General features: G+C 39.7%; 2 protein-coding genes across 8 annotated transcripts; both read right to left on the reverse strand.

The window, feature by feature from the left end:
• Positions 1 to 7613: 7613 nt before the first annotated feature.
• LOC306638214 (uncharacterized protein) lies at positions 7614 to 76571 on the reverse strand. Of its 7 annotated transcripts, XR_013757413.1 has the most exons (4): positions 28159 to 28288; positions 15994 to 16109; positions 14585 to 14733; positions 10132 to 12197 (listed from the first exon to the last, which is right to left on the reverse strand). XR_013757413.1 is itself a non-coding variant. In XM_079101443.1 (3 exons), exons 1-3 carry the CDS (start codon positions 76488 to 76490, stop codon positions 11146 to 11148), a joined length of 693 nt encoding a protein of 230 aa, XP_078957569.1. In that variant the 5' UTR covers positions 76491 to 76571; the 3' UTR covers positions 7614 to 11145. The 7 variants fall into 7 exon arrangements, 1 of the variants encoding a protein (XP_078957569.1); XR_013757412.1 differs by lacking the exons at positions 15994 to 16109; positions 28159 to 28288 and adding an exon at positions 15528 to 15630 and having other exon boundaries at positions 7614 to 12197; XM_079101443.1 differs by lacking the exons at positions 14585 to 14733; positions 28159 to 28288 and adding an exon at positions 76445 to 76571 and having other exon boundaries at positions 7614 to 11676.
• Positions 76572 to 108366: 31795 nt separating this feature from the next.
• Positions 108367 to 117013, reverse strand: DPPA2 (developmental pluripotency associated 2). Its single transcript, XM_079101159.1, has 7 exons — positions 116933 to 117013; positions 114842 to 114968; positions 113393 to 113553; positions 113247 to 113300; positions 111995 to 112256; positions 110907 to 111102; positions 108367 to 108886 (listed from the first exon to the last, which is right to left on the reverse strand). Exons 1-7 carry the CDS (start codon positions 116963 to 116965, stop codon positions 108805 to 108807), a joined length of 915 nt encoding a protein of 304 aa, XP_078957285.1. The 5' UTR covers positions 116966 to 117013; the 3' UTR covers positions 108367 to 108804.
• Positions 117014 to 126892: the final 9879 nt, after the last annotated feature.

A 126892-nucleotide genomic window follows, 5' to 3' on the forward strand; every position in this document is an offset into this window, starting at 1 on the left:
TCCTCTAGACAAACATGTAATACTTTCCTCCTTGACAAACTTCCAGTGTCTTCTCCATCCTCACTGTTGACCCATTTCTTCTTTCAATAACAAGGTAACTGCACATTCTGAACCATCTCTACCAGCCTGCTTGTACCAGACCCACACACTCATTCTTCAAGGTATCCATTATCTGGACTCCTACCTGGGGATGACCTTTCACTGGTCAGTCGAGCCCATCTTCTTCATTGTATTCAAGCATATCACTATGGCCACTCTCTCCTCCCTCTCTCTCCTACATCATCGAATTTTCTGTCTGTCCACTGGCTCTTTTTCTATGAGCCCATAAACCTGCTATATTCTTCCCGTCTCAAAAGAAACAGGAGGAAAAAGCCACCTTCTCTTGATCTCACATTCCTCTCCTCCATTTCTCTGCTCCCATTAATTCTCACTCCTCACATCCATGAAACCCCAAGGGGTTTTTGTCCCTGACGCCACAGTTTTTGTTATGGTTACCAATTTGTAAAACCCAATGATCAATTCTCAGTTCTAATTTTACTTGACCAGTGAGCAGCCCTTGATGAAAATGATCACTTGTGCTTCATAAAACTTGTTCTTTGCTTGATATTTGGGACATCAAGTTCTCCTCCCACCTCACTGTTCATTTTCTGTTCCTTTTGTTGGCTCAGTGTCGCTCCTCTCCATTTACATTCTCTCTCTGGGTGAATTTATTCTGGCTCATGGTTTTAAATTCCACCTATGTTCTGACGATGTTCAAGTTTCTATTTCCAAATTGAACCTTTCCCCAAAATTTTAGACTCATATATTTAACGACACCTAAACATTTTCTCGTAGAGCTGTAGTAGGCATCTCGAACTTGACATATCTGCATTCTTGCTTTCTTCCTCCATGCCTTGAAAGCCTGCTTCTTTGCCCACATCCTTCCGATGCTGGCAATTTTCAATAGAGTCTTCCAGTTGCTCAAGATAAAAACAGCTCAATAGTAATTATTTTTTAATTGAGATATCCACATGACATGAAGTTCACTCTTTTCCGGTATACAATTCAATCGTTTTAGTATATTCACCATGTTGTGCCACTGTAACCACTAACTTCAGAATGTTCACATCACCCAAAAGAAGCCTTCTTTCAGTCATTCTTTTGTTGTCATGTTCACTTTAGTTTCTTTCTTTTTCTAGAGAAATACAAATTAAAGTCACAATGAGATCTCCCTACATAGGGTGAGGATGGCTAACATGAAATATCTAGCAGTTCCCCCTCTAGGCAGGTTAACTTTCTTATGGTTGCAGTCACCTGCAGTTAACTGCATTCCAAAACTGTTAAACGGAAAACTTCAGAAATAATTCCTAAGTTTTAAGTTGCACGCCATTCTGATGAGATCTCACACTGCCCACTCTGTCCTGCTCGAGATGTGAATCATCCTTTGTCCACCATGTATGTATGTGTTACCCAACACAGTGGAGGTCAACACAGGTCACTCAGTAGCCACTTAGTTATCAGATCAACCATTTACATAACTTTTATAATATAATATAGTTATAAGCACTCAGTTTCCTTTTTAGTTATTGTTAATCTCTTACCAAATGTAATTTACAAGTGAAACATTACCATAGGTATGTAGTGCAGATGGTCCCTGACTTATCATGGTTGATGTGCATGGCGTCATTTCACAGTGACGCAGAAGCCACAGGCATCCAATGGCACTCACACTTCAGATTTTCCATTTTGATCTTGTCCTGGCTAGGATATGCAACAGGATACTCTCTCACAATGCTGGACAATGGGAACAAGCTTCAGCTCCCTGCCAATCACAAAATTATGAGGGTAAACAACTGGCACTCTACAGTGTACTGTAGTCAATAAATTACAGGAGAAATTTAACACTTCATTACAAAACAGGTATTGCGTTGGATGATTTTGTCCAGTTGCAGGCTGATGTAAGTACCTAACACACTCCTGCTCGCTGCCTGCTCCCAGCTCAGCCTGCTTGAATCTTTCCCATCAGACACCCACAAGCCTGCCTCTTCACTTCCCCCAAGTCTGTGCTCAAATGTCACTTATCTGTGCGTCCTCCCCTGAACACTTTAAGGAATATTCACCAATTCCACTAGCCTGCCCTAGTTTTTTTTTTTTTTTTTCCAAAGCATATTCCCATTTGGCATTACACCTACATACTTGCTTGTGAACTTACTGTCTGACTCCTCCCAACCTTATGTAAACTTCACAATGGGAGGGACTTCCCATGGGAGCAACTTTGTCCTAAATCAGTGCCAGGAACATAACAAGTCCTCAACTAATATTTATTTGTTGAATGGGAGAAAAAAAGGAAGGGAATGTAAATGGAACTTAAAGGAATGAAACTTAACTATTTCCTGAAAAAAGAGGTTGAAATACTTAAAAGAAAGTGAATATAACTGATTGCATGCTGTGATAAATAAGTCCTAAAGAGAGAGAGAGGCCTGATATCTTAAAATGTCTAGCTCACAGCCTTGTGTCTGTAAGGCAGTACTCCCCTACAAGCTGAGGTTTTGCTTTCTGTGATCTCAGTTACCCCAGGTCATCTACAGTCTAAAAACACTAATTGGAAAATCCCAGAAATATGCTATTCATAGATTTTAAATTGCACCCTGTTCTGAGTAGTGTGATGAGCTCTCATTCACACTCCGTTTGCTGCCTGCCTGTGAGTCACTTCCTGGTCATCTCGTTTATCAGATCCACTGACATGGTGTCACGGCTTTCTCTTCAAGTGACCCTTACTTTACTTAGTAATGGCCCCAAAGTGCAAGAGTGGTGATGTTGGCTGTTCAGATATGCCAGGAAGCCAGAGAGTGCTTCCCCTAAGTGAAAAGGGAAAGTTCTTGACTTAATAAGGAAAGAAAGACAATCACATGCTGAGATTGCTGAGATCTTGAGTAAGAACCAATCCTCTGGAAAATTATGAAAAAAGGAGAAGAAAACTCCTAATAGAAAACTGTGTGTATACGTGTGTGCGCGCACGTCCACATGTGTGCCAGGAGTTATAATATGTACATACAATGTGTGTGTGTGTGTGTGTGTGTATATATACACACACATATGCACACTTACATATGTATATACATGTGTATATAGAACTCCTGTTAATTTTGCTGTCATATCTCAAAATGCAAAAGTTTAAGCCTCAGACAACAAAAAACTCAAAAAACAAAAATCAAATAACCTGATTTTATTTTATTTTATTTTATTTTATGGTGCTGGGGATTGAACCCAGGGCCTTGTGCTTGTGAGGCAAGCACTCTACCAACTGAGTTACATCCCCAGCCCCATATCCTGATTTTAAAATGAGCAAATTGACTAAATAGACATTTCTTAAAATAAGATATAAAAATGGCCAAGTGTATAAGAAAGGACACAACAGCACTAACCAAGGAAACACAAATCAAAAATACAAAAAGAGAACACCTCACCCCAATTATTTTTTAAAAAAACATGGTGGTAAGAATGTGCAAAAAAAGGGGAACTCTTAAACGTTATTGTTGTGAATGTAAATTAGTAGTGCCATTTTAAAACTAGCATGCAGTCCCTCAAAAGAAAAAAAAAATAGAACTACAATGTGATTCAGCTATGTCATTGCTGGGTAAATATCCAAAAGAAAAGAGATCATTGTATCAACAATGTACTCCCACCTTCAGTGCAGTACCATTTATAATAGCCAAGATACAGAATCAACCAAAATGTTCATGAATAGATAAACGAATTTTTTTACACGTAGTAGATATACATAATGGAATATAATTTGACCATGAAAACTAATGAAATCCTGTCATTTGTGATGCCATGGATGGAACCAGAGGAGGACACTATATTCAGTGCAATAAGCCAGAAACAAAAAGAAAAATACTGTGTTCTTGATCTCATGTGGAAGCTGAAAAGTCGATGTCATCAAAATAAGTGGAGAGTAGAATAGTAGTCAGTTAGTGGTTAGGAAGAGAGCAGAATAAAAAGAGGTTGGATAACAGGCAGCAAATTATAGTTACATAGGAAGAACAGTTCTAGTGTTCTACAGTATGAGCTATGTCCCCAGCCCTTTTTATTTTTTGACAGTCTTGCTAAGTTGCCCAGGCTAAACCATTACTTGTCAAATCTTCTGCCTCAGCCTCCCAAGGAGACAGAGATTAACCAAATCTTCCCACAGGTGTGTGTCACCGTGCCCAGTTGTTTTATTTTATTATTAGTCATTGCTGCTAATGTCTTAGTGTGACTAATTTTTTAAAAATCAAACAAATAAAAGTATGTATGTATAGGAAAAAATAGCATGTATAAAGTTCTGTACTAACCATGATTACAGACATGCACTGGAGATCTTGGAATATATGTACCATGGACAAGGAGGGACCACTGTAGTTGACCTTCATCCAAGTGTTTTCAGTCTTCATGCACTATATCCTGGATGGCCAGGAAAAAAAAGACTGAATGAAGAAAGAACACACTCCAACCTGAGGATACTTCTTTTAGTATTAGATAGAAGTTTTCTGATTGCACTATCTGTCCTGCCTCCACATACACATGAATCAGCCCTCAGGCTTATCTCTGGATACCCATTACTTGGGTTGTTGGGTACTTGTGTGTGGAGAATATAAACTAGCCCTAAGGGGAGAAAAATTTCTTCCAGAGATCTATGTCCTAACACATAGGGGTAGAAGCAACAGGGAAAATCTATTTCACAGATTAAAATCAGAAGAAAAGAGACTTGTCTGCTAAGAGAGTGGGGAACAGGAGACTGGCCACCAACAAGATAAACTATAGAAAAGCAATCTGGTGTGTAAACCATCCCCAAGCAAGGCACAGTCAGCCAAAACCGAAGGCACATTGAAAGAGCAAGGCACCCAGAAAGGAATCCCTCTAGAAAGCAAGAAAACAATATTCATAGAAGTTTAGATTTATTGAATGTTTTCTATGTTCTGCGTCCTTACATAAGCTGCTTATCCATAGTCATTAGTTATTCTCACCATGATCATATCAAGTAGGTACCATTATCATCTCTGGGAGACAGAGATTAACCAAATCTTCCCACAGCCTTAACTTAGAAAGAGAGAAGGGCAGGAGTTGAATCCAGACACTTTGGTTCCACATTCTATCATTTTTCTAATGAAAGCTTTATTGAATTATAATACAATTATATGCCATGAAATTCATGATTTTAATGTGCACAGCTCAATGATTTTTAGTGTATTTGTGAAGTTGTGTGACCATTGCTATCATCAATTTCAGTACATTTTCATCACTTCAAAAGAAGCTCCATACCCCCATTTCCCTCCAGTTACCCAGTTCCAGACAACCACTAATCTACCTTTTTGTCTCTATGGATTTAACTCTTCACCTTCTATTTACCTTTAAAATAGGTGAATTCATAAAATATGTGGTCTTTTGTTCATACATGTTGTGGTTTGGATCTATACTCCATTTCTTTTTTTTTGTCAAATAATATTCCATTGTATGGATGCATCACATTTTATGTATCCACTTAGCAGTTGAAGAACATTTGGGTTGTTTCCACTTTTGGGGTGTTATAAATACTGTTTATGAACATTCATGTGTAAATTTTCATGTGGACGTATGTTCTTATAGTCTGGATATGAGGTGTTCTCTAAGGCTCCTGTGCTAATGCAGGCAAAATGCTTGGATTATGAGAGCTGTAACATAATCAGTCCATCCTAGTTTGAATGGACTAACTGGGTGGTAACTGGAAGCAGGGAGCATGTAGCTAAGGAGGTGGGTCACTAGGACATGCCCTGGAAGAGTTCATCTGCCCTATGACCCCTCCCTCTCCCTTCTCCGCTTCCTGGCCACCATAAGTAGAGAAGCCCTCCTGTGCCACACTCTTCTCCTCTGATGTTCCACCTCACTTTGGGCTCAGAGCAATAACAGAGTTTGCCAACCATGGACTCAACCTCTGAAACCATGAGCCAAAATGGACTTTCCCTCCTCTAAGATGTTCCTGTCAGTTATTTTGGTCATAGTGACACAAAGCAGACGAACGCCTGTGTTTTCATTTTGGGGGGCATAGGCTAGGAGTGGACTTGTTGGGGCACACAGTAACTCAGTGTTTCACCTTCTGAGAAACTCGTGCCCCTAAGCACTGCGCCTTTGGGCACCTGACACGATATCTCACAGCAGATATGCCGTCACAACCACTCTAAAGAAAGACGTTGGGGCTATTTTTGCCTCTTGATTTTAAGGACCTTTGCCATTTTCTTCTTTTGAAGTTGAGCACACTGACCTTATAGAATAAATTGAAACTTGGCTAATTTGAAGTTTAAGGTGAGAAAATGTTATTGAATATATAGTATGTGCCAAGGACCATTATGAGATATGTGAGACATTCAGGGGAAATTAATTTTTCAAGTATTTCTTCCATTTTTGCCTTTTTTGCTATTGTTCTTGTTGTTCTGGGACTCAAACCCAGAGCCTCGGAGATGCTAGGCAAGGCCTCTAGCACTGAGCTACATCCTCAACTCCCATCTTGTCTTTTTATTAATATTAGTTGAGCATCAACTAAGTGATACACACCAGTGCTTGCTCCAGGAATCCAAGGGGGAGTCAAAAGTCTCATGAACTCTGCCACATGGAACTTAAAATCTTCTGAAGACGATGCATGGAAATCTGAGCTGTTATAAGGACTGCCAGAGAGAGCTGTGCAGTGTTCTGAAGTACTCCAGAAGAGGCATGGCTCAGGGAGGTTAGGAAAAGCTTCCTTGGGTAATCTGGATTGTGATGAAGAGTAGGTAGTGGGAGCTCATTGTGTCTGACTAGACTTTTCTCTACCTTGATTGAGCTTCAGCAGAATTCAAAACTGCTGGTGGGAAGGTTGGAAGGACTTCAGGAAGGCCAAGGCAAAGCCCTTGTCTTGCTCACAGGGAGCTGGCTTGCAGTTCCTGGTGGACTGTATTTATCAGAAACCGAACTCTAGCACGACTGGCCATGGGCTTGTGGGTGTGACTGTCATGTGCCAGAGCAGCCTTCCTACAGTGCTGCGCCAGGTTCACAAAAGTTCTAGAACTGGAAGGAAATGCATAGAAAGACTGGGAGGTGAAGGGTACCACCCCTCCTCACTTGCTATTCATGGGCATGGGACTCAACCAGGCTGTGGTTCTAGGTGGTAGTGTCACTCCACATCCATGGACCTCTGATGGAGAAGGGCAGACAACAGAAGACCATCTAAAGGCTGCCTGGATTCTGTATACTCTAACAATGTCTGATGCTGGTGCTTCCAGTGGACTTTAGCTCTGTGAAAACCACAAATTGGCCTTTTTATAAATTCTATTTGAGCAAGTTGCAAGTTTAGTTTTTCAACCAAATTTCAGCATTCACACCTTAACCATATTTAAGTATAATGATGGCTTCAAAAAACCTACTGATTCTAAAGTAGTAGGTTTTGATTGAATTAACTTTTGTTAAAGTTTGAGTTTTAATCATGATGCAGAAATTATAGTAGCAAACATTTGGTTTTATACAGACTTATTTCTACGAAGAATAATGAAGGTTATATCCTAGACAAACAAATGAAAATAATAAAAAAGAAAGAAAGAAAGAAAGAAAGAAAGAAAGAAAGAAAGAAAGAAAGAAAGAAAGAAAGAAAGAAATGGAAAGAAGGAAGGGAGGAACAGGAAAGGGAAGGAAAGGGGAAAAAAAAGACTTCCTTGACGTAAGAAAACTCTTGAGTAGGTATCTGCAGGGTCAGGAGGAGTTAACTGGTGAAATGCAGTGAAGGGGAGTGGGTTCCAGGCACATAGAAAGTCCTGTACCAAATACCTGAGACAGAAAGGAACTTTGCAGAAATGAGGATTGCAAAGAAAAAAGAAGAGAATGCTTGGAATGAAAAGTAGAGGGGCCAGACTCTGCAGAGCTCTTTCAGGTCAGGTTAATAAGTTTTCCATATTGAATTAAAAAGATGCAAAATAATTAAAAATAGAAACCCAGATAACTGAATGCCAGTGATCATTGCAGCATTTTCTTACTAACCAAAAAGTGGAAACAATCCAAGTATTCATCCGTAGATAAATGGATTAACAAAATGCAGTATATCCATAGAATGAAATATTATTCAGTCATAGAAAGGAATGATGCTCTGATACATGCTACAACATAAGAAACATTATGCTAAATGAAAACAGCCAGTCTAAAAAGGGAAAATATAATATGAATCTACTAATACAAAACATCCAGAATAGGCAAATTCATAGAGACAGAAAGTAGATTAGATGTAACTAGGAACTGAGAAGGAAGGGAAAAATGAAAAGTTATTGTTTAATCCTTACAGAGTTTTGATTTGGGGGTTATGAAAAAGTTTTAGAAGTAGATAGTGGTGATGGTCGCATGACATTAATATACTTAATGCCACCGAATGTACACTTAAGATTATTAAAATGTCAATCAAAGTTTCTGCTATATTATATAGGTTCTACCATAATGGAATTTTTTAAAGTAGAAGAAAATAAGCCATTAACAGATTTAACATAGGCTGCATAGGGTGTGGTATATGACATGATTAAATTTGGGTTTTCAAAGATCTCATGCGTTGTCTTATATAGCAGAAGGTTTGGATGGAATTCAGGATGAATATGAGTAGTCCCGTTAGATCTGCAGTGCAGGTGAATAGAAGTGGACAGATGTGAGAAGTATAAAGTTTGGATTTATGATTGGGTGTGAGTGTAGAGGTAGGAAGGATGTCAGTCTAGACAGGGAATGCCAGGACATTTATCCTAAATTTGAATGGGACAAAGTTTGAGGTGTGTGATGCCCGTGAATGCAATGAAGTAGATAGTTTGCCATCTGGGTCCAGAGCTCAAAAGAAAGATATAGAACAGATCTATAAGATGAAGACTCCAGTCTTTATTTTTTTCCAGATATTGTTGAGACCACAAGAATTGTCTAGACAGACAAGTTAGTGAGAAAGCACAAGCTGTAGGTGATCAAATGCCAAAATGTTTGGCATCAATGATAATTTTTATGGAGATAAAATGTTTAACTTAATGGAGATATAGATAAAGACAAGCATGGTTGGGAATTACCAGGATACATCTTTAAAGGAGTTGTCTTGAGAAGAAAGGCAAAATTTGGTTTGTCAGAGAGAAAGAGAGAGGGCACAGATTTCAACAGACAATGGGTGGAAAAGCTGTACAGGCAATTAGAGACCTTAAAGTCTTGGTAACAAAAACCTGAAGAAAAGGGGCTGGAGCTCTGATGGATGGAGTAACCATCGTCTACCATGATTATACAGTACCAGGCACTTCAGACCCTCCACTCAAGTTCTCAGGTGCCGGGTGTACTGGCCTCTCACCACAGTGCCTGGGAAGCAGCCCGGCCACCTGGCGGAACTCCAGCTCTCCTGATGAACTTAGTGTTGAGAGCCAACCATCCTGCCCAACTTGGCACAAACAACCCACCACTCCTCAGAGCACCCATGCTGTTCCCTGTGGGTGGGACCACCTGGCCTCTGAAAGGAGCCATTAAAGACCCAGGGCCACCCATAATCCCCACAGAGTTGGCTAATGGAGATGATCACTGTCCAACCAGGCACACTCTCTGGGACCCTGAGCACAGCAGATCTCTTTCAGTCACACAGTGATTCATCATCATCCACCCTCTTGCTGAATCAGAGCTCAGGCTGTGCCCTGTTATCACTGCTGGAACTTGGCAGAAAGGGATGTCTGGTGCACAGTACCAGGCTCTGTGCCTCTCCCACTCAGCTTCCAGTGGCCATGCTCTTGCAACGGGAAAACTGCATCAAGGAGGAAGGAAAGAAGGGAGGGAGGGAAGGACCAACCCATAGTTGAAGGAGGTCTGGAACTTGTGCTGCAGTTATTTTTCTAAAAATCAATTTTGCAATATAGTAACATCCTTAGAATTGGTATCAACATTTTACCTCAGGAACATGATCTAAAGGGCATGATCTAAAGTAAGTTTAATGCACAGGTGTTCATTATGGAGTTATCTAAAGTGGTAAGAAGTTGGGGAAATCTTAATGTCCACCAGTTAGGGAATGGTTAAGTGAACTATGATATTATTGTGCCTCATAATATTCATCATCAAAAATACTTTTATAACGATTTATTATTTTTATTGAATCTTAACATTCTATATTACAAAATCAAGTCACAAAATCAAAAGAAGGGATACATACAGTGTAATCTCAACATTTTTAGGATGAATGGAAGACTGAAAAAATATTTAACAAAAGCAGGGAAATAAGCTGGGCGTGGGGGCGCACACCTGTGATCCCAGCAACTTGGTAGGCTGAAGCAGAGGATCTCAGGTTCAAAGTCATCATCAGCAATACAGCAAGGCCCTAAGCAACTTGGTGAGACCCTGTCTCAAAATAAAGAATGAAAAGGTAACGTGTCCTGAAGTTTAGTAGTCAGTACCAAAAAGATAAAAGACAAAAAAAAGATATTTAACAAAATAAGTAGTAGTTATCTCTATGGTTCATGGAATTTGGGTGATTTTTAAAATTTTCTAGCTATATTTCACAAACTTTCTGCAATGAGTTTTTTTATTGTAAATAAATATGTAATTAGAAAGAATAGAAAGCAAAAATAGTGCTTAGAATCCCAGCAACTTAGGAGGCTGAGGCAGGAGGATCACAAGTTTGAGGCCAGCTCCAGTAACTTAGCAAGACCCTCAGCAAATTAGCATGACCCCATCTCAAAGTAATAGTGATAATAATAAAAACAATCGATAATGGTGATGATGATGATGACAATGACAAAGGACTAGGAGGTAGCTGCGTGCCCCTGGGTTTGACCCCCAGTACCAAACAACAAGAAAGAAAAGAAAACAAAAACAGGAGGCAAATAGGAAATCGTGATTAGATTGTTTGCTTTGATGGGAGTCAGAATCACTTTGTATTCTGCCTTCTCTGCTGACCACAAACATCGCCTTCCTCCTCCCCAAAGCCGTCTCCTTTAGACAGACATTACGTCAGTGAGAAGACCATTCTCAGAGGAAGTCACAGGTCAGGCAACTTTCACGTCTGCCATCAGGAAAGCTGGCTGTCATGGGCTTGGAAGCAAAGGACCCTACCGCATGAGTGTCAAACACTGATCTCAGCACGCCCCCCTCCTACTGTGCCTGGTATGACAAGGCATGAGGCCAAGCGGGGGCAGCCTAGACTGACAGCTGGCACATTGGGCTTTGCCAGGCGTACTGAGTGGCTAGCCAGCTTGAAAAGACAACGGGAAGCAGATGGCCAGCCCAGTCCTCTCTCTGGCTAGCCTTGAGAGCCATCTGGAGGAAAGGAAATTGGTCCGCCGCCTGGAGGGGAAGGTGCTGGTGATAAATAATTCTGATCCTCACATTTTGCAATGTGTGGTGTCCAGAGAGACACTGGGGAAGATCTTCAGGAACCGATGGGAAAACAGTTCCAAGCATCATTGCTTCCAGGACAGCTTTGGTACTTTTCCTGCAGGGAGCAGCTTTCTGGATCAAGGAGTCCACAGGATTCCACAACCCGACTGACGCAATGGGAGGCCACAGTGGTGTGAACACTGACCAAGCAGGCACAGAGACTGCAGAAAGCCCCTTCTTCTTGCCGGACTGCAGGCTGGACAATGTGCACATGGTATGGGATCTTCCACTCCTCTGTGCTTGGTTCTCTGCCCCACCTGCTCCAGCTTGCCACAGAGTTAAGAACCCATTCTGCAAGAAACCATTTGCAGCCTCAGTTTAGTTACTCTGTCTCTTCAGATGTTTTCCTGTTGAATTTGAACTTCTTCCTATTCCACATGGAATAGGAAGAAGTTCTTCAGTGCTGGGGAGGACTTGTGCCCTGGGAGTTGAAGTGTGAACCAAGTGTTGCTTGAGTGTAGACCAGAGGGAAAAAGAGAGGAAGGGGTGAGATGAGAAGCTCTGACTGCTGCCCCTGCAGGTTAGTGCTGTGGCTTCCTGCAGCCCTGTAGCCCACCAGTGGGTCAGGTGGACCATCAGGTCCTGGTTAAGAACTCAGCAGCCTCTTACAGACCATCACAGGCAGGTGCTGCCAGCAATTCTTGCAAACAGTAGAAGTGTGCCCTCTAGGCTGGTGCAGCCTCTCTTCAGGCATATGACATGGAGGATGTACCAAAGTGGATTTCACACATTAATCATCCCTCTGGTTGTGGCAAGGCAGTGAGCAACCAGCATGGCAGGATTCAGAGACCTCAACTAGACTTAGTTCTTGACTGTTGAAACAAAAATAGGGCCAAGTTTTATTATTGACATAAACTGCCATTCCTTCAAAGACCTCAAAAAACATGCCTTGTTTATTTAAGCTTGTTTGTATGTGTATATTTATTTTTGTGATGCTAGCAATCAAATCTAGGGCCTCATCCATGCCAGACAAGCACTCTGGGAGCTACATGGCCTGCTCCGTTCATTTATTTATTCAATAAAAATTTATCAAGGCTTATTCTGTGCTGGAGGCCAAGATAAAAAGTTGGATGAACCGTGATCTCAATTTATCATATATACAAATTTTATGTATCTATCTGTTAATATATCTCTATTTATTGATCAATTGATAATAAAAACCAAGAATTTGGTGAGCATGGGGAGGTGAAAAACTCTTCTGTGTGGGGGAGTTAGGGGAAATTTGAAGGCTTTTGAACTGGTTCTTAGAGGTATGACTTAAAGACTTTTTTGTTTTTTCTATCCGAACCCTATATTGAAGGGAGATTGGCAACATATTCAGGTACAAATCTACATTTTGCAGCTTCACAAGTATGATCATGTGACCAAGTTCTGGCTAAGAGATGTGAGGAAATGATTTGAAACTTCCAAGAAGTCACCTTAAAAAACAAGGAACGAGTCTTCCTCCTCCTCCTCCTTCTCCTACTCCTCCTCTTCTTCCTCTTCCTCCTTCTCCCTCTCCTTCCCCTTCTTCTTCTTGTCAGCCTGGAACTTAAATGTAATGCTGAACTTCTATAACCCACCTTGGATTATAAGTACATTTAAAAAAGTAAGCAATGTGGAAACAGGTGTGGTGGCACTTGCCTGAGATCCCAGTGACTCTGGAGGCTGAGGCAGAGGATTGGAAGTTCAAGGCCAGCCTCAGCAACTCAGTGAAGCCCTGTCTCAAAATAAAGTAGTAGAATAAAATAAAATAAATGGACTGAAAATGTAGATAAAAAAGACAGATAGGAGTCTGGGTCCCTGATTATTGAGGGACTGTCACATTATTCTTGGACTACCCAATACTTGAGTCTTCTATGTAAAAGAAGTTTAAGATTGTTTCTTAGGTGAGATGCTAATAAATTTTTTTCCTTTGCACATAGTCTAATATAATCCTAATGACACAAAGAATTAAAGTGCATGGAGCTGGACAGTCAGTATGTTAAAAAGTAAAGGCAGGTATTCTGGAAGCAGAGTGATTAGGATTTGGGATATATGCTAAGGATTTGGATGTCTTTACATACTAAAAGGATATGATCATCATTTTTTGGAAACAGCATGGAGAAAGGGTGGGGACAATTCACAGTAGCCAAATTATGAAACCAGCCTAGATGCCTATCAATGCTTGAATGGATAAAGAAATAAGGAAAATGAGATTTAGCCAGGTGTGGTGATGCATGCCTCTAACACCAGCAACTTGGAAGACTGAGGTAGGAGGATCACAAGTTCAAGGCTAGTCTCAGGAATTTAGTAAGACCCTGTCTCAAAACTTTTAAAACTAAAAAATGTCAGGAGATGTAGCTCAGAGGTAAAGTACCCCGGGGTTCAATCCCCAGTACCGCAAAAAAATAAAGAAGGAAAGATCGAAACAAACAAACAAACAAAATGTGGCATATATACATACAAACATGAATATTCGTCTATAAAGAAGAATGGTATTATGTCATTTGCAGGAAAATGGATGGAACCGCAGAAAATGATGTTAAGTGAAATAAATCAGACTTAAAAAGACAAGTAGAGCATGTTTTCACTCAGGTGGAAACTAGGGGAAGAAAATAATGACATGAAAGTAACAGTGGACCAGTGGAGAAGAAGGGGTGTGGGGAGGGGAGTGTAAGGGAGGGTCAGGAGGTGGGGTGGGTATGGCTGAAGTATTTCGTTTGCATACACAATTATGCCACTATGAAACCCTAACTCTGTATAGTTAAAATCACTAGTTCGAAAATTGTATGTTTCCTTTTGGTTTTACGATACAGTCAACAGACTCATTCAATTCAAAGGGGGAAAGAGGTTAACAGATAAATTAAGTCCATTTTGCAGAGGTGGAAGTTCCTAAGAAAGAATGTGAGTCAGCTCAGCTAATAGAGCTGAGTGAAAAATACATTATAAAAATAAATGTCAGAGAGATTAGTTAATAAACTTTCCTCATACTTGTTTTTCTAGTTATTAAAAGAATCTGAAATAACAATCTATCAAAGTTCTCTTGTTATAAAATCCCAAATTTTATATATTTTTCTTTTGCTCAAATTTTGGAAGTCAGAATCTCCCTTTTATCTGAGGTATGCCCCCAAATGAAGGCCTTAAGCATGCTCAATCAGTACTTCTTTCCTTAATTAGCAGTTTTTTAACTTGAGATTTCAAATTCAATTGCTCTGCAAGGGTTTTCTGATCTTGTTACCTGTAAGAAATGAGTGGTGAAAGCAAGGTGTGGGAATTCATTGCTTTAACATTAGGGTCATGATAAACTCCTCTCATCAAAGATGAACTCTCTTCACTGCCTCATTTATTTAATAAATCCTTATAGAATGTCAGACACTTGTCCATATTCTGAAAAAAGGTGCAAAACATAAAAAGATTAAAACTCTTAATTTCCTAGAGTTCATATTCTAGGGGGGAGGAGGAGAGATGGATAATACAAAGTATGAATAAGTAGATTACATATTCTGGTTGGAAAATGATAAATACCAAGCAAAAGGGGATTATACATATTATAAAGGAAGATCAAATGTTCCGTAAAGTGTTCTGGCAAGCCTCACCAAATGATGAGGAAAGACCTGAGAGAAGCCACCGGAGGACGTGAGACCTGTATTTGGGAGAACAATTTAAGCAAGAGGGGACAGAAAGGGCATGGCCCAGAGCAGGGGAATTCCCTAGCCTGTTAAAGAAGCAGGGAGCCGGGCACCAGGATAGGCAGAGAGAAGGGGCTGGGAAGTAGGAGTTAAAGACAAAGGGATTCAAATGGAAAGTGAAGCCTGAGGTGTCTTCCTCAGAACAGAAGTGACACTAATAACACATCTTGTCTAACTATCTGCCAGTTTACAAAAGCAGAGGATGAGGTATGTGTTTAAGGTCCTGACGAGAGGCTCAAACTCGGGGAGTGAAAATTTCCTCTGTGCTGAAGGAAAACTCCTTGTTTACCAAACTTCTAAAAAAAAAATCTCTGTTCTGGTTTTAAATGTATCCGTGAGAACAGGGCAAAACAGAATGGACTTAAAGGAAGGCCAGGAACGCACTCTGTTGAAAAGCTTCCTGAGAGAGACTCCCAGGGGGTTTCAGGTGCACTTGGAAGAAGCTCATTAGCCTTGTCCACAGGTGAATTATGACCTCTCATGGTCACTTACACATGGTGGAGCTGCAAGCCATCTGCCCTCTGGTGTTTTACCAGGCCCAGTCTGATTCTGCTTTATTTTTCTTTCCTCCTCCTCCTCCTCCTCCTCTTCCTCCTCCTCCTCCTCCTCCTCCTCCTCCTCCTCCTTCTTTTTTAATAAACCCAGTCCATCATTCCGTGCTGTCTGATTCCTATGGCAGGCTCAGTTCTGCAATCAGTTCTCAGAAGTTTTCATCAGCTGAGTCATTGCAGTGGAATAGACATAGTCCTGTCCGCAGGAAATAGACAAGATGACCCAACCTGTGTTTTTCCTTTCTACCACCAGTAATACCAGGAATGAAAGACAGTCAGCATGCCCAGTGTCATGAAAGAGCAGAACCTCTAGGTATTTTTCAAATAATCAGTGCTCATGAGAAGCAGAACAGTGTGAATTAGTGACAGCCACACTAGAAGTCAGAACATAAAAGCTGCATTCCTACCTTTATTCCTGATTTACCATGAGACCTTAATTGATGTGCTGCATCTTCTTCTGCCTTGTTTTCCATAGCAGGAAAGTCTGAACTTACTTTCATTCTGCAGTTTCTGATTATTAGCGCTATCAGAGATAAGTAGGAGTATAGATAATCAAGGGTCATTTCTGTTTGTCCTGAAATATTAATTTACTTTTTAGAAACTGATTTTTAGAGAAGTCACAGCTTTTAAATTCAGAATATAAAGTCAGCCTTTAAAAAATCGACTTAGGTGCAGGGCACAGTGGTGCGGACCTGTAATCCCTGCGGCTCTGGAGGCTGAGGTGGGAGGATCACAAGTTCAAAGCAGCCTTAGCAAAAGTGAGGCCCCAAGAAACTCAGTGAGACCCTGTGTCTAAATAAAATACCAAAAAGGAATGGGGATGTGGCTCAGTGGTTGAGTGCCCCTGAGTTCAATCCCCAGTACTCCCCACCCCCAAAAAAATGATTTAGGAAAAAATAGAAAAATGTGTATCTCATGGCTTTTCCTTCCTTCCTTCCTTCCTTCCTTCCTTCCTTCCTTCCTTCCTTCCTTCCTTCCTTCCTTCCTTCCTTCCTTCCTTCCATCTTTCTTCTACCTCCCTCTCTCTCACTTCTTCCTTCCTTTGTCTTTCTTTTCCTTTCCTTCCTCTCTTCCCTCCTCCTTCCTGCTTTTCTTCCTCTTCCTTATTTCACTATCAAATAACAAATCTCTCCTTGTTTTTTCTTTTCAAGCAGTCTCTCTAGATCACATCTTATCTACAGGCTGAAAAATAAATGTCAGTTTTTTTAGGAAGGGAAATTGAAAACACCTGGACTTTAAACAGTTGCATTTATAACATCTATCCGGAGGTATGATAGCAGGTAACGAACAGGTAACTGAATTAAATTATACGTACCAGGGTTCAAGGTCAGAAAACCTAGGCACACTCATTTTAGTGACTTTCTCCTTTGAGCAATCTCCAGACAAGGAGCCAGCATGGGCAGGTGCTTTGCTGAATGCAGTGAGTGCAAGTCTTGCCTTTGGACTGAATGTCTTCTTGCATTTTACCTCAATTCCAGATTAGTTCTAAAGTGCTTTTCTTCCTCCAGGTATCAAAGCTTCCTACTATCTAGGCCTCTTAAGCCAGGGGGCAGTCTTAGAAAATACACTCGGAAGTATTTAAGGGCAAAAAGTTGTGACATATATGGTATACCCCAAAATGGTTCTAGAGGAAGAAAACCTAGATAAATAAATAGAAAGCACACATGATAAAGCAATTGGAGACAAATACTAGTAATAAGTGAATCTGGGGAGAGTATGAGTATTAGTTGTAACATTTTCTTATTTGCAAGTTTTCTGTGAGTTTGAAATTATCTTTCTATAAAAAGGTACTAGGTATGAGTGTATCATGTATATTATACTATATAGAACATGTTACTATATATATATACTATATATAGTAGTACATAAAATGCATTACTATATAGACTCACATGTATGAGAGTGTGTGTGTGTGTGTGTGTGTGTGTGTGTGTGAGTGTATTACTGTATTTCATGCACAGAGAAAGCTCTGGAAGGAGAGGCAATAAGGTATTACAAGGGAGATCTCGTGGTGGAGGAAATGTAAAGTTTCAATTTTTGCTTGCTTACACTAGTTTTATATACCATATACATAATACTTCTGTAATAATAATTTTTTTAAAGAACAAAAACTGAAGGAGTAGAGCACTTTTCTCGCTGTACTGCCTTAGATAAGGCACTGCAGTCTGTGCTCAGTTGGGCTCCCCATGTGAGATCTTCTTTGCTCCATGCTTGCACTAAGAGTCTGAGGCTACAAGCCTATAGAATAGGAGAAAATGTTTGCCACCTCGGATAGAGCATTATTTTCAAGATATATAAGGAACTCAAAAACTCAACACCAGAAAAAGAAATAACCTAATCAATACATGGGCAAAGCAGCTGAACGGACACTTCACATAAGAAATACAAATGGTCAAAAAATATATGAACCCACCATTTGACCCAGCTATACCACTCCTTGGTATATACCCAAAGGACTTAAAATCAGCATACTACAGTGATGCAGCCACGTCGATTTTTTTTTTTTTTTTTCCCTCAGTGCTGGGGATTGAACCCAGGGCCTTGTGCTTGCGAGGCAGGCACTCTACCAACTAAGTTATATCTCCAGCCCTAGCAACATCAGTTTTATAGTAGCTCAATTCACAGTAGCTAGAATGTGGAACCAATCTAGATGCCCTTCGAAAGATGAACAGATAAAGAAAATGTGGTGTATATATACACAATGTAATATTACTCAGCCTTAAAGAAGAATGAAATTATGACATTTGCTGGTAAATGGATGCAACTGGAGACTATCGTGCTAAGTGAAATAAGCCAATCCCCAAAAAGCAAAGGCCAAAAATGTTCACTCTGATACATGGATACTAACCCACAAAAAGGGAGGGTGGGGAGGGGAAGAATAGAAGAAGTTCCTGGATTAGACAAAAGGGAATGAAGGGAAGGGAGAGGAGATGGGGACAGGAAAAACAGACTGAATCAGACATAACTTTCCATGGCTCATATATGAATGCACAACCAGTGAAACTCCACGTCATGTATAACCGCAAGAATGAGGTCCTAATTAGAACAAGTTATGCTCCATGTATGTATAATATGTTAAAATACACTCTACTGTCATGTATATCTAAAAAGAACAAATAAAAAAAGTGTTTGAGGCTCTTAGAGTGTTTTCTGCACCCCTGCTGCCTTGAACAAGATGGCAAAACTCTGCCTTGAGCACTGAATTATTAAGGGATATCAAAATTTTGGCCCTACGTCCTTCAGGACGACCACCTTCTCCTTGTGAATCGTAAATTGCCTTGACCCTTTTAGCAGCACTTTGATCATCCTATTTAAAAGGGCTTTGGAGATGTGCCTCCACATATCTTGATGCTTAACCCTAATTAATAATAAACACTGGAATGTAAGCTAAGTCAACCATTTACCATGATGTTTATATAGATTGGAAGCATAAATACAAGTGTACTGTTAATCAAAGCCACCCACTTCGTATGCCCCTGAAATTAGTCCATAATGGTGCATTTTAGGGTTAGAAAACACTAAGATATGTGTAGTGCTTGAAGTTGCAATCCAACAGAAAATAGCTGGTGAATACACTGGCTATGTTTCCCTGCTTTTGGCAGAAGAGTTCCTGACCTTGATTTTGACATTCATATAAATAATAAGGCATAGCAGGGTTTGTGAAGGCCAAGTTAGGTTTCCCTGGCTATCTGCTCACAAGCTTTCAACCAACAATCCCTGAAAATTGAAGTAGTCACGTGACTACAAGCTGGATATCCCGTGACCTTTCTTCTTGACAGAGTAATATGTCAAGTTGTTAATGGCTTCACAATGAGACAATATCCTTTAGTATCTCCTCTGTTTATCATGGACCTCAAAGAAAGGTTTTAATTAATGTCACTTGGGTTAGCATGGGATTTTTTTTCAGGAACAGTGTCCAGTTCATGCTGCGCCTTTGCTAGCCCATCATAATTCATGGCTTGCTGACATTAGTACTCAGCAAGGGACATCATCAACTCTGCCCTTCCAAACTTGAAGTCTTCACGCAGGCTTTCCCGGTATACTGCCAAAAATGATTATGCCATCTAAATAGATAAATGCCTGTAGGTAATTTATATTCCCCAGTTACTTTCTCCATTAAACACTGAAAACTGGCAGAAGCCCTGGAAATACCTTTGGGCTGTTTGTCAAATGGATACTTCACCAACTTCTCACACACAGACCAGTATTCTATTTCTTTCTTGATCCTCTTCAGCCATAGTTACTTAATCATTTTCACTCCTAAAGTGACCTCCGATGTCTTCCTGGAGGACAGTTCAAGGTGTCTTGAATCTGAAGGACAGGTCCTACTCTATTTTAGTGCACATACTCAGAAAAAAATAGTCCATGACATTACAGTTTGTCAGATTTCTTTCATACCACCATGATGGGTCAGTCCTACAGTTTTGGAATTCGGATATAATGCCATTAGTGAATGACTCCTTCATATCTTATAAGTACTTGATTTCAGACCTCATAACTTACCTAGAATGCTTCTGGAAAGTATGTGGGTCATTTTTATTCTATTCTCTGTTGTCTCCTGAACATAATGTATTTCTCATTCGTGGAACGAGAAACAGTTCTCCTGATTTCAGAGATTTTTTTTCTGGTTTCTTCTTCTCATTTAGTACTGAAAAAATTTCAAAATCCAAATATTTTGGCTTTGTCTTGGTAGATTCCATAGATGCAACTCTAGTTGGAAAAGCAAACCACACCATATATCTGTTTTTCTCAAATATGTTCTCTAGTTCCCTCTCTCTCTCTCTCTCTCTGCACCAAATAAAAATTAGTAGAAGAACACATCTAAATATGCAAAGTCTGCCTTCTATGACACTGATGGACTTGCCTTTATAGAAAATTAGAATTCATTCTCATAAGTAATGACATGCTCCACAGGCCTTCCAGATGGGTGCATATAAATACAAAACTACTTCCTAGATGATCCCAGAGACACCGAAATAAATTCTACTCTAAAGTTAAAAAAAAAATAATAATTCTCCAAATTTAAGCCACAGAGACTCAAAGCTGTCTACCCCTATGTTGTGAGATGGCATCAAAATTCCCCATTAGAGCTGGATCCAGAATTTTAGGGGTTTCAACCTTATGCAATTTCAGAACTCTAAAAGAGAAAGAATACAAAACTGCATATGCAAAATCAGATGTAAAGGAAATTATTTATTTAGAATGAGAAAAAAAAATCACAAAGACAAAATTCCCAAAGCTGACTCAGGTACAATAAAGTCAGCCACAGAGTCTTTGCTACTTGTCTCTTTGAGAGATGGAGTCTAGTTCCACTCTCCTTAGATATGAACGGGCTTTAGTGACTTGAAAACCAATTCACTGGCAGAAGAGAACTTGTGTTATGGTTTGGATGTGAGGTGTCCCTCAAAAGTTCACGTGTGAGACGATGCAGGAAGGTTCAGAGGAGAAATGATTAGGTTGTGAGAGTCTTAACCCAATGAGTGAATTAACTCCTGATGGGATTAATGGAAGTGGTAGAGTGGTAATTGAAGTGGTAGGGTGTGGCTGGAGGAGACTGGAATTTGAGTGTGACTTTAGGGTGCATATTTTGTATACGGAGAGTGGAGACTCGCTCTCCCTCTGCTTCCTGATGATGCAAGCTGCTTCCCTCTGCCATGTTCTTCCACCATGATGTTCAGCCTCACCTCAAGCCCCTGTGGATTAAGACCTCTGAAACTGTAAGCCTTCAAATAAGCCTTTTCTCCTCTATGATTATGCTGGTCTGATCAGTTAGTCACAGCAGTGAAATAGCTGACTAAGGCAACCTGTAAGTCTAGGTCACAAGAAGCCTTGTTGCTCTCACTCAGGCCTCTTGGAACAATGACTCCTGGAACTAATCCACCATGCTGGGACAAAGCACAGCGTCCCAGGAGGCCACGTGGGCAGGACTTGAGGCACAGGGTTGAACTGCTCCAAATGAGCTGCCAGCCAACAGTCAGAACCAACTTGCCAACCTCGTGATGATAGTCTATTGAGCCTTACTATTGATAGTCTATTGAGTCAGAGTGATTAGAATGAGACTCTGGAGCCAGACTGCCTGAACTGGATCCTCTGTCCCCAATTAGTAGCTGTGTGACTTTGGGAAAGTTACCTCAGTTTCCTGTCTATTAAATGGAGACATAGGCTGAGAAAAGGAGAGGAGTGGGTGGGAGAGGCTGGTCAAAGTTACCTTTAAATGGGAGGAATAAGTCCTGCTGTTCTAGCACACAGTAGGGTGACTATATTAATAATATTGTATGTATATTTCAAAAAAGCTAGAAGAGAGGGTTTTGAATGTTCCCGCCACAAAAAAATCTTGAGGTGGTGAATATTATTTACCCCCATCTGATCTTTACACAATGCATGTAGATTGAAATATCACGTTACCCCATAAGAATGCACAACAATGTGCCAGTTAAAAATAAAACAGCAATTAATAAAATAAAATAGCAGGGCACAGTGGCACAGACCTGTCATCTCAGTGACTTTGGAGCCAGACTGCCCGAACTAGATTCTCTGTTTCCACTTAGTAGATCTCAAGTTCAAGGTCAGCATCAACAATTTAGTGAGAGCCTGTCTTAAAATAAAAAGAACTGGGGATATGGCTTAATGGTAAAGTACCCTTGTGTGCAATCCCTAGTACCAAAATAATAATAATAAAATATAGAGAGAGAATCCTTTCTGTCTCAGATGTTTTGAGGATTAAAACTTCGGATCAGACCACGTGTTAATCTTATTTTAGTAAAGCACTCAGAACAATGCCTGTCACACAGCAAGAGTTTAGCAGGTGTGAGCTATTATTATTAACTATCATCTAGGATTTCACAACCTCAGAGGATGCTGAGCAGTCTCCTAATTCTAGCCTACCCTCCTCCACGTGGTTCTCTGAGGTCTTCTCTCCTCACCTTCAGACCTCCTCTCAGACTTCCTTCCTTTCCTAGAATCCCCAGGAAAAAGGAGTGAAGGAGTTAAAATTTAAGTGCCCATAATTAAAGCACAGAATCTGTAGTCTAGCAAATGAACTTAGAAAAAGAAACAAAGAGGGACAGGCCTGAGGCCTGAACATACCTAAACAAGCCTAAAATAAGACTGCTAAATCATCAAAAACTAACTGGCCATGGAGGATAAACAATCTCCACAAGGCCGTGGACCATCTGGTGTCACCCACTTTCCCCCTTCTTCCCTTTTCTTTAAGGTTAACTTGACCCCTGCTAACCAAAATAAACTGTCCTACCACATTGCTGGAATGTCAATTTGCACGTACTACTTGCTGATGTAATCAATGTAGTCATGTGCCCGCTTATGTTTGAATCAGCCAATCATGTGTACCCGCGCCAAACTCCCTAACTTTTCCTATATAAACCCCTGATTTCTGAGCCTCGTGGTCAACTCCTCTATCTCCTGCGTGAGATACGTGTTGGCCCGGAGCTCCGTTATTAAAGTGCCTCGTGCTTTTGCATCAAGCTGGTCTCTCGTGCTTCCTGGAGCACACCATCCTGAGACTCGAGTAAGGGTCTTCCTTTTGGGGGGTCCTACAGGAGCAGCTCAGGCTCATCATCTGCTTTCCAAATGCTTCTTTCTGGGATAATTCTATATCCTTCTTTAGATCTTCCCCTTTGACATTTTATCTTACACAGTATTTTATTCAGGTTATAATTTTTTTGTTTCTGAAGGCCACATGAATGTTTCAATCAAGAAAAAGCTTTCATAACAGGATATTGGCTAGGGGGAGCAGCACAAAAGTGAATGTTTTAAGATACTTCTATACTTTATTGTCATCAGCAATTCCCTCATCTACTTTGACTTCCCTGTGCTGAATCTTTTTTTTTCCCCCTCAAGAATGTTGCTTCTTAAGTTGTGTCTTCTCCTGCACCAACCCATCTTTCCTCCCCATTGAGTCACTTCCCTTATGCAAAAATGTCCCATTATTATCTATTCAAAAGGTCAAAACCAAGTAAAACACACCATGACCCAATAGTCTTCTTCAATTATTTCCCCAATTCTTTTATTCTTTACAACCAAATAGTTTACAAAAAATTTTACATATAGAATTTCTATTTCTTCATCTGTCATTAACTTCCAATCAACCTCAATCCCTGAATAACCTGAAACTTCTGTGTGCTCTTATCCATAGTGACATCCAGACCTTGGATGTCATCTTCCTTGGCCCACCATCTCATTCTTGAATGACCTTCTCCTCCTAGCTTTGTGACATCACCTTCCCTTATTCTGGCCACCCCTTTCCACTCTCTCTTGTCAGCTTCCCATACAAATGTTGGAAATTCACCTGACTCTTCATCCATCTTCTTTGGGTGATCTCGTCTACTTGTTTGTTTATTTGTTTGTTTGTTTTTTAATTTTTTAAAATCTTTAAAAATTTTTCTCATCTACTTATGAAGCTTTTAACATCATCTCCATTTGCTCACATCTCCCAAATTTTTATACCTATCGTACCCTCTGAGCCCTCAGGGTTGTACATCCACCCTTCTACCGGACAGTTCTTGAAAGTTTTACATGCTTCTCAAATACAGGATGTGAAAACAAAACTCTTGATTATTCCTAGGGCATGGTAAGTGAACGAGAAGATCATATTTGTACATAAAGCACCAACAAAATAAGGGAAACCCTTCCCTTCCCAGCTTTTTAAGGAAATAATTTAATATTTAATATTTTGTAGTAAGACCATATAAGTAGTTATCAAGTTTAGGTCTTGGTTAGATATTTTTACATTGTTATAACTTAGTGGGGTTGTGTGTGTGTGCGCGTGTGTGTGTGTGTGTGTGTGTGCATACACACCTGTCACATTTAGGGGAAGGAGACAATATCATTATTTTCCTGTGTAAGACTTCTAAAGAAGTCAATCAACCCTGATCCTTGTCCAGTTTTCTGCATGTTGGTAAAAGCATTGGTCCCGTCATGCATTCGATTTCAAAGCCAGATACCTGGTTGTCATCCTTGTTAACCTCCCAGTTTCCCAGGTTGACATGCTAGCAAGTCTTAGTATGTTGTTCCCCAAGGTACTTTAGTCTGGGCTGCTCTAACCTAGCTAGACCACTGCAAAGAGACTCTCACACTTATTCCACTTCCTCCCTTCTGGTGCATTCTCCTCTCAACAGGAGGTGTTCTTCTAAAAATTAATGATGTCATACCACCACAAGAATGAGATCCTAGTCAGAATGTTATATGCAACGTATGTATATTATGTCATGTATTCCTAAAAAGAACAAATAGGAAAAAAAAAAAAAAAAGAAAAAGAAAAATGCATAATCTCACTTCCATTGCTTAATACTCCTTGATGGTTTCTCATTGCCCTTCAAATAGAATTTCAGATCCCTGCCATGGCCATGTGCCCTGCCGGCCCTGGTCACTGTGTTTTTTCCCCAGTTATAGCAATTCGTATTCAGTTCTGTCATGCTCCTTCTTATCATTTAATCTTGCCATTCTTCTATGATATCACCTCATAGAAATCTTCTAATTAGGACCCACCCTCTTGTCTTCTATCAATTCACCCTGTTTGTTATCATAGTTCGGCAGTTTTTGTTCTTTGTTTTTTGTACCAGGAATTGAACCCAGGGGCACTTAACCACAGAGCTATATCCCCAGTTCTTTTTATTTTTTATTTTGAGACAGGGTCTCACTAAGTTACTTAGGGCCTCACTAAGTAGCTGAGGCTGGCTTTGAACTTGCAATCCTCTTGCTTCAGCCTCCTGAGCCACTGGGATTATAGGTGTATGCCACCACCTGGCTTGCTTCCTTTTCAAATGTTTCTTCCACTAGACTTTGCTGTTTTCCTATGCTTGATGCATAGTGGGACTCAAATATTAATAATGAATTAATGGATTCTATCCAAAGTTAAATCAGTGCTTAGTCCCATGACAATAGATTCAATGCATATTCCACTCCCTCTCCTACTGAAAGAAACAACTCAAAATTTTGGAGCACTAGACTGCCTTTTTTTTTTTTAGTTGTCAATAGATCTTCTATTTAATTATTTATATGTGGTGCTGAGGATCTAACCCAGGGTCTCACATATGCCAGGCAAGTGCTCTATCACTGAGCCACAACTCCAGCCCCACTAGACTGCTTTTGATCACAGGGTCCAATCAAGAATCATGGTTATAGCTTGTTTTTAGTGAACGGTAATGGGAATGATGAATGAATAAATGAGCAAGTCACCCTGGTTTTCTCATGAGTCTCATGAGAAAAATATTTAAACAATAGGTGGTTTAGTCACAAGTTGACTCTACCTCTAAAAGCTTCCTAGCAAGTTAGTTCTGAATAGAGATTTTTCCAGAATTCATTAGAGTGATGTCATCTTCCTGTCTCCAAGCTGTTTGAAAAACTGAGTGACATTTTTTTGCTTTTTTCTATATGAAAATAAGATGCAATTAGATTCACCATTACTTGGTAAATACTGATAAGATTGAGAAGTTCTTAAGGATTACAGTACAAATGTTTAGGAAAGTGTCTACTACAAGCTAAGTCTCTAATAAATGGTAGTAAATATAGGAAATGTGTCTCTATATATGAGTATAATCAAATATCACGTTATTTAAGACACAGGAGATGTTTCCAAATGAATATAGGGAATTTTTAAACTTTCTATACCAATTCTGTCTGCAGAAGAAACATCACAGAAAATTCTGAAAAACTACTTAGAAGTAGAGATTTGACCTCCCTAACTGTGCATGCTTTCTTCTTCCCCACTCTGAATACGGTATGTTAAAGAAGATGGGCAAGTTAATAAAATTCAATAAGATATTTAACAGTTTCTGATGCATCCCAACTGAGAGTTTCTCAGAATTACTATTTTAACATCCATGGGATTTTTTATTAGGCTTTAGTAAATCTATTTGATATTTTAAAATTAAATCACACACTAAATTGCAGCATTGCACACTTAATTTCAGTCCCTCTATACATGGTGGGTATTTACTCCAAATGACCTATCACATTGAATAAAGATCGTTTTCTAAGACTTTTTTTTTAAAGCCTCTCACTAGTGTCTGCTGAATTAGTGGTCAAATACTAAGCCATAAAAATCATCCATGAGAAGCTGGGAACACACACCCCAAGATGGAATAAGCTTGGTAATCATCTTGACAGGGGCGAAATTGAAGTAAGAGACCTTGCTTAATCCACTGAACCAAACGTAAAGAAGTGTGATAAAGACGCTGCCCTTCAGTTCTGTACTCAACCAGACACTCCTATCTGGGGTGCAGGAAGTAGAGTCACCAGAAGCAGCCTCACCCCATGTGGTGGTGGTCTGAGCTTTGAACCAGCTTTTGAACCAGCTGGCACCCAGTCCTTACTTGGGCACGGGTACAAATCTAAGATCTACTCTTAGACACAGATGCATTGGCACAAAATCTGTCCTTAGGCCCAGGAACTGGGACTTTTGTCTACATTTGCATAACATTTCATTCCAGAAAAGTGACTAAATGGGAGAGGGGGGCATATTTTTTGATAAAATGCCGCAGGCAGAGGAGGAAGAATTCAGACATTTTAGCATCAGACCTACAGTTTCATGTAGCAAATTTCTGGAAGAATATATGCCACATTGTTAATAGTAGTTATCTTAGAGAAAGGATTAGTGGAGTTCTTTTTTTTTAATTGTGCATGTCTATAATTTAAATTTCTAAAAGTGTATATTATTTATATGATCAGAGAAAAATAAAAACATTTGGAAAGCAAAAGAAATGCTATACTTGTAATTTATCTGGTAGCAATCAATTCCTGGATCTTTACTTTTAGACCCCTGAAAAGGAAATTGGGAGTTTCTCCCCTTTGATTTCCACTTGGGAGGAATAGGCCGTCATTCCTTTCACAAATGGTAAATGATCCCTTGTCTTCTTTATGAATAAATGCCTGACAAAGTCGATTTGTCTGGTGTTCAAAGGGAGACTGAATCACATGTATAAGATAAAGACTTCTGGTTCATGTTCAATAAAACAGAATATTCTTTAAATCAACAGTGCTGGGTAAAATGATTTCATTAACAGAAACATTTGGCCAAGATAGTGGATGGTGCTTTTCACCTGCCATAGCAATTAAAATGCCCTTAAGAAAATATCATTGAGATAAATTATGGTTCTTTATTCAGAGCTCATCAGAAAAGACCTAATTTATTGCATTGACTATAACTTGTTAAAAACTCTGTTTGAAAGCTAATACCATGATAAATTTTAATCATGTGGATAGAACTAGCTTCAAAGCTATATTAATTATACATTTAAGCTCTACATACAAACTCATACATTGCAGTACACCCAGAACATGTAAAATATAGTCTGAACCAAATTAAAATATGCCAATTTCCTCAGCAGTTATTTGCTTTTGATATACTGCAGTTATTTCAGTCCAGTCTTTACAAACATTAAATTATTGCTGTACTTTCTTAGTTGGTTTGCTTCTGTAGAGAGAGCTCCATGCTCTGGTTAGATTTCTGGCAAGTTTTTTACTTCTGCAGAATACAAAGTAGATATTCAGAATGCCTTTCTCCATTCAAGATAAGCACTTTAGTAAAAGAAGTGAAAGTTGCTAGCAAGTATTACCTTCTTGCCCCAAGGACTACCAGCTATGTCCACGCCACAATTCCTACTCACGCATTCCTCTGATTACTTTCAGGATTTTCATCCCTAGCATAAGGAACACAGAGTCACCAGAGTCCTGGTAAGTACAGGCAAATTTTCCCAGCCTGAGACACAGCCTTCGCCACTACACTGAACTGTTACCAATTTGCAAAAAAGGAGCTTCAGGAGCTATAAATAGACATATTACTTCCTTCACTGAGAAAGTCTTGGTACAAAGCAAGGAGAGCTAAACTGAGTGGTATGCTTAATGTTGTAGTGACTATTATATATAATTCACTACATTAAAAAATTCAAGTGGGTCAGGCATGATGGCACACACCTGTAATCCCAGCTACCTAGGAGTTTGAGGCAGGAGGATTGCAAGTTTAAGGCCAGCCTCAGCAATTTTGTGAGACCTGCCTTGTAGCTCAGCAGCAGCATACCCCTAGATTTAATCCCCAGTACCACAAAAATTAAAACTAAAAACTAAAAATTTATAGATTAAAAATTCAGCTTTAACACCTCTGTCTTTCATCTTGTTTCCTAGCTTCACTTCTTGGAAGTGACCATCTTTACCAGTTTACAGATATTCATTGCACACAAAAGCATTGTATTGATTGCATTGTTGTTGTTTTTTTCCTACATGTTTACTTGCATAACTGAGACAAGTACCCTTTGGGCTATGTCATGTATTGCAAACAAATATTTTTCCTGTTTTATCATTTGTGGGATTATCTTTGTTTATGGTATTCTAATGTCATGAAAATTTTATTTTAATTACATGTGGTCAAATTTATCTTTCTTTTCATTTATGATTTCTTAGTTTTGGATAAACCTTAGAAAGTTCTTCCTAACACAGGCATACACATCACCTGTGTTACATATATATATATATTTCCCCCTAGAATACTTATATATTTTTTTAATTTAAATCCTTGAAACATCTGGAATTTTGTATTAGTAATGAGGTAAATATCCAAAAATAAATTTGTATGTTCCAGATGACTATCCAATTGTTCCAATACCAATGGTTAAATAATACAAGACTGACCCACTGATTTGTCATTACATTCTATGTACTAACATCTGATACCTATTTGAGTCTGCATACAGACTTCATCTGCTCTTCCATTTGTCTAGCTGACAATTTGTGCAATAATTACTATAGTTCTTTATTTTAAGATGTAGTAGTCGTGTTAGTTTGGCTTTTCTTTTCCTAGAATTTTCTTGACTCTTTTTTCTTATTTTCCATGAACCAATCTTTCCATTTCCAAAAACAAAGGAACAGATAAACAATATTCTTACTTAAAAATTTATTGGTTAGAATTTAGTTTGTTATTTAAATTAGAAAGAAATGACACTTGAAACTTCCTTTTAAAAGTATGTATTTTCCATTTTTTTGTATAGATAGTCTGCATCTCTTGTTAGATTTATTTCTAGAAATTAATTTTTTGCTACTGCAAATGCAATCTTTTCTTCTATTATATCTTCCAGTTGGTTAGTGTTTGTACTCAATGAAAGCTGTTGATTACCATTTATTATTGCAGTCAGCTAGTTATGAATTATCCTATTGTTTGTTAGAGTTTTAGTTGATTCTTATGTATTCCATGTAAGCAAGTGTAAGATTTGCAAATAATGTTAATTTTATTTTCTTTTTTCAAATATACATATTTCACTTCTTTCAAATTGCATTGGCAATTATCTCAGAATTCTATTTTAAAAAGAAATGAGTATGGACATTTCTGGCTTTTTATTGACATTAATGGGAATTTTCCCAGAGTGTTTTCATTAAGCATGATGATGACTTTTAAAATTATTTATTTGTGTGTGTGTGTGTGTGTGTGTGTGAATGTGTGGTTCTGGAGATTTAACTCAGAGCCTCATACATGTGAGACAAGAGCTGTATCATTGAGTTGCACCCTGGCCTAATGCTGTCTTTTAGATGGTGATATTGAAATGTGTGCATGAAATCCTTTATGAAGAGTTTTTTCAGTAGTTGATGGGGTAGGAGATGACTTCTCTCGTTTGTTTTTTTATTAGTGAAATGGGTGAGCAGTTCCTAATGCTGATTCCACTTTCCCACTCCTGGGTTAATACCCTGCTATTACGCTTTCCAGGCTCACCGTCTGGGGACAGGGACTGATTTCCGTATGATGGCCAGGGTGGACCTCAAGGCCAGCAGTCGGAGGCTATCATGGACTACGTTCCTCACAGCAGTTTCTCTTGAAGGGGATTTGAGCAGCGCATTTCTCCAGCTACCATATGAATCAATAAAGGACTAGAAGTCAGAAAATCTAAGCTCCAGAACTGTGACTTCCGACAGCAGTCAGTATTATCTTAGGGAAGTAATGCTTTCTCCAAGCCTCATCTTATGGTTTGCTTGATACTATAATAACAGAGTAGTGAGCTAATGATTCTCATGGTATTTATTTTAATATTAGCTCTAAGAATAGTGTTTAGCACTTACTAATCACTGTTTAAGTATTGGTTGAAAGAATAATAAATGGGTGAGACTTTAGGAAAGAGAAGATAGAGTCCTTTATAAACATATGTAAAAAAAACTTTGAAATATGGATTCTGTCTATCCCTTATTGTCAACATCTGCCTTCCTCAAGTGCTTCAATTACAGAATGTAAAAGCTGCTTCAGTATATATGTCGACTTTTATAACTCCACATCTTTGTGCATGCAGATCCCTCTCCCTGGAATGATTTTGACCCTTCTGTGCCTGACAAAAACTCCCTACCACAATCCAGCTTCAATGTACTCTCTTCCAGAAAGACCTTATTTATTGGGGGTAGGAGGCAGAGCTGGTAATGGATCCCAGGGCCTCTCACATGGTAGGCAAGTACCTCACCACCGAACTATACCCACAGCCCCAGGAAGACATTCTTGACACCTCCCAGTTAGGGATGGTTTCTTCTCCCTCCTTTGAGTCCTCGCCGCATTGTGTTGGAATACCTATTATAGAACTTTCTTGTCCATAATAACCCATCTGTATATCTTCCTCCCCAATCCCCAGTAGATGATAGAACACCTTAAGAGATTTTTAACTAGTGAGCCCCAGTTGGGTTACAGGTATGGCAGAGTATTGATTTCTCTCATTTATTCTCAGTTTCTGGAGTACCTACAGAGTGAAGAAGCTGTCTCTGGCTACAGGCAATTTCATCCATTTATCCCGCTGAGAAAAACACATCTGCTAAGCATGACATGATTGGGAAAAGGGAAAAATCCCTGAAATGTAGCAATCCCAAATTATATGTCCTTGTACATGGGACACCTATGACAGAGACTGGTGCATAAATATTAACTATCCCTAAACTTATGCCTTTTGCCTCCTGAATGAATAAGGAAGCTGTCCCTGGTTTCAAATTGTTATTGAATCTTGGCATTCATGCTTACATAATATTTGATTAATATTTATCTTACTCACTAGAGTAAAATTCAGTGGAGATGGGACTATTTTTTTTTTCTATCGTTGTATCCCTAGCACATAGCACGATGCCCAGCTGGCCCAAAGGAAGGATTCAATAAGTATTTGTTGAATAAAAGAAAAATGAATAAACTATAAAATCCTTTTGCTTTAGGGGACTTAAAGTCCTTTCAGGGTTGTTATGCCCACATTGGGCCTGGCAGACCTGCCCTGCCCTCAACAGTTCCCAGGGGTAACTTCAGCCCATCCTTGCACAGTGCTTTCCACCTGCCCAGCTTTCATAGGGGTTGCTTGGTGCCCAATTATCTTGCATGTTCTCCATCTATCCAGTCATCAGAAGAGGAATAACCTAAGTAGGGACTAACTACTGGTCTCCCTCCTGGGGCAGAATTAGGTATCCTTATTACCCTGAGAACATGGCTGTGCATGAACTCGTCACATGACCCCTTCCTTGTTAATCTTGCCTTCTGCCACAATCATGGGCAAAATGACTGGCATATAATAGGTGAAAGCACCCAGAAACCATTCCAAATGTGGGAACTCATGCAAGAGATTCTATTAAGCAGACAGGCAGAGTGTCTGCCCGCAAGATGAGAGAGAGAGAGAGAAAATGAGAGCTAGCGAGAGAGTGAGTGAGAGAGAGGAGGAGAGAGGGAGGGGGAGGGAGGGGGAGAGAGGGGGAGGGGGAGGAGAGAGAAGAGAGTGAGAGGAGAGAGAGGAGAGAGAAGAAAGGAGAGAGGAGGAGGGGGGGAGGAGGGGGAGGGGGAGAGAAAATGGCGGTAGAGCCATTCTTAAGTACTCAAATTCTCAGGCTATTAACCATGGACCAATGGCTGCTGAGGAGGATCCGGGCTAACAATCTGGGTTGTAAAGTGGTGTGGGGGAGGGAGAATAGTGGCTGCAGCGAAATAGCAGATCTGATGCCAATAATAAGTACTTCTCAAATGTTGGTTAAACTGAACTCTAAGACCATTGCAAATGATCAATTAATCTACCAATTATCACACCAGATAACCATTAAGTCGTCTGATGTTTTCTACAGTCATTGCCATTAGTTCAGCAACGGGATTGGTGCTCAATGGGAATCAACAAAGGGCACAGGTGTTCCAGAACAGGTTAAAGCAGAGCAAGGATGGTGAGAAGGTAAAAGCTGCATTTCGAAGCTGAACTTTCTGAGCTTGAATCTCATCTTTTCTACTTGCCAAATGGTTGTTCTTGGGTAAGCTCTATGGGGGTACCGATTTTATCACTTGTAAAACAGAAATGATAATATATGTACCAGATTGTGTTTTTTTGAGGATTAGTGAAGTATATGCATTGGAAGAGCCTGGTACAGTCAGTGCTCATTGAATATCAGCTGAGATTATTTTTATTCTTAGAAACCCTTTCAGGGAGAAGGCCCAGACCCTGAAAGGTAGTAATAGCTGTCATTTGTTGATCATTTACTATAGGCCAGACAATCTGCTAAGAGTTGAGCATATATTATGTGAGGTTAAGTATCATTAAACCCTCATTTTACACATGAGCAACTGAGAATCTGGAGAGTTGAAGTAAGTGTAATTTAGTAGTAGGGCACTTGCCCAGTGAGTTCAAGACTGGGTTCCTTGGATTCTAGAACCATGCAAGGAAGAAAGAGAGAGGGAGGGAGGGATGGAGGGAAGAAAAGAGAAAAAGAAGAAAGGAAGGAAGAAAGGAAAAGAATGTTAGTTGCTGGAGCTGGGATCAATAATGAAGTGCCCAAATTCCCTTCTTTGTCCTCCTTTCCTCCCTCTGATGCTCTGTTTCCTTCATTGATACAAAAAAACTAATTTTGGCCCTAGAGGAACTGTAAGAGTTCCCCTCACACACCATCTCCAAGGGCTTGGGCAGGGCTGGGGTGGGAATGTTATAACCTCCTGGTAACAAAGTCTGGGAATTTTATGACATCAAGATGTGGCCTATGCAACATTAGAGCTGGAAGTTCTTAAAACATTTAATGCTTTATTTCCTCTCATTCTCTCCTGGGCAAGTTGATGCATTTTACTAAGAGGTACATTTAGAGACCTAGAGAGGTCATGTGGCATCAGGGAAAGGAAGAGAGTCTCTGGCATTTGTAATTTGCTGGGACAAAAAGAGACTCTTATTGAGAATAACAGCAACAATGAATTTTTTCTCTAGATGTGTTTAGTATAGTGAGAAAATAGCAAGGATTTGGGGTGGAAGCAACATTCAGAATGAAATGGGCTCTGGACTGGAGATTTTATTTGGCCCTGTCTCTGGGGTCCCCCTGGAGGCAGGATGAGTGAAGGAAGATCACAATGGCAGATTCATGGTGTATATCTAGCTCAGGCACTAATGACTTCCAATCCTGCACCTTCCACTTAGAAAATCTGAACAAAATCCTTAATTCTCTGTTCCTCATCTTTGAAGTAGCTTTGTTGGGGAGAATAAGTGAGACAATTGTAATATATGTAAAGCAATTGACACAGAATCTAATCAATGTAGTTATTATTAGAGTATAACTCACATGTTTTGCAATGACCTAAATTTTAACTACAAAACTAGTGCATGAAATGACGTTAATCTTTAATATGTGTTGACAATCACCAAAAATGTTTTTTTCATGAATTTAATCTCAGAATTCTTGGGGGACAAAAATCACATATGCTATGATGTTTTTCAGTATCTTCCTACCCTAATTATAGTTTCTTTTTTTGAATTTTTTTTTTTTTTTTTTTGGTACTGGGTATTTCATCTGACAATTTCTAGAAACAATTTATTCTCAACAGTTCATGGAACCTCCTCCAAAATAAACCATATTTTAGGCCACAAAGCAACTCTTAGCAAATACAAAAAAAGTTGATATAATTCCTTGCATCTTATCCTATTATAATAGAATGAGGATCCAAGATGGCGGACTAGAGGGAGGCTGCGTTCCTTGTTGCTCCGTAACTCCGGTTTCAAGCAAAGGATATCTGTTTCTTGGTGAGACAGTTTTGCTGCTTATTGATCCCCTGCTGTTTACCCAGTTTGTCTGCTGCGATGACCTACAGTCTGCCAGCATATCGACACATTTTGAGTGCAGATTGCTCACTGTCAGGCACCTATCATCCAACATTTACCTGCCTCTGGCTGGTCCATTGCCTGCCTCACACCTATCCATCACCCAACGCACGAGGTTCACCTCCCGAAATCCAACAACAGTCAGCAAACTGATCGCTGACCACCAGTGGAGCACCAGCTGCCTGCTGTTGCCTGGAAGTTCTCTGTCACAGTACCTCCAGGTTTGATTACACATAGCTGCCGCCTTTTTGACTCAACAGCCAGGCCCTGAAGGACCCCTGGCTGGACTGACTGAGCCTCGTCTCCAGGATCCCTCAGCCCGACCGATCACTCCCTGTCTCTGGGGCCCTCACATCAACTGACTGCTCCCTGCCGCCAAGACCCCCAGACCAACTGACTGCGCCCTATCACTGGGACCCTAGACCAACTGATTGCACCCGGCCTCCTGGATCCCACAACCACACCAAACACACCCAACCTCCAGGACCCCTGCCTGACCAACCGCATCTGGCCTCCAGGACCTCCAGCTAACCACGTCCACACCCTGAACTGCAGCTCCCCATTTGCCAACACATTTCCAAGCCAGAGTGGCCATCTTGGATAATCCTGGAAGCTGTAGCTCCGATCTTTAGGTGGGGCAAATCCCATCCTGAGACGCCTGCTGGAGACTTGAAGCTCATTGTCAGGTACCTCTCATGCATCAGGCTACTGAAGACTGGGAGGTTTCATTACTATCTGACTGTTATACTGTAGATTTTCTTTTTTCTCCTTATTGAAAAAAATTTAGTTTTTATTTCTTTACTTTTCTTGCTCTCTTTTCCTTTTGTTTACCTATTCCCTCAGAATTTCTTTCTTCCTTTTTAGCATGCTAACATCCAATTTCTTTTGATTACACTCTCACCCTTTCTATTATCTAGAACTTCTGTATATTCTTTTCTTATCTCATTAACAGCCACATTCTACATCCCTCTGCATCCCCTTTGTCCTCCATTAGAAACTGCAGATCTCATTGCAAATCTGTTTGTTTTATTGAAGATAATATTTTAACTCATTCTGTTTATTATGACAATTTTGTTATTGTCCCCATAGGGCTATTTGGTCTAGGATTGCATAGTGTCTGAATTGGGCACTGCTAATATTGATCTCCCCTTAAAGAAAGGGTTTTGGAAACCTATAGGACCACTATAAGCCTATAGGGGGAAATCTGCAATACCCCAGATCTGCGCTGCTAGAGGGGAAGAAACATGAACAACATGAAAAAACAAGGGAAGAAAATGATCCAAACAAATCTAGATTCTATATTAATAGAATCCAATGACAGTATGTTAGAAGAAATGTCAGAAAAGGACTTCAGATTATACATGATAAAGATGATTCGCGAAGCAAAGGATGAGACAAGAGAGCAAATGCAGGCAATGAATGATAATACCAATAAGCTGAAAGAGCACCTGCAGGAAGCAAAAGATCATTTCAACAAAGAAATAGAGATTCTCAAAAAAAAAAAAAAAAACAAACAGAAATCCTTGAAATGAAGGAAACAATAAACCAAATAAAAAACTCAATAGAAAGCATCACCAAAAGACTAGACCACTTGAAAGACAGAACCTCACACGATGAAGACAAAATATTTAATCTTGAAAATAAAGTCGCCCAAACAGAGAAGATGGTAAGAAATCATGAACAGAATCTCCAAGAACTATGGGACATCATGAAAAGACCAAATTTAAGAATTATTGGGGTTGAGGAAGGCACAGAGAAACAAACCAAAGGAATGCACAACCTATTCAATGAAATAATATCAGAAAATTTCCCAAACCTGAAGAATGAAATGGAAAATCAAATACAAGAGGCTTACAGATCACCAAATGCACAAAATCACAACAGATCCACACCAAGCCACATTATAATGAAAATGCCTAACATTCAAAATAAAGATAGGATTTTGAAGGCTGTGAGAGAAAAGCATCAGATTACATATACGGGGAGACCAATACGGATAGCAGCCGACTTCTCAACCCAGACTCTAAAAGCTAGAAGGGCCTGGACCAACATATTTCAAGCTCTGAAAGAACATGGTTGCCAACCAAGAATCCTATACCCAGCAAAACTAACCTTCAGATTTGAAGATGAAATAAAATCCTTCCATGATAAACAAAAGTTAAAGGAATTTACAAATAGGAAGCCTACACTACAGAATGTTCTCAACAATATATTCTATGAGGAGGAAATGAAAAACAACAATGGAGGTCAGCAAAGGGAGGAACGACCTTAGAGAAAAACCACTCAAAGGAGAAACCAAGCCAACTTAAAAACCAAAAATAAGCCATTACTGAATCATATTTCAATAATAACCCTGAACGTTAATGGCCTAAACTCCTCAATCAAAAGACATAGACTGGCAGAATGCATTAAAAAGAAAGACCCAACAATATGCTGCCTGCAAGAGACTCATCTCATAGAAAAAGACATCCACAGACTAAAGGTGAATGGATGGGATAAAACCTACCACGCACATGGACTCAGTAAAAAAGTGGGGGTTTCCATCCTTATATCAGATAAAGTGGACTTCAAGCCAAAGTTAGTCAGAAGGGATAAAGAAGGACATTTCATACTGCTTAAGGGAACCATAAATCAGGAAGACATAACGATAGTAAATATTTATGCCCCAAACAATGGTGCATCCCTGTACATCAAACAAATCCTATAATAGAATGAAATTAGAAATCAATGCAATGAAACCCTACATAAACTATATAAACACATGAAAATTAAATAATACACTTTTGAATTATTAACAGGTGATAGAAATCAGGGGAGAAATTTAAAACTTCTTGGACTCAAAAGAGCATTGCGATAAACAAGATTGATAAACCCTTAGTCCACAGACCAAAAGAAATCAAAGAGAAGATACAGATTAGTGAAATCTTCAATGAAAAAGGAGAAATCACCACAGACATCATAGAAATTCAGTGGATCATTAGGGACTATTTTGAAAATTTATACTCCAATAAATTAGAAATGGATACATTTCTAGAAAAATATGATGTGCCAAAACTGAATTGAGATGACATGGAAAATCTGAACATATCAATAACTTGTAGTGAGATAGAAATAGAGATTTAAAAACCTTCCTGCCAGGCATGATGGCACGTGCCTGTAATTCCTGAGACAGGATTATCACAAATTCAAGGTCAGCCTCAGCAATTTAGTGAGTTCCTAAGCAATTTATGGAGACCCTGTCTCAAAAATAAAAAATAAGAAGGGCTGGGGATGTGGCTCAGTGGCAAAGCATACCTGGATTAAATTCCTGGTCCTAAAAAAAACTCCAATAAAGAAAAACCCAGAACTAAATGGATTCTCAGCTGGATTCTACCAGACCTTTAAAGAACTAACACCAAGACTCCTCAGATTATTTCATAAACTAGAAAAGGATGAAACATTGTAAATTCTTTCTATGAAGCCAGTATCACACTCATACCAAAACCAGATAAGGACACATCAAGGAAAGAAAACTACAGACCAATATACCTTATGAACTTAGATGCAAAAATACTTAAAATATTAGCCAATCATGTTTAGCAATATATTAACAAGATCGTACATCATGATCAATTTGGTTTTATTTCAGAGACAAGAATGGTTTAACATATACAAATCAATAAATGTAATTCATCACATAAACAGAATTAAGGATTTTGTCACTTAGTCATATCAATAGTTACAGAGAAGGCCTTTGACAAAATTCAGCATTAAAAAACACTGAAGAAATTTGAGATAGAAGGAACTTTCCTCAACATCATAAAGGCTATATCGGACAGCTGGGCATGATGGCGCACACCTGTAATCCCAGCAGCTAAGGAGGCTGAGACCGGGGAATCATGAGTTCAAAGCCAGCCTCAAAAACTTAGTGAGGCCTCAAGCAAATTGTGAGACCCTGTCTCTAAACAGAATATAAAAAGAAGAGTAGGGATGTGGCTGGGTGTTTAAGTGCCCCTGGGTTCAATCCACTCATACCAAATAAAATAAAATGAAGTAAAAAAGGCTCTATACTGCAAAGTCTAAGCCAACATCATGGCTTAGATGGGGTAGATGGGGAAAAACTGTGAGCATTTTCTCTGGAATCTGATGCAAGAAATGGATGTCCATTCTGAGCACTCCTAGTCAATATAGTAGTAGAAATTCTAGCCAGAGCAATTAGTCAAAGGAGGGGAAAAAAAGGGATAAACACAGGAAAGGAAGGAGTCAAATTATCACTGTTTGCAGATAATACCTACAAGATCAAAAAACTTCACCAAAATACTGTTAGAGCTAATAAACAAATTTGGCAAAGTTTCAAGCTACAAAATCAGCATACATAAATCAATAGGTTTTCTATACATCAGCAACAAATCTGCTGAGAAAGAAATCAGGAAAACAATTTCATTCATGATAGCATTTAAAAAAAATTAAAAACTAGGGATAAATATGACCAAGGAAGTGAAACCTTAAAGAAAGAAATTGAAGAAGATAGGACCTGGGGAGATAACTCAGTTGGTAGAGTGATTGCTTTGTAAGCATAAGGCCCTGGGTTCGATCCCCAGCACCCCAAAAAAAAAAAAAAAAAATTAAAGAAGACCCCAGAGGATGGAAAGACCTCCCATGTTCATGGTTAGACAGAATTAATATTGTTAACATGTCCATACTACCAAAAGCAATATACAGATTCAATGCAATTCCCAATAAAATATTAATGACATTCTTCAAAAAACTAGAAAAATTAATCCTAAAATTTTTTAGGAAGAATAAAAGACCCAGAATAGTAAAAGAAATGCTAAGCCAAAAATACTGAGGTATCTCAATACCTGATCTGAAATTGTACTGTAGAGCAAGAGTTAAAAACAAAGAAATGAAAAAACCAAAACTGCATGGTGGTGCCATAAAAACAGATACAGACACAAACTCACACATCCTACAGGCATCTGATCCTTGACAAAGGTGCCAAAAGCACACATTGTAAAAAAGGCAACCTTCTTTTCTTTAAAAATTTGTTCTTTTTAGTTACATATGATAGTAGAATGTATTTTGACATATATATACAAACATTATACAAACATGGAGTACATCTTATTCTAATTAGGATTCCAGTCTGGTGGTTGTACATGATGTGTATATTCACTGTGGTATATTTATATACAAACATAGGACAGTTAAGTCAGATTTATTCCACTCTCTTTCCTATTCCACCCCCATCCCTTCCCTTCATTTCCATCTGTCTAATCCAATGAACTTCTATTCTTCCCTTCCCACCCTTGCTGTGTGTTAGCATCCACATATCAGAGAGAACATCTGACCTTTGCTTTTCAGGAATTGGTTTATTTCACTTAGCATGATAGTCTCCAGATATATCCATTTTCCAGCACGTCATAAATTAATTTTTTTATCACTGAGTAATAATCCATTGTGTATATATACCACAATTTCTTTATCCATTCATCTGTTGATGGACATCTAGGTTGGTTCCAGAGCTCAGCTATCATAAATTGAGCTGCTATAAACATTGACATGGCTGCATCACTGTAGTATGCTGATTTTAAGTCCTTTGGGTATAAACCAAGGAGTGGGATAGCTGGTCAATTGGTGGTTCCCTTCCAAGTTCTCTGAGGAATCTCCATACGGCTTTCCAGAATGGTTGCACCAATTTCTAGTCCTACCAGCAATGTTTGAATGTACCCTTTTCCCCTACATCCTCACCAACATACTGTTACTTGTATTTTTTTTGACATTTACAAAATATTTTAGTAACCAACAGCATAATACACATTATTCTCACACTTACATAGAACATTCCCCAGTTACTTATATTCTTGATTATTGTCTTTCTGACTGGAGTTAGATAAAATCTCAGTGTAGTTTTAATTTGAATTTCTCTAATTGCTGGTGAGGTTGAACATTTTTTCATGTATTTGTTGGTCATTCATATTTCTTCTTCTGTGAAGTGTCTGTTCAATTTCTTTGCCCACTTATTGATTGCATAATTTGGGTTTTTTTGGTGTTAAGTTTTTTGAGTTTTGATATGTTCCTAGAGATTAATGCTCTATGAGGTGTGAGTGGCAAAGATTTTCTCCCATTCTGTAGGCTCTGTCTTCCCACTCTTGATTGTTTCCTTTGCTGTGAAGAAGATTTTTAGTTTGATAGCATCCCATTTATTGATTCTTGCAGTTTAGGAGTCTTGTTGAGGAAGTCAGTTCCTAAGCCAACATGATGGAATGTTAGGCCTACATTTTATTCTAGTAGGTGTGAGGCTTCTGTCTAATGCTAGGTCTTCAATCCACTTAGATTTGATTTTTGTGCATGCTGAGAGATAGAGGTTAAATTTCATTCTTCTACATATGGGTTTCCAGTTTTCCTAGCTATCTTTTCTCTAATGTATGTTTATGGCACCTTTGTCTAGTATGAGATAACCATATTTATGTGGGTTTGTCTCTGTGTCTTCTATTCTGTACCATTGGTCTTCCTGTCTGTTTTGGTACTAATATCAACTCTATAGTTCTGTATTATAATTTGAGGTCTGGTATTGTGATGCCTCCAGCTTCACTCTTCTCACTTAAGGATGGCTTTGGTTATACTGAGCCTCTTGTTTTTCCAAATAAATTTCATGATTGCTTTTTTGATTTCTATGAAGAATATTATTGGAATTTTAATTGTCATTGCATTAAATCTATGTAGCACTTTTGGTAATATGGCTATTTTGATAATATTAATTCTGAGTATACAAGAACTTAAGATAATAATAAAATACTGGCAAATAACATTAAAAAGATAGTGTACCATGATCAAGTGGCTTCATCCCAGGGATGCAAGTTTGTTTCAACATATGGAAATCAGTAAATGTAATTCAGCACATCAGTAGACATAAAGACAAGAATCACATGAGTATCTTAATAGATGCAGAAAAATCATTTGGCAAAATACATCATCCATTCCTGTTCAAAACATTAGAAAAAATAGTGATGGTAGGAACATAACCCAACATTGTAAAAGCTATGTATGTTAAAACCAAGGCCAACATCATTCTAAATGGAGAAAACTAAAAGTATTTCCTCTAAAAGCTGAAACACAACAGGGATGCCCTCCTTCACCAATTCTACTCAACGTAGTACTTAAAATGCTAGCCTGAGAAATTAGGCAAAAGAAAACATTTAAAGGAATATGAATAGGAAAAGAAGAACTCAAACTATCCCTATTTGCCAATAACATGATCCTCTGTTTAGAAGACCCAAAAAACTCCACCAGAAAACTTCTAGAACTCATAAACAAATTTAATGCAGAAGCAAGCTATAAAATTAACACCCATCAATCAATTGCTTTCCTATACATCAGTAATGAATCAACTGAAAGAGAAATTAGAAAAACGATCCCATTCACAATAGCTTCAAAAAAAAAAAATCCCAAGTCTGGGAATCAATCTAACAAAAAAGGTGAAAGATCTCTACAATGAAAACTATAGAACACTAAGAGAAGAAATCGAAGAACTTAGAAGAGGGAAAGATAGCCTTCTTAACAAATGGTGCTGAGAAAAATGGTCATCTGTATGTAGAAGAATAAAACTATACCTTTATCTCGAATTCTGCACAAAAATCAACTCAAAATGAATTAAAAAACCTAAGAAATGGACTAGAAACTATGCAAATACTGGAAGAAAATGTAGGGTCAACACTCCAGCACATAGGTGCAGGCAATGGCTTCTCAATAGAATCCCTAAAGCTCAGGAAATAATGACAAGTGTTAATAAATTAGATGGCATGAAATTAAAAATACTCTAGGACAAGGGAAAGGCTGGGGGTGATATTGGACAAATTTTATTGTTATATTGTGTGTGTGTGTGTACAAATATACAACAACAAATCCCATCATTAGGTTCAACTATAATACACCAATTTTAAAAAGGTGGAGAGGGGAAAAAAGAGAGAGCTAGAGAGAAGATACTAAAAAGAAAACATGAGAACCCAAGACACAAATATCCAATCATTATGTTAACATGAACTTTTATGTAAACATGACCAACTGGTGATAGCTGTCAATTTGGAGAGATGGATGTTCCTGTTTCAAAAAATGGAATATGCATACTTTTGGAAAATCCTTGGTAAATGGACTTTTTCCTGATCTTACAGGACAACCAAGGTGAGGTTAAAAGTTTACATGAGAATAGGCATCAATACTTTAAAAAAACGAAGATCCTCACTGATACAAGATGGATTTTAGAGAGAACTGCATTTATTGTACAGCCTTATAATTGCTTCCATTCAAATGGAACAACTCCAGCTGCTTTCAAAAATCAACAAATGATAAGCAGAAGAAAGACAGGGAGAAAACAACAGCATTTTTGTTATTTTCAACTGATAAACAGTGGATTGAATATAAATTATGTTAAGCATAATTAAGCACAGAATTAACATCATTTGTAATGCAATGAAATAAGGCATTTGAGACAAATGCAAAAAGACCTCCAATACATTGCTTTGATGATCTAAATGTACACTGCCAAGTTATATATTTACAAAAACACAGACAAAGGGTCAAACAATTAATTTTCTTTCTGCATGTATGTGCATAAGCTATGGCTAAAGGTCTTAAGCAATTTTCAGCCTATTATTCATCAAATTTGATAAATCTTAACCTTCCATGAACCGTGTGCCCTACGGTGTATCTAATTACCTAGAATGGATCAGAAAATAGTCCTAACCCTGTATTTTATTAGTTAAAGCATTATGGGGAAAAAAAAAAATTTTTTTCTTGATAAAACTTTGGGCATACAAATTTATAAAAGTAGTGAAGAAAAAAATTATTTCATGCCTTCAGTGTTTCAAGTACTGCATAAGCACTTGAAATGTCATTCATGCACTCAACAAATATTTACTGAGACTATACTCTTGATAAGCAGGTCCCTCCCCTCCTCAGCACACACCAGTAAGTGCTAAGGTTTTTAAGTTTCGCAGTCTAGTTGGAGTGACAGGCACATGAAGATAGACTCAATACAACGAGAAAAGCAGTCACAGCACAGGATCCTGGTGTGGTGTGGTAAGTGGAGGGATGTGCACATACACACAAAAGCCATTTTTTCCTTCTTTGTGGGAGAAGAGTCAAGAAGAACTTCTTGCAGGAGATTATCATCACATTGGTGATGAACTAGGGCCAATTTTCACAATGGTCCTCATTAGCAGGTAGCATAATTATCTCCATCTTACAGATAAGGAAGTGGATATACTCTAACTCAAAGCTAATAAGTGACAGGACCAAGATTTTGAATCCGAGTCTGCTGATTCCTGTGTCATACATTTTCCACGGAACCATAACTACCTCTGATAGACGAAAGTTGAAGGTCAAGAAAAATATCTGTCTCTGATGCACAAAATTTTTCACCATTACCGCTCTTCTTCAGCAGTTCCAACCCAGGATTCCCGTCTTTCAACGCTCCACATGCTTAGCTAAGAGAGTATAATTGCTGGCTAATACTTCTACCACATACTCAGGAATTTTTATGAAAACCACAGTTATTACAGTTATCTGAGAGAAGAATAGGCATAACAACCTAAAACTGTAGGGAAATTCTATCAAGATTTCTATAGTAAGTGCTCAGAAACACTACCTTTAATTGAACAAAAAATCTCAAATTTAATCTATGTGGAGGCCTCCATCTAAAGACCCTCTGGAACCAGAAACAAGGAGTTTAGCTACCTGTCCTTGTGATGGGACAGAAAGGAAGGTTCTGGGCTTTTTGTTGTTGTTTCTGTGGTACTGGGGATTGAAGGAAAGGTGCTCACCCATGCTAGGCACACACGGAGCTACATCCCTGTTCCTTTTGTTGTATTATCATTATTATTATTATTATTATTATTATTATTATTAATTTTGAGCCTGGATCTTACCAAGTGGCTCTGGCTGGCCTCAAACTTGTCATCCTTCTGCATCAGCCTTCTGTATAGCTAGGATCATAGGCACGCACAATGAGAGTCTCATAATCCTTTGCTCCCTTCATGGAAGAATTGGTGGTAGTTTATTTTCAACCCACTATGCCTTCCAACTGAAAAGGACTATGTGAGAACTATGGGAAGCAAGGAAATTTCTTGAGCACCTTGGTACTTCAGATTTAGCTATTTACAAAATAACTCTAAGATATCATCACTATTGATCCACAAAATGTGGAACGTGAAGGAATCTACAGATGCTTTCCTTTAACAGATCCTTATGGATGCCTTACTTTTTACCAGGTGATGTGCTACCCACTAAAGATTTAATGTTGAGTAATCCAGGCTACCTGACCTTAGGGTCTTGCCTCAAAATTGTAAGAGACAATTAGAAGATAAATGTTTAGGGTCCAGTTCACTCATTTTATGTATGTGGAAATAGAAAATAAGAAAATCAATAGTTTGTCAAACTCTCATTATCAATTATTGATAGAAATGGAAATGGGTATAACATTTTTTGTAGGAAAAGTTGAGTAATGTCTTTTAAATTTGAAGATGTTCTTATTCTTTGATGCTGTTAAGCAGAAATTTATCCTTCAAATTATTTTCAGAAGTTCAAAAGATATGTTTTTGAGAATGTTATTACATGCTAGGAACAATTTAAATAACGATGTAGTGTATATTTGATTAAATGAACTACAAAGTACTAAACAGCAATTTAAAAGATAAAGAAAGCCAGGTATGGTGGTGCTCGTCTGCAGTCCCCGCTCCTAGGGGGATCACTTGAGTCCATCAGTTCAATACTAAGCAGGGCAACATAGCAAGACCCCATCTCAAAACAAAAGAAACAAACATAGATGAAGGGTAATCTCAATGACTCAGAAAACTAAGGCAGGAGAATCACAAGTTTGAGACCAGCATTGATAACTTAGTTAGACCCTTTCTCCAAAAATAAAAAAGGGCTGGGGATATGGCTGCTTCAATCCTTAGTACCCACCCAACCGAAAAATAGATGAAATAGATTTGACATAATGTAAACATGAGAAGATATTAAAAATCTACTGATATATTTAAAAAAGCTATAAGGAAGCATGAATAATATAGGTGATGTTTTAGGGTGGTACATCCCTGAAATTCCTGTGACTTGGGAGGCTGAGGCAGGAGAATTGCACGTCTGAGGCCAGCCTCTGCAATTTATTAAAACCACATCTCGATATATAAAAAGGACTGGGAATATAGCTCAATGGTACAGTACCCCTGGATTCAATACCCAGTATGGCTAAATAAATAAATAAATAAGAAGGGCTGGGGATATAGCTTACTGGTAGAATGTGCCTTGGTTCAATCCTTCAATCCTCATTATTATTAAAAAAAAATGTATATATATGTATGTACACACACACATGTAAGGTAAATGGAAAAGATAGGCAATTGCATAACAAACTACAAGCAATGGTTAATAATAAAATAGTTATAGATAAACCAGACATTGTGACACATACTTTTCATGCTTGGAAGGCTGAGGTGGGAGGATCCCAAGTTCAAGGCTAGCCTTGGCAACTTATTGAGACTCTGTCTCAAATTTTAAAAAATAAATAAATACGTTAAAATGACTTGGGATGTAGTTCGGTGGTAGAGAACCCATGGGTTCAACCTCCACTACTACTACTACTACTAATAATTAAAAACATATTCAACTAAGTTGATACAATTTATAAACACTTTTTCTTTCAAAAAAGATTTGACATTTCTGGATTTTCATTATCTATGAAAGTTTTTTACGATTATAACTCAGGCACAGAACTGCACCCTATAGTCCCAGCTACTTGGGAAGCTGAGGCAGGAGAATGGCTTGAGCCCAGGAGTTCAAGGCCAGCCTGGACAACATAGCAAGACTCCATCTCTAAAATAAATAAATAGAAACTATAAAGACTTAAATCATGGGCCTGCATTTTGTATTAATGATTACTAATAATGCATATTATTTTGATGCCTTCTGGAAAAAGATATGCTTATGCAGAAAAAAATATTATAAAACTAGAAAATGATAATATTAAACATTAGAATGATAGCAATTTCCTAGTTGCTAAGAAGCATTCTGGAACTTTAATTCTGGTCTCTTGAGTCCTGGTCCAGTTTTCTTTCTATGTACTTGTCTCTTGCCATATGGGTAATCTTTTAAGAGATTTTGCTCAAAGGCAAAAAACCTTCTAAGCAACCACTAATTCTCATTGCAGAAAATGCAAATATCGGAGTGATTTTGTGAATGAAAATGAAAGCCATTGATGTTGCTAACAAGCACTTGTAATGATCCTCTGTGGAAACTGTAAACTTTACAGCACAACTAACCAACCAGTGACTTGGTCTGTTGATATGGAGGCTTCATGAATTATCTAGAACTAACAGACACCAACATACTTGGGAGGCATTTTTGCACCAAGTAATCATAATCTTATAAAATAAAATATTCATATTTACATGCATGAAAGTGAAATATGAGCCCCTGTTTCAATCAGAAAATTCTATCAAGCTAAGATCAGAAATTCAATGTGTAAGAATGAGGCTCATGATGGGAGAACTGACGTTTCCACACGTCTGGACAAATTGCAGCCAAGCTCTGAGCTCACTAAAATAAGAAGTTTGCTTGAATAGCAAAATCAAGTGTAAAACTACCTAACAGGTGCTTTAATGCATGCTAAATGTTCTCATTGCAAATTCATAAGATTCACATATCACAAATTGAAGAAAGCGAAATTTAAGGAAATAGAGTTTATCGGTCTTCAGATTTGGTCACCTGAGTGTAATACTGTGGAATGTGAAGATATCACCTCATTCAACTCAAACAAGCTTCAAATTGCCCAAATGGGTGGTTAAGCATATAAAAGGATATTAAAATGTAAATCTCTGCTGAGACCTAAGACAAGAGATAACAGATGACAAAGATAATTGTAAATAGATTGTCCTCTAGATCTCAGAGTAAAATCTGTGTAGACATTCCCAAATCTCTCACTTTAAAGGTGCAAACTAGTACTCTTATTTCAAGCTTGAAGAGAGAGCTCCAAAGAATCACTCAGAAAGTCTATCAAGTGTCCTTATAGATCAGGGGATCCTGGGGACTGTGCTGAACTGTCACTTGAGAAACTTAAAGGATGAGAGGGGCATTATCTAAAGAAAAAAACAACAAAAAAGGAGAGAATATGGCATTGGATAACCTACAGTCTCAGAATCCTCAGCAGAACATATGCAGAGGTATCCCCTGTGGGTCAGATGTAGGTTGTGTGCAAGAAAGTCAGCACGAGCCACCTTACAATCTGTCTGTGAGATTCCCTGAGAGACTAAGAGATCTCAGCAAACGGAAGCTAGGGGCATCACCAGATTCCACCAGATTCCATGTGGCTGGAGGAAGGACTCGTCCAACTGTTAAGTAGAGATGCATGGCCTTCTACCAAAGGCTGCAGGTGAGAAAGCTCCATATGAGGTGACTCTAGAGTATCCACAACACAGTCAGCAGTATAAATAGAAGTTTGAATGCTTACTGTATGTTTGATCTTATTAAGAAATGACGCGCACTGGGGTATGACTCAGTGGTACAGCGATTGTCAGCATATTCTAGGACCAAGTTTCAATCCCCAGCACCAAAAAAAAAAAAAAAGAAGTGATGGATTTCTTTTTTCTTTTTTCTTTCTTTCTTTCTTTTTTTTTTTTCTGTACTGGGGATCAAACACAGGGCCTCACTACCCATGCCAGGCAAGCACTCTTCCACTGAACTACATCCTCTGCCTTTTTAAAATTTTAATTTTGAGACATGTTCTCACTAATTATTACTCAGGTTGTCTTCTAACTTGCGATCCTCTTGCCTCAGACTGTGGAGTTGCTGGAATTACAGGCACATGCCACCATATCTAGGGAGAAATTACTAATTTTTTGTGTAATAAAGGTATTATGGGTTTTTTTAGATAGATGATAGATATTGAAAATGAATTTTTTTGATACTTGGAGTGGAACAAAGGAGCACTTTGGCACTGAGTCACATCCATGGCCCTTTTTATTTTTTATTTTGAGACAGGGTCTTACTAAGTAGCTTAAGCTGACCTTGAATTTGTAAACCTCTTGCATCAGCTTTCAGTGTTGCTGGGATTACAGGCATACACCACTGTCCTTGCTGGAATATTTTTTATTTTTTAAGATTGATCATCCCCAGCACCACAAAAAAAAAAAAAAAAAAAAAAAAAAAAGATTGATCATTGCACTAAGGTTACATTACAAAAATCCTCTTTAAAGGAAAGTCATGCTGAAATCTTCAGGGGTAAAGTAGCATGATGTCTACATTTGACTTTCGAATAAACAAGAAAGTCACATGATAAATGTCAAATGAACCCCTAGGTGGTCATATATTAATTTACATTGTTTTATGTTTTCAACTTTGGGGAATACTTAGCATTCTTTTCCAATAAAACTTTAAGAAAAATGGAATCAAACATTTGCAACTCATATGTGTGATATATCTTTGTACCCACAGTACATAAAGAACACCTACAATTCAATAATGAAAAGATAAGTGATTCAACTTTAAAATGGGCAAGTTGGGTACAGTGGCACATGCCTGTAGTCCTAGCAACTCAGGAAATTGAAAATTTGAGGCCACCGTGGACAATTTAATAAGACCACTTTCAAAATAAAAAAATAGGGCTGGGATGTAGCTCAGTGGCAAAGCGTCTGCCTTGCATTCGCAAAGCCCTGGGTTCGACCCCCAGTTCCAAAAAAGACAAAAAAAAAGAACCCCATCAAAATAAAAAAATAAGTGGGCAAAGGATCTGAAAACCCCTAGAAGATTGAAAGATCTCCCATGCTCTTGGATAGGAAGAATTAATAATGTCAAAATGACCATACTGAGATTCCTCAGAAAACTTGCAATGGAACCACCATTTGACCCAGCTATCCCACTCCTCTGTTTATACCAATAGGACTTAAAATCAGCATACTACAGTAAAGCAGTCACATCAATGTTTTTAGCAGCTCAATTCACAATAGCTAAATTGTGGAACCAATCTAGATGTCCTTCAATGGATGAATGGATAAAGAAACTGTGGTATATATACACAGTGGAATACTACTCAGCCACAAAAAAAATAATAAAATTATGACATTTGCTGGTAAGTGGATACAATTGGAGAATATTTTGCTAAGTGAAATAAGCCAATCCCAAAAAAACAAAGGCCAAATGTTTTCTCTGATAAGTAGATGATGATACATAATGGGATGGGGGTGGCAGGGAGGTAAGAGAAGAATGGAGGAACTTTGGGTTCAGTAGAGGGAAATGGGGCAGGAAGAGGTGGAGGAAGGAAAGATAGTGGGTGAGACAGACATTATTACCTTATGTACATGTGTGATTACATGAATGGTGTGAATCTACATTGTCTAAAACCATAGAAATGAAAAGTTGTACCTCATTTGTATACAATGAATCAAAATGCAGTCTGTAAAAATAAAAATTATAAAAAAAAATTACTGAAATTTGGTTGGATTTAGTTCACCTGTTCACTTTAACAACAACAAAAAGAAGTATCTAAACCAAAAAAAAGTAACTCCCAAAATAAATAAAAAATAATTACAAAGGATAAAAAAAAAAAAACACGAAAAAACTTAACACCAAAAAAACAAATAACCCAATCAATAAATGGGCTGAGGAACTGAACAGACACTTCACAGAAGAAATACAATCAACAAACATATGAAAAAATGTTCATCATCTCTTGCAATTAGAGAAATACAAATCAAAACTACTCTAAGATTCCATCTTACTCCAATCAGAATGGCAATTATCAAGAATACAAGCAATAATAAGTGTTGACAAGGATGTGGGGGAAAAGGTACACTCATACATTGTTGGTGGGACTGCAGACTGGTGCAACCACTTTTAAAGCGGTATGGAGAGTCCTAAGAAAACTTGGAATGGAACCACCATTTGACCCAACTATCCTACTCCTTGGTTTATACCCAAAGGACTTAAAATGAGCATACTACAGAGATACAGCCACGTCAATGTTCATAGCAGCTCAATTCACAATAGCTAGATTGTGGAACCAAACGAGATGCCCTTCAACAGATGAATGGGTAAAGAAAGTGTGGCACATACACAGTGGAATATTACTTGGTCTTAAGGAAGAATGAAATTATGGCATTTGCAGGTAAATGGATGGAACTAGAGAATATCATGCTAAGTGAAATAAGCCAATCCCAAAGCACCAAAGACCAAGTGTTTTCTCCGATAAGTGGATGCTGGTCCACAGTGGGGGGAGTGGGTGGGGAAGGAAAATATCATGCTAAGTGAAATAGGCCAAGCCCAAAAAACCAAAGGCCGAATGTTTTCTCTGATAAGTGCATGACAACATATAACAAGGGAGGGTGATGGGAGGAAGAGAAGAATGAAGGAACTTTGAATGGTGTAGAGGAAAAAGGGGTGGGAGGGGATGGGGATGGAAAAACAGTAGAATGAAGCAGACAGTATTACCCTATATATATGTATGATTACATGAATGGTGTGAATATACATTGTGCACAACCATAGAAATGAAAAGTTGTACCCCATTTGTGTACAATGAATCAAAATGTGTCTGTAAAAATAAAAAATACTTTAATAAAAAAAATTTAATATTAAAAAAAGAAAAATAAATAAAAGGGTGTATGGTATGTAAATTATATTTCGATAAAGCTGTTATATATAAAAATTCACAGAGGAAAAAACCCAGAAACTCGTCTTTAAGAATGTGAAATCAAATTTTTCTGTCTCCTTCACTTCTCTTGCCTCGACCTGCTTCAACCTAAAGGGTCTAAAGTCTCAGTTAGGTAACTGAGTAATGGAAAGGTGAAGACTAGATGAGAAAAGATAAAATAATGCAACCACGTTTTGCATTCTGACTATAGCTCCTTGACTGAAATTGATGCTAGCAGGAGAGGGGCAAACTCTCAAAGTCAAGTCGAGTTCAGAGTTAGCACTGTTAACAAAGCATTGTGATTTCTGGACTGGATTATCCACAAGTGCCCAGAAGTACTTTGGTGCAACCAAAATTTCATTCAGGGGAAGAATAAGGAGTGGTTCCAATGAATAAATTTAATGAAACAATTGAAAATAAATTAAGTAAAGATAAATTAAGTTTGCATCCTACCGGTTACACCAGCTCAATATAACAGTGTCCGCAGAAAGAGAGAAACTGACCAAAGTGGCCCAAAATGCAATAGTCTTGTGTCAGACTTGCTCAGACTCTCCTCTGCTCCCCTTGGCCATGCTCCTACTTCCTGAACTACTCCAAGTCAGTATCTCTAATGAATTCTGTAATAATAAAACATATACCTTGTGTGGTAAAAATGTATATTAAGACATTTTAAAAACAGAGTAGCCATGTTAAAAAGTAGATCTTTTGGTTATCATAAAGATTTCCTTGATCAACTCCAAAGGTAGAATATAATAAAAAAAAAAATACAATAAAATAATAATGATTAGCATAGCCTGTGCAAATGCTACAGAGAGATATAGTATGGTGCAGAGAATATTTGTTGCAGATCAGATCAAACATGGAGCCAAATCCTGGCTCTACCAATTCCCAGTTAAGTGGTCTTGGGTCAATTCCCAAGCTCTGGCTCAGTTATACTCCCTATAAGCACAACATTCCTCACTGAGTTCTGTCTGATATAGTGCTGGTTTGTTATAGGCTGTTTGTTTCAAAAATAGTTTTAGTTTTTAGAGAAGAATGTATTTATGACTCCACTGAGCAGCAAAATTAATATATATTTTTCTCATGACCCATTAATCAGTGCACAAAGTAAGCAATACCATATATTCCCAGCCAATTTATTTGCTTATTATGTCAGGATCTCTACCGTTATTTCATATTTTATTGAGTAATTTGAACTTTCAAGGGCTGATGGACAGCAAGCAAGTCGATAGTGCTGGAGATGCTGCAGGACCCTATGGCAGTGTTTCCAAATAGGTGTTAAGAGGCACATTTTATGGTGAGTGTGCACCTTCAAAAAAATTGGTGGAAATGGAGGAAGGAGGGACTGTATAGAGGGAAAAGAGGGGTGGGAGGGGTGGGGGGAAGGGAAAAATAACAGAATGAATCAAACATCATTACCCTATGTAAATGTATGGTTACACAAACAGTATGCTGTTACTCCATGTACAAACAGAAACAACATGTATCCCACTTGTTTACAATAAAAATAAATTAAAATTTTAAAAAATTTAAAAAAATTGGTGGAGAGAACTAATGGTAAGATTTAGCAGTCCATCTGGGGTTGGTGGAGTGCTTTGCAGCATGAAGATCAACTGAAAGCAGTCTTGAAGGAAGTGACCAACAATTGTTTATATAGCAGCCTGCAGAATTATGCCTGGAGGTATGGTGACAAGCTCTGATTTGAAAAGAAGTGAATGGCCATGGTCAGTGCATGGTTTTGGGAAAGACACTGCATGGGCTTTTATTGTGTGGATCTCATCTATTCCAACTGGCCTTGCTATATCCATTGGTTTATCTCCATGATACACAGGCTTATAGGACAAGGTGGTGTGGATTAAATGACAGAGTTTGTAAAAGTACTCAATCTCATATCTGGCGCATGTAAGCTTTTCTAGTATTTTTCCCAGGATAAAAGATTTTGCCAAGTTATGGCTGGAAACAGGAAGACAACTAACTAAGAGGCCTGATTCAATGGTGCAACACCCACTGAGAATATAGGGTAACTGCATGCTATGGTTGGTACATTTGAGGCTTGACAAGATCCTCTACTGATAACCTAGCTTACTTATTTAAGACTACATGAAAGTCTTGTCTTCTCCATTGCATCTCTGTAATTCCACAAGGTCCTGTTCGCCTCTCTTGTTTTCTAAGACACCTAAATATTATTCCCAATTTTATCAACTAAGTATCTACCCTGATAGAATTTTTGTGTCTGGTTCTCTAATTATTCTACACTCTGTAGTAGGAAGGTAGTTATCTATACCTAACAGCTCTTAACTATCTTCCTTGCCAATAGAATACCAGTTTTATCAGGGATGATGAAGATTTCAGTCACACATGATTCACTGTGATGGGTATGAGCCAATCACATCAGTTCCACTGCATGTAGCAAAATATATTCCCAACTTTCTATGAAGCAAGTCATGGCCATTAAATTAAATTTAAAGCAAAGTTTACTGGGGGGTTTCCAGAAAAAAAAAAAAATTCCTCCCAATTAAGAAAGAAATCCATTTTCTGGGTATGGTGGTACATGCCTGTAATCTCAGTGACTCAGGAGGCTGAGACAAGAGAGTTTTAAGTTTGAGGCCAGCCTCAGCAATTTAGCAAGGCCCAGCAATTTAGAGAGATCCTGTCTCAAAAAAAAAAAAAAAAAAAAGGGCTGGAGATGTAGCTCAGCAGTAACATGACTCTGGGCTCAATCCCTGGTACCAAAAAAAAAAAAAGGGGGGGGGGGGGAACCTGGAGACCTAGCTCAAGTGGTAAAAGCACCTAAGTTCAATTCCAAGTGCATAATAAAGGGGGAAGAAAGCCCCTCAGTGGTAAAGTGCCCCTGAGTAGTTCAGTTCCCAGTATCCTCCTCCCCACAAAAAAAAAAAAAAAAAAAAAGAAAGAAAGGAAGAAAGGAAGGAAAGAAGGGAGGGAGGGAGGAAAAAAAGAAAGAAGGAAAGAGAAAGAAAAAAAGAAGGAAGAAAAGAAAAGGGAACATAAGTATTCTGGAACAACCCAGCCTCAGTGTATGAGAACCAGCTTCAAGTTGCCTCAAGATGAAAGAGAGGAGGGCACCGTCTAGGGTTGCACAGAGTACTAATGGAGGTCCGGTCCTGGGCAGTGGTAAGACGGGTTGGGTCCCCACAGTTTGGTCCAGAAATGGGTCATATATATTGGTCAAAACAAAAGCAACCTCACCCTAACTGGGATGTACCTGGTCTGTCTTAAGCAAACACCAGAGCTTGTTCCTGGCCCTAGGGTGCAATTGTAAAGCTCCATATTCTGCTCCGATGATTTGTCTTGTTATAATTCACTGGAAACCTATACAGGGAAAACTGAATAGGGTTCTTCTCAGGCAAGCATGGCAGCTCATAGAAGCTCTGATTCAAGGTAAGTGATGTCCTATACAATAAAATTTCCAATTCCTAAGACTTCTATGCTTAGAGCTGGATGTGGTGGTGCATGCCTATAGTCCCAGCTACTTGGGAGGCTGAAGCAAGAGGATCACTTGAGCCCCAGAATTCTAGGCCACACTCAAAAACAAATTTCTTTTCTAAGCTTCAGAAGACTAAAAGTCAAGTGCTTGGATTTCTTCAGTGTTGCATTCAACTAACTTGCTGACGTGATTCCTACTTTCATTTTCCTATGTTGGTCTCCTCAAACTTACCTTCAGAGGACTTCATGGAAAACTACATTCAAGGGCAGCCTGGGCATATCTGGAGGCAGGAATTGGCAGCTTGCAGCATGTTTGCAGGGGAGGCATGGGAGATAGTTTTGCTTTTCCACAATAAATGGGATTAAGGGAACCCAAGGATCCCTATTGAACCAGGAAAATCTGGTGTAAAACAACCAACCTCAAGGTGCCAAGAGACCAAAAACAGAAGCAGGCAGATCCAGCATTGCACAGGGTGCCATGTCTTAGGCTTAGGGACAGGAACAGTATCAAGGGTTGCAGCAGGATCAGAGGATCCCCATGACACTCATACAAAGTCACTTTCATCCACACTTGTATGTACCCAGCTTATCTCAAGCAAACATCAAAGACATCAAGCACCTTTCTGGGGTGCTGACAATGCACCAGAAGCCGGCAGTGAAACTTCACGTACCACTCTAATGGTTTTGTTTATCACTAACAGACCAGAGATACTCAGAGGCAATCATGGGAGTGACAATTCATGATGGCTGTTCCATGAAGTTGGATCCTTACACTTACTAAACCAGCTATGTCCAGGTTCTACTTTCAATAATAATAGCAAAACTTAAAAAGCTAAAATATAGCCCTCCCCGCGCCCCCGCCTCTTCCCGCCCTCCATCACCCTCCTCCTCCCCGCCCAGTGGTGGCCGCTCTGACGGCTCTCGGTTATATCGTGGTGGTGCTGAGCGGAGGCAGCTGAGCGGAGGCAGCTGAGCGGAGGCAGCGGTGCGAAGCAGGGACAGGCTCTGTTCAATGGGGACATGGAGTCGGAGGCTGGCGCTGTGGCCTCTTCGACTGCGGATCTGGCCATTCTCGAGGAGAATTGGAGAGTTTTAGAAGTTGAGGAAGAGATGAAATTTTAAGAATAAATACTCAATTTATCACAGTTTTGCTCGCAGTCAAAAATTGGGCTTGGGAAATCAGAAACCTACATCAAATTAGAAAAACTTGGAAAGTGTCACTCTTAAAGGATTTAAAAACATGCAAACATAGCAACCTTACAAGACATCATTTACACACATAAATCTTGGACTCTGGTCCTTGAGTATCTGATGTTTCTATACCAGATTCTACATGGGTTAACTTATTGCCACAGAAGAATGGTGTGCCATCGAGACTTGAAACCACAGAACATTTGCATTAATTAAAAAAGGAAGTCTGATCCTGGGCCGACATGTTGAAGATTAAGACATACATTTTCTTCTATAAGATGCAGGGTCTCTGGTCTGATTCCAAGGTCCTTGATCCATTTTGAGTTGAGTTTTGTGCAGGGTGAGAGATAGGGGTTTAGTTTCATTCTGTTGCATATGGATTTCCAGTTTTCCCAGCACCATTTGTTGAAGAGGTTATCTTTTCTCCATTGCATATTTTTGGCACCTTTGTCTAGTATGAGAAAATTGTATTTATTTGGGTTTGTGTCCGTGTCCTCTATTCTGTACCATTGATCTACCTTTCTATTTTGGTACCCATACCATGCCGTTTTTGTTACTATTGCTTTGTAGTAGAGTTAAAGATCTGGTATTGCGATACCCCCTGTTTCACTCTTCCTGCTAAGGATTGCTTTAGCTATTCTGGGTTTCTAATTCTTCCAGATGAATTTCATGATTGCTTGCTCTATTTCTGTAAGGTACGTCATTGGGATTTTAATTGGAATTGCATTGAATCTGTATAGCACTTTTGGTAGTATGGCCATAGACTTCCTTAACAGGACTCCCATAGCACAAGAAATAAAAGCAAGAATCAATAACTGGGATAGATTCAAACTAAAAACTTTCTCTCAGCAAAGGAAACTATCAGCAATGCAAAGAGAGAACCTACAGAGTGCGAGAAAATCTTTGCCACTCATACTTCAGATAGAGCACTAATCTCCAGAATCTATAAAGAACACAGAAAACTACATCAAGAATAATCCAATCAACAAATGGGGTAAGGAAATGAACAGACACTTCACAGAAGAAGATATACAAGCAATCAACAGATATTTGAAAAAATGTTCAACTTCTCTAGGAATAAGAGAAATGCAAATCAAAAAAAGATTCCATCTCACCCCAATTAGAATGGTGATTATCAAGAATACAAGCAACAATAGGTGTTGGTGAGGATGTGGGGAAAAAGGTACACTCATACATTGCTGGTGGGGCTGCAAATTAATGCAGCCACTCTGGAAAGCAGTGTGGAGATTCCTCAGAAAGCTTGGAATGGAACCACCATTTGACCCAGTTGTTCCACTCCTTGGCCTATACCCAAAGGACTTAAAATCAGCATACTACAGTGATGCAGTCACATCAATGTTCATAGCTGCTCAATTCACAATAGCCAGATTGTGGAACCAACCTAGATGCCCTTCAATTGATGAGTGGATAAAGAAACTGTGGTATATATATATATATTCAATGGAATATTACTCAGCCATAAAGAAGAATTAAATTATGGCATTTGTAGGCAAATGGATGAAATTGGAGAATATCATGCTAAGTGAGATAAGCCAATCTCAAAAAAAACAAAGGAAGAATGATCTCGCTGATAAGTAGATGATGACACATAATGGGGGTAGGAGGGGGCAAGAATGGAGGAAGGAGTGACTGTTTAGAGGGAAAAGAAGGGTGGGAGGGGTGGGGGGAAGGGAAAAAATAACAGACTAAATCAAAAACTATTACCCTAGGTAAATGTATGATTCCACAAATGGTATGCCTTTACTCTATGTGCAAACAGAGAAACAAGATGTATCCCACTTGTTTACAATAAAAATAAATTTGAAAAATAAATAAATAAATAAGGGAAATTTTAAAAAAAGCTAAAATATATACATGGTACTTAAGATGTGCCAGCAGCTGCTCAAATTTTTGTCTTCATAACAGCATACTGACATCAGTACTTTGAATTCTCCCATTTTACAATGATAAAACTAAGGTACAGGGAGGGTAAGAGTTTTTCTTGCTGGCATGATGGTGCACACCTGAAATACCAGAAGCTCAAGAAGCTGAGGCAGGAGGATTGCAAGTTCAAGGCAATTTAGCGAGGCCCTAAGGACCTTAGTGAGACCCTATCTCGTAATAAAAAAATAAAAAGGACTGTGGATGTGACTTAGCACCCCGTACTCAATCCCCAGTTCAGGGGAAAAACAAAACAAACAAAAAAAACCTTTCCTAAGTTCACATAGTTTATACGTGTTGTTCTTGGTCTTCATTATTCTTTAAATATTTTTTTCTGTATCTAGACAATATTTATAGCCCTTGCATGGGAATTGAATCCAGGTATTTTGAAGCTTAGTGCTAAGTCATATACTGCTCAGATACTTACAGATACAGCTTTCCATTTGCAGGTTTTGTTTTGGGGAATAGTGAAGCAAATACTTCTTCTCACCCCAAAATACATATTGAGCGGTCTCTTCTAAGAAAAGCTACAGCACATATTTGGAAACAGAATCAGAGAGAGATTGTACATGGCATAATTGCTAAATAGTATGGTCAATGTCATTCAAGTCATTATTTGGGATTATATTTTACACTTATTTTGATGAACTTTCATGTTACAGTGGCAGCATTCCTAGAAGTATGTAGTTTGTGAAAGAAATATAATGCATCTTGTTTTTCTACTACTCTGTACTACTCTGTTCTTGCTCTAAATAAATTTTTGCCTTTGGAGAGTTCAACAGGCTATAATTATTATCTATAAATACAAGAAATCCTTTAATAATCATGGAGACCAGGCGCAAGAATCAATATAGTTAGTGGGGCCCAGTGGTGCAAGCCTGTACTCCCAGCAACTCAGGAGGCTGAGGTAGGAGGATCACAAGTTCCAGGTCAGCCTCAGCAACTTAGCAAGGCTCTAAACAGCTTGGTCAGACTCTGTCTCAAAACAAAAAATAAAAAAGCCTGGGAGTACCCTGGCATGGATTTTTTCCCATTGCCTCCTTTTGCATCTGTGTCTTTCCCAGAGTGCAGGTATGGAGTTGGAGTGTGAGATGAAGCAATCCTGGAAACAAAGCTGATTGCTAAGAATGCAAGAATAAAAAGAGGAAAGGAGACTGGAACTTTGATGACTTAGCCTTTGGTTGCCTATATCTAGATTCTTTATGAAAGGAAAAGAAGGACTAGGGGTGTAGCCCAGCAGTAGCGCATGTGTGAGGTCAGGGGTTTGATGTCAGCACCACAAAAAATAAATAAATAAAAGGAGGAAAGGGGCTGGGGAGATAGCTCAGTTGGTAAAGTGCTTGCCTTAGAACTGCAGGGCCCTGGGTTCAATCCCCAGCACTGCAAAAGAAAGAAAAAAAAAAGAGGAAAAAAATAATGCCCTCCTTTTTTTTTTTTTTTTTTCTGTGCTGGGGACTGAACCCAGGGTCTTGTGCTTGACAGGAAAGCACTCTATGAACTGAGCTATATCCTTGGCTTGCCCTCTGCTTTGTAAACCACTGTAGTTGGGCTCTGTGACCTACAGCTTAAGAGCATCCTTAATGATATATCTTTAAATGTGATGAGTCTCTGACAAGTTTTAAAGAAGGCAGCCTCCAGTATAGACACGTATTTCCTCTGTCTCCCTCTGCTCCTGGGTTCGTGCCATTTCTTCTATCTGGATTACCCTGCCCACCCCCCGCTATCTCTACTGGCATGAATTCACTTATTTGTCAATGTAACAAGGATGTACCAAGCATTGTGCTATTAAAAATGACCACCTACACACACTCAGAGCTTGGTTACATTCTAGGGAGGAAAGTAAGTTGTGCAAATAAAACCTCATGATCAAATGTGGTCATTGCTGAAATAAATCTTACTGTCTTGGGTCACATAATGTGTCAGTCTCAAGGTCTCTGTTTCCAACACCAGGGGAATCAGAAAAGTTTTCCCGGTAGAAATGGTGATTGGCATGACTCCTCAGGAAACAGCCGAAGTCGAAGAACAAAAACAAAACAAAATTTCCACAAAGTGGTCGTACAAAGGCCTCCATCAGAAAATAGATTTGAGCCACCTGGGAATGTGTGTAGCTCACTGGGAGAGCACTTCCTACCATGTGCAAGGTCCTGGCTTCCAACCCCAGTACTGGCAACAAAACGAAACAGAAAAACTTTTCTATAGTACCATATTTGTCCTTGATAATGTCAATCCCCAACTACCCTGCAGATTATTTAAGATTTTAAGTATTTTACTATTACCAAAAAGAAACCTAAATAAACCCTCCAGCTTTACTGGCTGTTAGTTAACTTAAAAACATCACTAAATTCGGAGGTCACACAGCTGGGCAATGCATTATCAGTTTCTTACTGGTTTTTCTGTAGATGATACCGCTGACGTGTGGGTTATGATGATAACTATTGCCTGCGTTATCTCTCAGTAACTTGAAGTCTGCACTTGCTGAAAACACTAACTGTTCACTTGGGCCTGCAAATGTTCATCCTCCCCAGCGCCCTCCCCTGGCACCAAAATTTTTAAAAATCTCAACATCTATTAACTTGACCTAGACTTCCCTAGTCTCTCTTCCCGCCTCAAGGCTAAAGACGCCTATCAGCTGCCATGATCAGAAACACTAGACTATGAAAGTGAAAGAATGGACATTTTTTTAAGCTGTCTGAGGACACCCTCCCAGTTATCTTAACTCCCTAAGGTCACTCTCCCAGTCATCTCAACTCCCTAAGGTCACCCTCCCAGGAATGGAAACAAAGCCCTTAAAGCTGTTCCAAGAAACAGCCCCAAACAGAGAATAAAAGGGTAAATTGAGCCAGATAGCCAGATAGTGATCAAACAGAATGATTACCAGAAACTATTGACCAGAATCTACGCCCTATTGTAAAACATTGTGAAACATGTTGTATGTTATCAGCAAACCCAGACCCCCCTTTGAAATTTCCCGGCAGCTTTGTCCCCCCTTTTCCCCCTTTCATGTGTGACTTCTCCCTATGTGTGGTTTCTGCCTTTATAAACGTACAAGATTTTCTGCTAGGGACTCGACTCCTGGAGTTGGGTCCCAGCGCGCTGGAATAAACACCTCTTGCGGTTTGCATCAAGTGACGCCTCCTGCGGTTGATTGGGGTTGCCGTCCATCCATGGGACAGAGTTGGGGTTTCCTTTTTTGGGGGCCTTACATTTGGGGGCTCGTCCGGGATAAGATGGCCCCCCCTCATCCGCAGAGTCGACCTTGGAGGTAAGAAGGGGTACCCCGAAGTTGTCTTTGTCTTGTGTTTTGTTAGTTGGTCTGGTTCTGTGAGCGCGCTTTCGGTTTCGGTGGCAACCGTTCGGTGACTCATGAGAGGGGCCGGACAGTGGCCGGTAGACGTGCCTGGGGGGCCACAGGTTGCAGCCCTGGGGGACGCCCTAAGGGTGGAAGGAGAGCCAGGGACGCCTGGTAGTCTCCGTCGGTAAGGGCGCTGATGGGGTTCAATTGGTGGATCAGAGATTGGCGCCCGTCTGTATCTGGTTCTGTTGTGTGTTTGTGGCGGAGGTGGAGGAAGGGTTGGAACAACTGGGGGGTTCTCGGCCCGGGCTACTCTCAGGTGGACCCCAAAGGTTCCTTCTCTGGACTCCCCCTCCTGACAGCCCTGAAGGGTAACTTAGCAAAGTAGCTTCAGTCTCAAAAGTAATGAAAAATAAGGTCTCATAATTTTAACATCCAACCTGTCCGGATGAGATGGCTAAAATGCCTTAGACACAGAGTTTCTGTTAAAACCTGTTAGATCCTTCCAGATCTCAGTCCAGGCTTACATTGAAATATAAATAAAAGAAGCCTAAAGGCTCAGTAGGAGACCGGTCTCAAACCCAGGGAAAGAAAAGGTAAAAAGAGTCTTTAAAACTCCAGCAAAGTAAATGCTATATTTTTAATTATATGTTTTTTTGAGCTCATGATTTTTTGATCAGTTCTATTTTTATTCAACTAGAGTTTTTGAACATCTGTTACACTGCAATGGAGATTCACCTATAAAGTTACAAGGGCTTGATTTTGTGTTATTTGTATGTTGTGCTGTCTGATGTCATGTTTTGTCTGTATCAAAACTGAGCGCTCCTAAAATTAAAATTTAAAAATGGATCCAAATACTTTTAATTCACGTGATTTAAAAGAGGTTCAAATTGGGTAAACTAATAAGAGTAAAATGTCTTTGAAAATAATTTGCAAGTCTCTAGGTGGTCAAGCTAATAAAATATTGATGTTAATAAAATGTCTAATATCAATTGTTTCTAGGACTTTTCTTCAACAGGGAAGAGACAGCAAATACTGTTCAGGACACTTGTCTGATATCTTGGTTTTTTACAGAATAAGTGAATTAGAGTTAACATGTATGGGATTACTCTAATGTGTTTGTAGAGACATCTGATTAATTTACAAAGTTAAAATGCTAATAACATTTAAATAACATCGAGTACTTTTAACTCCTTAAATTCCATGGGGTATCATACTTAAACATTATTGGTGTTTTCATAGGTTGGTAAATAAAAGGGTTTAAACTTGCTTTGTGTCATTACTAAAAACAAGGTTATTAAGAGTTATGTCCTAACAGGTAAAACCCCAACCCGGAGGATAAGCGTTCCATCTGCTTCCTTATCACTGCCCCTGCTCCCCCTCCAGTTCTGCAAAGCTCCAAGGAGCTCTAAGGTTTGGAATTAGAGTTACCATCTCCCCTCTTACTGTGTTTCAGTTAGAGTACTATAAACGACAAAGTATTTTATCTTGCTAAAATGGAGTAATTTATCTAAATTCAGAAATTTCATAAGAGTTGTTTCAGAATGTGAACAAAAAGTGGTCAACGAGTAGGAAAGAGAAAATAAAAGGTTCTGGGTATGGAAATATATTTAGTAAAAGGAAAAAGGAAATGTTTCTGGGTAAGAAAGTGCTTGTGTGATGAAATACATGAGGGTCTAAGTAAGTGCTAAGAAAGTCTGTGTAAGTAAAGGGCAAGTTTCAACAAGTTTGTGTGTAACTAAGTTGGTTATATGTATGTGAGACAGCTAAAACTATTGAAGGTTTTTCCTAAGGTGAAATACTAACGTTCTGATATAAACCAAAGTTTAATCTATATGGTAGAATGACATGGTAAAATGACAAGGATTTGAAACACTAATTTACTCTTAACTTTGTGTCTATTAAGTTTTATTCTTTAGAACAATTAGTCTTAAAAATTGGGGGTATACAATTATGATTAAACAACTATTATATAGTATTGTACTTTGTTACAGAGTATACATTTCTCTTTAAAAACTCAATTTGGTAAGATAAAAGTGTCAAGGTATTTGTGAAATGGTCACTAGTTGTATATTAAATGTGTTCATATTTTTCAGGACCACAAGTTTTTAAAGCAAGGAATTTATTAAGCTCTGCTATCCTCCAGATTAAACTTGTCTGTAATGGTAATCTTAAACTTATAAAGAGTAAATTTTATTGGGGATTTATTTCTATCATTTAATGTTCTACTATAGGACCTGCTATCAATAGGGTATGTGTAAAATTTGTTACTTTTTACACTGAGATAAAGAATTTCAAATGTAAATATATTTCTAAACATTAGAGTCTGATTTGTTTAAAGGTTAATATTGTGAAACATGAAAGAAACATGAAAACATTTTGCCATTTAATCACAATAGGAAAGTTAAAAGCTCTCTCAGTGCAGGCCATTTAGCTCATCTCGTAGAGTTCCTGACTCTCAGGCGGGAGGCCTGGGTTCGAGTCCCAGCACTCTCGGATTGTGGAAATAACAAAAGCTCTTTCAGCCTTTCTTTGATTCATGTTTTAGATACTATGTTAAATTGTGTTAATTATAAAGTTTATATAGACTCAGGAAACAGTATATGTAAACTACTTAATGATATTTAAGGAAGAAGCAAAGATCAACATCAGAATTAGAACACTTAAGATCTGTAAAGAGCCACACCTTACCTGAGATAAGGCTGTGCCTTCCACCTTACTGCATGTTAGAGTGACTCCAAAATAAGTCAGACTTCAGCTTATTTAAAGTTATAGTCAAAAGATTGGTTTTTGTTGTAAAAGTAGTATGATCTCAAATTGGGGATATAATATGGTTCTCAGTCCAAATTCAAGATAGTTATTATACAAGCTGAATATGTTTTTACTCTTGCTAATTTCATTTTGTAAAACTGTTGCTTATTACTGTTTTGCAGAAGTAGCTGCTTCCAGAACATACAACCTAGGTAACTTGTGATAATAAGCCATCACCTATAGAACAGATAGTGGTAACTTCCAGTACTAATACAGACTCCAGTTATCTAACTGGGTAAATAACTGTAAAGTTATGGACATTAAAGTTAAAGCCCATTACTCTTAATTTATGACTGGTGAGACTGGCTTGCTGGATAATTAAGATCAAACTTAGAAATTGGAGTTAAATACAGAGGTCAAGAAAAGTCCATATTTGGGTCTTGCCCTCAACATTAGCCTGAACCCAGGGAATAAGAGAACTTCTCTAAGGAGCATTGCAACTCTGGGTCACACAACCTCCTGATCAAGGAGATTGTTGACTAGAGGATGAAAAATCATCCAGTGCATCTGCTGCAGAGGAGGGTCATGGAAAAAGGGAGACATCCCTTATGCTTTCAAGGAAAGCCACATCATTGAGAAGACCTTGCCTAACCAAAGTCACTGGTGGAGCTAAGGAGCCGCTCTTAAGTTCTGTACGAGTGACCCCTGTGGGACTCAGCTGACTCTTTAACAAGACAGGAACCAGGTCAATTTGACCAGCTTGATCTTAGACACCCAGCAAAACAGTTAAAACCAAAGTATAGCCATTCTTGGGCATTTAAAGGAAATAATAGTTAAATGTAACTTTAGTTGTAGCCTGATAACTATCAGAGAAACTGCCAGAGTCAGAAGTTTTTAGTCAGTTTAAGGCCTGCAGACCTTCCTAAGCTACACAGGTAGACTTAATCTATGTTTGCCAGTATGATTATCTATTTCTAAGTAACAGAAGTATAGAGATCTCTACTAAACACAGGTTATACCAATAAAGGGATATTTTACAAAATCAGATGACATTAAGTAGCTTAACTATATTTTTTGGGGACATCTATGGCAATGTTAAAGTCCCCAAATAAAGGCCTTGTCCTCTCCAGCCTTTGCTAGGCCTAGTTATGGGAACAATTTCTCAGTTCTTCCACCTCCTGGTGAGAGATTAACTTCTGTCATTTTCATGATACTCAGTGGCATATTTCAGATGCTGCAACATTTACTTTGTGCTAATCTCATTTCAGTACTCATGTCTTTTTGTTCTTCTATCATAGAAGCAGCCACCCCCAGATGACTTTACAACCTGCTCTTCCCCAACCAGGCTTCTTCCTGGGACCCCTCGATTGACCCGATTTTTTAAAAAGAAGGAACTCCAAACTGCTTGCCCCTCACTGCCCCCATTCAGCTTCGAAGCAGCCAGAATGACCGACACCCCTTTTCATTTTCTTAACAAGCAGTTATGGGTTCCTAAAGCTAAAGGGGGGAAGAAGCCAGAATTGGGAATAGGTAGTTAGTGTAGAAATAGGGGATCGGGTCAAATCAAGAAAATAAAGGCCATGAAATCGCCTAGTTACCTTCATCAGGGAAAGAGTAAGTGCTGTACAGGTATTAATGCTCAGGCAACAATATCAGTCCCTCCGTCAAGAAAATAACTTGGGAGAAGAGTTTATAGAAACAGAAGTTCCATAAGATACTGATTTATAAAATTCTAAGATTAGAATTAGTTAAAAGAAGAAGAGGGGAATGAAGGAGTTAAAATTTAAGTGCCCATAATTAAAGCACAGAATCTGTAGTCTAGCAAATGAACTTAGGAAAAGAAACAAAGAGGGACAGGCCTGAGGCCTGAACATACCTAAACAAGCCTAAAATAAGACTGCCAAAACATCAAAATCTAACTGGCCATGGAGGATAAACAATCTCCACAAGGCCGTGGACCATCTGGTGTCACCCACTTTCCCCCTTCTTCCCTTTTCTTTAAGGTTAACTTGACCGCCTGCTAACCAAAATAAACTGCCCTACCACATTGCTGGAATGTCAATTTGCACGTACTACTTGCTGATGTAATCAATGTAGTCATGTGCCCGCTTATGTTTGAATCAGCCAATTATGTGTACCCATGCCAAACTCCCTAACTTTTCCTATATAAACCCCTGACTTCTGAGCCTCGTGGTCAACTCCTCTATCTCCTGCGTGAGATACGTGTTGGCCCGGAGCTCCGTTATTAAAGTGCTTCGTGCTTTTGCATCAAGCCGGTCTCTCGTGCTTCCTGGAGCGTGCCATCCTGAGACTCGAGTAAGGGTCTCCCTTTTGGGGGTCCTGCAAAAGGTGTAAAAAAGATTTTACCCAAATTCCTAGAAAGTTTACACCTATTCTAAGACTCTTTTCCTTTATTAGCCTATCTCCCTTATCGTTTCTTCATCATCATCATCATCATCTACAGTACTTCGGATTGAATCCAGGGGTATCACTAAATTGCCCAGGCTGGCCTCTAACTTGTGATCCTCCTGCCTCAGCCTCCTGAGTACCTGGGATTAGAGGGGTGCACCATGGCAAGCATCTTCTCTCATTACTCTTATCCTGTATCTATAACATCTCAACCTCTGAGAGTTGAGAAGCTGATTTGCAAGCAGAACTCCTGCTTCTACATCCTTTGCCATGGAATGAAACTCGTTTTTCTCCAGTCCCTCTGTTTCTGGAGTCATTAGCTTTACCAAGAGGTAGCTGAGTTTGATCTTTTCTGGATTACATGACCTCCATCATGAGCCTTCACCCTGAGAGCCATGGCTACACCTGACTCAGCCTCACGTCCTCCGTGGCTCCTCGTCCATCACAGACACACAATACATTTTAGTTGAATGAACACAACGGACCTCTCCTGGTGACTCAGGAGATGTAGCTTATTTCTTGGCTGAGGAACAATTGCTTCAACAGATAATTTGTTAAATAAATAACTTTTGCCAAGTTGGGAAAGAGGATCAATAAATACAAAGCATTTTTTGTGGCCATGCAAACATTTATGAAGGTGTGACCTTGTCTTGGCTAGGACTCTTTCGTGAAGAGAACTGGACGAGGAGAGGAACAGCCAGTCTGGGTGGGGGCTGCATTAGGAGTTGTCAAACTGGAGCAACTGTCTATTCTTTTCCCATGACTGCCGTTACCAATTACCACATCCTGGGTGACTTAAATCAACAGAAGTTTATTTTCATATAATTTGGAAGGCCAGAAGTCTGAAATCAGGGTCTCCTCAGAAGCTGGGCGTAGTCATGCACACCTGCAATCCCAGAGACCTGGGAGGCTGAGGCAGGACCTTTGCAAGTTTGAGGCCAGCCTGTCTTGGACAACTTTGCAAGAGCTCATCTCAAAACGAAAAATAAAAAGGACTTGGGGTGTAGCTCAGTGTCAGAACACCCCTGGGTGCAATCCCCAGTAGCCCCTTCTACACTGAAAGAGTCTCCTCAGAGTTGATTTTACTGACTTCCTGAATGAAGCCAATCTGGCTAAGGATAAAGAAAATGCGTTTATTTATTTGGACTCATCAGAATTGCAGCTTGGGAAACACAGACTCAAGAATTCTTCAGTTCTGCTTCAAAGTTTTACAGAATGGTGGCAGCATTTAAGGCTTAAAACCACAAAGCAGGGTGGTTACATCATTTGTCAGAAAAGAAGATTGGTTCTGGCAAATCTGTCCTGTGAAAAAGAGATTGGATGGCTATTCTCAGTCATTGGGTAGTTCTCAGAAAAGGGAGCATTGTGTCCCATGTCAATAATTTTGTAAAAGGGACCAAAAAAATGACCCAGAAAGATGTGGATGGGCCAGGCACGGTGATGAACACCTATAATCCCAGTGGTTTGGGAGGCTGAGGCAGGAGGATCAGGAATTCAAAGCCAGCCTCAGCAAAAGTGAGGTGCTAAGCAACTCAGTGAGACCCTGTCTCCAAATAAAATACAAAATAGGGCTGGGGATGTGTCTCAGTGGTTGAGTATCCCTGAATTCAATCCCTAGTATCCCCCCCCCCAAAAAAAAAAGATGTGGCCAGGACCCCATGGTGCTTACAGGATGTGTTTTTACACTGTCTGCATAGTAAGAAGAAGCAGAGTAACTCACCTCCTGTACACCTCAGCCCAGGCCCTGTGTCTGGTGTCCATTGTGAGACGGGAGACATGGAGTTGACGGGGACTTGAGTCTGACTAGTGCCCGTTTCCTCTAGACAGAGTAGGTGTGCAGACAGCTGAATCAGTAGCTTTACTACTTGAGACATGGCAGCTAGACTAGGGAGAGCTTATGCCTCTCTTTAAAAAAAAAAAGTAAAATAAAAATGTGACTGGGCTTACCTTCGTGCATTCAGGTGTGTGTGTGCAGTAGCCTGGAGAGAGGTGAGGCTGCAGTACCCAAGACTTGGTTTGGCAATGGCTCTCTGACTCTCTGTTAGGTGTCCTGAGTCGGTTACTCTGTTTTTATTTTCTTCCTTGATGGTTTCTTCTGGGGGCTCTGCAGAAGAGGTCCATGCCTCTCTTCTCACTCCTGGTGGCTTCCAGCCTTCCTTGGTGTTCCTTGGCTTATCAATGCATTGCTTCAGTCTCTGCCTCCATCTTTGCATGACCTTCTTTATGTGTTCTCTCCTCTTCTCTCTCTCTCTCTTTTTTTTTTTTTTTTTGGTACCAGGGATTGAACCCAGGAGCATTTAACCACTGAGCTATATCCTCAACCCTTTTTATGTTTTATTTAGGGTCTCACTAAATTGGGGCCTCAATAAATTATTATAGAATGTGTATGGTAGCACAAACTCTGATGTTAGAACATTTGATTATTTTTATATTGAAGTTTCATTTTAAAGGATTAAGTCAATCTTTATCATCAACATGATATTTTGGCCTTCAACTTTCAACACTCCTATCTCAGCCTCCCAAGCTGCTGGAATGACAGGCATGCAACACTGCACCTGGCAGACTTTTTCCTTTCTTTCATCCTTCCAATAAGAGATAAAACAGTTTTAATCAAGTAAATATTCAATATTGCTACACTCAATACTAAAAGTCTGTATTTCTTATTTCAGTAAGTGCGGTAAGTTCTGTTGGGTACAGAGTACAAGCTGTAATTAAAGGATGCAGAAAACCTTTACCACTGTATCTCTTAAGCTGTATGATTTTTCTCCAGTTTTTTTTTTTTTTTTGGTCTGTTTTATACAGGTTTTGAATTTCTTTAGCTTTTATTGTGTGTACTGAATACTGCATATGTATTATTCTATTGTTTGCTCTAATTTACTACCAATAAAAGTCCTGTTAATCACAAAATTGAAGAAAGGAGATATCACTTTAATCAGTCACATTTTTCAAAGTTCTCTGTGAACTACATTTCATGAAATATTCATATTAATGGTATAACCTGCAATTTAGGAGCTTGCATTTTTATTGTCTTTTAAATAGTATTTTATGTTTCTAGGTTTATTTTATTTGAAAATGGGTTAAATATTTTGTTTGAGGTCACAATAATATGGAAGAATAAAAGTCTGATTTGTGAAAAAAAAAATTCAATATTGCATTATTATGATCTGGACCATCATGTTTTTTTGTTTTTTTGTTTTTTTTTTTTTTTAATGTATGACTTTTCATTTTATTTAACATCCATGTACATTACCTGGATTTCTGTGTTGCTATTGGGCTCAGTTTCCCTGACAGAAAACTCAGTTTTGTATTCATTTCATCCCTTGCAATGCTCTGTACTCCTGAGTCAATCTGGACTATTCTCTAGGCCAGCGGGCCACCCACGTGGCCTCTTTTATTCATTTTTCAAGGGATTCCCTTTCTCTTTCACCTGTTTTGGATCTCCTAACGTGCAATTTTTCTATTTCTTTGTTTACCATCTCCTCTTTGGAAAAGTATATTCCTGATAACTTCCTGAGAAATGGTTCACTAAAAGTTAATTTCAGCTGGGAGTGGTGGTGTATACCTGTAGTCCTAGCTGCTCAGAAAGCTGAGGTAGGAGGATTGTTTGAGTCTCAGAGTTTGAACATATCTGGGCGTGGTAGTCATGCCTGTAATTCTAGCAACTTGAGAGGCTGAGGTAGGAGGATCACAAGTTCAAAGCCAGCTTTAGTCACTTATTGAGGCCCTAAGTAACTTAGTGAGACCCTGTCTCAAAATAAAAAATAAAAAAAGATGGGGATATAGCTCAGTGGTCAAGCACCTCTGGGTTCAATTCCAGATATTGAAAACAAAGAAAAGCTAATTTTGTAAGAATATTCATTTTTGGAAATGAATATTTGTTCACCAGGCAAGTCTCTCAAGACAGGTCAATTTTATCTTCTCCAGAAAACCCTTCCTGACTACTGCAGGCAAAGGTAAGCTTTCCTACTATGATTCTACAACACTTTGTTCATTCACTAGTTTATCCATTCATCTATTCATTTATTCATTTACATATCCAGCAAATACTTATCGAATACTCTCAGAGGCCAGGTATAGGCTAGAGACAAGGAGAGAGAACAGAACAAACCTGATCTGAGAAAGCAGGAAAAGAGACTAGCCTCAGTAACTTAGCAAGATCCTGTCTCAAAATAAAAATGGCTGGGAATGCAGCCCAGTGGTAGGAGTCCCTGGGTTTAATCCTCAGTATGGTGGGCGTGGGGAAGGAATGTTTCATGAGAAAAAGAAAATCCACTTTGATGATATTGAGTATGGAAGATAGCGTCTAGGAAGTTAAGAACCCCTGAAGGTAACACGGGCATCACTGGCAAAGGCAGTATCTATGGCAAATTAGGCAGGAAACTGGACAGAAGTGAGAAAAGAGAAGAAATCAAGGAAGTAGAGACAATAAGCACAGCAAGCTCTTGGGAGAATGTTTTCTGGCAAGGAATGAGACGACATTGGAAGAGGAATGTGTAGTTGAAAAAGGGCTTTAAATCATGAAGGACTTCATGGTGTGTTAAATGCTGCTGGTCAAGATCTGACAAACCAGGGGAGTCTGGGATACAAGAAACAAGACCCCCAAAAGAATCTTCTAGATTTTTGTCTCTGTCAATTTATGTTCAGCCCCATCTTTCTTTTGACTCGTGACTTTGTTCTGATTTTTCTTATTCTGAATTACTTATGAGTGGAACATTCAACAGATTTCTCAAAATCTAAATTAGATTCACTTTTTTTTTTTTTTTTTTTTGCAGTGCTGGGGATTGAACCCAGGGCCTTGTGTATGGGAGGCAAGCAGTCAACCAACTGAGCTACATCTCCAGCCCCTAACTCAACTCCCCTCTCCCTCTCCTCCTCTCCCTCTCCCTCTCCCTCTCCCTCTCCCTCTCCCTCTCTCTTTCTCTCTCTCTTCTCTTAACTGGGAGAGTGGGGATCCCTAGGCCATTGAGATGTTATTTCTCCCTAGGATATAATTCTGATATTACTTTAAAAATAGTTTTAACTTATATAAGTTACATAGTATCTTTTTGCTATAATTTCATAAAATGAACTTAATAGTAATAACCCATGAATTTTTTGAAGACTTAAATATTAGAAAAGTCTATAAAAATTCAATAAATGTTAGCTGTTGTGGCTACTATTGTCAGCATCAATCTCTATCATTACCATGACAAGGAATGAGAAAGGGGAGCTCCAAATAAGTGACATTTTGCCTAACACTTCATACCTGTAGTAGAGGTAGGGGCATATTGCACTTCTCTTTGACTTATTACACACACACACACACACACACACACACACACACACTTACTTATAGAATGTGTATGGGTGGCACAAACTCTGATGTTAGAACATTTGATTGTTTTTATGTTGAAGTTTCATTTTAAAAGATTAAGTCAAATAGAATTTCTGTGAAAAATATTATCTATTTCTGAAGTCTCTGTAAATTCTACATATGCAATAAAAATTAGTTTTCGGTTTATTGCTTTCTATTATAGCTGAAGAAAATGACAAAACTAGGCTGTCATGTGTTCCTTTGCAGACCTTGTGGCAAACCTACTTGCCTCAGCAGTGTACTTGGCCTGCCTGAAGCAATGTGTTAGTCAGCCTTCTGTTACTGTAACAAATGTCTGAAATAATCAATTTATAAAGAAGAAAGGTTAGGTTTGGCCCACAGTGTTGGAAATTTTAGTCCATGACCAATTGGTCCCATTGTTTTGGGCCTGTGCTAGCATAGTACATCATAGTGGGGAAGGAAATAGAGGAAAAGATGAGAGTCCCACATTCCCTTTGAGAGCACACCCTAGTGATCTAAAACCTCCCCAGCAGGTGCCACCTCTTCAAGGTTTGACCATTGCTCGTTCACTAGTTTATCCATTCATCTATTCATTTATTCACACCACAAGCTGGGGACCAATCATTTAGCATATGGGTCTTTGGGGGACATTCCATATCCAATAACAGCAGTGAATTGATTTCAGCATACTCTCACGCTCCCAGCGCTGTTCCGCGTTTTCCTGCATTTCTATCTCATGCTCCACCTCATTTTTTCATAATAAGTTTTAAAAAAATCAATGAATGCTAATTAACAACAGTAGAAAATGTAATGTCTAAAGATGTGCAAGAGAAAACATTTGAATAAAATACAGGATATGGAATATTTCAGTTTTACATAAATAGGACTTAAAGATATGCAGATGAGACACCCCTCTCCCCCAGTACCAGGATAGAACCCAGGAGCATTCTATTTTCTGCCAGCAGAAAATGAGACTTTATAATGCTGCACACACCAAGTTGGGGGGGGGTGGGTGTTACAACAAAAACATAAGCTGAGGGATAAACATCCAGCTCCCAGACAAATCCATAAAATAGATTTATTTCCCAAATGGCCAATGCATAACATTATCAGTGCCTGCAAATTAAAGTAAATTTAGCTTCCTCAATTGCCAAAGGTGGTTTTAAATAATCTTGACTATTACCAGGCCATTGTGGAGTGTTTAGTTAAAGACACTTTAAGGAGGTCAAGTACAAAAATGTTTCAGCACTTCTGTAACCATGATGGAAACGACAGCATCAAATCAGAGCATTAGAATATCAAAGATTAAACATGAAAGGAACCTTGAAATCATCTCACCCTCATCTCTTAAATTACACAGAAGAAAATTGAATGTTAATAAATGTAAGGTTTACACTGGTGTGGTTGGACAGGAGAAAGAACTTCTAATGTTCTCTAACACAGTGAAATAACTACGGTTGATAACAATTAATTGAACATTTCAAAATAACAAATAGAGAAGATTTGAAATGTTACCAACATGAAGATGGTTAATGTCTGAGGTGATGAATATGCCAATTACCCTGATCATTACCTATTGTGTGTGTGTATATATATGTATATATATATATACACAGAGAGGGAGAGAAATGTCACACTGTACCCCATAAATATGCACAATTACTGTGTGTTGAAAAGAAAAATTGATGAAAAAATAATGGAGGATCTGAGATTTTACCCTGTTTATACGCTGATGCATTAGGCTGTCCACTATTTCACATACCCTGGCAGCAAAACAAGAGATCCTGGGACCCTGGGTCAGAGACAAGGACTTTATTACCCACAACACAGCAGGCAACATGAGCTCCCCGCTTACCGAGATTTCTATTGTTTCTCAAGTCCTGTGGGGGAGATGAGGGTGTGAAGTGCTGCATATTCGGTAGGTCTGTGTCACAACTGAGGAACCTGCAGCTTGGAAAACCCTCAGTCTTGAAGGGAGCTGTTAGTAGAACTGCCTAATGTTTCCCAGAGAGAAAAATTACTTTACCACCCAGGTCAGTAAACAAATGTGTCATCTGGCCTGCAGAGAGAAATCAGCTAAACAAGCATATGTGCAAACAGAACAGAGATGTCAAAGCCTCTTACTCAGAAGATGTGCAGAGCACATATATGTGAGGAGGAAGAGGTTACTGAAGATCACCAAGTCAGGCATGGTGGTACAGACACTCAGGAGGCTGAGGCAGGAGGGTTGCGAGTTCAAGATCAGTCTTAGCAACTTAGCAAGACCCTGACTCAAAAAAAAAAAAATTGGTAGACAGCCCAAATGAAATTGGTGTGTATTTACTAAGAATAAATAAATATATATCTATATTTATTTATTTATATATATAATATATAAATATATTTATTTATTTATATATAATATATAAATATATTTATTTATTTATATTTGGTGGAAGGTAAATACACCCTCAGGTTATATCGAAGGAGTTACTCTTCTCTCCTGGAATGTTGGCAGAACCTGTGACTTAGTTTTAAACTAATAAGATATGTCAAGGGTGATGGGATGCCACTGCTGTGATTAGGTTGCTCATTTTTTCTATCTATCTATCTATCTATCTATCTATCTATCTATCTATCTATCCATCCATCCATCTCTTAGCAGACCTACAATAAAGTACATAGAAGGTCATACTAGCAGATGAAGGTTAAAACCTACTGATCTTAAAGAGGCAAACTGTCACAGTTTGACTGCCTTCAGAAAGGCTTATTTTGGGTGGTCTCTAAGACCTCAGGGTAGCTTCCACCCATCAATCGATAAAGATCTAGGGCCCCAGTCATACAGCCGCATCAGGTGTGGTGACCCATGCTTGTAATCCCAGCTACTCAGGAGGCTGAAGCAGGAGGATCACAAGTTTGAGGACAGATTCAGCAACTTACTAAGACCCTTGGCAACTTAGTAAGAACTTGCCTCAAAATAAAAAATATAAGATCAAGGATGAGAATTCTGCCAACAATATAAATTAGAGTAGATGTAGATTCTTTCCTGGTTGAGCCTCCTGATAAGAAGGTGGCTCAGCCAAGATCTTTTCTTTATTTATTTGTTTTTCCATACCTGGAATTGAACTCTTGGGGCACTTAACCACTGAGTCACACCCCCAGCCCTTTTTTTGTATTTTATTAGAGACAGGATCTCACTGAGTTGCTTAGGGTCTTGCTAAGTTGCTGAGGCTGGTTTTGGATTCCCGATCCTCCTGCCTCAGCCTCCCAAGCCACTGGGATGACAGGCATGTGCCACCATGCCTGACTCAGCCAAGATCTTCACTGCAGTTTTTTGAAACCCTGAGCAGAGGACCCAGTTGAGCTATGCACAGACTCCTGACCCAGAGACACTGGTGAATATGTGCTGCTCTAAGATGCTAAACTTGGTATAATTTGTTATCCAACAATAGAAAATTAATATACTAGCTCAGCAGAAAGCAGTATTTAATCTCTTTTATCCCACTAAAATAGTAATCAGATCATCTTGAAATCTGTCCTGCAACCTGAATTCACCTAGGCCTGGAAGCTTAGGCTGAGCCTACTTAGATCATTCCTCAGATTTCCTAAATTATTTCTATCAACAAATCTGGTTGTTTGTTTATTTTACTTCATAGTCATTCCACCCAGAATAAAATCTTTAGCTGATTCCCCATTTCCTTTGTTGAAACCACATCAATTATTCCAATTCATAGCCTCTCCTTACTGAATCTATAATTAGTACATAACAATGAATCTCAGCATTTAATTGTTCTTCTTGTATTGTTCCTCCAGCATAATTATGGGTCTTCTGTTTTACAGACTCCTTTTATTTTTATTTTTAATTAACACACAGTAATTGTACATATTGATGGGCTACATCTTTATACTCTGCAGAATTTGCTCAGTATAAAATTGCCTCCCTCCTCCTGCTCTACCTGGTTGTTTTGACTCAGCCTCAAAGCCCAAGACTGAGCTAATAGTGGGAGAAGAAAAAAAGAAAAAAAAAATCTCTAGGAGAAAAATGAGGTCAGAATTTCTTTCTGGGTCAGTGCTATTTTCAGTCACTGTGTGGCATGATCATCCTCATGTCAGTGGGTACATCCATTTGAATACTCAGCATCAGCCTTTCTGTATAAATTAGATCAGAGTTTTAACATAGTTGCTCCAAAAGGAATAATGAAATGGGTAACCGGATAATCATAAAAACGAGGGGGAAAGAAACAACAATGATACTTCTAAAACCACAGAGGTTGTAAATAAGTAAACATGTGTCTGATTATTGGATGCTGATAAATCTAGGTTACGATCTCATTAGGCCAGTCCTCCTCATCCCTAAAATTCTCTGTGGTGGCAAGCAGCCAATGTGCTTGGGATGATGTATCATAAAACCCTGCATCAGAAACCCCTTATGCTTCACCTCAGACTGGAATGTATCTGTCAAGGAAGAGGAGCAGACAGTGCTGGGTTTGACTTTATGCCTTAAAAAAGAACTAATTGGGCTAAAGAGATTGATCATGGTAGTTCACTCCCAGTAACTTTGCTTGTTTTCTACAGTGACTAGGAGAGGACAAAAGCCAAACATCTCTAAAAATTCATTCACTAAAAAAATATAGCAAGGAGTTAGAAGGATATTTTTGGATCCATCCATAGTTGAGAATCTCTCTTTCACAGACCCAATTTGAAATGTCTGCTCTTCTCTTATTTATATGACTGAAGATTTTTCAGAATTATAAAAACATTGAACCAATTTTTCCAATCCTCCCTGTCATTCAGCTTTAAATCAGTAGCTACTTACTGCTTCCTTTTGGCATTAACTGATTTTGCCTGGCGTGGTGGCTCATGCCTGTAATCCCAGTAACTCAGGAAGCTGAGGCAGAAGGATCACAAGTTGGAGGCCAACCTATGTAACTTAGAGAGGCCCTGTCTCAAAATAGAAAATATAAAAAGGACTGAGGATGTAGCTCAGTGGTAAAGCATCAGTATCAGAAAGAAGAGGGAAAAAAAGAAAGAAAGAAATCAACTCATTTTGTAAAACTTCCTTTCAAAAATAACTGTGGTAGGGGCTGACATTGTGGCTCAGTGATGAAGTGCTCACCTAGAATGCATGAGGCACTGGGTTCTATCCTCAGCACCACATACAAAAAAAAAAAAAAAAACTAAATAAAATGAAGTTATTTAAAAAAAAGGTAACTGGTAAAATAATGGTTATAATTCTAAATCACAAAACCTAAGTACAGAGATTGTGATTACATATTAATGACATAAATGCACCTTTCTCACATTTGTTTAATTGAACACCTTGCCTTTGGAGCACATTACTTGAATTTAAGTTTCTTGGTTGTGTGTGTGCAGTGCTGGGATGGAACCCAGGGCCTCCCGTGTGCTAAGCACATGTTCTCATCCCCGCCACCCCCCCGGCAGCCCTGGTTTACATGGTTTTTAAAAGTTTTGGTTGATTATGACTTGATGCTGATGACTACTCTCCAGTCTATAGTAAAAGCATAATATTTTAAAATAGAATTTCAAAACAGTATGCAATAACCAAATTCCTTATGAAGAATACATTAAATAATAACTTTAACGCTTGGCTCGTGTTGAGTGTTCCATGTGTACCTGGAGAATTAGCAATAGCAGAACAAGTAAATATGGACATGCTGGCTTGTGATGCATGTTCTAGGTTTTGTTTGCTTGTTTTTCTATTCTATTGTTAATTTTCCTAATACAGACTGAGCAGTAAATACAAGCAAGACACTAAGTAATTTTTTAATGGGGGTTTTATTTGCTGAAGGGCAATGACAATAGAGAGAAATATACTTATATGTGAAAAACTAAGGAGTAACTGGAAACTTTTTTTTTTTTTTTTTCTGGTGCTGGGAATTGAACCCAAGGCCTCAAACACGCTAGCCAAGTGCTCCACTACTGAGCTATACATCCCCAGCCCTTTTTATTTTATTTTTGAGACAAGGTCTCACTAGATTGCCCAGGCTGACCTTGAACTTCAAATCCTCTTGTTTCAGCCTCCTGAGTGGCTGAGATTATAAGCATGCACCACCACACTTGGCTTAGAAATGATCTTTATGTTTTTGTTTTTGTTTTTTGGGAGCAATTATATTTTTACTTTTTAAAAAATTATTTATTTTTTAACTTTTTACAGACTGCATTTTGATTCATTGTACACAAATGGGGTACATCATTTTGTTTCTATGGTTGTGCATGATGTAGATTCATACCATTGGTGTAATCATACATGTACATAGGGTAATGATGTCTGTCTCATTCCACCATTTTTCATAACCCCCTCCCTCTCATTTCCTTCTGTATAACCTAAAGTTCACCCATTCTTCTCTCACTCCCCACACCCTCCACCCCCATTATATATCATTCTCCACTTATCAGATGATCTTTAAAAAACACACCAGGTGCCAGGTATGGTGGCAAATGCCTATGATCCCAGCTACCTGGGAGGATAAAGCAGGAGGATTTCAAGTTCAAAATCAGCCAGCCAGGCACAGTGGTGCATGCCTATAATCCCAGTGACTCAGGAGGCTGAAGCAAGAGGATCTCAAGTTCATAGCCAGCCTCAGCAACTTAGCAAGGCCTAGGTAATTTAGCAAAACCCTGTCTCAAGAACTTGCTGAGGAGCTGGGGATATAGTTCAGTTGGTAGAGTACTTGCCTTGCAAGCATAAGGCCCTGGGTTCCATCCCCAGCACCGCAAAAAAAAAAAAAAAAAAAAAAAAGAAGAACTTGCTGAGGATGTGACCCAGTGGGGACGTGGCTTAAGTGCCCCTGGGTTCAAACCCTGGTACCAAGTAAAAACAAAACAAAACAAAAAAAGTTCCAAGGCCAGCCTCCACAATTTAGCAAGAACCTGCTTTAAAAAAAAAAAAAAAAAAAAAAAAAAAAATGTTGGAGGGAGAGGGATCTAGCTTAGTGTAGAGTGCCCCTGCGTTCTAGCCCCAGTACTGCCAAAGTATCAAGTAAATAAAAGCTGGGCATATGGCTCAGTAGAAGAGTACTTGGCTAACATGCCTGAGTCCTGGGTTCCATCCCCACAACTACAAAAAAAATGTAGACAATGTTTTGTTTTCTTTTCCTTTTTCCCTTTCAAACCCAGGGCCTCTGCATGTCTAGGCAAGCACTCTACCACTGAGCTACATCTCCAACCCTAAGAAACATAAATAAATGACTAAAAATAAAAAGCAACAGATTGTTTAGGGCAAATATTATTATATTTGGGGGATTTCAACATGTAGCTTTAAAATAGATGACAATAATGCTACAAAATATGGATGGGACAAGAGGAAATACAATGTCATGTTTCTTACGTTATATACAACTTAGTATAAATTACATAGTAATTCAATTAATTGTGTGTGTGCAGTGCTGGGATTGAACCCAGGGCCTCCCACATGCGAAGCACATGTTCCTCCACTGACGTGTGAGACTGTCGCTCCATGAAAAAATGCTTGCCTAGCACCCATGAGGTTCAGGGCTTAATCCAAGCACCGCAGAGAAAAAAGTGACAATTCCTGAATATGTAATGCAAACCATAAGCAAGTATTAAAAAATAAAATAGGAAAGAAGTACTCAAGAAGCTGGAAAGAGTGGGGCTGGCAGGGCAGGTCCCTACTTCCGCCAGTCAGGAGGCTGAGGCAGGAGGATCACATACTGGAAGCCAGCTTCAGCAGTTCAGCAAGCTCCTGGCTCAAAATAAAAAACAAAAAACAAATGGGGTTGTGGGTCAGGGTAATGTACCCCTGGATTCAATTCCCAAGACCAAAAAGAAAACAGAAACAAAACTAACAGAAGGGGAAAATAAACAAACAAAAAAAAAATCCATAATATTAATTACAGGTTTAACACTTATCTCTCAGTAATTTATAGCACAAATTCTTCAAAAAATCAGTAAGGATTAAGAGATTTGGATTTTAATTTTAACCACCTTGACCTAATTGATTTTTATAGAACGTTATACTCAATAATTTCAGATTACACATTATTTCCAGGATAAACTATATGCAGGGTCTTACAGCAAAAGTTATTAAATTTTTAAGGACTAGAATCTTAAAGAGTGAGCTTTCTAAACAGGACAGTATCACAGTAGGACTAAATAACAAATGTAATAACTAAACAAATTCCCAACATTTGGAAATTAAACACCAAATGTGTAAACTATGAGAAAAAAATACAAGAGAAACTAAGCTAAAAGATAATGAAAATACAACTGAATTTGTAATATACAGTTGAACAGGACTTAGAGGAAAATTCAGATTTAAATCTCATATTTAAGAATTTTAAATTGACTAAGTTTCTATTTAGAAGTTAGAAAGCCAGACATGGTGGTGCATGCCTGTAATCCCAGGAACGTGGGATTACAAGTTTAAAACCAGCCTCAGAAACTTGGTGAGACCCTGTCTCAAAAGAAAAAATAAGGGCTGGGGTTGTAGCTCAGTGGTGGAGCACTTGCCTAGCACATACGAGGCACTGGGTTCAATCCTCCGCTACACACTTTTTTTTTTTTTTTTTTTTTTTTTTATTGTAAACAAATGGGATACATGTTGTTTCTCTGTTTGTACATGGCACAAAGGCATACCATTTGTGTAATCATAAATCTACATAGAGTAATGTTGTTTGATTCATTCCGCTATTTTTTCCCTTCCCCCCACCCCTCCCACCCCTCTTTACTCTCTATACAGTCCTTCTAAGTGGAGGATGACACACTTTTTAAAAAAGGCTGAGGACGTAGTTTAGTGGTAAAGCTGAGTAAATAAATAAATAAATAAAGCATTCTTAGGTTCAGCCCCCAGTACCCGGCCCCCCAAAAAATTGAGAGGTAAAGAATTAAGGGCTGAGAGCCAGGCAAGTGCACATCCCTATTATCCCAGTGATTTGGGAGGCTGAGGCAGGAGGATCAAAAGTTTGAGGTCAGCCTCAGCAACTTAGTCCCTTTTTCAAAATAAAAAGGGATGGAGATATAGCTGTGGAAGAACCCCTATGGGCTCAATTGCCACTACCGTACACACACACACACACACACACACACACAAGAAGCAGGTAGAGAAAGAAGACAAATTAAGACCAAATTTAAGTAGAAGGCCCTAAGAGCAGAAATGAATACAATGTTAAATAGAGACCAAAAGCTGAATCTTTGGAAATAGTAATAAAATCTTTAGAAACAATAATAAAATAGGTAAATCCTTAGAAAGATTAAGAAAAAGAGAAAAACTACACATTGCATTAACAATATCATGAATAAAAAGAGGGGCTATGTACACTATAACGTCAAAATAAAAAGAGCTGGGTGTGTAACTCGATGGTGGAGCACCCTGGGTTCAATCCCAGTACTTTAAAAAAAAAAAAAAATTAAATATATGTGTGTGAGTGTGTGTGTGTGTGTGTGTGGGTGTGTGAGAGAGAGAGAGAGAGAGAGACCATGTTTTTTTTTTTGGTAGTGGGGACTGAACCCAGGGGTACTTTACTACTGAGTGAAATCCCTAGCCCTTATTTTTCATTTTGAGACATGGTCTAAGTTACTGAGGATCTTACTTTGAGCAAATCCTATCCATCACGGTCGACCCCTAATAGCTATCCATCTGTTACACCGACTGGTAAGGATCTGCGCCCGGGTTGCCCAGGCTGGCCTTGAATTTGGCATTCTCCTGCCTCAGCCTCCTGAGTCACTGGGATTATAGGCATGTACCACTATGCCCAGCTTATATATATATATATTTTTTTTTTCTTGAGGCAAACCTGTTGACCCAATTTGAAAAGCATTATTCCTATACTTTTATCTGAATAGCTCTTTTGAAAATATTTGTGTTGAGTCCTGTGAAAGCTCTTCATTGTCACATGAACTGTTGTTTAATTTTCTAGTTTAACAGCTACTCCTTGGTGTACATTTCTGTCTCCTGATATGTGCCAGTCACCTTTCCTAGGTTCTGAAAACAAAGTAAATAAGACTTGGTTAACAGCTCACAGTGAACTTTTGGAAAGAATTTTGTGTTGTCAGAACAACTGGAAAGGAGGCCCTCTGAAGGGGAGAGCCAGCTCTGGTGCATCTTTTGATTCCTCAAGGGTCCAGAGTGTGTTTACAAGGTAAGCACTCAATCAATGTTCAATAACTAATAATCGACCAGACTTGAAAGGCAATGTTTGATGCTCTCAGTTAAACTTGGCAGGCTGACCTAAAGGGGAAGAACCACACCACTCTCCTCTTTTCCGCTCTAGGGCGAAGAAGTGGTGAATCTGGCGTTGGCAGTTATGGTGAAGGGAAGGCCGTTTGGTGATGGGTGACAGGTATGACAGCCACCGTGGTCATTTGGAGGCAAACAAATCATAAAGCTGACCTCGCCGGGCGCAGATCCTTACCAGTCAGCATAACAGATGGATAGCTATTAGGGGTCAACAGTGATGGATAGGATTTGCTCAAAATAGCACAACACATTCGGCTCTTTGGGGACAATGAACATTTATCACTGATGATTAATCCTCTCACGAGTCCATTCTGTGGCTAACAGAACTCTTACATTCCTTTCTCCTGTGTATCAGGCTGCTGTCCTGCTCACTCAGGAAGTGCAGTGTCAGCAGCTCCTGAGTCCTCAATCAGGGGACCACGTGGTGGCTCAGGCCCAGCTCCCAAGACTGACCTGCTGCCCGCTTCACAGCGCGAGCCAGTCCTCATCATTTCCCCTGTGGAAATGTTCATTGCTTACATCGTTAGCTGGCACCTACTCCAAATTTAGCTTAATACCTGAAAGGGATTAGACATTAGCACTTTTTATTATCTCCCTCTTTTATTTTTATTTTTTGGTACCAGGGATTGAACTCATCAGGGGTGCTTAACCACTGAGCCACAGCCCAGTCCTTTTTGACGTTTTATTTAGAGACAGGGTCTCACTGAGTTGCATACCACCTTGCTTTTGCTGAGACTGGCTTTGAACTTATCAGGCCCTGCCTGATTGCAGGCATGGGCCACCACTTCCAGCTTCTTATTTTTTTTATTTTTTGGTACCAGGAATTAAACCAAAGGGCACTTAACTCAAGCCACATCCTATGCCTTTTATATATATTTTTATTTTATTTTATTTTATTATTTTATTTTAGAGACAAGTTCTCACTGAGTTGCCAAGGACCTCACTAGATTGCTGAGGCTGGCTTTGAATTTATGATCCTCCTGCCTCAGCCTCCAAAGCCACTTGGATCACAGGTGTATGCCATCTCATCCAACTGACATTAGCACCTTTTAAAGCAATAAATTAGTATATTAATTCTCAACAAGAAAAGACCCAAGAAAGAGGAAACTCCCGTAGCACAGTAAGTTTTAAATATACACGGCATATATTGTAGCTGTCCAAGTGTAGTGGCCTTGAGAACAGGACCTAAAAAAAAGAACTATTTTACAATTCTGTTTAATTATTCCTGGGCGCGCTCCTCCCTGACTGGTATCCCCTGCAGAGCAGAGACCAGGTTGTACTCCCCTGGGCCTCCCAGCTGTGCAACTCCAAGTGTGCTTCACAGACCAACCTTACTGTTACCACCTGAGAGCTTATTAGATATGCAGAATCACAAGCCCCACCCAAGGTATACTGGGTGTATGTCAGAATCTGCATTTTTAATTTTCCCAAGTGATTGGAATACACAGGAAAAATTTAAGGAACACTACAGCAGTGAGTATAGTACCTTCGGCAGCACCAGACTCGATACAAGGCTGGGGTGTGGCTCGCTAGCAGAACATGAGCCAGCATACAGCAGACCCTGGGTGGGATTCCAGTACAGGGAGGGAGTGGGACTCTAACTGGTGGCACATGCCTATATAATGCCAGCTACTCAGGGCCCTGAAGCATGGGGACCTGAAGTTTGAGGTCACCCAGGGCAACTTAGTGAGACCCTATTTCAAAGTAAAAAGAGAACTGAGTATGTAGCTCAGTGGTAGAGAACCCCTGATTTCTTTTTTTTTTTTTTTTTTTTTGTCTTTTTTTTTTTTTTTTAATTGTAAACAAATGGGATACATGTTGTTTCTCTGTTTGTACATGGCACAAAGGCATACCATTTGTGTAATCATAAATTTACATAGAGTAATGTTGTTTGATTCATTCTGTTATTTTTTCCCTTCCCCCCACCCCTCCCACCCCTCTTTACCCTCTATACAGTCCTTCCTTCCTCCATACTTGCCCCCCTCCCTAACCCTAACTCTAACCCTAACACTAACCCTTCTCTCCCCCCCATTATGTGTCATCCTCCACTTATTAGCGATATCATTCGTCCTTTGGCTTTTTGAGATTGGCTTATCTCACTTAAGAACCCCTGATTTCAATATCACACACACACAAAAACATGTATGTCTATACAGAGAGAGGGAGATCTGGAGGTGCTTATGCACAATGGAGAGAGGGATAGAGAGGGAAGCTAAATCCTTATCTTGCATAGTAGAAAGTTGATAAATCTAAAATGCAAAATTAAGTAGCAATTCAAGCATGTTTTAGCAAGACAGTGGCTAAAACAAAAAGAGTGAACTTCACATATTCAAAGTGTTGGGCTCTGGGAAAAGAAAAATGGAACAGGATAGACTAAGGACTTCCATTTCTTAGCAAGTCTTTTAGAAGTGGCTCTATCTTTAAACTGTATACACAATTCAACTACTATGTGAATACTTTTAAACTACACAGACAAAAGATTAAAACAAAAATTGTGAAGGAAAAAGAAAGTTACGCATCTTAAAGGAAGAGAGGAATCACATGCATTTCTCTTCAGTCCTTGTCCTTGTCCTCACGATATATATGCAGGTTGAGTTCTTTGTGAAGCAGAAAATATGACAGAATCAGGAAAGTAAATAGTTACTGAGGAGACAACCTATGAAAGACAAAGCGGACACAGCATTGGGCAGGGGAGTTGTCAGGCTGATGGGCACATTTGACAGAATCTTCCGAACCCAGTGGGAAGTTCAGGAGCCAGGATTAGATTAGTTCGACACTGGAGAAAACGGGCCTGGCCATTGTGCCACCACCTAGCCAGTCATTAGAAAATGAGGAGCTTGGCTTGAATAATTAGCTGAAGTCTATCAGCGAACCACTCTCCTTGAAGCTAGGCAATGAGTTTGTTCTTTCTTTTTTTTTTCCTACCAGGGACTGAACCCAGGAGCACTTAACCACTAAGCCACATCCCCAGCCCCTTTTATTTTTTAGTTTGAGACAGGGCCTTGCTAAGTTGCTTAGGACCTTGCTAAATTGCTGAGGTTGGCCTCAAACTTGTGATCCTCCTGCCTCAGACTCCAGAGTTGCTGGGATTACAGGTGTGAACCACCACAGTGAGTTCTTTCTTGAAAGGAGATTTGAACTGTGCCGCTCAGTGTTGCTCATACTTTGTATGTTTCGTTGTTGTTGTTGTTATTAACGAATGTGCAGCCCCAGGGCCATGTAGTCACATACTGCTTGCTGCTTTTTTTGCACTTACATTCTACTTTTATTTTCATATTGTCTTGATATTAATGAAGCTATTATTACATCAAAATTATTCTAATATTAAATTCAATACAATGTGCGTGTTTGCTCCAAGCAAATAGAAAGGGTTACAATGAACATCGCATCCCTAGACCAGGCTCCAGCAGTTCCAGACACCCTTTCCAGAAGAAGCTCTATTGTCAGTTCCTTGCATTTTTTTAGACATAACCTACAGGCTAACCGTATTCACAGATGTGAACTGGGGCTGAGCATGTACCTCAGTGATAGAGCACTTGCCTGGCATGTACCAAGTCCTGGGTTTCAATCCATAGCACTGAAAAAAAAAATGGATATATATAGATACGTGAACTATTTAGAACCTTTCCAAACTCAAGCTAAATACATTCAAGTATTTGCTGTTAGTAACAGTAGAAGTGGGGGGTTAATAGCGGTGCTTACTAGAAGTTAGCACATACATAACTCAGTTCTTTTTGAAGTACTAGGATTGAACCCAGGACCTCACATGTGCTAGGCCAGCTTTCTGACACAGAGTTATATCTCCAGCCCTTTCCATGTTTTATTTCGAGACAGGGTCTTGCTAAGTTGCCTAGGCTGACCTCAGATTTGTGATACTCCTGCCTCGGTCTCTGGAGTAATTGTGAGGACAGGGATGCACCACACCTGGCTTGCTTGAGTATTTTTCAATGGCAGCAGGGTATTATACTCTAATAGTATAGGTACAGCAATATTTAAATACTTCCCCTAGAGAAGGGATAATGAATAACAAAAGTTACTGCTACAGTTGGCATAGTCTCCTAAACTAACATAATAAATAAAGACAGCAATTAGAGATGCTCTGAACTGGAGCATTAAAGTGAGAAATGGAGAGCCTTGTGCTCACTTGATGTTGAGAAGAGGTGGGAGTCACGTTCGGCCTCATCTCTAGTTTAGTGTAAGTTCTGGAAACTTAACACCCAATACCATCAACTGACATAGCCACATGGGTTTACTGGCAGATATTTCACATACAGAGCCATTAACAAGAGAGATTTAATTAAATCACCTCTACTAGAACGTAGCTACTTCAAAAGGTGGGGCAGTGCTGATAGCTTCAATCTTACTTTTGTGCAGTACACAAATTACAGAGATATCCTAATTTTAACAACTTATTTCGGATACATACATTCTCAATTTAAAGTAGCAAAGTGTTGGGCTGGGGTTGTGACTCAGTGGTAGAGCACTTGCCTAGCATGCCTAAGGCCCTGGGTTTGATAGCACCACATAAAAATAAAATAAAGGTATTGTGTCCAACTACAACTAAAACAAAAACATTTTTAAAAACATAAATAAAATAGCATAGTGTTGAAGAAAAATAACTCTGGACCCACAGTTTCTGGGGTTTTGAATGATCAATCTACCATTTTAGCTGTGTCTCTTAGGGTAAATTGCTTTTCTGAACTTCAGCTTGTCAGTAAAATGGAAATGATAATGCTGCCCATTTCATGCATTGTTGTGATTATCAACTGAGTTAATGTATGTGAAGGATTATATGAATGTTTGCTGCTATTAGCAATCAGCTGTTGTCACTGAACATATTAATGCTCAGCAAGGATGAAAATATTTTTATTTAAAAGAGAACCAGGCTGGGGAGATAGCTCAGCTGGTAGAATGCTTGCCTTGCAAGCACAAGGCCCTGAGTTTGATCCCCAGTACCACAAAAAAAAAAAAAAAAAGAAAAAGAAAAAAGAAAGTGAAATTGTAGAAGGTAAAAGAGAACCATATCCTGCGATGGAGTCTCAAGTGATTTATGATGCCACAAAACTGTATCTAAAATCCAAAGTCATTCCATCGATAGGAAAGTGTTAGCTTTGACACATTGGACAACAGAGCAAAAGAATATGGCCAAAGGACAGATTTTTGTAGTAGAATCAACATAATACATACTCGCAAACACTACACAGAGTTGGGGATATAGCTCAGTGATAGAGTATTTCCCCAAAAGGACCTGGGTTCAATCCCAAGTACAAAAAAAAAAAAAAAAAAAAAAAGTCACTACACAGCATTTCCAGAGAACATCACACCACTGGTACTTTACAAATGATTAATAGGGCTAATGAACATTTAGCATTCTTGGAAGCATAGCTTAATTGACTACACTGTCCTAGGGGAATGAGAGTGGAGTGTAAGAATAGCATCCTGGCTTTCCTTGAGTCAACTTTTTGCCAAGAAAATTAAACAAGGATAGAAATCCATGTGTTTCAAAGATGTTATTTGAACAGTGTTCCATTTAAAAAGTCATCAAGAGCCATCAGGGCATAGTGGGATTAGTAAGAGAAAAAAAATTACTAATTTACATTGGACCTGCTCCATTGCTTTAAGCATCCTGTCTTTGCTTGTTGAATGAAACTTTGCAAGAGAAGTTATACTGTTCCTAAAATTTCAGGAACGTACACAACCTAGAAGGTACTTCCAATAGGGGGCGCTCCTGAGACAAAATTAGTTACAGCGTCATAACCGCTTGGAGAGAATAGTTGAAGCAGAAGTATTTGAGCAAACCACAGACATATGTGGTTTTTGAATAGGAACTCTCTAATTCCTTAGATGCATTATCAAAATTATCGGTGAAGGGGTAATTGGACCCACAGATTCTTTTGTAGAATTCTCTAAGGAAAATTAATTAAAGATATTAGCATCTTGGTTGGACACCTAGAAATAAAACATTACAATCACAGCCTTGAGGAAACACTTATTTAAGACAAATGAGCCAGGTGTGGAGGTGCACAACTGTAATCCCAGTGACTCTGGAGACTGAGACAGGAGTACTGCAAATTTGAGGTCAACGTGGGCATTAAGAGAACCTGTCTCAAAAAAAAAAAAAAAAAATTAACGCCTAGGGAATATAACTCATTGGTAGAGCACCCTGAGTTTCAATCCACAGTAACTCCAAAAAAAGAGAAATTGATATTTCTAATGAAAAGTGAAATTACAACAAAAGGCATATAATTGGGTCTTAGTGTCTGTGGGGTTTTAGTACACACACACACACACACACACACACACATGCACACAAATCTTCGGATGTGCAAGTCCTTTATATATGACAAAATGTTTGCATCTATCCCACACACATCCTCCCATATACTGTATTTAATTTTTTTCTTTTTTTTTTTTTGAGGGCTAAGGATATAATGGTAGAGGGCTTGCCTCACATGCATACATGAATCTCTGGGTTCTATCCTTAGTACTGTCAAAACACAAAAAAAGGGAAATTGTTTTAAAAATCACATTTTATTATTATTATTATTATTTGTTGTACTGGGGATTGAACCCAGGGTCTTGCACATGCTAGCCAAGTGCTCTATCACTGAGTTCCACTCCCAGGCCTTCCCCTATACTTTAAATCATCTCTAGATTACTTGTGATGTCTAGTACAATGTAAGTGCTGTATAAATAGTTGTTATGCTGTACTGTTTAGGGAATCAAAACAAAATTTTTAAAAGTCTGTACATATTCAATACAGGGGCAATTTATTTTTCCAAATATTTTGGTTCCATGGTTGGTTAAATCCCAAGGAATCTGCATTGTTGGAGGACTAACTGTATATATGGCACAATAATAATTCAGAAAACAAGCAAAGCAGCTCTCAACTTTTCTTTTTTCTGTGGTCTGATCTTTTTATTGGAGAGGTTGGAGCAGGGAAAGGTTAGTGGGAAGGACAAGGGCAGGTGAGATCAGCTGGAACTGAGGTCTACAAATAGATGAGAGGAGCAGGAAGTGCAGTCCAGTGGTAGGGCTCTGGGTTCAGGCCCCAACACTGAAGGAAAAGTAGATGAGAGCAAGAACGCCGGTGTGAGTGAACAAGAATAGAGATTTTATACTGGCAAATTTGAAAAAAGTTATAGAGCATCAGATTTTGAAGACACTGACAGGAGGAAGTAAGAGGTTCAAGTAGGAGAATTTAATGAGGAAAAAAAAATCGAAATTATTTGACAGGACATTTCAGAGGAAACTACTCCTGGAGAGATGAGACAAAGTACTATCACCATTCCTGCTATGAGCACTTCATAACTTTCCAAGTTCCTGCCTTATGTTGGGCAGTTTCTTCTTCCTTTTCTACACATTCTCCTGAGATAATACAACCTTTAGCTACCATTTTTTGAGGATCTTTTTTCTGAGAGTCTTAGACACTTTCTCAAACAAAACAACCATCCCGCCAGGTAAGAAACAGCACTATCTCCCCCAGCCTCAGTACTGGGGACTGAACCCAAGTGCTTCACCACTAAGCTACATTCCCACATCTTCAGCCCTTTTCATTTTTTGTTTTGAGACGGGGTCTCACACAGTTGCCCAGGCTGACTTTGAACCTGCCATCCTTGCCTCAGTCTCCCCAGTTGCTGGGATTACAAGCATGTACCTCTGCACCTACTATTCAGGGATTCTTTCAAATGACTGTATTTCTTTATTTCTTAGGCAACAAAAGTTAACTGATGAAATCCGTAATATACACTAAAATCAATTTAGAAAATACAAATTAAGTAAACCTCATAGATATTTAGAAATTTGTCTTTCACTTAATATATGCCAGATAGCTTTCATATCAGTAGAATCACCTCATTCTTTTTAATAGCCTCATTATATTCCATGGTAACATAACTAGTAGCAGTATGTTGGTTTTATATTTTAATAAGAATAATGTATAAAATTCCCCTTAAATCATAAACATCCTACATTAAGTTCCTTTCCAGGATAATGAGGGGCATCAGCAATGATTAGCTCACTGCAGCTCCCAACAGCTCAACTATGTATGAATTTCTGGATCACTCTTGCAAGCACTATATTCCCCATACCTTCCAGCAAAGTCTTTATCTCTTAAGTTGATTTATTAAAGTTTGTTTCTTCTGAGAACCCCACATTTTACAAGACTTTTTTTTTTCACTCCCAGGTTGTCTCATCCTTCCTGAAACAGACACATACTCAGGATTTAACTTCAAGACTCGGGATTCTAACTAATAATCAAATCCTGGCCACTGAGCCTTTTGACAACTATAGAATATAAAATAGGACTTTCCATATGAAACAGCAGCCCATATGACTGTCATCAATTTGTTCTCTTCTTTATTAAGCAAGAAAGCACAAGAATTGATGGCTCATCTACATGTTTTTTTCTTTCTTCAGCTGAGGATGTGACAGCTTTGAGACAGAATTTATAGGTTGGTCATCTTTTTGTTTAAAGGGAAGAAAATTTTTCTTTTTTAATCTGAATCTTGCATTATGTTTAAAAAAGGCTACATATCCTATTTACGTGTATGAAATCTAAGCATTATGTTTTATATAACCTACAATACCTATCTAAATAAATTATGGTTGCTTTATTTAAAATAGGACTGTTGCCCGGCAATTTGGGAGGCTGAGGCAGGAGTACCACAAGTTCAAAGCCCACCTCAGCAGTTTAGCAAGGCCCTAAGCAACTAAATGAGATTTTGTCTCAAAATTAAAAAAATAAAAAGGACTAGGATATTACCCAAAGGACTTAAAATCAGCCTACTACAGAGATACAGCCACATCAATGTTCATAGCTGCTCAATTCACAATAGCCAGACTGTGGAACCAACCTAGATGCCCTTCAGTTGATGAATGGATAAAGAAACAGTGGTATATATATATATATACAATGGGATATTACTCCGCCATGAAGAATGATAAAATTATGGCATTTGCAGGCAAATGGATGAAATTGAAGAATATCATGCTGAGATAAGCCAATCTCAAAAAACTAAAGGACGAATGATCTCGCTGATAAGTGGATGAGGACATATAATGGGGGGTGGGAGGGGTTAGCGTTAGGGTTAGGGTTAGGTTTAGGGTTAGGGATAAGGAGGGTGGTAAGAATAGAGGAAGGAAGGGCTGTATAGAGGGAAAAGAGGAGTGGGAGGGGTGGGGGGGAAGGGAAAAAAATAACAGAATGAATCAAAAACATTGCCCTATGTAAATTTATGATTACACAAATGGTATGCCTTGACTCCATGTACAAACAGAGAACAACATGTATCCCATTTGTTTACAATAAAAAAAAAAAAAAAGGACTAGGATAGGACTGGGGATATAGCTCAGTTGGTAGGGTGCCTGCCTCCCATGTATAAGGCCCTGGGTTCAATTCCCAGCACCACCAAAAGAAAAGAAAGAGAATATGAAAAGGGCTGGGCTATACCTCAGTGGTATAATGCCCCTGGGTTGAATCCAAGTACCAAATAAAATAAATAAGTAAAGTAAAATGAGGTTGTTTTGCTGGGTATGGTGGTATATGCCTATAATCCTAGTGACTCGGGGGGAGATCAGTCTAGACAACTTGGTGAGACCCTGTTGTAAAATAAAATTTAAAAAAGACCAGGGACTTAGTTCAGAGGCAGGACATTTGCCCAGTATGCACGAGGCCCTGGATTCAATCTCCAACACAACAAAAAAAGGGAAAGAAAATGGGCTACTTTTTGGCCATGCAGAAAGGGCTTAAACTTTCTGGTTCAGATGCTGCCAGAGAATATGGTAAATAGGAATTTTTAGAGATTTTTTCCTCCTAATTAGTTCATCTACATCTTCTGAAAACTGAACTTTATAGTCATGAGGCCATGTGTCACCTTGAAGGAACAGCTTCTAAGTGCATCTTTCTTCCAGGGGAAAAGGGCATGAAGCAGCACGGAGGAAACTCTGGTGCCCCCTTGGTGCTCCCTAACTCCTAGTGCTAGAAAATTCCTTTCTGAAGGGCTGGTGGTGTTGCTCATGGGAGGGGACCTCAATCCAGAGCTCTGCCAAAAGAAGAAAGAAAAGACTGGGTGTGGTAGTGCCCGCCAGTAATCCCAGCAACTGGGGTGCTGAGGCAGGAGGATTGCAAGGTTGAGGACTTGGCAATTTAGTGAGGCCCTAAGCAACTTAGCAAGAACCTGTCTAAAAAAAAAAAAAAAAAAAAAAAAAAAAACCTAAGGCCAGGGCTCAGGGAGGACAGAAACCTCCCTGGATCAGTGGAGCAGAAGGGCAAGAAGGGCCAAAGCTCACTTGATCTTAATTTTCAAAATTAAAAAAAAATAAAAAGGGCTGTGGATATGACTTAGTAGTTAATTAAGCATGCCTTGGTTTAATCTCTGGTATAAAGAGAGAAAGAAAGGGAGAGAGAGAGACACACACAAAAGAAAACTCCATTTTGAGGGGTTGCTGATTTATTTTTACTTCAAAACAGAAACCCAAGAGTTACAGCTTTTTAAACTAGTGAAGGAAAGAATCAATTGTTCTGTTTGTTTTGTTTTGTTGTGTTTTTGTTTTTGTTTTTGTTTTGACCAGGGATCACCCAGGGGCACTTAACCACTGAGCCACGTCCCCAGCCCTTGTTTTATTATATTTTTTTTTTTTTTTTTTTTTTTTTTTTTGAGACAGTATCTCACTAGGTTGCCCACTAGCTTCCTTCTTTTGCTCAGCTCTAGTGATTGGAGGCTTTTTTCCAACTTCAGATGCCTCTGTGGCAGATGACATAAAATTGCTAAGACTATAGTCAAAAGGCCATGTTATGGAGGCTTCTTTAAGGCAGTGAATAAAATCATCCTGAAGGCTGTGAAGTTGTAGCAATGACTCAGACTGGTGGGTAGGGAGAGGTAATTTCATGTCATGAAGAAACCTCTCTTGCTTTTCTTTCTTTCTTTCTTTCTTTCTTTCTTTCTTTCTTTCTTTCTTTCTTTCTTTCTTTCTTTCTTTCTTTCTTTCCTTCCCTCCCTCCCTCCCTCTCTCCCTCCTTCTCTCTCTCTCCTTTCTTTCTTTCTTTCTTTCTTTCTTTCTTTCTTTCTTTCTTTCTTTCTTTCTTTCTTTCTTTCTTTCTTTCTTTCTTTCTTTTCCTTTCTTTCTTTCTTTCTCTCTCTCTCTCTCTCTCTCTCTCTCTCTCTCTCTCTCTCTCTCTCTCTCTTTCTTTCTTTCTTTCTTTCTTTCTCTTTCTTTTCATGCTGGGTATGGACCCCAAGCACAAGCTGTACCACTGAGCTAGGCTCCCAGTACCTCCTTTTTCTTTGTCTTTTTTTGTTTTTCTTCTTTTTTGTAGTAGCAGGGATTGAACCCAGGGGCGTTTAAAAACTAAACCACATCCCTAGCCCTCTTTTTTTTTTTTTTTTTTTTTTTGAGACAAGGCCTCACTAAGTTTTTTGGTCCTAAGTTGCTGATGCTGGTCCTGAATCAAGATCCTCCTGCCTCAGCCTCTCGAGTCACTTGGATTACAGGTGCGTACCACCGTGTCAAGCTGCTCCTTTCTTACATCTTGGCTAGTATTTCTCATTCCATATCATGTACTTCATCTTTATCAACCTGTCATAGACTGAATGTTTTGTGTCCTTGCAAAATTTAGATGTTGAAATCTAAATATTGGGAAACATGACTATATTTGGAGGTGGACTTTGGAGAAGTGATGAGGTCATGAGGATGGAGACCTCACGAATGGGACTCATACCTTCCTGCCTCTTAAAGCCAGAAGTCTGAGCTGTAGTGCAGTGGTAGAGTGTGTGCTTATCATATGTAAGGCCCTGGATTAAATCCCCAGCACAAATAAAACAAAATGAACCTGTATTTACATGTATTTATTTACTTACTTATTTATTACCTTTATTTATTTTTGTATATGGTGCTGGGGTTGAAACCAGGTCCTCACATTGAGGTTCTATCACTGAGCTACATCTCCAACCCTTTTGAAACAGGGTCTCTCTAAATTGCCTAGGCTGGTCTTGATCTTAAGATTCTCCTCCTTCAGGAAGGAGGGACTGTATAGAGGGAAAAGAGGGGTGGGAGGAGTGGGGGGAAGGGAAAAATAACAGAATGAATCAAACCTCATTACCCTATGAAAATGTATGACTACGCAAATGGTATGCTGTTACTCCATGTACAAACGGAAACAACATGTATCCCATTTGTTTACAATAAAAATAAATTAAAATTTAAAAAAAAAGATTCTCCTCCTTCAGCCCTCCTAGTACCTGGGTTGAAAGGTGTGCACCATCATGTCTGGCTAAAATAAACCTTTTAAAAACACATGAAGCTTGAGTGCTACTTTCTCTCTATATAGAAGAGGGCTTTGACCAAACCCCAACATTGCTGGCAACCTAATCTCACGCTTTTAACCCCTAGAAATATGAGAAGTCAATTTCTGTTGTTTATAAGCCACTTAGACTATGATCTTTTGTATAGATGCTTGAATGGTCTAAGACGAACCTATTCCCCATGATCACAATGCTAAATTTTCTTTTAATCTCTAATTGATTATTTAAAAAATTTTTTTGTTTTCCCACTTCTAAAACATAAGACCTTTGGAACTCTTTCCTTAAGACAAAGCCTTCTCTCTGGGCATACTCTCTAAGCAACCTCAATTGTCCCAAAGATTTTAACTACTAGGACTCGCTGTGGTAGTTAAGATACAAAATATTCTTCAATAGAAACTCCTCTCCTGAGTTCCAGACCGAATTAGCTCAAATAGATCTGAACTTAAACCGAACGACTTCATCAAATCTGATTTCCTGTGTCTCTTTCCTGTCTTCTCAGTGGTAACCACCAACCCACACATCACTGAAACCAGGGAAGCCCAGAAAGCGACATTTCAACCTTCAATTAAATATCCGATCACTCAAAAGTCCAGTCGTTCTACCTTTTCACTTCCTCTTGAGTTTGTTACATTTAATCCACTCTGCTGCTGTCTTCATTAAGGCCCTAAATTATTCCTCACTTTGATTCCACAGCCTTCTAATTGATTTTCTTTTATTCTCTTTTATTTCTTCTAGAGAGGCCAAGAGAAATGAGTTCACTCCTTACAAATGACTCACCCCCTTCAGCACCTGTTACTGAGTTTGTTAACCAGGGATGCATTGATGTTCTTCAAGAGCTGGCTGTGGTGGCAGACACCTGAAATCCTGGATATTCAGCAGGCTGAGACAGGAGGATCACAAGTTCAAGGCCAGCCTGGCAACTGAGCAATACCCTGTCTCAAAATTTAAAAAATGCAAAGGGCTGAAGATGTAGCTCAGAGGTAGAGCATCCCTGGGTTTAATACCCAGTACTGCAAAAACAAATAATTATGTACATACATAAAATAAAAAGGACTGGGGCTACAGTGCAGAGGAGGAACACCTGCCTAGCATGTGCAAGGCCTTGGATTCCACCCCTAGCACCACAAAAAAAAAAAAAAAAATCTTCAAAAGTTCTACAAACCCATGAAATTTTATGCAACACTCATATTTTCTAAGCCAGAAGTGCATAAAATTCATCAGATTATCAAAAGGGGTTTAGATCTCAAAAATAATTTAAATATCAGCCCATGGGGAGCTATGATTCTCTTAGCTCATCCACTGCCATATACTATATGCATGAAGATGCATGAGTTCATCTTCTTAGAGTTACTAAAATGAACCACATTCTTCTCACTTTCATGCATCATGAGCACTGGTCTCTGTACCAAAATACCTTCAATTTTTCTTTCCATCCTGAACACTACTTGGTTTCAGGGTCTTTTCTTTTTGAAATTTTCTTTCTTACTTAAAGTCCAGATGGTACTCTTTGTGGATTCTCATAGAACCTGGGGCTGCTATTATCTATCTATCTACCATTTATTCTGAGACCATGAGTTGTTTGAAGATGATGACTTTATTTTGGCGTGATAGGATGCCTTCCCACCAAAAGATGTCCTATGTCCTAACCTCTGGAACCTGTGAATACGTTGCTTTATATGTCAAAAGAGACTCTGCAGATATGATTGAGGATCTTGAAATGGCAAAATTACTTTAGATTATCCTTGTATGACCAATGTAGTCAAAAAGTTTTTACATGAAGAAGGAAGGAGGGTCAGGGTCAGAAAAGGACATGTGACAAGGGAAACAGAGGCTAGAGTGATGCAAGGAAGAAGCTAAAAACAGCTCGGAAAAAGCTGGGTGCACATACATGCTTGCAATCCCAGCAATTCAGGAAGCTGAGGCAGGAGGATGGCAAGTTCAAGGCCAGCCTCAGTTGCGAGTGAGAACTTCAGCACTAAAAGAGACCCTGTCTCAAAATTAAAAAAAAAAAAAATTGGTGGTAGTAGAGATTTAATCCAGGGGCACTGTACTATGGAACTGCACCCCACACAAACACACACACTCCTAGCCCTTTTATATTTTTTTTGAGATAGGATTTTGCTAAATCACGGAGGTTGACCTCAAACTTGCCATCCTCCTGCCTCAGCCTCCTGAGTCACTGGGGTTATAGGTACCATCACACCTGGCAAAAAAATAAATAAGTAAAAGGGACTGGGGATGTGGCTCAGTGGTAAGCAACCTGGGTTCAATTCTCCGTGTCTCTCCCCGAACCCAGACACAAAAAAGGAATGCTTGGAAAGGTGAGAAAACTGACAATCCCTGAGAACCTCATTAAGGAAAGTAGCCCTGCTGACACCTAATTTGAGAACTTTGGGCCTCCAGAATTGAAAGATGATCAATTTGTTAACTGAGAATATAACCAATCTAATCAAGAACAAAAAGAGGGCTGGGATTGTGGCTCAATGGCAGAGTGCTTGCCTAGCACGCGTGAGGCACTGCGTTCAAACCTAGGTACCACATAAAAATAAATAAATAAACAAAATAAAGGCATTCTCTCCTGCTAAAATGACAAGAAAACATTAAAAAACAAAAAAGAAGAACACAGAGAATTATATTTCTGTGGGGCTAATGTTTCAGACTTTGCTTACTATCAGTATATTAAAGCTATAATAACTTTTACTGACAGTGCTAATTATAGTCAATTTAATTATATACACAAACTTTTTGAGATTTACCTTTCACAAAACTTTTGCAGCTTACTTAGATATTCTACAACTTGTTTACATCCTCAGTTTTTTCCCTCTCTTTCATCTTGGACTTTAGCACGAGACTATTACTTGATCAGACAGATTACTTAATCATCCAGAAACATGTCTTTTACCTTCTAATCTTCCTTACTAAAATATATTTCCATACCTGTATCTTTCTTACATCATTTTTCTAGTTTCAAATCCTTTCTTAAATTCATATTCTGAAACAACACTTATGAATGTCATATGTGCATTTAATTTATACAACTAATTTCATCTCAGGAGAGGGCTGGACAATCTGACATACACAAGAACTCCGCTTTTGTCTTTCTTCTCCCAGGTTGCTTTCAAGGGGTTGGAGCACAGGATATTTTTTGAGCCTGACTGGTCTCCCTTACCATTTTCACAATGCCTCAACTTTTAGTGAGTCCCCCCCTCCCCCCCACTGTTAGCTTTACCCAGAGGCTCCTTTTGGGCCTTTTCCTTGTACTAAGTATATTGATATCCATGGAGGTGGCCCTTTCTATCCTTTTCTTTAGGCTTCTTTGAAGATCCCTTTGCAGAGGCTGCCAACAAAACACGAGTTGGCGTTAGTTTGTTTTTATCTTTCCTGGGTGCGGTTGTTCATCCTGCTGGTCTTCCCATGCATCTAGTTTGTTGGGATACTGGTATAGCAAGAATTGCTCTGCCCAGTGATGACTATCCCCTGACCAAATGGGGTGTCCTTGTCAGATCCTAAAAGGGGAGCTCATAAACTAACAGTGTTGAAACCTATTGCCATGCCCTTTGTGGCCACCAGCCTCTACCCTCCTTGGGCAAAAGGGACTGGAAGCAAGGCAGAGGCCAGGTTCTCTTTGAGCAGGTGGCTTTCCTATTTTTGCTTTTGTTTTTCTCCATCCAAGGCTGGTGTCTCTGATCCACAGTGAGAAGATCTGCAGCTGCCTGAGGCTAGGCTGAGAAACAGTACTAGGACTGCCAGCACTGGTTTGAAAGAACTTGTATCTTTTTTTTTTTTTAACCCTTTCTTCTGGTGTCCCGCTACCCTTGCACACCAGAAGCAGTGCCTTTTTGCATCCTCAACTTAGTTTCTGACTGTTCAGACTTCTTATCATGCAACTGCATGCACGCTGTACATACAGAATTGTTCCCATATTTCACCTCTGACAGACCAACTCCAACTGCAAGACTGTATAATAACTCAGAAAAGCCATTCAGAGGCCAGAATGTGTTACAATAAAACATTTTTCTCTTAGACAGGTTTATATGTATAGGTGGCCCATTCAGCCAAGATCTTTCTTCCCAAGACACTACCTAAAGGATCAACCCAGTATTGCCCAGATCTTAGAAATGGCAGTACCAGATGCAAAGGAAAACATAGACAACCAGAGGGAATCCCAACCCCAAGGCCAACAAACAGATGAGAACCTAGAACAGACCAGAAGGAAGTAAAAATCCCTAGGTTCTTGAATCCCACTTAACTGTGACTTCTATACCACCAATGCCACAGATGTCCCCATACAGAGGGACCAGATCTTCCCATGAAGAGGAACCAGATGTGTGGAATGGAGGGTTTGGGCATTCACCCCAGGGGGCCCATAGCCAAGGGTGTTGCGACTTTATTGCATTCAGTTTTTCTCAAAGTGGACCAAGATGGAGCAACCTGTATTGTTCAGGAAGAGAAAGCAGGAGTTCCCCAAAGCAAAAGGAGCTTCTGCACCTGCTGGGATGGTCCCTCAGTCCCTCCCTTTACTCACAGGAACAGCTCCTCTGGTTGGACCTGAGACAAATTCACCTGTCTCTGAACTCTTCTGCAGTTAGGGCCCAACAAATTCACCACCACCTTGCATACTCAGCACCCCAGTGGGGTTGCTTGAAAGGCCAGGCCTGCCTGAGAAAAGAGGAGAGGGGACTGCTCTTAGGTCCCACCTGGGGTGCCAATTTATTACTGAAAGCTTGGTTCCTGTCTCCAATGCCAGTCCAATAATGAGGACACAGTTTTGGGAAAAAAAGGTAAAAGTTGTATTGCTTTGCTACCGAGGTAGATACACAGGGCACTCCTGTCCCAGAGGCTGTGATTCTGTCCATCAGGGGAAACAGGAGGTTTTTAAGATGACAGTGTTCTCTGTTGGGAGTTGTAATTCACTTGTTAAGTTGGGAGATAGTCATTTCTTAGATCTTCTGGTGCCATCCCTAAATCTGAACTACTTCGTTCCTGTGGTGGGTGTGTGCTCAAGGACAGATAACTCTGAGTAGGATGGGGGAAAACATAGTCCTATTTCCCCCGAGATTAGGGAGGGGTACAGGAAAAGGAAAAGAAACATGTCATTTTCAAAATAAGTCACAGTGGCAGAGAAGCAAGGGTTATATTCAAAGTGTAAAGTAGACCCACCATTGTTAACACTGTCTCAAAATAAAAATTAAAAGGGAGGGAGCTGGGGATGTGGCTTAGTGGTTAATCACCCCTGAGTTCAATTCCCAGTAACCCTGCTAAAAAAAGGGGGGAAAGACTAAACCAGAAAAAAAAAAAAAAAAACCTAAAACAAATTAGAGCACACCAGAGCACTTACTTAGCACACGAGACCCTGGGTTCCATCAGTGACACCATTTCATAAAAGACTAAAGTAGGTAGCCACCTCAAGTGAGTATGTTGTTCATATTTATTCAGTGTTGGGGATCAGACCCAGGGCCTGCAGGAGCATTTTAGGCAAGCACTGTCCCACAAAGCTACCTCTCCCGCCCAAGTGATTAATAATGAAATCCCTGACTACTTTGCCTAATTAAAACTCATCTTTCTTGACTCTCTTGGAGGAGGCAATGGGCTGTGGTTCTTTCTCAAAGACGGGCATGTGTCACGCTGAATCACAAGTGACTTTTACGTGAGCCCTCTAGCTTCACTTTAGGAAATCCAGGTATTGGATTTGGGCCCAATGTGCACCACAGGGGATGGGAATCTGAAGATCTGCTCTTTTGTTTCCCAGATAATTTTTTAATTGACTGAGATGATCTCAAAAAAATCCCTCTGCACACCTGTGATTTCCTTTTTCTTCTCTGTCTAGCAGTGCTGAGGACTGAACCCAGGGCATGCTAGGCAGGGGCTCTTCCACTGAGTTGCTATATCCTTACACCCAGGATGCTCTATCCAGGAGTATCAAATCATTTTATTAGCATTCCTAGAAGAGAGATCATAATGCCATGGTGGATTTTGTGTCAACTTGACTGTTTTAAGGGCTGTTCCCAGAGAAAGCAAAATGTTTCTGTGTGTCCCAAACACTGTTTCCAGAAGAGATTAGCATTCGAATCCACAGCCTGAGTAAAGATCCTCCCTCAGTGGGTAGGGAAGAAAGAAAGAACTTTGGATTGTGCAGAGGGGAGTGAGGGGAGGGTTGGGGCGGTGGGGATGGGAAGGATGGTAGAAGCAGACAGACATTATTACTCTACATACATGTACGATTACACTACTGGTGTGACTCAGCACCATGCACAGGCAGAGGCAGAAGTTATATTCCATGTGTGTACAATGTGTCGAAATGCATTCTACTGTCATGTATAACCAATTAGAACAAATTAAAAAAATAAAAGAATCCTCCCTCAGCAGGGAACAGGAATCATCCTGTCCCTGGAAGCCACAAACAGAGCACAAAGTCCAAGCAAGAGCAAATTTTCTCTCTTACTGAGGTGGCACATCCCTTTTCCTTGCCCCCGCCCCGCTTTTCTCTGGGAATCACACTGCCCATTCCCCTGGTTCTCCAGTGTTCGAACTAGGACCGACTGACACCACCAGCTTTCCAGGTTACCCAGCTTGCAGAAGGCACCTGTGGGCTTCCTGACCCTCATAATTGTGTGAGCCCATTCTCACACAAATCTTCTCTTGTTTATCTATTGAAACTATTGGTTCTGTTTCTCTGGAGAACACTGATTATAACCTAGGGACATTGAAGACTACATCCACTCAAACCTGGGTGTAAGTGGAAATGGTGACTATGGCAGTGTATTAGTAGAAAATAAATCACTATAGGTAAACCTGACGTTTACACTCCTCAGCACCACTTTTAAGTTTTTTTGTTTGTTTGTTTGTTTGTTTGTTTGTTTTGGTACCAGGGATAAAACTCAGGGGCACTCAACCACTGAGCCACATCCCCAGCCCTTTTCTTAAATTTTGAGATAGGATCTTGCTAAATTGCTTAGAGCCTCACTAAGTGGGTGAGGCTGGCTTTGAACTTGTGATTCTCCTGCTTTGGCCTTCCCATCTGCTGTGATTACAGGTGTGTACTACCATGCCTGGCTCACCACTTTTTTTTTTTTTTTTTTTTGGTGGTGTTGGGGGCTTGAACACAGGCTCTTGTGCATGCAAGGCAAGCACGCTGCCAACTCAGTTGTATCCCCAGCCCTCACCATCACTTTTTAACAGATCCATGTTAGCTGGGTGCAGTAATGTACACCTGTAATCCCAGCAACTCAGGAGGCTGAGATAGGAGGATCACAAGTTCCAGGTCAGCCTAAGCAATTCAGTGAGGACCTAAAGCAACTTAGCAAGATTTTGTGTCAAAACCAAAAAATTAAAGGAAAAACAAACAAACAAACAAACAAAAAGTTAGGTATATGACTCAGTGGTAAAGTGCTCCTGGGTTTAATCTCAGTATCCCCACCCCAACATCTGCATTTATTTTCTGACATTCTATAATCTCGCCCCTTGTATCCTAATCAACAATATATTTATAAATAGATGTATCTTTAGATTGCTACAAATTTTTAAAAGTTTTAAAAATACTTTCATGTTACAAGTCTATTAACCACTATTTTCAAGTGGATTTTATTTTAAAAACTTGATAGCTGGCTATGGTGGCCCACACCTGTGATACCAGCAACTTGGGAAATGAGGCAGGAGGATCACAAGTTCAAGGTTAGCCTCAGCTACTTGGCAAGGCCCACACTTTAATGAGACCCTAAGAAACTTAGAAAGACCCCGTCCCAAAATTAAAAAAATAAAAATGGCTGGAGAATGTGTCTTGGTGGTAAAGCACCCCTGGGTTCAATCACCAGTACCAAAAAAATATTTAAAAAGTTGAAAACATGATTGAAACAACAACTATAAAACATAATGAGCTGAGTGCAATAGTGCATGCCTGTAATTCCACTGACTCGGGAGGCTAAGGCAGGAGGATCACAAATCCAAGGCCATCCTCAGCTACTCAACAAGGCCCTCAGCAATTTGATGAGATCTTCTCTCAGAAATAAAAAATGAAAGGGGGGGCAGCGCTAGGGATGTGGCTCAGTGGCAAAGTGCCACTGGTTTAAATCCCCAGTACCAAAAAAATAAAAAGACATTATGAGAAAAATCACTAAAGGTATGTTTACATATGTACACATACATCTCAACAAAATATAGAAGGCTGGGGTAGTAACTCAGTGGCAGAGTCCTTGCCTAGCGTGCAGGAGGATCTAAGTTTGATCCCCAATACTGAAAAACAAAAGGAAGAAAGAAACCCACAGAGGAGCTCATACTTTATATTAGAAAGAATTCCAAATGAATCAAAGTCCAACATTTAAAATAAAATTCAAAAAGTAACCAGCCAGGCACTGTGGCATTCGGCAACACATGCCTATAATCCCAGATACGCAGGAGGATCTTGACTTTGAGGCCAGCCTGGGCAACTTAGTGAGACCTCGCTTCAAAATAAAAGGGGCTTAGGGGATGCAGCTCAGTGATACAGCCCTTGTCTAGGCCTTGAGTCCAATCCCCAGGGTGGGCGCCAGCCGCTCCAGCCCAAACCAAACCACACTCTCTCTCTCTCTCTCTCACACACACACACACACACACACACACACACACACACACACACACACACACACGTGCGCGCGCGAGCAATGTTAGTGGAGTCCTAGTCCAGAGTGGGGGCCTGACTTCGGGGAGTCCCAACAAAGTAGGTCTACTCACTTGTCCCAAACAAAAATTGTGAAAGGCAGGAATCTATTTGCTATAGGTAATATCTAGAAGACAAAGGGGAATCAAGTTTCTGCAACCCTGTCTTTGGGGTGTTGACAGAACTTCCAGATTATACAGGGGAGGGGGTGAGGAGTGTGCACCACCAGGCAGCCCTGCCCAAGCAGCTGTCTGGTTGATCATTATCTCAGTTCTGGCTCTGAGAGGCTCTGGGGAAGTCTAATGGCTTGAGGGGCAGTTTGGTTCCCATAACACTGGTGTCCCTGCTTAGGGGCATAGCCTCTGTTCCCATCACTACAGCTGCTCCCCATGGGAAGGCAGTCTCATCAGCGATCTGCCTGGAAGGCTCGCCGTTCCTGGCAGGTTGAGGACAGTGACTAGAGATTTCTGGGCCTCACTGGGGCAGGGAGCAGGGTGTAGGGAGTTGGTCCAAAATAAGATATTGTAAAAGCTGACTGACAGCTGGGCAAGGGGCACATGCTGCTAGTGCCAGGGATTCTGGAAGGCTGAGACAGAGATATTCAAGTTCAAGGCCAGCCTGGGCAACTTGGCAAGACCTTGTCTCAAAATAAAAAACAAAAAGGGCTGAGGTTGTAGCTCAGTGGTTAAGCCCCCCTGGGTTCACACCCCAATACTGGCAAAAAAAAAAAAAAAAAAAAAAAAAAAAAAAAAACAAGGAAAAACTGAGTCAATCTGTTGATGTCCCTGCAAATCCTGAAAATACCTTACTCTTATCTTGATGTCTTCCGCCTCAGTGGGAGAATAACAGTGTTAGATGAACACTCCTTAAATGTTTAACATGCCTACAGGTAGAGCTGAACAGGAATAGGACCCAAAGAGTAAGGAACCAAAGGAAACACACAAAGTGAGTGATAGCAAGCTTTTCTCCTATTTATGAATACCTACTAGGCATCCGTAGGCCCAAGAGTCAGAACTTTTTAGCAAAAGCCCTAAAAACTCTTTAGAAAACACCAAACTCTCATGTTTACATACAAAGTTGACAAAAAAGCCAAAAGGTTGTTAGTGTGGACAGGTAGCATTTTTTTTTTTTTTTTTTGATATTGGGGATTAAAAACGGGCACTTTACCACTGAGCTACTTCCACCTTTTAAACTTTGACACAGGGTCTCACCAAATTGCTGAGGCTGTACTGCATTGTGATCCTCCTGCCTCAGCCTCCTCAACCTCGGGTATTATAGGCATGTGTCACAGTGCCCAGCTGATGACCAGCATTCTTGTATAGGACCAGTGGGACAACCAATTGGAACAACCCCTATGAGACCAGTTAGTCATCTTAAACTTAAAAAGGCTGAGTAGGACAGGGTGGCACATGACTATAGTTCCAGCTACTTGAGATGTTAAGGCAAGAGAATTTCAAGTTGAAGTCCAGTCTGGGCAATTTAGCAAGACCCTGTTTCCCAAAATTTAGGGAAAAAAAGGACAGAAAATGGGGGATGGGCTAGGGATTAGCTCAGTTTCTGTGGGCTCAAATCCTAGTATCACCAAAATAAAAATAAATAAAAATAAGAACGAAGTATATTTCTGGTCCAGCTTGTAAGAAATATGCAACTCCCAATCTTTTTTAAAAAAATTTTTTAGTTGTTGATGGATTTTTATTTTATTTATTTACATGTGGTGTTGAAAATCGAACCCAGTGCCTGCCTCACACGTGCTAGGCAAGCGCTCTACCACTGAGCCACAATCCCAGCCTAATAAGAAAAATAATCAAGCACGTGTGAAGATATGGGTTTAATCCCCAGTCCCAAGCACAAGAAAGAAGTCCAAAAAAAAGGAAAAGTCCAACAAACTGAAAAGCAATTCATATTCAGCATGCAACTGATGTCACAGAGCAAACATTCCAATATTGGAAAAAAGACAGGTAGATATTGAGAATATTTGCCACAGGAGCCCAAGAGAAGAAACCTCCACATGAATTAGTACCTGGTTCCTTTGACCCACCACATTGAATCTGGCTTTCAACAGAAAAATTTACAAGGCATAAGCAAAAGATTTAAATGTGGTTTTTAAAGACAGAACAAGAACCCAGTGTGGTGGTACACACTTGTAATCCCAGCAGCTTGGGAGACTGAGGCAGGAGGATCACAAGTTCAAAGGCAGCTTCAGCAACTTAGTGAGAGCCTGGCTCAAAATAAAAAATAAAAAGGCCTAGAAATGTGGCTCAGTGGTAAAGCACCTCTGGGTTCAATCCTCTGTACCAAAATAATTAATAAAACAAAAATAAAGATAGAGCAAGCTGACAAGAACAACACAGATCCAGATTGAGAGTGGGCACAGTGGTAGGGACCTGCAGGCCCAGCTACTTGGGAAGAGACGTTAAGGACACTTGAGCCCAGGAGCTCAGGGCCCACCTGGGAAACATAATTGTCTTAGGAAAAAAAAAAAAAAAAAGTCCAGTCTGAGATATGACAGAGATGTTAAACTTATCAGACCAGAAATTTAAGATAACTTCAGTTAATATACTAAGGACTCTGGTGGAAAGTAAACACACAAGCACACATGGGCAACATCCACAATGAAAAGGCAGAAACAAAAACACCGTGAGGGAAATGAAGCTTGCCTTTCATGGACTTGTGAACAGGCTGGACACACCTAAGCACAGGATCAGTGGGCTTGAAGAAATGTCACTGGAAACACCCAAACAGAAAAGCAAAAAGAAAACAGAATAAAAGGCAGAAATGAATGCACAAGTATCATGAGGCAATTGTAAAAAGCCTTCATGCATGTAATGAGAATTCCAGCATATTTGATGCAATGATTATCTCGAAATTAATAACACAAAATCACAGACCCAGGAAATTCAGAGTAGGATAAGCATCAAAAACCTACACCGAGGGCATATTATATTCAAACTGTAGAAAATCAAGATAAAAACATCTTGAAGGAAAAAAACAAAGCTCTAACTTAAAGGAGCAAGGATAAGAATTGCAATGGACTTCTCAGAAAAAGAGCGAGTGGAATGATATTTAAAAGGGAAAAGTGAGAGACTGTGGGAAGATAGCTCAGTGGTGAAGCACTTGCCTGGCATACATGTCATCTTCCAGCTGCAAAAAAATTCTTAAAATTGCTGTCAGCACATCTGTAACCTCAGTGTCTCAGGAGGCTGAGAGAGGTTGGCAGGTTTGTGGCCAGCCCCAACAACTTAGCAAGTCCCTAAGCAACTAGAGAGACCCTGTCTCAAAATTAAAAAAAAAAAAAAAATAGGACTGGGGATGTAGTTCAGTGATAAATGCTCCTAGGTCCAATCCTTAGAACTACAAAAAATGTACAGAAGTAAAAATAAAACTCTGTCTCAAAATAAAATATGAAGCTGAGCTCTGTGACGCACATCTGTAATCCCAGTGACTCCGAAGGCTGAGGCAGGTGGATTGAGTTAAACCCAGGCTTAGCAATTTAGGAAGACCCTAAGCAACTCAGTGAGACCCTGGCTCTAACAAAATATAGAAAAAGGCCTAGTGGTTAAATGCCCTTGGGTTCCCGGTGCCAAAAAAAGGTTTAAAAAATATGCAAATAGACCTGAACAGACAACTCACCAAAAGATAGATGGCAAATAAGCATATGAAAATATGCCAAACTTCATGTCATTAAGGAAATGCAAAAGTAAGAGATACTACTACTACATGCCTGTTAGAATGGGTAAAATCCCAAGCACGGGCAATGGCAAATGGTGACAGGCAGGGGAGCAATAAGAGCTCTCATCATTGCTGGTGTTAGTGCAAAATGATATAGCCTCTTTGGAAGTCAGTTTGTTGCAACGCTAAACTCCTACCATATAATCTAGCAATCCATGTTTCTTGGTATTTACTTGAATGAGTGAAAATTTATGTGACCCGCCCCCAGATAATCTGCACACTGATGTTTATAGCACTTTATTCATAACTGCCAAAACTTGAAGCAACCAAGGTGTCTATCAGTAGGTGAATGAATACACCTGTGGTACATCTTGAGCATGGAATATTACTTAGTGCTAAAATCCATGAAGACATGGAGAGACTTTAAATGCACATTTCAGACAATTTTAAAAACATGTGACATGATTCTAAGTATAAAGCATTCTAGAAAAAGCAAACCTATGAGGATGATAAAAAGATCTGATTTACAGAGGATGGAGGGGAAGAAGAAACAGGTAGAACTGAGGGGTGGAGGAATAGGGCAGAGAAGCTATTCTTCATGAAGTATCATACAGAATGTTGCATACATGTCATCAAACATCAGTCAGTAGCTGGTGTCGTGGCACACACCCATAATCCCAGCTACTTGGGAGACTGAGGCAGGAAGATTGCAAATCCAAAACTGGCCCCAGTAACTTTTTTTTGGTACAGAGGGATTGAACCCGGGGGTGTCCCACTGTGCTACACCCCCAGTCTTTTTATTTTTAGCAGGGTCTTGCTAAGTTGTTAAGACTGACCTCAACCTTGCAATCCTCTTGACCCAGCCTCCCAAGTCTCTGGGATTACAGGTGTGCACCCTCAACCAGCCTCTGCAATTTAGTGAGACCCTATCTCAAAATAAAAAAGACCTGTGCTGCAGATATAGTTCAGTGGTAGAGTACTCCTGGGTTCAATCCCCAGTACTACAACAACAACAACAAAAAATCAAAATTCTAAAATGTGCCAGGCATGGTGGCATACAACTATAATCCCAGAACCTTGGGAGGCTGAGACAGGAGCGTTCAAAGTCAGCATCAGCAATTTAGTGAGGCCCTAAGCAACTCACTGAGGCCCTGTCACTAAATAAAGTACAAAAAAGGGCTGGTAATATGGCTCAGTAGTTAAGTGCCACTGAGTTCAATCCCCGGTAACCAAAAAAAAAAAAAAAAAAAAATCCTAAAGTGTTCAACAAAAAGAATAAAATCCTAAAATGTTCAACAAAAAGAATGAAACCAAATACAAACTGTAGACTTAGTTAATTAATAAGGTACCAATAGTGACTCATCAATTGTAACAAATGTACCACACTAATAGATGTTAATATTGGAGCCAAGTGTGGGGTACACACCTGTGATCCCAGCTACTTATGAGGCTGAGGCAGGATTGAAAGATTGAGTGCAGCCTCAGCAATTTAGTGAGACCCTGTCTTAAAATAAAAATAAAAAGAGACTGTTTGCTGGGTATGATACATGCCTATAATCGCACAATTCAGGAGGCTGAGGCAGGAGGATTCCAAGTTCAAAGCCAGCCTCAGCAACTTAGCAAGGACCTAAGCAACTCAGAGACACCCTGTCTCAAAATTTAAAAAATTAAAAGGGCAGGGGATGTGGTTCTGTGGTTAAGCACCCCTGGGTTCAATCCCCAGTACCAAACAAATAGATGAAAAAAGAGGAAGGGGGCTAGAGTTACAGCCTAGTGTTAGAGTATCCTTGGTTCAATCCTCAGTATACACAAAAAAATTAATATTAAAAGCAGCAACTGAAGAACTCAGTTTTCCCCATAAACCTAGCCATGCTTAAAATAAAGAAAGTCTAGCTGGGCATGGTGGCACATGCCTGTAATCCCAGGGGCTCAGGAGGCTGAGGTAGGAGGATCTCAAGTTCAAAACCAGTCTCAGCAACAGTAATGAGCTAAGCAACTCAGTAAGACCCTGTCTCTAAATAAAATACAAAATAGCAAAATAGGGTTGGGGATGTGACTCTGGTTGAGTGCCCCTGAGATCAATCTCCCGCACCACAAAAAAAAAAAAAAAAAAGTTCATAGTTAATTCTTGAGTCTGACAAGTGATCAGGAGACACTGAAGATGATCAGGACACAGCCCAGCAATTATCAAGCTGTGTGACAATTTACCTATGAGCTGTCCACCACTTGTCCTGGTAAGGAAAGAGGAATTTTTGCAAAATTCATGTCCTGTTTTGGGGCCAATAGTGGGAAGGCAGAAAGGTTTTTTCCTGTTTCTTCTCAATTGCCTTCAGACCAAAATAAGACTTCAACACTGCTTAAGGTGGCACCTTTTGGTCTCCTACAATGCGTTGCTTTTTCTCTCCCGTCATAATTAATCCTTTCATCATCTTCTTATTCCTATAAGACAAGTTAGAAAAGAATTGTAAAAAATTACTAGAGTAAGATAAACCGTCCCACACTAACCCCTTGAAAGTGACTGATAGACAAGAAATGTACTTCTGGAGTTCCTGAACAGTTTATACAGGACAGTGAGTTAAAAGGCTGCCATGTAGTAACAGAGAAACAGGGCTGTCCACTTCTTCTCAGGGTTCCTGTTTTGTTTATTACAATGGTCATCTTTATAGTTTCCCTTGCCACAGCTCCTCCACATTTACACATACTCATGATACTCCCATTAAAAAATAAAATAAATAAGTGGTACATATATACACAATGGAATATTACTCAGCCTTAAAGAAGAATGAAATTATGGGTATTTGCTGGTAAATTGATGGAACTGGAGACTATCATGCTAAGTGAAATAAGCCAATTAAAAAAAAAAACACAAGGTTGAATGTTCTCTCTGATATGCGAATTCTGACTCATAATGTGTGTGTGGAGGGGTGAAAGTGGAGATTCACTGGACTGGACAGGGAGATGGGGAGAGGGGAGTGGGAACAGTGGAGAGGGGAGAGGGGAGGGGGCATGAGAATGGAATAGACAGTAGAATGAATCTGACAACTTTCCTGTGTTCATATATGAACACATAACCAGTGTAACTCCACATCATGTACAACCAGCAAGAATGGGAAGTTATACTCCATATATGTATAATATGTCAAAATACATTCTACCATCATGTATAACCAAAAACAAATTTAAAAAAAGAATTAAAACTTTAAAAAAAGAAACAAGAGAAAAGAGAAGGAAGAATGTGTGAGAGTGAGACATTAGTTTTAGTCTATATAAAATCTAAAGCAGCTTGTAAGTCCAATGTATATAAATCCAATGTATATTTTTTTTCCTAGAAGCTATGTAGTCCTTCTATTCTGAAAGAAGTCTCTGTCCCAAAACCAGACTCCTGTAATCCCAGGAACTCATGAGTTTAAGAAAGGATGATTGCGAAGTTCAAGGCCAGACTCAGTCATTTAGGGAAGCCCTCACCAACTTAGACACTGTTGCAAAATAAAAAAATAAAAGACTGGGAATGTAGCTCAGTGGTTAGGCATCCCTGGGTTCAATCCCAAGTACCAAGAAAAGTACCAAAAAAAAAAGAACAACAACAACAAAAAAATATATATATAGTCTGTGTCCCCAAAATGACTGAGAAATAATAAAGTAATAAATAATGACCTACAGAATAATGTATGAGACCATAAAATCCTTTCTGGTCTGTTTGCCTTTCCCCAGTTTCATCTGTCAATAGATGTATCAACCATTTTGAACTATTTGCATTTTCTAGGTGCATAATAATCTCTTTCCATATGTTTGTATTGGTTATTTCCACTAAAAAAGGTCCAAATGATTCCTTTCCAACTGGTAAGCTCCCGCTCAGTATATGTAACCTCCTCGGAAGCATCCCCAAACTACTCTATTATAGTTGCTTTCCATGTATTTTGGTAGCTTCTCTTACCCATCTCCATTCCAGTATGCTGCATGGATTTTCCAATTCTTCTATCTCCAGGTGGGTATCTGACATGTAGTAAGAACTCTAATCCTCCGCACCCCCCACTTAAACAGGTCCCTTAAATTGAGACTAAGACAAATTCCTGACTTACCACTACTGGGGATTGAACCCAGGGGCACTCCGTTTCTGGCCCTTATCTTTTTCTTTTTAAAATAAATTTTTGAGTCTTCCTAGTTTTCCTAAACTGTCCTTGAACTTGTCATCCTCCTGGGTCACTGGTATTACAAGGAGGTACCACTATATCCAGCTCCATGTTGCATATTTTATTAAGGCTGCTAAGACTGGCCACATTTATCTGAGTGCTAATCCACTACTCAATTCTTTTAACTGCCTACGTTTGCCTGATCTACACAGCACAGTAAGATATCAGCGTGTTTGCTCTCTTTTCCTATTAAATTATTCAGAAATCCATCTACACATCTCCTTTATTTGTATGCCATGCTTGGGAAAAAAAAAAAAAAAAAAGGTTACCTTTTTACACATTCAGGGCATAACATATTATCTTCTAGTCCTGGGGATGGAAAGGTACAGGCTGGTAACAGGAAGAGAGCAATCATCCTCTTGGGAGTGTCAGGGACCCAGGTCTGACCTGCATGGAACTGCAGGCGAACCCAGCCTGCTGCGTCTGCAGAGAGAAGCTGGCCATGAACCACACACCACCTGACACCTGGGAAGGGAAGAGAAGCAATATGAACGGCAAGATCCAGAAGGTGCTCTAGGACAAGCCCCCAGCAAGTCGCCCTTAGTTTTACTCTTATATTCTGCTGATAAATCAGTTGAATAAAATACATGAAAAGTATAAACAAAAGACACTATCATCTAGGTTCACAAGTTACAGCATGAGGAAAATGATGGTAAACTTTTCGTAATGCTTGCTTGGTGTCCAGGATTCTAATAATGTATTTATTCTTAAGGTCATTGTTAACACTATGTCCTATTTTCTTTTTCTTTTTCTTTTTTTTTTTTTTTTTTTGCCTCCAGTTCTGGAAATTAAATCTCAGGTCTCACGTGCTTGGCAAGCACTTCACTGAGTCGTACCCTCAGCCTAGCACCAAATATTTCCACTGTCATCTGCTCTCAATATGACAAGTCATGTGTTTCACACAGGTCTCACAATCATTCTAGGACATGGATATTTATGATCTTTTTATAGAGAAAGACACCAGAATCAAGTAATTTGCCAAAGTCTCATACTTAGGAGATAATAGTCAAGAATTTAAACACCTTTCCTCATGTTCATTGTTATGAATGCCTTAAGGAAAGAGAAAATGGAGATCTTGGGGTACAGTCAGTCAACCACATGATTAGATTATGTTTTCTTCCCACCTTGGAATTCTGCCTAGTGATAAAAAAAAAGTGCCACTGTCCAATCTCCTGGCCTAGAGAGCCAAATAAAACTTGACTATTCATCGATCAAGGAAGAAGTCCCACATGAATCCAACTTCTCATCTACAGATATTTTAACTAATTCCTTCCCTTTTGCCTCCTTATGGTCTTGTACTAATAAATGTTATTCTGTTTCTTTGGTCCAGTACTCAACATCTTAAGGCTGATCTTACCAGAAGTTTGCAGTAGAAAGGCCTCCACAGAAGTAGGGATGGGACAGGAATTCACAGCCTTGCGCTGAGCAGCCCTGGCAGCAATCCTTGCCCAAGATGCCAACATGGACTCCTGAGCTGAAGTTACCACTTCAACTACATTAGCCTCGTCCTCTTTCTTAACCTTATTACGACCTTTCCGCAGCCCCATTGCATCAGCCACTTCGTTGCATTTCCTGGAACACGGCCTCAATCTGGCCTCCTGAAATGTTTCAGGAATATCCTGAAAATGAAATTCATGATGAGTGTTTGAAGACGTGTTAGTGCCATGATGACTTTTGTGTCAACTTTATACTTTCCCCCTGTACTTTACTGGAATTATACCTGCTGGGCAAGCACTGTGCCAATGAGCTCCATCCCCAGCCTTTCTTATATATTTCTTTGTACTTTTTATTTTTTGCAGAATTGGAAGTTGAAATCAATGATACTCTACCACTCCACTACATCCCCCAAACTTTTTCTTTTTTTCCATTTAAGACAGAATCTAGTTAAATTGCCCAGGCTGGCCACCAGATTGCAATCCCCCAGCCTCAGCCTCCTGAGTAGCTGGGATTATAAGTGTGTGCAACCATGCCCGTTTATTATTTTTGGGGGGTGCTGGGGGCAGGGGTTGGGGATTGAACTCAGGGGCACTTGACCCCTGAGCCACACCCCTAGCCCTATTTTGTATTTTATTAGAGACATTGAGTTATTTAGTGCCTCGCTTTTGCTGAGGCTGGCTTTGAACTCAAAATCCTCCTGTCTTGGCCTCCTGAGCAGCTAGGATCCCAGGAGCCACTGGGCTCACAGTTGTGCGTCACTGCGCCGGCGCCCCAGTTTATCATTCTTTATACTGACCTGAATGTGTATGTCAGTGTGGGAGCTTACAAATATTAGTTCCCTTAGAGCAGTGGTTCCCAACTGGGAAAAACTGATTGTTAAAAACCATAGGTGTTGCGGGGGTCGGTGTGGGGATGCAGGGGTCAGCGGGGTTGGGGGAGGCTGCTTCTGCCACCTAGGGGTAGAAGCTAGGGATGCTCCTAAACATCCTGCAATGTACAGGTCCGCCTCCAAAACACACACATAGAAACATTATTTGGTTCCAAAAGTCCATAGTGCTACAATTAAGAAATCCTGCCTCGGAGGTGCTACATACATAGAACATTAGCAGACAGGTCAACCCATAAGGACAGCCCACCACCTTCACACTGTCAGCCCCACACTCTTCACTCACATATTTTTGTTCGGGGTATGCATGCTTCTGGAGCCTCAAATAAACCTCTATTTTCTAAGGAAATTAAAAGGGAAATAAAAGTTACAATTTGGCAAAGATTTCCGTACTTAGTTCAAGTAGCAGGGGATTCCCACCCATGTACTAACCTGGCCATCGGTACTCAAATTAAATTGTTGGCACCAGTTTCGCAAAGTGTCCCGAGAAACCTTATTAATCGGAGGCAAAATGGTTGGCAAGGGAAGGAGTGGTATTTTACAGTTAGGCTTTGGGAAAGCTTTGAATTGTTCATTCGTTTGCGGAAGGTGAACTGAAAAAAGAATGGAACCAAAGTAGTAATAGTTTAATGCTTGTACGATTATTTATAATTTCACAAAAATTTTCTCACTTTTCCCACTAACTACTTTCCGCATATACATATCATTTTTTCCCTGTTATTACAAATGAGCGAATAGATTCAGGAATGAAAGGACTCACCCAAGATCACACAGTCATTAAAATGGCAGACCTGGAACTCAAAAGTTCTACACTAAAGTTCTAAATTCTATGTTTTTTATACTATATACCCCACCTTGGTTTTGCAGCCCTCAACCACCTGGATGGAACATTATATTGAATTTCTCCTTCCAAGTGTCTAGATTTTGAACCACAAAATATCAGACACCAAAGAATCTACCCCTAAACCTTACCCCAATCAACAATGGTGCACTAGTGAGCACGTTTCATTTTTCTCTACAGGACCACACCTTACTTCACTCTAACCCATCACTCTTTATTTTATCTTGTGGTTCATTATTGGCCCAGAGGATAAAATCATCCCAAAGATACTTATTTGATGCCTTTCTATGAAGCACTGGGGACAGATACAAAGAGTCAAGATTTTCAAAGTGGCTAGATTATATCAGTAATTACTCATCAGGCAAAATACTAGATATTTTTCAAAATTATTTAATCTTCCCTAACAGGCAAGAATGTTTCAACATTTTACTCTTTTTTTCTTGTGTTGCTGGCATCCAATTCAGGGTCTCTTGCAAACAATGCAAGTACTCTACTACTGAGCTACACCTCCAGCTCCTTGTTCTCATTTTTATAGACAAGTTTGAGCTGCATAGATTGGGGATTTGAACTCGTGTCTAGTGGCCCCATAAAGATCATGTTCTGAGCCTGGCATGGTAGTGCACGCCTGTAATCCCAACTAATTGGAGGTTTAGATACGAGGGTGCATATTTGAGGCCAGCCTGGGCAATTTAGGGAGAACTGTCTCAAAATAAAAAATAACTTGAGGCCCTGGGTTCAAGCCCCAGTACTTAAGGAAAAAAAGAAAAAAAAAAAAAAAAAATTCTGTCCAAAGTAACCCACGTGCCTATTTTGCATCTTAAAAGCCAGGCGGTACAAGGAGTTTAGCAAAGCAGAAGTATGGGTTTGAGAAATCTCTTGCCACAGGCAATGGAGGTGGGATTTAAGGTGGGTATTGTTTAGTTAGATGACAGGGAAAAACTCTTTTTTTAAAGCTTTTTTTGGGCTTCCCAGAGCTGCTAGGCGAGCAGTCCCTGTTCTCATATTCTTACTGTTTTTCCTGAGAGTCTTAGGTTTGATACCTGCATGTTTGATATCTGCAGTTGAAGAAACACTTGTTTCCATTAGAAGTTCTTGTTTAGGTTCCTCTATAACGGGGACCAGGGTTAAAATCACATTTTCCTCATCTAATTCCTCCTCAAAGAAGTTCTGGAAAGAGAAGAGTCAGTCACTGATTCTCATTTGATGCTACACAACTAAACTGCTTACTTTCAAGGCACAAGAAATGAATAAGAAACTCAGGAGACAATAGGTAGATGGACAAGTTCCTGGGATTCCTTGAAGGTGGTGTTGATTAGCAGAACCTTTGTTAGGTAAAGGGAATACTGAGGAAATGGGTAAAAGTCAATTTATATGTGGGTGATTAAGAGAAAACAGAAGATAGGGTTTGGGTTTGGAGGATTTCCCTCAAGTCCTTTTGCTTTCCATGAACTAAAACAAATACTTTCATTTATCGCATATATCTCTACAGAATGTGTTACTCTCATTTATCTCGAAAATCTCTATGGAATGTATTCTTGTCTTTCTATCTTCCAGCACAAAAGTCTGGATTCAAGCTAGTGTCAGATTTCACTAAAGCAGTGACTCCAGCTATCCCAAAGCCAATGACCCTCTCAGTCCGCAGACTTCTCTGCTTGCTGAACACTCGGCTTGTTGATGCTATTCCAGTTAAAGACAAAACTCAAAGTAGCCTAAAATTCGTGCAGCCTACAAATTCCTAAATGGGTCTGGCCCCTGCCAGACAACTCTGTTATATTCACGATAACTATAGAGAGCCAAAGGGCACTCAGTGGTTTTCTCTGTTTGCGGTGCCAGCAGTGGATCCCGAGGCCTCTGCAGGAAGCAAGGGCTGCACGTCAGTGTTGTGTTAATGATCACAGGAGCGAAAGATCTTGTTTGAAAGCAGGCGAGTAGGAAGGGACTAACATTTACTGGTTTTCATCAGTACAGACACTGCTAGTTGCTTTCCGTCTTTCTCCTGTTTAATCCTCATGGTAGACTTGGGGGAACTTACTGGTTTTCTTGTTTTACAAATGAGGAAACCAAGTCTCAGAAATGAAATGGCAATGGTCTAAAGTAACAGGCTTGAGTACGGTCCTGATGGTGGCTTTTCCTCTCAACCCAGAGGGTGTCTGAACGCCATTCCAACCCTATTGTAATCTCAGAATAGATCTCACACTCCTCCCCCCGCCTTCCCCTATTTAAATCCCTTCTCTTTGGCTCTCAAACTCTTAGCCTGCAATTTGTGATTTTTACATTTGTATACCACTTTTTCAAAGTGCTCCCTAGATTCACTTTTGTCAGCTTAAAAAAAAAAAAAAAAAAAAAAAAGTTGACCTTATTTGTGAACATTACTCCACTCCGGAGCTAAGTGGGGACGTGAAGCAGTCCTCTAGCCTGCTACAGTGGTCCCGGTAAATACAGGAGGACATCTTAATTTAGTTTCTCATCCTGTGCAGTATGACTCAAGCCTAGTCTGGAAACCCATGTGGTACAAGGGCATTGGGAACTGGTTGCTTCCTATTCTACTCCACTCCGGAGCTAAGTGGGGACGTGAAGCAGTCCTCTAGCCTGCTACAGTGGTCCCGGTAAATACAGGAGGACATCTTAATTTAGTTTCTCATCCTGTGCAGTATGACTCAAGCCTAGTCTGGAAACCCATGTGGTACAAGGGCATTGGGAACTGGTTGCTTCCTATTCCTGGAGGAAAAGAACAATTGGTCACTTTACTTTCTGACTTTTAGTCACATTACACATTTCCTTTTTTTTTTTTTTTTTTTTTTTTTTTTTTTTTTTTTTTTTTTACACCTTAGGTTGCCATTTCTTTACTATTTTTAATCTTAACCAGCTACCTCACTTCTTGTCTTTTCCTACCAAATAAATCTTTTCCTTAGAACTAGGAGTTGGAAAGTTTTTACCCTCGCCCAAATGCATATAATACACAGTGTCAATCACAAGAAAAGTTAATGATCCATCTGCAGAGAGAAGGAGGTTCCAAGATGGAGGTTTCTTCCACCCAGAAATTGATTCATAGCAGCCAAAAAGAAATAAGTGAGACCTAGAAAGATTGTGATAAATGTGAGACAGTTAGTTTCTTTAGAAACGAAACTTACCTTCTCAGTGATTCTGTCATTTGAGCCTGACATTTCCAGGAACACCGGGAGAAGGCAAAGCCAACAGGGCTCAGGATAGCTGGGCTGTGCTCCTTTTAACCTGAGGCTTCCTGTCTTCTCCTTTTATAGGCAAATGTCTCCTACTTCCTGTTACTCAGAAGAGCTGTTTTCCTTCCTCTATTTCTCCTCCCTCATTATTTGACAATGTAATAATTATTAGTTTCAATACTCTCAGGACCCTGTCTTGTTCACTAGGAAATGGATGATTAAGTAATTAGTTTTACTCCAAATCCTTTCGATAAAAAATGATTCTTTGTCTGTAAGGTGAGCCTTGGGAGAAAACTGGAAGTGACAAACTCTTGCTGACAAGTTCCAACTGAATAAAGGGAATATTTTAGCAGTTCCAGGACAATATTGGTGATCAATTAAAAGACAAGATACTCAGAAAGTTAGGGCGATATTTTGTTATTTTTTATTGTTTTGGTATCAGAGATTTGAACCCGGTGGCTCTTAACCAGAGAGCCACATCCCCAGTCATTTTTAGTTTTTATTTTGAGACAGGGTCTCCCTGAGTTGCTTAGGGGCTCGCTAAATTGCTGAGTCTGGCCTTGAACTCGCAACCCTCCTGCTTCAATCTCTCGAGCGGCTGGGATTACATGCATGTGCCACTACATTCAGCTAGGGAGGTATTTTATAACAGATTTATATCCCTGGGTGTTTCACTCACTGAATTTAGATCGGAGGCATGTATAACATGTTGCTCTTAGATCTAGTTCTAAACACAAACATTAAACCTGCAATAATATTGAGAAAATAAAGGTTTGACTGTTCAGAATAGGAGCAGCAACCAACCACAAAGGCAATCGAGGAAAGAAAGAAATCTGAAGGAACTGCAAGCACTTGGGAACTCTGGAGCCTGATGCTGGAGGCAGCAGGCATCTGGAGATGAAGCAGATGCTTTCCTAGGTCATTTAAAGGAGTCAGCACTTCTAAAAGAAACCGTCACTCATAAACAACGCCGAAGCGCGGAGGTCAGTGCCTGTACAGTAGACTTCCTCTGCCTTTAGGAAAATGATTTGCTCCATTAGGCTGAGGACCTGAGGCCATATATTCAAAACGTGGTCTGCAAAGCCTCATCTTGAGTTTATTGAGGAACTGGTTAGAAATCCAAATGGTGAGGCCCCACCCTAGATCTAAATCAGACCTCTGAGGGCGGATCCCTGGAATCTATACTTCAACAAGCCCTCTAGGTATTTCTTATGCTCCTGAAGTCTAGAAGCATTGGCTGGATTAGTGTTTGACCAAATGCCTTCGGAGATAGACCGATAACGGTAGATAATGGTGAAACACCGGTTCCTGCCTTCCAGGATGAAACCTGAATACAGCCCAAAGAGACTCAAATGAGAAAGTTCTCCACCTGCCCACTTGGGTGTGGGCCCCTGCAGCTTTGCCTGGCTGATTTAGAGGGTGGGCTGAGGTGATCCTCTTGCTGAACTGGGACAGGACTTCAAGCAGGAAGACCATTTCATTACCATGTTTCTTTTCTTCATAGCATTTGTCACAAAATAAATATCTTGTTTTCCTATAGGTTTTTCCTGATTTCCCTCACCCCCTACACTGGTTCTTGGGGGTTGAACTCAGGACCTGGCTCAGGCTAGGCCAATAGCTCTACCACTGAGCAACATCCACAGCCCTCTTTTTTTTTTTTTATTTTTTTTTTATTTTAAGACAAGGTTTCACTAACTCACCAGACCGACTTTCAGTTTGCCATCCTCCTGCTTCAGCCTCCCAACTAGCCACCATGGCCGGCTTTCCTGTATTATAAATACTCTATAAGAGTGTTACATTATGGGAAGTTCAAACATGTAGAAAAGCAATCAATGATTTCATGAATTCATATATATATATATATATGAATATATATCATATGTATATATTCATATATATATATATATATATATCAGCTTCAGCAATTAAGTGACTTCTATTCACTCTGCTTTCACATCTAAACCTCTACCCATTCCTCCTCTAGGATATTTGAAAGTCAATAACAGTCTTCATATTTACAAACTCAAGGGGAGAAAAAAGCCTTTTTTTCTCCCTAAGTAACTAACAATAGCTTTTCCATATCTAAACATAAAAATAATTGCTTAATATTATTAAATTTTTCAAATAAATGCTGCATTCAAATATCTAACAGCATTCAAAACCAATTATCAGCTGGGCATGGTGGCACATACCTGTAATCCTGGCAACTAATGAGGCAGGAGAATCACAGGTTTAAGGCCTGCCTCAGCAACTTGTTGAGACCCTCTCTCAAAATAAATAAATAAATAAATAAATAAATAAATAAATAAATAAAACCATATATGGTGGTGAATGCCTGAAATCCCAGTGACTCAGGAGACTGAGGCAGGAGGTTTGCAAGTTCAAGTCCAGCCTCAGCAACTTAGCAAGGCCCTAAGTAACTTAGTGAGACCCTGTCTTAAAATAAAAAATAAGTCAGGCACGGTGGTGCACGCCTGTAATATCAGCAACTCAGGAGGCTGAGACAGAAGGATCACAAGTTCAAAACCACCCTCAGCAAAAGCAAGGCACTGAGCAACTCAGTGAGACCCTGTCTCTAAATAAAATACAAAATAGGGCTGGGGATGTGGTTCAGTGGTTGGGTGCCCCTGAGTTCAATCCCTGGTACCCCTAAATAAATAAATAAATAAATAAATAAATAAAATAAAAAGGAATGAGGGGGGGTGGTAGGGGCAAGAGAAGAATGAAGGAATTTTGGATGGTGTAGAGGAAAATGGGGTGGGGGGTGGGGGATGGAAAGATAGTAGAATGAAACACAGTATTACTCTAATACTGATTACATGAATGGTGTGAATGTACATTGTGTACAACCATAGAAATGAAAAGTTGTACAGTGAATCAAAATGCAGTCTGTAAAAATAAAAAAAATTTTAATAAATAAATAAATAAATAAAAAGGGCTGGAGATGTGGCTCAGTCGTAAAGTGCCCCTGGGTTCAATCCCCAGTACCAAAACAAAAACAAAAAAAAGAGGTCTTGAATTGTTGTTCTTCCTGCCACTGGTGGATGAGGAAGGATGGGGACTCAGGACAAGAAAAGAAAGCCCATCTCCTTTTTCAGTCACTTGTTCTTTCCCAAGTTTATTTTGGTTCTTGTTGTTCCTGGGGATTGAACCCAGGGGCATTTTACCACTAAGCTACATCCCTAGTTCTTCGTCTTTTTTTTTTTTTTTTTTTTTTTTTTTTTTTTTAAATTTTGAGACAGGGTCTTGCTAAATTGCTGAGGGTCTCACTAAGTTGCTAAGGTTGGTCTGGAACTTGCCATTTTTCTGCCTCAGCCTCCTGAGTGTCTGGGATTACAGGTGTGTGCCACCATGTGCTACTCCATTTTTAAAAAAAATTTTTTTAGTTATACATGACCCCTACTCCATTGTTGATACTACAAAATATTAATTATGCACTACCTTAAATTTGGTTTAATAATTAGAAAACTTAGGGTCTATGCATACCAGGGTAAGATAAGAAACAGTTTTGAATTGGCTTTCTTCCTTTGATATGTCTATTATTATGAAGGATTCAATGTCAAGTATATGGATTCCAATTATGCATTTATAAACTGAGGAAATGGCCCCTGGGTCTCCAAGACTTTGAACAGGAGTCCAGTTATTACCTGCTTCTTTTAAGTTCGCTCTATCACAATCAAGGATTATGGTGATAATTTGGTTGTCATTGTCAGGGCAGATCCTTAAAATTACTTTATTTCCGCTCCCCCCCAAATTTGCAGTCACTTGATTAAATGGCTCAAGATCAGCTGGACGTGGTGAGATACACCTGTAATTTCATCTAGCTGGGAGTCTGAGGCAGGACAATTGCATGTTCCAGGCCAGCCTGAGCAGTTTAGAGAGACACCATCTCAAAATAAAAATTGAAAAAGGACCGGGGATGTAGCTCAGTGGCACAGTACTTGCCTAGCATGCACAAGACTCTGGGCCCAATCTCCAGTATTAAAAAAATAAAATAAAGTAAAAAGGAGTAACTCTAGATCCCTTAGGGGAAGTACTGGGGAAAATCATTATGAGAAACACCATGGTGGTACGTGGCCCTTTCTCCCAGGGAGCCAGTCCTGTCATCACTCAGTGGGGCCCAGAACTGAAAAATCAGCTCGGGTTGGAAGCTGAGCGAGAGACCATAATTTTTATTGGTGCAGTTGCCCTCAGCTTCCTGCTCCTCCATCCTTGACTTGTTTTGATTGCAGATGTTAAGCAGCATTCTTGTTGGCTGCCCATCTACTTTGCCCTTGGGACGCCAAGCTCCATAAACCACCTTCACCGTCCCCCACAGGTCAAGCCCCTTTGGCTGCCCTCCACTTTTTCTGGTAATTGCAGCCTCCTGGCTTCTAGTGATTAAGTGCCATAATCTAGCTTTATTATTTCAGGGTTCATCATCCCTAAAATGACATTAAAGCCCAGCTCTGTGGCTGCTTCACCTGCCATCAGCCTTGTCTATGGAGGACCTTTTCCGCAATGCTGGCACCCCATCTCCAGCACATTCCTGATGGTCTTTCTGAATGCCTGGTCCCGTGAGCCTGCTCAAGAAACACCCAGTGTGGCTGTGTAACCTCGTGTGACATATTCATCCTTGCAGATATATTTTCTTCAGTTTTCTTTTTTCCTTCCTTTACCCTCTTGTCATGACAATTTGGATTCTTTCTACGTGGCTCAGTACCAGCCTTTACTTTCTCCAGGCATTCTGGCCATGAATTTGTCCCATGGGATCTCTGCTAGTATGTTATATCCTGTGCCAGGGTACAGCATCCCTAAGGTAATGAATTCTTGCTTATTCAGTATCTTGTTCCAGCCCCTTAGATCAATTGCTCTCAAAACCTATGGGGAAGGCCGGGCATGGTGGCTCATGCCTGTAATCCCAGTGGCTCGGGAGGCTGAGGCAGGAGGATGGCAGATTCAAAGCCAGTCTCAGCACTCAGCAACTTAGGGAGACTGTACGCAACCTAGTGAGACCCTGTCTCAAAATAAAAAATAAAAAGGGCTGGGGATGTGACTCAGTGGTTAAGAGCCTTTGAGTTCAATCCCTGGCACCAAAAATAGAAAAATCCATGGAGGATTCTCTCCTAACTCCTGCCAATACATAGTACATGCTAGTTAATATCTGCCATTCCTTTGGCGTATATTTTCTTTCCACTCTTGCCAGCTCAGAACTTCCTCAGATGGGCTTTGCTGGAATTTAATTGTAGGTTATAGATCTAGTACTGGAAGAGGACTTGGAAGGAGTTTTTGAAAGCAGCATCTGTTGCTTTGAGGAGGAGGGGCCTGTGTAGCATCTTCCAGCCCAAGAATAATGCCTGTTCTTAGTAGGGAAACACAGACCACTGCTGCAAGTTCAGGGCCTTCATAAGGGTCTGCAGAGCCAACACTCTCAGGGACGACCATCCAGTGTCCTCATTTGTATTTCAGGGTTTCAGATTTCCCCACACAGGGTACTGACTTTAGTGTAGCAGACCTGTCTTTGATGAAAACGTAAAGTCCCTAGACATGCAACCCCAGCACCAGAAAAAAAAAAAAAAAAGAAAGAAATAGGGAAAAAAAAGAATAAGAGCGGTTTCCTTCATGACATGAAATGACCTCTTCCCACCCACCAGTCTGAGTCACTGCTACAGCCCTCACAGCTTTCAGAATGATTTTACTCACTGACCACTTTCGGAAGGACACCTCCATAACATGGTCTTTTTGACTACAAACTCGGCAAATTTATGTCGTCTGCCTCAGAGGAATCTGAAATTGAAAAAGCCTCCAATCGCTACAGCTGAGCAAGAGAAGGAAGCTAGTGAGCAATCTAGTGAGAAGCTGTCTCAAAATTTAAAAAAACAAAATTCAAAATAGGTTGGGACGTGGCTCAGTGGTTAAGGGCTCCTGAATTCAATCCCTGATACCAAACGAACAAACAAACAAAAACCCCTGGTACCAACAAACAAATAAAACCCAGAATGCTTGATTCTTTCCTTCACCTGTTTAAAAATTTTCTTTTCTTTTCTCTCTCTTTTGATCAGAAATTAACTGAGGAGTGCTTACCCACTGAGTCATCTCCCCAGACCTTTTTATTTATTTATTTATTTATTTATTGAAAATCAAGATCATGTGAGCTTTTGCCCTTCTTGCCCTTCTACTCCATAGGAGATTTCTGTCCTCCCTGAGCTTGACTTAGATTTTTTTTTTCTTTTTTTTTTTTAATTTTAAGACAGGTTCTTGCTAAGTTGCTTAGGGCCTCACTAAATTGTTGAGGCTGGCCTCAAACTTGAGACCTTCATGTCTCAACCTCCTGAGTTGCTGGGATTAGAAGCACATGCCAATGCACTGGGTTTTCATAGAAACTTTCACACTTATGTTTTCCAAATGTCTGAATCATTGCACTTTCAAGGGCTCTCTTCTCTATCAGGACATTTTCCCAGGTCACCCCCAGTGAAGTCTTCAGCAGCTGGACCACCATTGTGTGATAGATAGCCTTGAGAATGATGTCCTCTTGTGTTCAGTGGCAGGCAAGTGAGCCAGTTCAAAGTCCCAACTGACAAACTTTTTCTGTGACCATTTTTGGAATAACATGGTTTTGTTTTGTTTCTCCAAGAAGCAGATGCCAAGATGGGATAAAGCATGCCAGATTCATTGTAGAAAATAGTTAAGAAAAATAAGAGCCAGGGGAGGCTGGGAGACCCCGAGACCCCCGAGAAGGAGGGAAGGGAGTTTGGAAAAGAGGCATCTTAAGTATCTTAAGTGGCGGTGCAGTTTTGACAGTGTCAGCAGGGCTGATGAGGAGTCCTGGAGTCTGACCTGTAAGAATGACACAGGCACAGAATCCCTGCAGTTCTTGCTAGTTGGAAGTTGCTGGTAGAAGTTGTAGCTTGAGCATGAAGGTAGTGGTGAATTTACAGTTGGGACCACATTGGAGCTAGGGATGTAACTCATTGGAGTGCACTTGCCTAGCACGTGTGAGGCCCTGGGTTCAAACCCCAGCACTGAAAGATCAATCTATCAATAAAATTTAAAAACTAAGTTGGGATCAGTCACTTTTCCTGTAGTAGATCACAAAAAGACACAATGTCCTTTACTTGCGTGCTTTGAAGAAAGAGAAATGGGATACTCAGGAGGTGGTATGCCTCTTCTGAATACATTAACATGTTACACTTCCCTGTAAAATTATAATTACTCTCAGTGATGGGAAAAGAACAGGTTCAAAACCAAAACAGAAGATTGTACATCTAAGTATATAAAACTCAGGAAATCTTCATACTATTAGAGGAAGCCCGGCATGGTAGCACATGCCTATAATCCCAGTGACTCTGGAGGTTGAGGCAGGATTGCAAGCTTGAATTCAGTTGGGACAATTTAAAACAAACAGTGCAAAGGACTGGGGATGTAGCTGGGTGGGTAGAGAACTCTCTGGGTTCAATCCCCAGTCCCAAACCAAACAAACCAAAAAGGATATTATTAGAGGAAGACAAACAAAGAAAAGATCAAATCGTGTATTATGTTAAAGGAGATTGTTGTCATTGGAAAACAGAAAGCTAAGGCAGTGTATAAAGGGGCTACATGAAATAGGTAGGGGTTGAGAGACAGCTTGTGGGTATGCCTCTTTGACAAGGTGACATTTGAAGACACACTTAAAAAAATAGTTTACCATGTTAACATGGAGAGTGATCATCCCAGTCAATGATAAGACACTAAGGTGGGACAGTATTTGGCAGGTTAAGAAATAGGAAGGACAGGGTGGTTGGAGGTGAGGTGAGAGATAAAGAGGACAAAAGGTAGATAAGGCGTGGGAGGTCATCACAAGGACGGTGGCTTTTCTGAATGAAATGAGATCCTTGGGAGGGTTTAATGTAGAGGAATGTTGCAGGCAAATTTGTATTTCCCCAAAGATCTTTGCATATATCCAGCTGAATATTTTCCCAAGGTTTTTTTTTTTTTTTTTTTTTTTGTGGTACTGGGAGTCGAACTCAGGGTCACTCGACTGCAGAGTCATACCCCCAGCCCTATTTTGTATTTTACTTAAAGACCGGGTCTCACTGGGTTGCTTCATTCCTTTGCTTTTGCTGAGGCTGACTTTGAACTCTAGATCCTCTCAGCCTCTGGAGCTGCTGGGATTATAGGCATGTGCCACCCCGCCCAGCCCAAGGGTCTTTTGGTGTGTGTGTGCCTGTGTTGTACTGGGGTTGGACCCAGAATGCCCCACCCCTGAGCTACATCTCCAGCCCTTTTTTTTTGTTTTGTTTTGAGGTGGGGTCTGACTGAGTGGCTGAGGCTGGCCTGGAACTTGTGATACTGCTGCCTCAGCCTCCTGAGTCTCTGGGACAAGTTTGTGCTACAGTACCTGCCTATTTTCCCAAGCTGTTTTTAAACTTTTCAAACTTAAAATTTGGTATATATATGTGTGTGTGCACATATATTTATATATATATGTATGTATATATACACATATACATATATGTGTATATGTATGTATATAATCTGTATCATTAATTTTTAACATTTCTGTAAAATTCTCTATATATTACATATCTATATTCTACATAACCACACTAGTTATTATTACAATAAAGAAATTTGGGCTCGACCCTGAGTTTGCAGGGAAGGAAAGTTGGAAAAAGAACAAAAAGAAAAAAAAAAATCCATTGCTATAGTATCATGTAATATTCATTCCATATTCAATGAAGGGACAGATTTTTTAAAAAAACTGTCTTAATGGTGGAATACAACTATTAATTTACTTTAAATTGAGAAATTTGTTTATTTAAAAGTGTTGGGAGCAGAAAACACGGAACCCAAGTGTATTAAGCCCACTTAACTGTTATACTGAAACAACAGATTTAATCAGGGCAGATTGCTTCTTCATGATTAGATTGCCATTAAATGCTTTTGGCAAATATATTAGTCATTTTGTGTGCTGTCCATTGTGTTATATCAGATGGTACATTTTAGTTTTTACCATTTCTGGCGGTACTAAGTTTGCCTTAGGTGGACACAAAAATTTTTTCAATTATGTCTGTAAGCCCCATCTTGGCTAAAACGTAGAAACTTACTTGGTGAATTTTTAGGAAATTTAACTTCGATTTAGTGAGCTGGGTCTTAAAAATCTCCCCATCTGCTTTTCCCTCCCCAGCTCTCCTCATCACCAGAAATGCTTGGAGATGGGCTGACGTGCGCTTTAATTTGTCAGGGAGTTCACAGGCTTTCTTCTGCAGACCCATCTGCCTCTGCCAGCCAGCTCAGGCTTGGCAGACCCTCTGGACATCGTCAGCTGCTCCTTCAGCATCTACTCTTGAAATCTTCCATGTCTCTTTGGAGCCAAGAGAAATTTGGAAGGCCGGCTCCAGATTTCTCATCCTCCCATTCCTGTTGTACTTCACGCCTGGCTCACACCACATACGTGTGGGCACAGACCTATCTGCAAGGTAGGAAACTAGAGCGCAATCTCTTCCCTTGGCTACCCCTAAAACAGCAAGACGAGGGTAGGTCCTCCCTCTGCTGTAGAATTTATCTAAGGCACATGGAGTGTACAACTCTAGCTCTTTGTCTCCCTTTCAAAGAATTAGAGAGAGTGCAAGTTGGAGAGAGAGCATAGGACAACATACCAAGGGCGAACAGTAGAGCTACACAAAATGATCCATAATCGCCTAGAGAGCCAAGGAAACCACTCCATCATTTTAACATTTGTAAGAAATGATTCTTTATGTCTGGCACAAGGGAGACCAAGCGGCCAGTGTTTAGTCCCACCACTCTGCATAATCTATGAAGATCATAGATGAAAGCTAGAACCGGATCGCTATCCTGGCTTAGTCAATTTTCTCCTGGCTCTGCCTGCTTTTGAAGAGGGCCACCACTCTGCTTCTGGCTGTTCTAGGCATTAGTTCGTTTTTCTAAGGGGAG

This window comes from Sciurus vulgaris, assembly GCF_902686455.1.
Source record: "Sciurus vulgaris genome assembly, chromosome: 10".
NCBI classification, from domain to species: domain Eukaryota; kingdom Metazoa; phylum Chordata; class Mammalia; order Rodentia; family Sciuridae; genus Sciurus; species Sciurus vulgaris.

Bases quoted from the DNA above. Each gene is read 5' to 3' on its own strand.
- LOC306638214 (XM_079101443.1), bottom strand. From the start codon at position 76,490: ATGAGCCACCACGCCAGGCAAAATCAGTTAATGCCAAAAGGAAGCA. The intron at 16,110-76,444 runs GTAAGTAGCTAC...TATCTCTGATAG, and splicing joins GTTAATGCCAAAAGGAAGCA to CGCTAATAATCAGAAACTGC. The intron at 11,677-15,993 runs GTAGGAATGCAG...GGTTTCTTGCAG, and splicing joins ATGGTAAATCAGGAATAAAG to AATGGGTTCTTAACTCTGTG.
- DPPA2 (XM_079101159.1), bottom strand. From the start codon at position 116,965: ATGTCAGGCTCAAATGACAGAATCACTGAGAAG. The intron at 113,554-114,841 runs GTATCAAACCTA...TTCTTTTTTCAG, and splicing joins TGCAGATATCAAACATGCAG to TTCACCTTCCGCAAACGAAT. The intron at 108,887-110,906 runs GTAACCTTTTTT...CTTGTCTTATAG, and splicing joins TGCCCTGAATGTGTAAAAAG to GAATAAGAAGATGATGAAAG.